The 137,641-nt window shown below is 49.4% G+C and overlaps 15 protein-coding genes, 3 long non-coding RNA genes and 1 pseudogene across 21 annotated transcripts; 10 read left to right on the forward strand and 9 right to left on the reverse strand.

The window, feature by feature from the left end:
- Positions 1–20,352: 20,352 nt before the first annotated feature.
- On the reverse strand, positions 20,353–22,690 carry LOC120676995 (putative glucan endo-1,3-beta-glucosidase GVI). The gene is made up of 2 exons (XM_039958337.1): positions 22,549–22,690; positions 20,353–21,587 (listed from the first exon to the last, which is right to left on the reverse strand). The coding sequence occupies exons 1-2, from the start codon at positions 22,604–22,606 to the stop codon at positions 20,605–20,607; spliced, it is 1,041 nt and encodes a 346-aa protein (XP_039814271.1). The 5' UTR covers positions 22,607–22,690; the 3' UTR covers positions 20,353–20,604.
- Positions 22,691–23,631: 941 nt separating this feature from the next.
- LOC120673791 (probable glycerol-3-phosphate dehydrogenase [NAD(+)] 2, cytosolic) lies at positions 23,632–26,950 on the reverse strand. Its single transcript, XM_039954795.1, has 5 exons — positions 25,883–26,950; positions 25,156–25,377; positions 24,561–24,808; positions 24,309–24,448; positions 23,632–24,028 (listed from the first exon to the last, which is right to left on the reverse strand). Exons 1-5 carry the CDS (start codon positions 26,523–26,525, stop codon positions 23,887–23,889), a joined length of 1,395 nt encoding a protein of 464 aa, XP_039810729.1. The 5' UTR covers positions 26,526–26,950; the 3' UTR covers positions 23,632–23,886.
- Positions 26,951–28,231: 1,281 nt separating this feature from the next.
- On the reverse strand, positions 28,232–30,715 carry LOC120674071 (protein GAMETE CELL DEFECTIVE 1, mitochondrial). The gene is made up of 3 exons (XM_039955164.1): positions 30,019–30,715; positions 29,029–29,218; positions 28,232–28,791 (listed from the first exon to the last, which is right to left on the reverse strand). The coding sequence occupies exons 1-3, from the start codon at positions 30,669–30,671 to the stop codon at positions 28,564–28,566; spliced, it is 1,071 nt and encodes a 356-aa protein (XP_039811098.1). The 5' UTR covers positions 30,672–30,715; the 3' UTR covers positions 28,232–28,563.
- A 2,265-nt stretch (positions 30,716–32,980) lies between these two features.
- LOC120673865 (basic leucine zipper 23-like) lies at positions 32,981–34,641 on the forward strand. Of its 2 annotated transcripts, XM_039954907.1 has the most exons (3): positions 32,991–33,290; positions 33,377–33,470; positions 33,638–34,641. In XM_039954907.1, exon 3 carries the CDS (start codon positions 33,726–33,728, stop codon positions 34,380–34,382), a length of 657 nt encoding a protein of 218 aa, XP_039810841.1. In that variant the 5' UTR covers positions 32,991–33,290; positions 33,377–33,470; positions 33,638–33,725; the 3' UTR covers positions 34,383–34,641. The 2 variants fall into 2 exon arrangements, with proteins under 2 accessions (XP_039810840.1, XP_039810841.1); XM_039954906.1 differs by having other exon boundaries at positions 32,981–33,290; positions 33,377–34,641.
- Positions 34,642–36,632: 1,991 nt separating this feature from the next.
- Positions 36,633–40,435, forward strand: LOC120673867 (probable E3 ubiquitin-protein ligase RHC1A). Of its 2 annotated transcripts, XM_039954909.1 has the most exons (3): positions 36,759–36,831; positions 37,060–37,268; positions 39,102–40,435. In XM_039954909.1, the coding sequence occupies exons 2-3, from the start codon at positions 37,132–37,134 to the stop codon at positions 40,108–40,110; spliced, it is 1,146 nt and encodes a 381-aa protein (XP_039810843.1). In that variant the 5' UTR covers positions 36,759–36,831; positions 37,060–37,131; the 3' UTR covers positions 40,111–40,435. The 2 variants fall into 2 exon arrangements, with proteins under 2 accessions (XP_039810844.1, XP_039810843.1); XM_039954910.1 differs by lacking the exon at positions 37,060–37,268 and having other exon boundaries at positions 36,633–36,831.
- Positions 40,436–40,830: 395 nt separating this feature from the next.
- Positions 40,831–46,264, forward strand: LOC120673866 (4-diphosphocytidyl-2-C-methyl-D-erythritol kinase, chloroplastic-like). The gene is made up of 11 exons (XM_039954908.1): positions 40,831–41,244; positions 42,062–42,157; positions 42,258–42,326; positions 43,400–43,504; positions 43,597–43,653; positions 43,770–43,970; positions 44,933–45,025; positions 45,096–45,195; positions 45,297–45,396; positions 45,756–45,841; positions 45,978–46,264. The coding sequence occupies exons 1-11, from the start codon at positions 41,041–41,043 to the stop codon at positions 46,079–46,081; spliced, it is 1,215 nt and encodes a 404-aa protein (XP_039810842.1). The 5' UTR covers positions 40,831–41,040; the 3' UTR covers positions 46,082–46,264.
- A 3,246-nt stretch (positions 46,265–49,510) lies between these two features.
- LOC120673868 (EID1-like F-box protein 3) lies at positions 49,511–50,994 on the forward strand. The gene has a single exon (XM_039954911.1). It carries the CDS (start codon positions 49,673–49,675, stop codon positions 50,555–50,557), a length of 885 nt encoding a protein of 294 aa, XP_039810845.1. The 5' UTR covers positions 49,511–49,672; the 3' UTR covers positions 50,558–50,994.
- Positions 50,995–52,213: 1,219 nt separating this feature from the next.
- LOC120675019 lies at positions 52,214–53,860 on the forward strand. The gene is made up of 4 exons (XM_039956108.1): positions 52,214–52,238; positions 52,548–52,776; positions 52,972–53,074; positions 53,575–53,860. Exons 1-4 carry the CDS (start codon positions 52,214–52,216, stop codon positions 53,701–53,703), a joined length of 486 nt encoding a protein of 161 aa, XP_039812042.1. The 3' UTR covers positions 53,704–53,860.
- A 9,510-nt stretch (positions 53,861–63,370) lies between these two features.
- On the reverse strand, positions 63,371–66,432 carry LOC120676727 (probable auxin efflux carrier component 9). The gene is made up of 5 exons (XM_039958054.1): positions 65,263–66,432; positions 65,076–65,161; positions 64,766–64,923; positions 63,858–63,934; positions 63,371–63,717 (listed from the first exon to the last, which is right to left on the reverse strand). The coding sequence occupies exons 1-5, from the start codon at positions 66,207–66,209 to the stop codon at positions 63,651–63,653; spliced, it is 1,335 nt and encodes a 444-aa protein (XP_039813988.1). The 5' UTR covers positions 66,210–66,432; the 3' UTR covers positions 63,371–63,650.
- A 5,461-nt stretch (positions 66,433–71,893) lies between these two features.
- On the reverse strand, positions 71,894–74,005 carry LOC120673481 (probable sugar phosphate/phosphate translocator At2g25520). Its single transcript, XM_039954327.1, has 2 exons — positions 72,657–74,005; positions 71,894–72,285 (listed from the first exon to the last, which is right to left on the reverse strand). Exon 1 carries the CDS (start codon positions 73,778–73,780, stop codon positions 72,701–72,703), a length of 1,080 nt encoding a protein of 359 aa, XP_039810261.1. The 5' UTR covers positions 73,781–74,005; the 3' UTR covers positions 71,894–72,285; positions 72,657–72,700.
- Positions 74,006–84,917: 10,912 nt separating this feature from the next.
- LOC120674209 (cystatin-1-like) lies at positions 84,918–86,800 on the forward strand. 2 transcript variants are annotated; one of them, XM_039955352.1, is made up of 3 exons: positions 84,918–85,225; positions 86,000–86,195; positions 86,563–86,800. In XM_039955352.1, the coding sequence occupies exons 1-2, from the start codon at positions 85,013–85,015 to the stop codon at positions 86,192–86,194; spliced, it is 408 nt and encodes a 135-aa protein (XP_039811286.1). In that variant the 5' UTR covers positions 84,918–85,012; the 3' UTR covers position 86,195; positions 86,563–86,800. The 2 variants fall into 2 exon arrangements, with proteins under 2 accessions (XP_039811286.1, XP_039811287.1); XM_039955353.1 differs by having other exon boundaries at positions 86,593–86,800.
- Positions 86,801–87,933: 1,133 nt separating this feature from the next.
- Positions 87,934–88,643, forward strand: LOC120676804. The gene is made up of 2 exons (XR_005675997.1): positions 87,934–88,218; positions 88,363–88,643. It is a non-coding gene; the product is annotated as an uncharacterized LOC120676804 (long non-coding RNA).
- A 791-nt stretch (positions 88,644–89,434) lies between these two features.
- Positions 89,435–90,689, reverse strand: LOC120676803. The gene is made up of 2 exons (XR_005675996.1): positions 90,155–90,689; positions 89,435–89,781 (listed from the first exon to the last, which is right to left on the reverse strand). It is a non-coding gene; the product is annotated as an uncharacterized LOC120676803 (long non-coding RNA).
- Positions 90,690–93,432: 2,743 nt separating this feature from the next.
- LOC120673263 (cytochrome P450 98A1-like) lies at positions 93,433–96,525 on the reverse strand. The gene is made up of 3 exons (XM_039954025.1): positions 95,911–96,525; positions 94,410–94,804; positions 93,433–94,316 (listed from the first exon to the last, which is right to left on the reverse strand). The coding sequence occupies exons 1-3, from the start codon at positions 96,407–96,409 to the stop codon at positions 93,669–93,671; spliced, it is 1,542 nt and encodes a 513-aa protein (XP_039809959.1). The 5' UTR covers positions 96,410–96,525; the 3' UTR covers positions 93,433–93,668.
- A 5,740-nt stretch (positions 96,526–102,265) lies between these two features.
- LOC120675020 lies at positions 102,266–103,191 on the reverse strand (annotated as a pseudogene).
- Positions 103,192–107,540: 4,349 nt separating this feature from the next.
- Positions 107,541–109,760, reverse strand: LOC120675792 (WAT1-related protein At5g07050-like). The gene is made up of 5 exons (XM_039957002.1): positions 109,455–109,760; positions 109,287–109,349; positions 108,927–109,043; positions 108,388–108,805; positions 107,541–108,285 (listed from the first exon to the last, which is right to left on the reverse strand). The coding sequence occupies exons 1-5, from the start codon at positions 109,646–109,648 to the stop codon at positions 107,881–107,883; spliced, it is 1,197 nt and encodes a 398-aa protein (XP_039812936.1). The 5' UTR covers positions 109,649–109,760; the 3' UTR covers positions 107,541–107,880.
- Positions 109,761–114,403: 4,643 nt separating this feature from the next.
- LOC120674190 lies at positions 114,404–115,538 on the forward strand. The gene is made up of 3 exons (XR_005675005.1): positions 114,404–114,515; positions 114,905–115,232; positions 115,325–115,538. It is a non-coding gene; the product is annotated as an uncharacterized LOC120674190 (long non-coding RNA).
- A 4,490-nt stretch (positions 115,539–120,028) lies between these two features.
- LOC120676737 (cytochrome P450 94B3-like) lies at positions 120,029–121,878 on the forward strand. Its single transcript, XM_039958064.1, has one exon. It carries the CDS (start codon positions 120,146–120,148, stop codon positions 121,697–121,699), a length of 1,554 nt encoding a protein of 517 aa, XP_039813998.1. The 5' UTR covers positions 120,029–120,145; the 3' UTR covers positions 121,700–121,878.
- A 7,470-nt stretch (positions 121,879–129,348) lies between these two features.
- LOC120673004 (cytochrome P450 94B1-like) lies at positions 129,349–134,022 on the forward strand. The gene has a single exon (XM_039953674.1). The coding sequence runs from the start codon at positions 132,232–132,234 to the stop codon at positions 133,879–133,881; it is 1,650 nt and encodes a 549-aa protein (XP_039809608.1). The 5' UTR covers positions 129,349–132,231; the 3' UTR covers positions 133,882–134,022.
- The last annotated feature ends 3,619 nt before the right edge of the window (positions 134,023–137,641 follow it).

The following is a 137,641-nucleotide window of genomic DNA, read 5'->3' on the forward strand; positions in this document are numbered from 1 at the left end:
GTGATCGAGCACGCCATCTGAGGATCTACCCCGATGCCAAACCGGTACGCTAGAAACCTCAGAAGCAGTCCGTGGAGTGGCAGAACTTCATCCGTGAAGAAGTCTGCAAGCTGCTACACGCCGTCTTCATCGAGGAGGTCCACTACCCCGAGTGGTTGGCCAATCCGGTCGTCGTCCCAAAGGCCAACGGTGTAAGGATCACCGGGGTGTCTGACCCTTGAGGGGAGGGGGTGAATAGGGTCGCTAATCGCTTTCTATCCTAGGGCTCAATCTATTTGCATGAGATAAACATAACACGTCCTACACATGCTAGTTATGACTAAGGTTTATCTATGCTACTCTTTACTTACCCCTAGAAGACTTACAACCTATAACCAATCCTAATCAAACTAACTAGGAAAGTAAAGATACGCAAGATAGAATAAATGCGGAAACGTAATACGATAAGTAAAGAGGTAAGGGAGAGAATATACAAACTCCCATGAAGACACCAAGACATACGATTTAACGTGGTTCGGTTAGGACATCAAGTCCCTCCCTACATCCACGGCCACTTGTCCATCAAGAACAACTGTGATGCCAAGTCTCTTCGCTTGATCACCATCTTGCGTTCGCCACCAAGGCTCCCGGCAAGCAAAGGCTAAGTGACCCCAAGTCACCAAGACATGGCCACCGCCACCGTCACCGTCTTTCTCGAAGCGTCACCAACGACGCCGTCTTCACTATTGGAGCTTCTCACAAAGAGGGGTCTCCTTCCCCGCACAAAGTGTCGTTGCCGCTCCACACCAAGTCGGAGGGTCACACGATGAGTGCACAAGATGTTTGCCGCAGCAAGACTTTCACTCAAGCTAGTTCTCTCAAGAACTAAGCCTAATCAAGCACTAAGCACTCTCACAAGTGTGCTTAAGCCTATATGATGTACAATGAAGCTCTATGGTGGTTGGAGGTGTTCTTCAAGTGTAGTCAGCTTTCAGCAACTCCAGCAACCTCAAATGGCCCGGTCTTGGGGGTATATATAGGAAGCACAAGCAAATATAGCCGTTGGAGAAAAGCTGCCAGAAAAATACTTAACGCTGGTTAATCCGACGCACCTTCAATAGCCATCGTCGGTTCAACCGGTGATACTAAACTGCACGCCTCAAAAACTAGCCGTTACGTGAACAGGCAATCAACCGATGATGCGTCGGTTTAACCGGTGAGTGTAGTTGTTCTGTGAACTCTGAAAAACAAACTCTATGGACAACTGCACCGACGTTCATCAAGACCCAATCGTCGGTTCATCCGGTATATAGACCTTGCCTCAGCTTCTGGGTCCATTGCACCGACGTTCTCAACTTTCCTGACGTCAGTTCAACCGGTGATACTAAACTTCCTGGTGTGCTCCAAGTCAATGCACCGACGTATGTGATTTTCTCAGCGTCGGTTCAACCGGTGATACTAAAGTATCTCTGTCTTGATTTCTTTGACTTGGTTTTCTTCACGGTCTCTTCAATTCACGGTCTCAGCGGAACCACCGTAGGGGCGGCCCTTCGGGCCTAGCTATGCCTATCTTCTCTTTGTCATCACTTGAACCTAAAAGCCTGAGAATGATCATCTTAATAATCATATTAGTCCCAGTGTTGTGTTGTCTATATCAATCACCAAAACATTATATTGAAATATGGCATGAGAGGCCATTTTCGCTACAAACGGGAAGCTTCGGATGTGCATAGACTACACCAGCCTCAACAAGGCATGTTCCAGAGACCCTTATCCTCTTCCATGTATCGATCAGATTGTGGACTCCTCCTCCGGGTGTGACCTTTTGTCTTTTTTAGTTGCTTACTCTGGTTTCCACCAGATACAGATGTCTAGGGAGGATAGGAAACATACTGCTTTTGTAACAGTGGATGGACTTTATTGCTATATTGTCATGTCATATGGTCTGCGGAATGCCTTACCCATGTTTGTGCGAGCTATGAACAAAACTTTCTGTAATTTAATTAGAGATATAGTTGAGGTATATGTCGATGACATCGTAGTCAAAACTAAGGTAGGGTCAACCCTAGTCGAGGACCTGTCCCTCGTCTTCGACTGACTGCGCACCACGTGCACGAAGCTGAATCCCGAGAAGTGCGTTTTCGGCGTCTCGGCAGGGAAGCTGCTGGGTTTCCTGGTCTCACATCGAGATATCAAGGCAAACCCAGCCAAGATCAAGGCGATCGAGGTCATGAGGCCTCCTAGCTGCATCAAGGATGTACAGAAGCTCACCGGGTCCTTGGCTGCTCTTATCCTCTTTATTTCAAGGCTGGCAGAGAGGGCTCTCCCCTTCTTCAAGCTGTTGAGGTCCGGTCCATTCTCTTGGATTGAAGAGGCTGAACAAGCCTTCCAGGAACTGAAGCAGCACCTCACCTCACTGCCAGTATTGGTGGCTCCAGAGCCAGGTGAGACGTTGTTTTTGTATCTTGCTGCGTCTGCAGAGGCGGTCAACATGGTGCTGGTGGCCGAGAGGACTGAGCAAGCCCGCCAGGGGGACACGGGGGTCGCCCCGACCAAGGATGATGGGCCGGACCCCGGACATGGGGGTCCATCAGCCAAACCTCTGTCTGAAGGTCCGAACCCCGGACATGGGGGTCCGGAGGAGCCTCAGCCCAGAGGGAACCCGGAATCGCTGGGGCCCAAGGACCTGGCGTGGTGGACAAGGGCGAGCCGGACCCGGTGGCCATGGTCCGGACCATCTAGAAGCCAGTCTACTATGTTAGCGAAGTCCTCCACGAGGCAAAGGCCAGATATCTTGAGACGCATAAGCTTATCTGTGCCATACTTATTGCGTCCAGGAAACTGCGCCATTATTTCCAGGCGCACAGAGTTGTCGTAGTGACCTCTTATCCACTGAGAGCGATCCTACACAACTCCAATGCCATGGGCAACATCGCCAAGTGGGCAGCAGAGTTGGCTGAGTTCCAGCTGGACTTCCAGCCCCGCCATGCAGTCAAAAGCCAAATCCTGGCTGATTTCATAGCAGAATGGACTCCTTCCCCAAGCAATTCTAGGGGTCCGGACTTTAACGCCAGACCCCCGGAGCCGGAAGTCAGGACACCAGTCTTCACCAAGCCCCACTGGACACTCTTCTTCGACGGGTCCGTCCGCAAGCAGTGGGCCGGAGCTAGTGTGGTCCTCATCGACCCAAACGGAGATCAACTAAAGTACATGGTGCACCTTGAGTTCAAGGCCACCAACAACATGGCAGAGTACGAGGCTTTGACAGAAGCCCTGTTTATGGGGGTCTGGCAGCTTCTGGTGAAGGGAGATTCTCAGCTGATCATTAAGCAGGTCCGAGGGAAGTGTAGTTGCAACAATCCCCAGCTCGCAGCATACCTCATACATGTGAGGAAGCTCGAGAAGGACTTCGACGCCTTGGAACTCCTACGTGTTCCCCGCGAATTCAACTTAGCAGCAGATGACCTCTCCACGAGAGCATCTACCTGGGCACCCGTGCCCGAGGGTGTCTTCGAAAGAAAGCTCCTGAAACTTACCACCCAGCCTGCCAAACTGGGTGAAGGGGATCGATCTAGCACCTCGAAGCTAGCGATCCCGGCGGCAATCCATCCGTGGAGCCCGCCAAGGGTCGTGTGCGCTATCGAGGATCCCGGAGACTTCATAAGGCCACCCCCAATTACTCAGGGAAGTCCCGATGTATGGATCTCCGAGATCCGGGACTACTTGAAAGACAACATCCTTCCTGAAGATGATGTAGCCGTTGAGCACATAGTACGATTGGCTAAACGCTACGCGGTGGTAGAAGTGGATCTCTACGGCCATGGCGACAATGGTATCCTCATGCGGTGCATTTCCCGGGAAGAGGGCCACGAGTTACTCGCGGAGATCCATGGAGGCAAGTGTGGAAGTCATTCCTCATCTCGCACTCTTGTTGGTAAGGCCTTTCGGCATGGGTTCTACTGGCCGACAGCACTCCAGGATGCAGCTGAGCTGGTAAGGTCTTACAAAGCATGCCAGTTCCATGCAAAGCAAATACACACACCAGCTCTGGCTCTGCAAATGATCCCGCCCTCATGGCCATTCGCCATATGGGGCGTGGATATCCTGGGGCCGTTCCCCCGGGCCGTCGGCGGGTACCGGTTCCTCTACGTCGCCATTGACAAATTCACAAAGTGGCTGGAGATTACCCCTGTGGTGAACATCACCAAAACATCAGCAGTCGCATTCCTCAAGTCCATTGTGTGCAGATTTGGTGTCTCAAACCGCATCATCACGGACAACGGGACCCAATTCAAAAGAAGACTCTTCCAAGAGTAATGCGAGGACATCGGCATCCAGCTATGCTTTGCGTCCGTAGCACATTCCCGCAGCAATGAACAGGTCGAGAGGGCAAATGCAGAGATCCTCAGGGGACTCAAGAGCCGCACCTACAACTGCTTGAAGAAGCATGGTGCAAGATGGGTTGATGAGCTTCCGTGCCTGCTGTGGGGCAACCGGATCACACCCAGCCGAGCCACCGGGGAGACACCATTCTTCCTGGTCTACGGGGCCGAAGCATGCCTTACCCCGAAAATCCACCTGGGCTCACCACGGGTCCAGGCCTTTGATGAAACCATGCAGGAACAACTGCGGCGTGACGATGTAGACTTTGTTAACGAACGAAGGTGGCGAGCAGCAATCCGAAATGCACGCTACAACCATGTGCTCAGGCGCTATTATCAACGGTTCGTGCACAGTAGGGAGCTCTGGGCTGGGGACCTCGTCCTAAGGCGAATCCTGAACCGAGTTGGGCTCCACAAACTCTCCCCCAGCTGGGAGGGTCCCTTCAAGGTGACAGAAGTATGCCGGCCCGGATGCGTCCGCCTTGCCACAGAAGGAGTGCCGCTGCCCAACCCGTGGAACATAGAGCATCTGCGTAAGTTCTGCGCTTAGACAAAGCAGGAAATGAACTTTTCCTTTGTAACAAGATAGAATCAGCGTGCGGTCCAGAGCGGTGGGGGTCAGTCCTCGTAAACCCGGCCTCTGGTGTTCATCGTACCACTGGCTAGCATTAACACGCGGTCCAGAGCGGTAGAGGTTCGCCCTCATAAACCCTGCCTTTGGCATCCATCGCACAAGCTATGTATATCAAGTTGCAAAGGAAAGATTTGCTCCCAGTCCTGTCTTTGTGTCAAATTTTATTTCGCATTTCGATTCACGAACTTTTCCCTTTCTAATCTCCGTGCGGACTTCCACCCCTGCCACTACAACCAAGATCCGAATTGAGTTGCCAGACTGCCGTACAGGTCCGGACCCCCTTTCTACAGGAAGAAGGGTCCGGACCCCTAGGGACCCACTCTGGAGAGGGGGTGCTTGTTTCCTAGGGTGGTCCGGAGTCCTGTGTAGCCGCTTAGCTTGGTTCCGTACCCTAAGCCTACACACTCCACCACCCTGTAATGAGTGCTCTAATACCCGGAGCTGGGTAATTAGGGGCCCGGACCTCGTTCTAGCTCAAGGGTTGGCTTCCTAACTTCTACACGGCAGGTCCGGTTGCATATCTCAAAGGATCGAGTATGACAGACTGACCTCCCCCATTGCTAGGAGGGGTCCGGAACGTCAGGAACCAGGTCCGGAGAAGAGGCCCATGTTTCCTGGAGTGGTCCGGAGTCCTGTGTAGCCGCTTAAGCTTGGTTCTGTACCCTAAGCCTACACACTCCACCACTCTGTAACAAGCATCCTGCTGCTTGGACCCGCGTAACCGAACGTCCAGACCTCACACAAGCTTGGGGGCTGGCTCAGGGTAGGTTCCGCGTACCCGCTACTAAGCTTTGACTTTGAGTGGTATGCAGGATGAGCCTTAACTGGTGGTAGCTAGCCTCAAACCATTGAGCCTGCCTACCAGGGGGTCCGGAGCGTCTGTTTTCGGCTCCATGTAGACCAAAGGTCCGGCTCAGATGGCAGATAGTTTCCAACAATCGAACCTATCTACCAGGGGGCCAAGGCACCGCGGTTCTGCGTACGGCAAACCAGAGCGAATGAGCAAGCAGCTAAGTTGAAAAAATTTCTACTAAACTTCAACGAATACTGTATTTTTACATACACAAAAAAAAGAGAGAAGGTTCTACTGCTACGATGGTCCAGCGGTCCCCTGTCATTTTGCAGGTACGCCGCTCAGGAATCTGCAGGCTCCCGCTTGAAATAAGAAGCAACAAAGTCGACGACCTCCTGCACACTCTAACAAGCGGAGGATTCCGTCACCGCCACTGGACCATCAACGACAGGGGCTAGTGAGATGGCAGGGTCGTGGCTCCGGAGGCAGGTCAAAATGTACTCTGCCACCATCCGGCACAGCTCACAGCCCTTGGCTTCGAGGTGGCCAGTGAGGATCTGATCCAGGCGTCGTAGTCTCTCTAAAGCCGAGTCCAGCACCGGGAGGGCATCAGCAATTGAAGCTGGCGGCTCCGCCACATGGATTGGACTCATTCCAAGTGGCACCAGAGCTGAGCTTGCTTCACCCGCCCAGTCGATGATTCGCTGGGCCCCCATGTGCTGATCCTCCTGCAGCTTCCGGACTACCTCCTGGACTGCCTCCTGCACTCGGGCATCCAGTGCCGCCTGAGCCGCCTCCAGCTGACGGGTTTTCTCCTGGAGCGAGGCCTCATTCTGCGCCACTTTCTCACAGAGGGCCTTAAGAGCCTCACCCTAGCGCTCAAGGGAGCACTCCATGCTGGTGGTGAGAGACTCCCGCCGTGCAAGGGACCTCCTCTCCTCCTCGAGGTCCATCTCGGCAATAGCCTGCTGGCTGGCGGTCTCCTGCAGCTCCAGGCGCCATCGATGCAGAGACTCGGAGAGTTCATTGAGCTCCTGCCTACGGACCCCGAGTCCCTGGCTGCGAGTCTCGAGCTCGGATCGCTGGGCCGCAAGGCTGGCCTCCTCCTTGGCAATAGCCTCCTCCCGCTACTCTAGTGCTTTCTCCCGTCCCGCCGCCGCGAGCTCCCAATCGAACACCTTCTGAAGCCCTTTTCTGTAGGCCTCAAGGTTGGGCTCAAGCTCGGACCGGGCGGCAGCAGCACGGGAGGCCTCGGCCTTCGTGCGCTCCTCCAGGCGGATGCGCCAGTCGCCGAGGCGCTGACGCTCGCTCTCTAGAGCTGTCCACTCCCGCCAAAATGCTGCCTCGGCGGTAGAAGTCACCTCTTCTATTGTCCGTCGGACCTGGACCAGCACACGGGGGAGGGGAACCGCATCCTCCTCTGGGGGACCCTACAAGAGCTGCCTACCAGAAACCACCTCCAGCTCTTCCTCTACTGCAGGTTGGGAGCTGGGGTTGGGAGCATCTGGCACAGATGCCGGGCTCTCGGGTACCGAGGCGCTCGTCGTTGCTGCGTCGCCTGCCGCTGTGTTCGCCGTCGCCAAGCCCGGTGTCGGCGCGTCTGCCACCGTAGCCGGGGCCTCGGGGGCCACCATGTCCGGCGTCACTGTGCCTAGCACTGGTGCAGCCGCCGCCGCTGTGTTAGGCGCCCTCGGGTCAGCGGAGGTCGCCGCACCCGAGGTTCCCACATCCGCCATCAATTCCGCCATTACCGCCGAGGCACCAGTCGCCTGGACCCCCGCTGGAACCCCCTCGGTGGTTTGGGGCATCGAGCTGGAGCCGGTCGGGGCGGCAAAAGAACTGCCTGGGCGAGAGGCCCTAGCAAACGAAGAGAAGAAGCTCTTTAGTAAAAAGCGAAGGACCGGGAATAAGGGGAGTGAACGGAAGAACACTTACCCTGAAGCACCGGGTTTCCAGCGTCCACGGAGGCTGGGCGACCGCTGCTGCCGTGGCGGCGGCGGTGCCGGATCCTGCTGCTGCGGTGGTGGCGGTGGCACCAGATCATCCTGCAACCGCTGCTGCTCCTGCTGCTGTGGCGCCGGAGGTGGTGGTGGCGTTGTCCGCTGCTGAGTCGAGGGTGTCATCCGATGCGGCGATCGCTCTCACTTCTCCGACGGCGGTGGCGGAGGCGCACCTCGTGGCTGCTGCTGCTGCCCTTGTGGTGGCGGTGGTGGTGGAGGTTGTAGTTGCTGCTGCTGCTACTGCCACCGGGATGAGGCATGTTCCGGCGGTGGTGGTGGCGGCGCAGCTACACCAGGGGTCCCGCGTGAGCCGGGGGCCCGGGAGCTACCCTGGCCCGCGTCCTCAGTGGCCCTCTGACGCTTTGCGGTGGGCTCCGTAACTAGGGTCCTGTCGCTACGGGGAGACCTACGCCGGTTCACCTGCACCGGCGGAGCGCCAGAGCTGTTTCGGCCTGGGCTGGGACCACTCGGGGCAGAGCTACCAGCCATGGCCTGCTTGCCCTTGGCAGAAGGGTCGGACCTCGTGGCGCCAGTCTGGGCCAGGTCCCCAGTCGCGCCGGGGATCTGGATGCCGCGGTTGGGGTCGCCTCCCGTTTGGCACGGTGCCAGACCACCATCGTCAAGGGTCGGCAGAGTGGCCAGCACCGCAGCCCTCAGGCTCGAGTCCTCGCAGAGGGGAACGAGGCCCTGAGGGAGGATCAGGTGCTCCAGGACGAAGATCTCCCCCGTCACCGCCCGCACCACAACCTCCAGGCCTTCCTGGGTCAGATCGCTGTCCTCCCCGCGGTGGGTCCTGCTGCAGTCTTGGGGCCCGATGAAGCTCTAGGCAGGACAAGGCTGCTGCTTCAGAGGTGCGATCCGGCGCTTCAGGAAGTCCCCGAGCACGTGCAGTGAGGTGAGGCCGCTCTCCACCAGCGTCCCGATCTTGCTCAGCACGGTGTCAAACGCCGGTGGCAGGGACGGCTTGGCCCTCCAGGACTAGCGGTCGGAGGCAGGCCCCTCGGTCGGCATGACGAGGCGCTTGTTGGCGTCGGTGGTGGCGATCACCCACTCCCTGCTCCAATCCACCCACTTTCCGCCAGTGAGGCCGGTGTCGGTGTCCTAACCCGGCGGTCCGAACCCAACTAGTTTTGATGCTGCGTGTTTCCTCGTCCCAAATGTCGATGCAAGAGGCAACACAATAACACACGGGTTTATCCTGGTTCCGGCCGCGCGGCCGTACGTCCAGCAAGGGGGTGTGCGAGGGCACTGTATTATCCTGCACCGGAGGTGCCTGTAGTAGGGGGTACAGGCAAGGCGAGAGAGGGAGGGAAGCTCCCAAGTCTCTGCTAGAGGAGAAGTTGATTGAGGCGAGTGCCAATATCGGGTGCTCAGTGGTGCTGAGTGCTGCGTACTATCGTATCGGTCCGACCGCGACCCCCTTAAAGGAAGTCCGCCTCCTCCTTTTATAGACACAAGGAGGGACGGTGTACATGCGTCGGGGATCGTGAAAGTCATCGTCTTTCCCCCGAATCGCGGGGGTGCAGTGGTCGAGCACTGTGGGAAGTACACTGTGGGGCGTGGCAGTCGTCCTGGGCATCGTCCTCAGTCTTGCGGAGATCGAGCCGGTGTCCTGACAGTCCCAGCAGGCGGCGTGGTCATCCCTGTAGGGTGTACCATCTTCCAGATGTGGCATGGCGGTGTTCCGTGGGCCCTGCAGGCTAGGGTCTTGCATATATATGTGCGCCAGCGGTAGTGGAGCACATGGCGGTCCCCTCCCCCCCGGGTGGTGTGCTAGTGCGTGCGCGAAAGGGGTCCGGGAGTCACGTGGAGGCCCCGGACCCCTCGAGGGGGGAGGTCCGTTCCTCCGACTGCTAATGCTGAGCATCCCTCCTTGGGGGACACGTGGCGACGCCGGACCCCTTCCTGAGCAGGGGACGGGTCCGGGGCCGTTCGTGTGGTGAGGTGGAGTCCGGACAGCAGGAGTTGGCAGAATAGTAATGAGAGCTGTGCCAAGCACGTCTCGTACCGCGTCGCCGGTTCCCACAGTGTTACCACAATGTCTGGCATGGCGGAGTAGTGACCGGAGTTGGCGGACGGGACTCCGGTCACAGCCACTTTGGGGAATGGCGGTCTGACGCCGTCTGACCTGGGCGCTGTAAAAGAGTGGTTGGCATTTAATGCCTCCGTACAACGGGCGGGTGAGGGTAGGTTTGCTACCCTCGAGCGAGGCGGAGACGATTCGCCTCCCCGAGGATAGGCTCGCTACCCTCGAGCGATGCAGAGACGCGGGGCGCGGTCGAGGGTCTCGATTGGAGCCCTCGAGCGAGACGGAGATCACCCCGCGGGTCCGTGGGGGTGCGGATGGGCCGCGTGCTGGGCTCCTTTGAGTCCTTTCCTTTCTTCCAGATTGGAAGGAGGCCGTTGGTGGTAAAAAAATCCCATTTACCCCGGCAGGAACAATGCCGAGCGTCACTCGCGTGACTAGGTGTACCACTGTGTGTGGGGGCCACGAGTCAGTGAGCCGTTGCGATGTGATGAGGCAGCGAGAAATCCGATGGATGGTCGAAGCCGGACAAGACTCCTACAACGCGCGCAGTCGAGCGCTGGAAGCAACCAAGTTGATCGAAGAAAGGTCACAGTAGTGGCCCCACCTTTGGGTTCGTAGCCTCTCCCGAGGTGGGCCTGGGGGCCACTGTCGGTACCCCGGGATCGGGGTACCCCCTCCTACTGCGTCTGGGCAAGGACTCGTGTAGTTATCCTAAACTACGCGCTGAAGAGCAGAGCAACCGGACCCCTACGGTCCGGAGTCCACTTCGCCGGGCCAGCGGCCCCGGACCTGCTCTCTGCTCGGGGGAGGGTCCGGAGCCGCCACGTGTCCGCGAGCGCCGGAAGACTCTCCCGCCCACCGCATTTAATGCGGGAGGCTGAGGCGTGCTCTGTCGCCGCAGAGCACGGGGCAGCTTTTGCCGGACTCCACTATTGGTCGCGTATTACCAAGGTGCACAGTGCAGCCGCAGGCGCCGCCCGCGTAGTGCACGTTAGTCTGCCGCATTAAATGGATTCGACGGCACGGCCCTTTCCATCATGCCGCCTACGCCGCAAGCTACGCGGCATGAGCAACATGCGTGGCGCAGCCTACCCGGCTAGCTGTAAGCGCCGCACCAACATGACAGGGCAAGACCACGCCGGTCAGAGGGTCTGCGTCGGTCAGTACATCCGTGCGGACGAGGCAGCAAAATGCCGGAATAAGATCTTCCCCAGGCGTAGCACTATAATAGCGCTAGGCGTTATGTTATTTAAATACATCCACGTTGGGCCCACCTGTCGGGGTCCCAACGGCTATGTACGTGCCTCCCTTTGACTATGAAAGAGAAGCACATGCTAGTCTCAGGACAAGGGGACTCAGACTCTCTCTCTCACACACGCTCAGCTCATCAGCTAGAACCACTCTCGAGCAATCTTTTGTGATCACAAGCAATACAACACACAGTGGATGTAGGGTATTGCGCTCCGGCGGCCCGAACCACTCTAAACCTTCTGTGTTCATCGTGTTCTTAATCTAGATCGGACTAATTCTAGCTACCCCCGAGTTCATTCACCCTCAGAGCTTAGGCGGGTGCTTTTTGCCACCCGGCTGGGTTTACCATCCGACAATCATCTTTTCTTTGACTGTGTGGTCTCTAAGCAGATTTGGCTATTAATTTCAGAATGCCTAGATATTAGTATTGGAGATAATTTTACCTCCATTGGAACTATGTGGCTGAGTAATAAACGTTTCATGGTTCATAATATTATTACTTCTGCTGCTTTGTGGGGTTTGTGGAAATTACGAAATGAACTTTGTTTTCAGAATGCTGCTTGGAGAGATATCAAAGTGATCCTCATGAGAATTGCTACCATGGCATAGAATTGGCTAATCCTGTGCCCAGAGGGAGAAAAGGACAGGATGAAACGTGTGCTCAACAATCTCAAAATGATCGCGACAAGACCTGGGAGAATAAACAAGGTATGCCCCCAGCTCTGGTGTCCTTCTGGCAACGGTCCAATTGGAGTTGGTAGGTTGCATAATCCACGGAAGAGTTGCGGAGGTGCATCGACAAAAGAGGCTTCCTCTTTGATGCTTTGACCACTGTTGGTATGAAGACCCAAGTGCTGCAACTCTGAGGAGGTGTCTTCTGATGGTCTGAAGACCCAAGTCTGAGGAGGGTGTCTTCTGGTCTCCGGCAGGGCCGGGTTTCTTTTGCTGTCTGTTTGAAGTCGCTGTTGTTTTTGTTTCCTGTTTCTGGATGCTAACGTTGAGCTGGTTGAGCTCGTCCTTGGGGTCGGTAGCCCTGAGTCATGTGCAGGCGAGGATGGTTTCCGCCTGTAGCTTTACTTCGGTGCTGTAAAACGTTTTTGTCTTCGTGCTTTACCTAAGACTGGAGCCCCTGTGGGTCTCTTAAACTCTAAAAAAAGAATAGCATTTTTTGGAATGGAGCGAGTATCATTGGTGGTCAAATGCAACTAGTTTTCTTGGGAGGTTTCAAACGCATCAGTATAACTATCAGACAATGTTCTTAATTCTGAATGTAGAAAGGAAAGGGAATAAAGTTTGCAATTTTCTCCGCTGCTCTCTCGGTGCCTTAGTCTGTTTGGAGAAATAGTGAAGAGTTATTTTAGGAGCTAAAATTTAGTCTAAAAAATAGCTCTTCAATAAAAGTATTTTTTCCAATCGTCTTGTTGTCACTTTTTTAAGAGAGAAGAGAGAGAAGAGAGAATAACTGGATCTCACCTGAAAATAGTTTCAAATAATATTTTTAGGTGGGATAGTTTTTTTGAGATGGACTATTTACGAATATCTATAAATAGCTCTCTGTTTGGTTTTTCTAAAGCTATTTAAAGGAGGACTAATAATAAATAGCCCATGAATCGCGCCAGTTCTAGTCCGCTAGTGTGTTAAGTTTCCTTTCTTCTTTTGTTCCCGGATGGCGGAAGGACCAGCCGAAGGCCGAAGCCAAGCTATAGATTGGGCATATTTCCTTCGACTCACGGCCGTATGTCAGCATGAGAAGGCACCACAAATGTACAGTAGCTATGGGTGAGCAATATGGAGTACTCCCTCCGTCGTATAATATATAACAAGGATCCTTTTGATTCAAATGCTTATCATTGCAAGAAAGGAAAAGAGAAATTAAGTAGACAAATATAACTAGAGTTAGATTGTCTCAATCTAAAGGCTTACTTATTAGAATAAATTCTGAACTCTAGAAGTGTATTATTAGAGTAAAGTTAATAATACAGCCGGCTCCTGATTATAAAGATCTTTGCAGTCTATTTCTCAGCCAACTATAGTTAGTTCTTTACCATTAATATATGATCCAATTATTTTCTTAAAAAGTTTCTTAGTTACTGTACCAGAATAGGTTGTAAGCTTACCACATGTTTTTCCTCTCTTTCGTATCTCTTCCACCTTAGTATTGAGCATGCTTACTTTCTCTTACATGACGTCAGGAGTAGCCAATAAACAATGTGGGTCCATATGTGTCATCTAGCCAAACTCTGTTCGACTGTTTGTTAGCTAACCAACTAATAATGTTTTTCTCTTACACTAAATCAGCACCACCATCAGTACTTTTCCTTCACAATAAATCAGCACCAACCATTAGTCACACCCAGCAGAACAGAGTGATATTTCTAGTGGATAACATTCTGCGTCATAGGTTGGGCCCAGCTCCACCAACGAAACTTGCGATTTTTCTTGGTTCGTATGCGTCTGCAGGATTGGAAAGAGATCTTTCTTCTTCGTCAGAAGCATCTGGAGCACAGTGTCATCAACTAGCCCCTCGAAAACAAAACGGAAAGCTTATGCAAAAGCCGCAGGGCGGGTGTTTGGATGGGGTGCAAATTAGTTAGTTATTTTAGTCACTTTTAGTCACCTATTTTCAAATAAGGGTAACTAAAAAAACTCAAAATTCTCTAGTCTATTAGTTAGGTGGGGGCAACTAAAACTAATCAAAGTTATCTCTCTTCCTTAGATCATGTGACTGGTTCTATTTCTCTTCTTTCTCTCCTCTCTTTCTTTTCTTTAGTCCTCTTCTAATCTTTCTATTCAAAAATTGGGTGACTAAAAATTACTCCAAATGGGGTGTGAGTTATCCAGACACAACTTTTACACATGCATTAGGTCTTGTTTAGATCCAAACTTCAAAATTCCAAACAAACTGCATGATGTATTAAATGTAGTAAAAAAATCGAATTACACAAATATACTATAAATCACGAGACGAATCTAATTAGGTCGTGATTAGACACTAAATTGTTATAGTAAAACTGCAGCAACATTGCTAATGATGAATTAATTAGGCTCATTAGATTCGTCTCGTAGTTTAAGACGGGTTCTGTAATTAGTTTTGTGATTAATTTATATTTAATATTTTAAATGTGAAAAAATTTCCTTTTAAAATTTCAAAACCGTGGAACTAAACACAAGAGACCTGCTCCGGCATACTACGTACACAAAATGGTGCCCGACCTGCCAAAATGGTGTTCCACGAGAGACCTGCTTAGCCATACTCCCTCTGTCCCATAATGTTAGCATTCCTAGTGTTCAAAATTTGTACCACAATATAAGCATTTCTAGACTATGTGGGTCCCACTAGCAATAATTCCCGGCCCAAAAATAATTCCCCAATCTTCACCTTCTCCTCTCTATCCTCACCAGTCCTCATCTCAGATCTAGGTCGCCGGCGGTAGGACGAGGCCCGGGGCTCGGCGACGCGCAGCGGGAGGTGCTGTAGGACGCGACAATGGTGGGGTGCGGCGGCGGGAGGTGGTGCGGAGTGCGGCGACGGCGGGTGGTGCTGCAGGACGCAGCGATGGTGGGGCTGCCGTTGCGTGCGGCGACGGCGGCGGGAGGTGCGGGTCGCTGAGCACCGGGACGTGGTCCAGGGCGCGGCGGCGGGAGGTGCTGCGGGCGGTGGCGGCGGCAGCTGGTGGTGCCAGGTGCGGCGACTGGAGGATGTGCGGGGCGGTGGCGGGAGGTGCGACGGTGGCGGGGATGAAGGTGCAGCCCGTGTAGGGCGACAGCGGTGGCGCAGCTGACATCTCAGAGTCCAGGGGCAAATGCGTATTTTTCTCTGTATATTATTTTGGGCCCTGTTTGGATGGCCATATCCAAATTTTTGGATCAAGGAATCTTGCACGCATAATATATTAAATAAAGTCTATTTGTAAAACCTTCTCACAGATGAGTGTAATTTGACGCGACGAATCTAATGAACCTAATTTAGTCATGATTTGCTACAGTAACCTTTCACTAATCGTTGATTAATATATCTTGTTAGAATCGTCTCGAAAAGTAGCCCTTTATTCCATAATTAGTTTTTTAATTAGACTTTATTTAGTACTTTTAAATGATAAGATTTCTTAATCCAAAATTTTGGATATGCCCATCCAAACAGAGTCTTGGTATTTGAATGCTAGAAATACTAACATTGTGGAACGGAGGAGTACTACATACACAAGTCTTGTTGACAATGACATGAAACTGGACGCTGTAGACCTCCAGTAGTCACCGGAAGCCCGTAATAATAGGCCTGCACTGCAGAAGCGAGACGTGACAACTGACAACGCGGGCCAGTGTCCTACGCAGTCGCATGCTCCTCCCACCCGTACGCGCGCTGTTTCCGCACGACCTCGACGGGACACGAGCTGATCCTGAGCTAGCCATCGGAGTGGCGTTTGTTTTGACGAATAAAGTGAATCTGTAGAGTACCTTAGCGTATTCATTTATATTTGGTAATTATTATTCAGGTCAGAGTTAATTAGACTCAAAAAATTCGTCTTATAAAATATAGCCAAAATATATAATTAATTATTTTATTTAGTTATATTTAATACTTTCTGCATGCATTCAATGATTCGATGTGATGTGAAATCTTGTAAAATTTTGAAGGGAATTAAACATGACCTAGATCAAGGGAGGCTGTGTGTGTTTAGTTTATCAAAAAAATTTGAATTTTGCTACCGTATCATATTTTATTATTATTTAATAATTAATATCTAAACATAGACTAATTAGATTTAAAATATTTGTCTCATATGAAATAGTTAAACTGTGTAATTGATTATTTTTCACTGCATTTAATGTTTTATATGTCTGAAGATTCGATGTGACGGGTATTGTAGGAATTTTTTTAGAAATTAAACATGATCAAAGATGGAGAGCCCTCGCCAAAGTGTTGAGACTTGATCAGTGTCCCCGTTTGGTTCCATTGCGCTACTCGTGCTAAAAAAAATACATGCATAGAGTGTTAAATGAAGTTTATTAGCAAAACTTTTTCATTGCGCGATAATGATGGTAATTAATTCATAATTAGCTATAGTAATGCTACAACAACTATCATTTAATTATACGGTTAAAAACTATATTAGATTCATCTCGCGAAGTAGCACAGAAATTGTAAAATTAGTTTTATAAACTACTTTTATTTTAGGCCATATTTAGTTTCCAAAAATTTTCCTATAGTACCCATGACATCAAATCTTAGGACTCATGCATAAATTACACAGTTCAACTGTAAATGATGAAATTGATCTTTTAAGTCTAATTAATCTATAATTAAATATTAATTACTAAATAATAACAAAAGTGTTATAGTACTAAAATCCAAAAATTTTCACCAAATAACACAGTCGTAACATCCGTAAATAACGATTAAAGTTTGCGCTACTCCTAGCGCCAAACCTGACGGCCCGACCGAACTATTGATGCTCGCTCGCGTGCGCGACCCCCGATAAAGCCGGCGCCGTTGTCGGCTGGCTGGGAGGTTTGGGTTGCTGGGATCGAGGGCGCAGCAGCCTTTGCATGCAGCGCCGGCTCACGACTCTCAGGCCCTGTTATCTTTACCTGCAAATCTCTAGTAAACGCAAAAAAATAGTCATATCAAATATTTCGACACATACCTGAAGTATTAAATGAAGTATATTTACAAAACTTTTTGCATAGATGAGCTGTAAATCGCGAGACGAATCTAATGAGCCTACTTAATTTATGATTTGCAACAACGATACTACAGTAACTATCCACTAATTATTGATTAATCATGGATTAATTAGCATCATTAGATTCGTCTCGCGATTTACAACCCATCTGTACAAAAAAATTTGTAAATAGACTTCATTTAGTACTTCAAATTAGTAAGATTCCAACACAAAAATTTTTTTGTCCTCGAACTAAACACGGCCTCGTCTGTTCGATTGATCTAATCAACAGTGCAATTTGACTTATTTTAATTTATTTTTTATATAAAAATATTCATTCTACTAACCGAGCATTATTCATTCTACTGGTTCGTCGTTCGGCTGTCCGCCGCTCATTCGCCGTCGATGCTTTTGCCCGTTTCGCCCTACTGCCCAACCAGGGTTTACCTTTTCGTTTTTTTTCCGAATCCCGCCGTTTGCCGGAAACGAAATTTCGGCCGAAATTTCGCCGAATTTCACTAATTCCGAACGGAAAGAGAATTCAAATTCAAAAAACGAAATTTCGGTGAATTCCGACCGAAATTTCGGTGATTCCGACCGAAATTTCGGTGATTTCGACCGGAAAATGATGTCCGTTGTGATTTTTGTACTGTTCCTGAGGTCAAATGAAAAACTTTTGAATACCAACTTTGTTCAGTTTTTCGAGATCTACAACTTTTGTTTCAGGAACTTTTTCATTTGAGCAATGGTTTGAAAGTTATTTAATTATTTCAAAAACTACCAATTAAAAGTCTTTCATTTCATGTGACAACTTCCATTTTCTCTCTTAGGCCTCAACTGGACTTTTATTATTCTTGTTATTGCGGATATGCCTATAAATTATTACAACATAATACATCCAAAGTATATTAGAATTATTACAATCCAAAGATACAACAGAGGCAAAGGCATAGTACATACTCAGTCCATGTAGCATATTCTCTGCATTTAAATACATCAGAGTACACCAATTGTTATATATATTCATCATCTGACAAGGAAGCTTAATTTGTGTAACAATGTTAGAAATTATTCTGTTGACTGCGCATACATTGTAAAATAAGAAAACGAATCTAGTCTGTCTCGGTAGTTTATCATCCTTGCAGAAGCGACATAATTAAAGAGTAAACGTGCGTGTGTATTGCACACCTGCCCATGTCATGTCCAAACCACAAGCAAATTCCTGACAAATAAAGAAGAAGCGTTTATGTGCGTATGAAATTGAATAGGTACCTCACCAACATCATGATAAACCAAAGTCTAGTCGAAGTCGAGGGGAGAAAACAAATTTTTGCACATGAAATGACGAGTCATTCAAATTACGGTTTCAAATGTTAATTTTAGCCTAGCAAATGATCTTAGATTTGAGTGTGTTCTAGTCCTATTTGCTTAGAAAACACCTAGTTTTTTATCATATTTTTTACATATTTTTTTACAAATTTTTTTGAATTTTTGAATTTTGAAACGAAATTTACCGAAATTTATCGAAATTCCACTTCCCGGTAACTACCGAAAACGAAAAAAATACCGAAATTTCGCCGAAATTTCACCGAAATTTTGAACCCTGTGCCCAACACGGGAAAGTGGCCTATCCGTGGCAGTGGACTGGACTCGCGGGTCACTAGTATGCATCCGATGTCAGTAGGCGGCAGCATGCAGCACAAGATGTAAACAGGGCATTTGAAGTATTAAATGAAGTTTATTTGCAAAATTTTTTGTATAAATGGGTTGTAAATCGCGAGACGAATTAATGATGTTAATTAATTCATGTTTAATTAATAATTAGCGGATGATTACTGTAGCAATACTATTGCAAATCATGGATTAAGTAGGCTCATTAGATTCGTCTCGCGATTTGCAGTCCATCCATGCAAAATTTTTTATAAATAGACTTCATTTAGTGCTTCAAATTAGCAAGATTCCGTTTCACTTTAATGTATTTACGGTTTTTTTTGTGTTTACATGTAAAGAATATGTAAAGAATAGGGCCGAAGAAGCGGTAGGCAGCCAAAAAATACTGTTCCCTCATCGGTAGCAATGCAAGGATGGCGATGCGAGCAACGCAACGATGATGGGCCTCATTGATTCCCTGCACGCAAGTTCGGCCTAGCCCGTGGGATGCAATGTTCGTACGATTGGTTGTAATCAGTCATTAGACCAGGCACGCGCGGTGCAAAATAGCTCCTCTAGGCTGTAGCCCGGCTCACCTAGACCCGCGCGGTGCCTTCTTCCTACATACTGTAAAATAAAGTGCAGAATAAAGTCTATTTATAAAATCTCTTCAAAAATAGGTATAACTTTCTGCGACGAATATAATAATAATAATTAATTGATGATAGGCTACAGTGGTCCTACAATAATCATCCTCTAATTACACGATCAAAAACCTCATTAAATTCTTCAGAGTTCATAGTGCAGGAGTTCTGAAATTGATTTTATAAACTAACTTAGTTTGACAACGTAATTTACAGTCAAAGTATTGATTTCCTAGGATTCTAGGAAACTAAACGGCCCGTAGACAAAAATAGCACTAGCTGGTGGTCGGACACAGGCTACCAAACAGAATCTTTTTAACTGGCCTTGCTGAGCACGTATGTGAACCAAAGTATTGCTGCATGTGGCAAGCCTAGCCAGTGAGAGCCTACCCGCACGATGCGAGCCATATTTGGTTGGTGCGGAAACCAATCACGCCCGAAGCTTCACGGAGGAATTCATGGATCGGCAAAGATCGGTCATGCAAAGCCAATTAAGCTGGGACGCAAAGAACTATTGAGATTCTCAGAAGTCGACTGTAGTAACCGTCTAATCGATGCGTGGTTTTAACGAGTTGACCGCAAAAGAACCGAAAATTACTCCCTCTGTCTTTCTTAAAATGTAGGGTATTCTAGAACTCAAAATTTATTCTCAAATATAAAACATTCTAGGCCGTGTTTGGTTTTTTGCGTGGAATTACTGTAGCACGCTTTGACCGTTAATTTAGAGTATCAAATGAAGTCTAATTACAAAACCACCTCCATAACCCCCCGTGTAAATCGCGAGACGAATTTAATGAGGTCTTTGACCGCGTGATTCGAGAATGGTTACTGTAGCATCACTGTAGCAAATCACCGATTAATTACCGTCATTAGATTCGTCTCGAAAAGTTACACTCATCCCTGAAAAAGTTTTACAAATAGACTTCATTTAGTACTCCATGCGGGCATTCGTCTTTTTGTGTAATTTTGATTTGACTTTAACCAAACGCGGCCCTAAGTTAAAATCTTTCTCTGTTGTAGTGACTGATGCGTGGATCTGACGAGCAACTGGACCCGCATGCAATGATAATTGACTGCAACGACCAACGCGTGGGTCTATTGGACATCCAGACGACCAGACCCGCATGCAGAGTCACCCAGCAGTGGACTGACACGCGAGAAACACGCAATGCGCCCGCGGCCTGATTTTTTTTTAAGGGTGGGCGCCCGCGGTCTGATGCTCGAACGCAGGCCGTTCCTTGATTCAGCCCATTTAATGTGAAGGCCCAGCTACACGAGCATGTGGTGTTACAAACCAATGTTTGTGCAAGCAGCAGTTTCATATCGATGGAACATGGAAAAAAGTCAAACTCTAAATCGATGGAACATGAAAAAAAGTCTAAGATATATGCCAGTGTACGACTGGTACTACTAATCATCGCCAATTATCATTCCGTGCACTATTGTCTGCTAGTGATTTTTTTGAAAGAAATTGTCTACGGGTACTACTACGACAAATTGTATCCTAATAACACGCGCAAAATACTGCAATGCCGACCTCCTTAGCCCATCCACATTGCTTCTTCGGCCGTCGCAAAGTCTACGCCGACGATCCCGCCGCCGTGAAGTCGACGTGGTACACCTCGGTCATGTCCGGTTCGAACAGCCCGAAGTGCTGCTCCACGCCCTCGGGCTTCTGGTTCTCGTTGAACATGGCGAACACGAACGCCTCCACGGCCCTCCCGGGCCGCCGCGGCGTGCCGCGCCCGCTCCCGACGTGGCGGACCACGTTGTTCACGTACGCCGCCGCGTTCTCCACGCTGGCGCCGGCGCCGCCGCCGCCCGACGGCCACCCGGTCTCCGAGACCACCACGTCCACCGCGCCGGACGCCGCCACCCTCCCCAGCGCCGCGTGCACGGCGTCCACGATGGCGTCGAACATGTTCGTGTACGCCACGCCGCCGTCCGTCACCGCCGCCGCGGAGGCCGACTGCAGCAGCGCGTAGTCGAGCGGCACTGACGCCGGGTCGGCCGCGTAGGCGAAGTAGGGGTACACGTTCACGAGCAGCGGCGTGGACCTCGACGCCAGGTACGACGCGATCGGCCCGAACCACGGCAGCGCCGCCTCCGAGAAGGCGCCCTGCGACGGCGGGTACGAGGTCCCCAGCACGGCCGTCGACACGGCCGTCGTGACGGCCACGCCGCCGAGCCCCGCGCCTTGGAGCGCCGACTCGAGGTTCCGCATCGCGGGGAGAACGAGCGCGGCGAGGTCGCCGGGGATGACCTCGTTGCCCGCGGTCACGTAGCGGAAGCGGACGGCGCCGCCGGCGGCGAAGGGCTGCACGTAGGACTGGACCCACGACGCGGCGAACGAGGCGTCGGAGGCCAGGCGGGCGAGGTCCTCGTTCAGCGTGCCGAGGACGACGCCGAGGCCCGAGCCTCGTAGCGCGGCGAGGACGGCGGTGTCCGGGTGGAAGAGGCGCACGTCCGTGATGTTCCTGGCCCTGCACAGCGCGATCACCTTGTCCGGGGACGGGAGGTTGTTGGCGATCATGCCATAGTTCACGCCGATGCCTTCAACTCCTGCAAGTAGAGACCAGCCACGTTCCAACAGTAAGCAGAGAACAGATGGTCATGCATCTTGGGTAACGCATGCAGTAATAACCAGTGTTGGATAGTTGTGATTGTGATTCTCAAAGGTCAACTAAATAAAAAAGACCCAAAAAAGCAATAGAGATTCATAGTACTCTCTGATCATGTTTTTACCTTGTTGATTGACCAGCTAATACCAACCTGACGAGAGAGATTTCTTTCAATTTGCCATTGAAAAGGGGATAAAATCCTACTTGGTGAGATTTTGGTCGCTCTTAAGTAACTATCGCCACTTAAGGCGTGCACTGTGTTATAGGAGTATAACCTAACATGGTTGCCTCTTCATGAGAGGGAGAGGGACTATACTTCGATGAAGCTTCACTATCATCACAGTTGAAACAGTACCGAACTAGCTGCAGGCTGACCAAGAAATAAACGGAGATGGCAACAAGAAACCAATCATGTCCAGCTGACATGGCCCGTGAAGACCATTGTCAAGGAGACAGCTAGCCCACCATGCATTAACTTGAAGATGAAGCAGAGAGATATGCAGAACAGAAATAGACAGGAAAATCTAACGACAGAGCCACAGCTCCCGTGAAACAAAAAGTCTAGATAAAGCAAGCAGTAATCTTCAATGCATCGGCAGAACTCCTGCTCCTTCGGTTAAAAGGGGTGCAGAAAAAAAGGAAACAATAAGAATGCCTGGCACACTCGAAATCTATCAAGTAAACTTGGAAAAGATTTAGCCTACTAAGTAACAACCATTGCCATGCTCTTAGGTTTCTCTGAAGGATTATCAGCAGACTAACGATCTCGAAAGACGCCACGCAATGCAGACAGTAGGTATAATCACACGATCATCATGGCAACAAGATAAACAGAAGATTGATAGTGTTGGAATTTCACCATTAGCTAGCAGCGATCAATCAAGAACCAAAGATCAGCTCACCTGAGGACGACGACAGGAGCAGCAAGCCGCAGGCAGCGATCCACAGAGCACTCATCATCTCGACCAGACGATTACCCTGAAGCTGGCACGAGCCTGTCTGCAAATCTCTTGGCTTCCTTCTGATGAATCCGCATGGCTTTCAATATATAGGGGGCAGGCAGGGAGGGGGGCTCTGCGGGAGGCGGCAACCACCGATCGACCACGACCCTACAGGCCCGCGCGGGTCCATGTCGCAGGGGCTCCGAACAGCACGGCCTCGACGCGTACGTGGTCACGGCCTCACGGGAGTCTCGCGCTGCGGATGATGGCCGCGATGGAAACTGCACGCCCGCCGGCGGGGAAAGTGCTCGGCGACCGCGTAGACTTTCCGTGCGTGCCCTGCCTCCACATTCAGCAGGTTCGGACGTTCGGTTGCTTGCTTGCTTCGAAGGAAAACTTGCTCCATTAAGGCCATGGGCAATGATTTGGGTTTGGGATGCGATCTGCTGAAAGGAACCTCCCAATTTAGGCTAAGTTTTCTTTCTAAAAAAAATAGGTTAAGTTTGGGAAAAAAAATACTACTACTCCTAGTACACGTACCTTAGAAAACATGCACATGACCCGGCTTAGGGAACATGCAAAGTATGAGTTTAGAAAGCACAGTGCATTATTCCGGTTATTGTATTTTTTTTTTCTCGCGACGTGTCGGAGCACGTTTTTCGTTAAGTGGCCAGTTATTGTATCTCACGATGTACGTGAAAGTATGAGTCAAAGCAGACCCCCAATTTCGCTCGCACATAAAATGGCTCATACCGTCTGGCCCAGTAAGCGCGGCCCGTCCAAGGACGAACTTCGACACGACCGCGACGACGAACTCGTCAGTTTATTACTTGAAGTGAATTTATACCCTAAAAAAAACTTGAAGTGAATTTCGGCAATGCTGAAATTAAAATGCAGCATTATAATATTTAGTTCGAGTACATACCAACCGTGTTGAAACTAAAAAGGTTGGAGCACAAATCAATGAATCATCACTCACCGACTCACAACAGCTACAACTCTGCAGTCTAGGGCAAGCATTTTAGAGACATCTTGGACCAAGCAGAAGTAAAATGCGTCTGTGTCCCCTTGTGAAACACAAATCTTATTGTCATTGAATCACGATCACCAGACATGTCATATACACGAGGGAGGCTTGGAACACATCAATCTGAGTACTTAACGAGCTCAATAAATATCCCCTCAGATTTCACTAATGTTACAACAACAGGTACAGCATGCGTAAGAGCACATAACGACATAGATATCTTAGAACATCATCTAAATTCTAACCAATAAGACAAAGTGGGGGAAATAATTCTAGGCTTTTACATCTCCTTTTGGTTGACCAAGAAGAGATGGTCGGTAAAGTGAGTGACCTTGTGCCATCTCAATTCTTTCACGTGGATCATACATTGTCTCATCTCTTATAGCCTGAAGAATCGAGTCAGCAGGACGGTCCCTGTACATATATGAACAGGTAAATTCAGTTGAATTTAGCAAAAATTTAATTCACTGAAGTATCTTCAAACTTTTAAAAAAGTAAAGTAGAATACCAGGGGCACCAACACCATTCAACACATCAAATATGTACGGGTTAGTAATACAGGTTACCAACACAGGCAATTCAGTAAAAAAAAGTAATTGGTGCAGAGCACGTGACCTCCGCCCAACAACAGTTTCACAAAATGGCTTTTGTTGAATTAGAAGAAAAAAAGAAGAAGAAGAAGAAGTGGTCTAACCTCTTGATCAAAATTCTATGCAGTGCTTTTAAAATTGGGCACATCTCAACCGGCGCAACAGATCTGTTGGCTTCTGGATGCATCACACTTAAGCTATCCTGACTAAGAAGCTCATAAAATGCATCAACTGCAGAGACACCCTGAAATGAAATGACACGAACATGACAATTCATTACATGAACCATCTAGGCGACTAGGCATATTCTTACAGTTATTGGAAGTTTAGATGGCAACTAAAATAAAAGGGCATACCTGAATGGTCCCTTTGCCTTTTATGCTGTCACCCATTTCTAATGTCAATTCCCCTTTAGCTAACTTCTGCCCATACCAGGCATTACGACCTTTCAACAATGTGACATAAGTGTCTGCTAATAACGGTCCGGCAAGTTTTTCGGGTTCTTCTTCCAGAAGGTGTGTGATGTAGATCATCTCAGATGTGCAAAGTGCAAAGTAAACAGATTTGCTCGTCGCACTCTCATTGGTTAGTGCTGCTACCATACCTGCAAGATAACGGGGAATGGTCAGAAAAGATAGCCGGACATCTTTGTATTAAAGTTCATTGAAGCATGCATTTGTCATCACATCTTGACAATTGAATCGTTCCTGTGGGTAATAAATGTAGTAAATATACTATAGCTTATTTGTTTGATTTTATTTTAAGACATCAAATTTTGTAGGAACAAGAGCATGAGAAAATGCAGGTGCTGACTATTGACAACATTAATTCATGCTGGGTGGCAGTTCTAAATTTCTGAATTTCGAATAATGGGGCATGTGAACACAAAATTGTATGCTTAAGTGGAAACAGAACATAAGAAAACCAGTGAGACAAGCAGAAAGTGATTACCAGCACCAATAGCATATACATTTTTTAAGCCTCCCATAACTTCATGAGTGATGAGGTCACTATTATCCCACACAATAAAATGAGGCTGCCTCAGGAACTTTGCAAGAGGTTTCCTCCATTTGTCAGCTCCACAAATACGCGCATTTGCATATTCTTTGTTGTAAATTTCAGAGGCAATATTTGGGCCACCAAGATATAGAATGTTCTCCAGAGGAACCCCAGCTGCATTAAACGGATATAGTCCATGAATCACAAGCACAAGTCTAAGAGACATAAACTCTGTGATGATCGAAGGATTGCTAAGAAATACTAGAAAACATGACTGATTACTTAAATAGACCTATTGAATGGTCATACGAAGTCTAGACATACAATGACTACAGCTGTCTAGATTATTCTAAGGTAATAGAGGCACACTGCAAGTTGTAGCAAAACCATATCTGAAGTTGTATTATCGGGGACTCTGATTAAAGAGGCATGACATTCATTCACATGTGAACTAAGTATCTTCTACAACAGAGCTGGACTCTTGAATTCAGGAAAAGAATTCCTAACAAAGATGGGCAATAGCAATCGCTATTTTACAGGTATCAAACCTGAAGAAGCTCGAGGCCAGAGCTCCAAGTTCGATATAACCGAGGAGAGGCAGCACTAAAAACAGAGCGCAGCTTGAATACAACAATAAAGAAATAGCACAATTGAATGGATTAAGGAAGAGGAACCTCACTTGCATTGCTAATCATCTGCGTGGGAGTTATGATCCGTGGCAGTGGATCCAGGGAGGCCTCTATCCCCTTGGCCAGCGAGATGATGATGGGGGCCGTAATCCTCTCGTTCCAGTACCTCCCAATCTCCCCGAAGACCTCCCTGGTGTCGGTGGAGGGCAGGCCGTTGACGACAATGTCGGCGTCCCAGACGGCCTCCTGCAGGTTGGTGACGACCTTGAGCGGGCAGAGCGGGGTGTCGATCATGTTGAGGCAGAAGCCGTCCCTGAGTATCTCGTCGGCGTAGAGCGTGCGGTCCCCCAGGCGCGCCTCGACGTACTTGAGGTAGGCGCAGCGGCGGATCAGGCGGCGCAGGACGTCCTCGCGCGCGTTGATGACCTCGAAGAGGTGCTCGGCGGTGGCGCGGTCGACGGCGCGGCCGGGGCGGCGCCAGATGCGGACCTGCGCCTTGTCGCGGAGGTGGCCGTACGCGTCCTGCAGCAGCGCGCAGAAGACGCTGCCCCACGCGCCCGCCCCGACGCCGACGATCCGGAGCGGGTCCCCGTCCGCCTTCCCCAGCTGCCGCCGCAGCTCGTCCAGCTTCTCCTCCACGACGGCCCCGTTCGCGTGGCCGTTCGGGTGGCCCGGCCCCTCCGCTCCCCCCATTGCCTCCTCCTCCTCCTCCTCCTCCTCCTCCTCCTCCTCTCGCGTCTCGCTGCAGGCAACAACGAGGCCAAGCGCAGGTGCGCAAGCTACATAGCCCGGCTCGACTCGTTCGGGGGGAAGAGGAGAGGAGAGGAGAGACGGGCGGGGCTGGATTTCGCGGCGCGACGCAAGCTATAACTAACCGGGAGGGAGAAGGGAACGGACGGCTTTCCTTTCGGACAACAACCTGCTCGGCGGACCGACGCGAATCCGGGTGGGTTTGGCCGCCGGATCGCGGCGAAGTGGCGGAAACAAAGCGCTGCCGGCCGGAGAGGCCGAGGCGGGGCTGGGGGCTGGCGGCCGAGTGCCGGCCCGGCCGCCTCTGAAGCTGGAGCGCGGCTGCCAGTTGCGCGGGTACACGTCGGCTCTCGCACGAGGCGGGCGGAACAGTGACCCCGGCCGGCGGGGCGACAGCGAGGCGAGGTGATGTGATGTGATTGGCGCCGGTACGGGGGCGAGGTGGCAGGTACAGTTGGTGGGCGGCCGGACGGGTGGATGCGGGTGGAGCGGACCGGCTCGAGGACGAAGACTTGGAGGGATCGATCATGGATGGTGACGGCGGCCGCTGGTGCGGTGGCGTGGCACCGGCGGCAGATCGGCGCAGTCCGAGGCGCGGCCGCGGGCACGGGCGCGCTCGGCGTGCGTGCGGGTGGGGCCAATTGGCCCTGACGTCACAACCGCACAGGAAACGGATGCTTCTGCAAGTGTTTGAGCCCATTTTTTTCTCACTTATTCACCAAAAAACATTTTCACTGCACAAAATGCATGCTTGTAATCAATGCTCCAACAAGAGAAAAGGTAAAACTTGCACGGAATCGAGCAGCCCCTTTCACGCTCAACTTTCAGCCTGGAAAGGTACCGGTACGAGTTTGGGGGCGACGATATGGTCAGGGCCCATGAACCAAAATTAAAAACGTCAGTAACCATAGATGCTTATCCACCAACCGTGCTTGACAGGACAGATTTTCTGAGAGCGACAAACTTGTCTATTCATCTATCACATTAAATCTTTTGCCTCATGGAACATTAAATATAGATAAATAAAAAAACTAATTGCATAGTTTTGATGTACACGACGAGACGAATCTTTTGAGCCTAGTTAGATCATGGTAGGACAACAATTACCACAAACAAACGAAAAATACTACAGCGTGCTACAGTGTCCGATGTAACTCTTTTTACCACTTTTTACGCCAGAGTTCCTTTTCAAAAAGGAAACAAATTTGCTGAGAGCCACACCGCCGAGTTCCATTGTTCCGAGGGTAGGTAGTCGATAGTGCAAGCCAGTACACGAGAGATGCACGGCAAATCTGCAACTGATCACTGGAGGCATTGGATCACAAAGGGTAGTCCAAAGGTTGTTAACAGTTACGCTAAATGAATCACAAAGTGAATCACAAAGTTTGTTAACAGTTATGCTATCTGAATCACAAAGCTGGTTTCCAGTTTGAGAATATGCTAACTGAATCACAATATTGAACAGTTGGGCTAACTGAATCACAAAGGTTTTTTTTTTTTTTTACACCTGAATCATAAAGTTGGTTTCCACATGAGAACGCGCTTCAGAGCCGACACAACACAGCATATCAATTTAACACGAGCTGAGTAACGAGAGCACATGAAACATGAAAAAGAATTCAAGTCTCCACGAATGACAAATGCCAAGATGTAAAAGGTAGGATAGCTATCGACTACAAAATGCATAGCCTCACAATCCAGGATCATGAACAATGTGCCTAGGAAATGGATTGCTAGGCAATTGTATGAGCAATTGAAGATGGAGGCACGCAGATGGATTGCAATATGATTATTCAGCTGCCTGGATGTGGGAAATTAATCTTCGTTACAAAAGACAAATACACCAAACCACCTACTGTGCTGCGAAAACACAGGACAGATACTGGCAGCTCCGATCTACTTCACAGTTTCTGCTTCAGCCACCCTGGAGAATGTCTACAGACAGTTGAGAAAAATTGCACTGAACAAACAGTTATCCCCATCACTTGTATGGCGCAATTATCCTCCTTCGCCGTTTTGGAGTCTCCCTCTTCACATACATCTTCTCCATATCGTTTAGTGGACGGCTAGATCCATCTGGTAAGCTGATGAACTTCCAGCCCCCTCCTGCACCACGCTTTCCCTGCAGCCCAAGCTTCTCGACCATGTAGGTCCATCCATCATCTGGTCTGCGTCTGCTGTACTTGTGGCACTTAACCTCCCCTGCCACCTGCAGTCCAGTATTTCATCGGTCTCAGTTTACCATTTAAATTTATGCAGCATATCAACCATGTAATTAACAGGAACAATGACACAGTTTCAGCTGTATTTTTTTTGTAGCCATGGCATGGACAAAAGATAGGTTTTTAAAAGTATAAAATAACACATACAAGCACTGAAGTCATCAGATTGATCAAATGGAAATGTATGGCAGGTCCAGTGGATGATAATCAATGAAAGCCCTTACCTTCTTCTTGTTGAATTCCAAGCGCTGAACAAATTCTTCATACAACATCTTATCTTCCTTCATTGAAATTTCATATAGAACCTCATCAGGATCTCTTGTTGTGCCATCCCAGCCCTCAGGCATCACTTTGAAGTCAGGTTTATATGGAAGGGACGCTACATGTAATTCCCTGTCATGGGAATTGAAGAACCTGCGATACAAAAGTGCATATCATTGATCACTGACCAAAAAAAAAAGTTATAATCAAAAGTGCATGGCACTGAAATTGCAGATGTTGCTGATTGTTTATCATTTTTTTAAAAAAAATTACAAAGAAAATGCAGGACACATCAATTGCATGCAGTTATCTTGACACATTATGAGTATTTCAAATTACTACGGGTTAAAAAGTAAAGATCTTATCTTACAGAAGGATGTATTGACCCTTTTAGCAAGAGAAATATAGAAAAAAAAATTGCAACAGAGATGTCGATGTCTATAATGTACTGGCTGAAATGAATACATCCACAAATAATTCTGCAAGACAATTAGACATGTAACATTTTAGCAGTTGAACTAATCAATAAAGATATATGGAAACATGTTCAAAAATTAGTCTGACAAGATTGAACTCATCAAGTTTTTCTGATGGCAAATCTAATCAGCACGTCCTCATATCCTGAACAAGAAATTGTCAGATCACTCCTGATATATCTAATCACAGTCAAAACATGAAATCCAAACTACACCACACCCACTTAGAAAAAGGCACAGGTTTCTGTTTCCAGAGCAAGTCATTCTAACAATTCTATCCAGGTTGAATTTGCTTGGAGAAACAACTGATGGTCTTTATTCAGATGGCATTTCTAACAAATTGATGCTATTTACTCAGCAGTCTCTGTCTGTTTCTCGCTTATTCTAGTTGTTCCTGAAGTTGAACATGCCTAAACTATGGAAACCTGATATATGCATAACAACATTAAAGAGGAGCAAACGAGCACTTCCACATACTCTGGGCAGCTGTCTAGCAGGATCTCGATGGAGTCGTCGAGTGGCTGGCCCCTCTTCCGCTCCTCCTCCTCCTCCATCTCCTTGAGCCACAGGATGGCGTGCACGCGCTGCCGCATGACGCGGAAGTCCTTGGCGAGCCGCTCCACGGTGTACGTCGCGGGATCCTCCTTGTGCAGCCGGTACATCTCCTGCTTCTCCGAGTCCTTGAGGTACGAGCCCCGGGCGCCCGGCTCCCGCACCTGCTTCAGGAGAGCGCAGGTCTCCCGCATCCGGTCGCCCCACGAATCCACGTACGCCTTCGACTCGCGGTTGTCCCGCTCCAGGTCCCGGATCATTTTGTCCTCCTCGTCCATGGCGCGGACGGCCGCCAGCTCACGGGAGACGGGGGTGGACGGGGACGGGACCGGACGGCCGACGGAGGGCGAAGACCCGTCGAAGTGGTCCTTGGTGAGGCCGGTGGACCAGGTGGAGCCCCAATCATCCCCACCCCCGCCCCCGCTGGGCAAGGAGGAGGCGCCCCATTCGTCCCCACCTCCGCTGCCCCCGGTAGAGGAGGAGGAGAGGAAGCGGAGGATGGAGGAGATCCGAGACGGGGCGGCGGCCGGCGGCGCAGGGAGGCGGCCGTGGAGGAGGGTTTTGCGAAGGGCGAGCATTTTCGGGTTTCCGCTGGTTTGAGTGGGCTGCTGCTCTTCCACGGTTTCAATGGAAGGAGAGAGAGCCAGCTGGCCGGGTAGAGAGATCGGGTAGGCCTGGGCTGAGCATGAGCCCATCTACTTTGGCCCACAGCAAATTCGTGTCACTCTTCTCTCTCATACTCACTCTATTTTTATTTGCACGTCCTATTAGATTTGTCATAAGTTATATTTTAAATTTATATAAAAATAATATTTATAATATTAAATTTATTTTATTAAATTTAGCATTGATTATCTGTAGATTAGTTAAATTAGCTAAATTTAATTTAGAATAAACTTAATACATTATGTTAATAAAAACGGAGAGAGTACATAACAAACTACTAAGAGCAAATCTCGCGAATTGCATCTCCACGTCATACAAAATTCAGATGGAAGAGCGAGAAATGGAGAGAGAGGACGGGGCGAGCTTCTCACGACTCACTTGCGTGAAGCTGCATACCCGTGGCAAGGGCACCTTTTGCAAGCTTGTGGCATATTGCTAATCAATAAAGAGAGGACCTGCTCACTCTGCTCGTCTTTCTCATCTCTGCCAAAAATTTAATGCTCCTAGCCGACTTCTCTGCCGCTCCACTATATGAAAATATATGAAAAGGCTTTTTTGAAAGTTGCAGATGACATGGCCATGACATACCGCCAGCTGCTGGCTAAACCATTAAGGGTATATTTGGCAGGGTTTCGGCTCTTTCAAAAACAGCTTCGGTTTTGATTTCACTGGTGAAGCGGCTTTTTCGGTGAAGTTGGAGCCGTTTTAGAAAATAATTGGCAAAAAAGCTCATTCTAGTTATTAATATACACAAAAAATGTAAAATGATCATACTACCCTTGTCTATCTATTTTTTTTCAATTCATCTTCTTATCCTTCCTGCCCAACAGGCCACGGCAGCTCCGCCCCCTCCTTCCGCAAGGCCACGGCACCGCCCCCCTTGTCCGGCTCGGCCACGGCGGCACCAGCAGCTCCGCCCCCCTCCTCCCATTCGGTTGCGGCGGCGCCTCCCTCCTCCGGCTCGGCAGCGGCGGCGGCGACAGCTCCGCCCCCCTCCTCCCACTCGGCCGCAGCGGCGCCGATAGCTCGGCCCCCTCCTCCCGCTCGGCCATGGCGGCGCCGGCTGCTCCGCCCTTTTCCTCTTGCTCGAGCCGCGGCGCCACCGTCCTCCGCCCCAGCCGCCGCCCGACCTCCCGCCCCGTCCTGCGCTGCCGCGCCTCAGCTGCCGCCACTGCCCAGCCTCCTGCAGTTGGCGAGGCTGGCCGAGGATCGCGCGAAGAGGTCGCGAGGAGACGCAGCGCGTGCGGGAAGGTGGAAGGGCAAAGGTGGGAGGCAAGCTGGAGGAGCCGCCGGAGCCGCTTGGAGCTACCATTTCGTGGCTCCTCGCCCTCCGTCCCGCTTCAGTCACCGGGATTCCCAGAGCTTCAGCGCCCGAGCTGGAGCCAGAGTCGGGTCTCAGCACCGTTTGGCAGGACTCCGGCTGGAGCTGGTTTTGGAGCCGGAGCCGGAGCCCTGCCAAACAAGGCCTAACTATGCTCTAACTAGTGGTAGGTGAACGTGAACCATTCTTGAAAGAGTGTACGACGCTATTGGCAGCGCCACCGAAGACACACCATGGATTTCTCTGTGTCTCCCGTTCCTATGATCCATAGCCAAAAGCCAAACTCATCCATTCAAACCGGCGGAAAAAACACTAGTCCTACTGATCACAAATTTCTCGGTTTGGTTAGCATCCTATCAAAATTGAAACTTTACAACCTTTTTTTTTTTGCAAAATATGGAAAATGTTAATGTGTAAATATGCCTTTAATGATACTTTATAATCTCATCAAACATTATATTTTAGTCTATCACCCGCAAAAAAGTAATATAATGTAAAAGAAATACTAGTATAGTTCCCACCTCAAAACATCAAAATTTACTAACAATATAAAAAATTTGAAAAGAATTAGTTATGCAGAAAAACTCTATTCTGTTCAAAGGACGAGGGGCACGAGGACTTACAATTTTTAAGCATAGCTCTCTCGGATTGATTCCCAGTCCCCCACCCTTAAAATAATATGCTTGGACGACATCCATATTACAAAGGAGAACTTATATGGATATTACAAAATTCCTGTCACACAGTGGTTAAGATTTATCGAAGATATTTAGTCAACTTGTTCGAGTTCTGGCTGAATCCCACCGGGCCAAATGTTGCAGATCGAAGTGAGCAGGAAGACAATAATGTAGGAGGGGAATCATGGCGATTGACAAAGAGAGAATAGTGTCAAGAAGCCGAAAACTAGGATTCGCTCGCTTTCTATCCTCTCCGCCGCCTCCGCTCCGATAACGTCACTCTCCTAGTCTCCACCTCTCCCCTCCCTCTCTATTTCCTGAGGGTCTCCTCCCACCGTGATTCCGGAAAGAAAAGGAGAAAGGCGAGCTAACACCAACATAAAAGATTGGTCGAGAGGAGACGGACCCAAAAGTGAAAAGGGCTAGAGGAAGCCTTCTTCTTGCAAGAAGCAACCCTGTGTTGGGAGGTCTTCCCTCAGTTCCAGACTCCTTCCACCATCAGGATAAGAATTTGATGCACTTCGTCGGTTGGGGTATGTTTTTGGCTCTCTCCACTGGTTTAATCCGCTATCAGATATTGATGTTGTTTATCTGATTTGGATGCTGATCACTTATGCAGGGGGTTCTTGCCTTGGTTGGGATATTGTGAGGTCGTGCTATTTAGCGGTGAGAGTTTTCCGTATGTTCATGCTCCTGGCCACCATGGAAATTTGGTACTTACATGATCTCTTGACTATTCAATCACAAACCAGTAATCTAGGGGTAACTTAAATATCTTCTGCTTTCGAAAAAGCACAAATTCAGATTTCTTTCGATTTTTTTTCCATCTTCAATGAGACCTGGCTAAATCAGTGAGCTTTTCTGGAACATGTTTACCCAGTTCTTGAGTTATTGAAGTGCTTTGGCACTTCTGTTCAACTTGGGCCACTTAACCGTAGGGGGAGATTTTTTCTGGCACTTCCGTTACAATGGACGATGGAGTGGACCTTCCAAGCCATCTTCTGTTCTTACACCATGAGATCTCTTGTGGATTTGACGATTTCCTGAAGAGTACAACTGCTTGTACTCATACACATACTTGTAATCCACCGGGTCCATCGGCAGCTATGCATACCCACACATGCCTCCACACGCACACGCAAGTCGTAGCCTCTGACGAAGAGCTGAGGAAGCCTCGGAAACCTTTGGGAAATAGAGAGGCTGTGCGCAAGTACCGGGAGAAGAAGAAAGCACATGCAGCCTTCTTAGAGGAGGAAGTCAAGAAGCTCCGTGCCACCAACCAGCAGCTGCTGAGGAGATTGCAGGGACATGCAGCGCTGGAGGCTGAGGTGGTCAGGTTAAGGGGCCTCTTGTTTGATGTCGGAGGCAAGATCGATGCAGAGATCGATTCTCTCCCGTTCCAAAAGCATAGCAGTGTTGATTCTGTTATTTGTACAGAGCCTCCTATCTGCATTAACACTGATGCCGAGGTAGCAGCCCGGGTGGCCAGCTCTGGTGGACCAATAACTTTGGATTTTGAGATTGATGAAAGTGGCAGTGTTTCACGAGAACTTGATATTCCTGAAGTGGTTAATTCGATCGATGCTGCTGGAAGCTTGCTGAAATCAGACTCATTAGTTGAATGACTTTGGCCAAGCTACTTTTGAGCATTTTCAGATCCATCCCAGTTTGGTTTGCTTGCTGTTGTTGGTATTAGTTGTGTTACTTGTACTCTACTTGAATAATTGGTGGCTATGGGTAGGTGTATGAATGAAGATGATATACCCTGTCAAAATGCTGCTGGTTATAGGTTCTACTTGTAACTGCTCATTGATCACTATACTTGTATGATATTAGTAGTATTGTGTGTTCTGCAGAGTTGCACTGCTAGTGCAGTATAGGCCTTTTCCTGGTGTCAGCGCTAATGCAGTTTTTTCTCTCCTTTTTTTTTTGTTGCATTCGTGAGTGCATTAAATAACTGGACCATCTCTACTTCTCTGGCAGGTCGTGATTGACGAAAATGTTAGAAAACATGCTACAAATGATTGATGACAATTCTTTAATTTCCTGATGAAACACAACGCAGACATTTGCTTAAAAAAAACACAACGCGACATTCCAAATACAAGTAGGGACGCATATTGGACGCCCAGGCCGACGCAATTTACACTGAAAGCCTGAACTTGCTGTATTTGGGCGTGCACTTCTTACCAGTCAGTAGTAATTGGATAGCTTTCTGGGAGCATCCTTCTGTATGCATGGATTCATGAAACCTTGCTTTGCTTGTTGCCGCCAATCTTCAACCTCGGGAGAGCGTATCAGTTTGTCTCTTGTACTATCGTAAGGGACTAAGGGGCCGACCAAGCAGCTGGGCAGTGGGCATATCTGAACGGATCATAAAACTTGCCGGCTTGAGACTGTACGCGTCATGGAGCAGGCACTCTGAATCCCCATCGCCGTGGTATCATTGATCGGGCCTAACTTAGACAGCTTTCCCTTTCTTTCTCTGAAAAGAAACGACATCGCGTGGATTGATTTTGTCGACCAAAACCAGACTGTAACAACAAGAACTCAAGGAGAGAGGCAGCAGCAAGAGGCTCTGTATGCTAAGCGCTTTCGTGCCACGGAGGCCCGGTCCACCCGAACCCGGCCCCAGACGCCATTTCTGGCCCAGCAAATATGCCGACGGGGCCCGCCCCCACCCCACCACACCCGAGCCCACAACGGCGCGCCTGGTAGTATATGTGAGTGGTGGCGTTTTTTTATTTTTATATTTTTTAAAATCGTTTTTTACATAAATATATTTTCGATTTCATAATTTACAAATTTATACCCCTACTGCCCGGCTGCGGGGCGGCCGGCCCCTTGCCGCCCTCCTGCCGGGCGGTAGGGACCTTAATATAAATAAAATTTATTTTTAATCGTATTTTGGCCTCTGGGGCACCCGCCGCCCGGTGGCGGGACGTTAGGCCAGGCAGCCGCCCGGCAGGGGGGCGGCAGGCCTCTCCCGCAGATTAAACCTTGACCGTCAGTGCGGCATTAGATGTGGTTTTAAATATTTGGATAGAAATAAAAATCGTTAGTAAAGTAGATGAATATGAAAAGTATAACTTAGCAATTCATACACATACGCAACTGAGAACGAAATAGGTGATGCATGAGAACGAAATAAGTATAACATGACGACATGTCTATAACAAAAATTATACAGACCACGTCCACGCACATCGTAAAAGAGGTCGACATGGCCGGGGTGGTTAGGAGGTGATTCTAGTTGTTTCTGTATTTTGTTATGGACATGTCGTCATGTTATACTTATTTCGTTCTCATGCATCACTTATTTCGTTCTCAGTTGTGTATGTGTATGAATTGCTAAGTTATACTTTTCATATTCATCTATTTTACTAACGGTTTTTATTTCTATCCAAAATATTAAAATCACATCTAATGCCGCACTGCCGGTCAAGGTTTAACCTGCGGGAGGGCCTACCGCCCCCCTGCCGGGCGGCGGGTAGGCCTACCGCCCCCTGCCGGGCGGCAGCCTCCCCCAAATGCCAAAATGTGATTAAAAATAAATTTTATTTACATTAAGGTCCCTACCGCCCGGCAAGAGGGCGGCGGGGGGCCGGCCGGCGGCCGCCCCGCAGCGGGGCGGTAGGGGTATAAATCTGTAAATTATGAAACCAAAAATATATTTCTGTAAAAAATGATTTTGAAAAATATAAAAATAAAAAAAACGCCGAGTGGTGCGGGAGGGCGCCACACCGCCTCCCGGCCTCGCACACGCCACCAGCCACAACCCAAACCGCGCGCGGGCCCGTTGCACGCACACACGCCGAGCGGCGCGCTGCCCACACCTCTTTTTTTTTTTCGCTGGCAACTACCCACTCCGCGACGCTGCGAGTGCTAGCATATGAGACTAGAGTGAGGGATCAGCGGCCGCTCTCGCTCGCACGCGCCCCCGATCAGGCGCACCGGTGGCGCCTCGCGTCACCCCCCCCCCCCCCCCCCCCCCCCCCCCCCCCCCTCATCGTCACTTTCCCATCTCTCCGCGACGCCGCACCCCCCATCGCCTCGCTCCCGGGCAGCAGCAAGGTACTCTACTCTCGCAGTCTCGCTCCCGCTCCTCCGCTATTCCCCGGTGGATTGCTGTGCGCGCCGGACCGATTGATCGCCGTCCCGTGCCCCGTGTCCGATTGCGCGCGGTTTCGTGGGTGGGATTGGTGCGGAATCGGGTTGGGAGCGGTTGGTTGCTTCGGTAGATCCATGCATGTCTGTTACAGTCTTCTGTTAGTGACAATCTTTTCCTCCACTTGTATCAAGGGAAATTGAGCGAGCGCTTCAAGGCCCGTGCGGCCATGCCTGCCACTCGCGAATTCCGACGGAGTTCTGGGGATGTTAGGTTCGCTTGCTCCCCTCTCTTTTGCGCCAGGAGGATGCGTGTTTCTGAAATTGGGCACGCCGGAAGGATGTGTTGCCCGGCCCCGGCTCCATTCGACCTTTCCCCCTGTTTTACTTTATGCAAAAACCTGGTATGACCTGCAACTTTCTGCTGCTACAAAAACCCCTTTCCACTTAGCAGCAAATAAAATTCAGTCGCTTCGCATTGGATCTGCAGTCGATTAACTGGTACATTCAACTCCTGATTTGTACCTCCGTAGGAGCCTTCGTGATGGGCACGCACTAGAATTTTTCTCAATCATGAGGCAGCTGGTCCATGAGTCAAATTTCATGTAATCAAATCTGGATCCCTTGACAATACAGTATCAGTCTGAAACTCGGAACATCATTCTTAGGTGGTTCTGTTCTGAACTGGTTACCCAATGTTACTGTTTTTTTTTAAATTTATCGAGGCCAACCCCATTTCCATTAGTTAAAATGGAAATACAGAAGTTCGAAAGAAACAGGCAGCAGAAAAAGGAGCATGTGGGGAAAGAACTAGGCGACTGAAGAACCTAGCTTGCGCAACTCTCTAACCTGATTCAAGCTACAGGGCTATGCAGGGCAAACAGTAGCGTTTAACAGCAGCGTTAAAACATGACTAGGACACAAAAATTTAACAGTCTAGCTGATAGCTCCGAACCAGCACCACCCAGCTTTTCTCGAAGCATAGATTCATCACACATCCTTGTCCTCAGGCGCTTCAGCATCACTTGGGTTCTGAAATCCTTGAGGGTGAGCGCCTTTGAGACATCAACATCTGGCACGCCAACACCAACAGCGCCGCCACACACTCTCCTTGATCTGGGACTGCAGCTCCTCCTTTGTATAACCCTGTCCAAAAGGTTAAGAGAGAGCAAGCATGGCAAAAAAAACTCAGCAGGATGTTTTATCACAATATTTTCAAAACAAGCTTTATCCCTCGCTTTCCAAGTAGCCCAAATGTTACTGCAGTTTATGACTGTCTGAAAAAAATTTAATGAGGAATTTCAAGTAGCCAATATTTTGAAAATAAGATTCGTCACGTGATTGAAATTTGGCCACAAACTGAAACCGTTTTTGTTTGGTTGTTTACAAAGGCACTATTTAGGCCGCCCCTGAGTTTTTCAATCTACTCCTATTTATTCAGATAATGCCATGCTCTAATCTGTTAAGTGACAACGATGGAAAATTCGAATCCACTGTGCATAGATGAACCATGACAAATCATAGATCCTAAAAGCGTTTTATTTGTTACCGAATCCTGGGGCCAGTTCCATCTCCTAGTGCTCACTAAATAGTAACAAGCAGTATGTTGACTCAGAAGTATGAAGTATTCTTCTCTGCTGCATCCTTTCTTATCTCTGAGAAAATGGACCTGTATAATACCCTTGAAATGTTAACCTGACCTATTAAAGGTATACAATCAAAGAGTATAGGACTATAGGCTTAGGCGTTTGAGAAGTGTACACGAAATGCAGTAGAAATTACAATTCCATTCTAATTGGAGAGCTCCACTCATTCGTAATATACTATCTTGACCAAAGAATCTCATTTCTATCTGTGACAAGTTAAAAATATGAGATGGCTATTTTAACTGCAGTTAAAACTTTAGACAGAATTCTGATGGTTCCTTTCTGACATGTACTTGTACCAAGGCTATTGCACAGTATGTATGCATGCTTCTCTAGAAAATCTAATGGGTCAGAAGTTGGTATGATATCTGCAGCAAATACATAATGTTTTCACCACATGAGATACATAATATGTATGAGTGTGCTTACGATTCTAATGGTCATGTGTGTCTGTGTGGAGTAGTAGATTAGTTGCCATGTATAGTTTGGTTATTTCTAGTCACATCTTCTGTAGTGCTTTGTTTTAATCGTTGTCCTTAGTGCTTTCATTTTGTAAACTTTGTACCATGCTAAGTGCTTAATTTGTCACAGGAACAAGATGTCAAATAGAGCCACACATTGGTGCTATGCCTGTCGGCGGCCAATTCGCCTCCACGGACATGATATCATATGCCCCAACTGCAACGATGGTTTTATCCAGGAAATCAGTGAGATGGGTGGCATGTTGAACACTTATGGACTAATTGAACCAGACTTTGAGGAGCGTCGAGCTAGAAGATTTGGGATGATGGAGGCCATGTCTTCCCTTATGCGGCAACGTATGGCAGCAATGGACAGGATGGCAGAAATGGACAGAAACAGTGTGTTTGATATCCATGGTAGACAAGGGACCAGTACTGAACATGGAAGGCGGCCAATTTCTGTTCCTACACTGATATTTGGCAGCAACCCTGCTCCTGGTCCTGGACGTGATAGTGGTAATGTTAATGTTGTATTCTCTGGAGGCCGCAGAGTTGGCATTGACCGTCCAAATTTCAGTCGTTTCCTTGTTGGTCCCAGCCTTGAAGCTCTATTTGAGCAGCTACTCCTCCAGAATAACCGTCAAGGCCCAGCTCCTGCTCCACAGTCGGCTATTGACTCCATGCCTGTGGTGAAGATAAACCGCAGGCATCTCAACGACGATCCACAGTGCCCAGTTTGCAAAGACAAGTTCGAGCTTGGAGCAGAGGCGAGGGAGATGCCATGCAAGCACTTGTACCATACCGACTGCATCATCCCCTGGCTTGTGCAGCACAATTCTTGCCCTGTATGCCGCCATCCGCTGCCATCGCAACGATCAGGCATTACCAATAGCTCCCGCGCACCTTCAGCCTACCCCAACGAAGCCGTTGGTCCTGGTGTCACCGAAGCAGATCCTGAGCCTGTGCTAGTAAACAATGATGGTGCAAGTCAGGAAACACACAGCTCCTTCTCGTCTCTCTGGCCATTTGGCCCGTCGAGTTTCCATCCCACTTCTTACCAGTATCAAGAAACTGTTGATGAGCCTGCAGCATACGATCCAAACCAGATAGGGTATTCCGAGTGGTACTATGACCACTGACTGAACCCCTGGAACCTTCAGATTTACGTGGATGTGGTGCCTGTGATGGTTGCTCTTGGGGTAAAAAGGGATGGCTCCTGCCTATAGTCTTGTGTTCAGTGTATACCTTGTTTTTCATGTGCAGTGTGGACCTGTGTAAGTCTGTATAGAGAGACTATAGACTACCGAGCGCAATGAACGCTCCTGTAATGCCCGCATATCCCTGTTTGGTGTATCAAGGGTGCTTTCTTTCTTGGACTGCGCACAACGAATTCTGCATATCCAGTCTTGTGCTATAGTACATAAGATCCCTTACTAGCAGTATCCGATGAACTGATTGCATCCAGAATACTTGTTGACCTTGATTCCATGTGTGTCTTTGTTGGCGATAATAGCATCTTGAAATGATCTTCAGTTTCCAGCTCTCCTGAAAACAGTAGGAATTCAATCGTTCTGTTCGGCTCGCTGTGGCTGGTGGTTGGTGAATATTGTTGGTGGCTGGTGTTGATTTGTTGTGAGAGAGAAGTACTGCTGGCTAGCTAATACGAACAGAGCGAATACATTTAGTGTATACTTTTGTAATTATTTTTTGGTCTGAAGTTGATCTCAGAGCTTTCTGCCAACAACTAGCTGGTTGCAAGTTGCTGTTTTATTAATATGATACCTCAGCTGATGCCTTGCCGTGAGAGTGTGTTACATGCCAATTTCCAAGATTAGAAAACGAGATTGGAGAAGGGATGGTGTGTTTTCCACGCCTTGCACCAGTCCTAACACGAGGGAGAGAAGTCGCGGCGTGGCGGCGTCGTCATCGGCGTCCAAACACATGGCGATGACCTCTTGACCGGGCCAGACGCTCAGACCGGGTCATCATATCCGACTCCCAAAGCTTGCTCCGGAATATCCAACTCCAAACCAGGCGCGCTACTCCGGGCAGCGGCAGCGGCAGCGGCCATGGCTTGCTCCGCGCACCTCCTGTCCCAGAGCCTCTACTCGTCCCACCACGCCAGCCCGGCCGCGCGCGGGAACCTCCGCTCCGGGGCGCGACCGCCGGCGCGGGCGTCCCCCGCGGCGAGGCCCGGCTCGAGCGTAAGAGGCTGCCGGGGTGTCAGCCTGAGGGTCGCCGCGTCGTTCGAGCAAGGGAGGCGGCAAGTGGAGGTACGCGCCTTGCTAACTCTCAATTGTGCGCGGGGATTGCAAGATTTGGTAAAGGTTGTTCGGATTGCGGGAGAAAATTGGGGAGAACCGTTTCGGTTCGCCGGAGTGCACGAAACGGGGAACTGGGGGAGGGTTTTCGTTTCTCCGCAGATTCTATCCATTTAGCTCACCGTAAACGACGCAGCCCTCGCCGCGGCGATGCCAGTATGCCAACGCCCGCCGTTGCCTGTTGGCTGTAGCGGAGGCGAGGGTTGAACAGTGGAGTGGATGGGAACCAGGACACATGGACGTCGAGTATGTTCGGCTGACCGCATGAATAGTGTAATAGTGTTGGGCCGGTGGAATGAACAGTATTCTATGAGAGGAAATAAGCCGAGACAAGCCAAACCTAGATAAGCCGAACAACCTCGTCTTCTGTAGTCATTTCTCTGCGGCTATGAAACTTGTTTATGCATTAAGCTGTCCCGCAATGTGCTTTTATCTTGCACTTCCTTTTTTTCGAGGCCCCACATAACTAACCTGAGATTATATGAAGATGCATTCACGAAAATTTCATTATAATGTGTAATGCAAACTTTCAGGAATAAGCTCTCATTCATATTTTATTATACTCTGCCCCTGATTTCTAAAAGGGCTTGATTCTCTATTGAATTATTTTCTGTCTTTTGTTTTTTCCCTAGTTTTTACCAGCTTGGTTCCTAAATTCTTGCATGATCTTTTTTCATAGAATTATGAAAATTTTTCTGCTGACTAGGAAAATGAAGAAAGTACGTTGCAATTTTCTTACTTCCTTGAGTTATGATGGTGTATGTTTTAGGTCTCTTATGACCCACAAGCAAAGTTTAACCAGCTAGCGGACCAAATTGACAAGGATGCAGGGATGACACGGCTCAACCTATTCTCACCTTGCAAAGTATGTCGCTATCTTGTTTCTGATGACTGATAAGTATTGGCTACGTAGGTTTCCTCTTTTGTGCTTCAGATTAAGGCTCATGCACATCTTTGCAATGCAGATTAATTTGTTCTTGAGGATAACAGGGAAGAGACCAGATGGGTTCCATGACCTGGCTTCTCTGTTTCATGTGAGCTTTTTGTGCCTCCTTTGCTTCTCCTGCATGAGTGTTATACAAACGGTGCTTTTGTACACCTATGTGTCACCGATACGTGGTATGGCGATACCGGTACGGGTACGGCAATAAGGCATCTCTCAAAAAATAAGGATACGCCGATACAGCAAATATATATATATATATATATATATATATATATATATATATATATATTTAAAAAAATATTATTTAGTATTTTTGAGAAAGATATACAAGGAACCCCAATAAAAGAAGAAATCCTATCATCATCAACATCAGCAGCTTAATTATGAAGCATTTGAAGGATGTGCTGTCATTTAGAGCAATGATACGGCAAGACTATCATCATAGTTAGCGCTGCAATTGTGATTTAGCTTTGGAACCTAGGCTGAAGGACCTTTCTGGCGGCGGTGGCACAAGCTTCGAAGTCCCTGACGGCTTGACGCAGACAAAATACAGAGGGTGTCCAACTGTCTATTGTCTACGGGGCCAGCAGCTTCATGTGCATGCAGAGGGGACTTCCTTCCAGAGGGGACTTCCTTCCAGTGGCGTATCGGCACGTATCCCCGTATCGCGCCGTATCGGATATGGGTACGGCGACCAGTTTGCCGTATCGGTGATACATAGCTGTACACTTGTGTGTTGTCCAGCCTTATTCATGACGTCCTACAAGTTTAAGAAAAAAAAACATTCTAGGGCATTGGGAAGAAAGAGTGTGTTTATTATGTTAAAAGCAGTAGAATAGATTTGTTGTGCAGGAATTTTGTATCTGCATGTGACTTAAACATCAAAAGGACAAAGGATAAAATGCACATAATACTATAGTCAACAGCAAAGTGAATACCATTGAAATGTTCAGAGGGTGTTGTTATGTTTGTGCATGTTGCAATCGCAACCCACTCAACCTCCACGAAGCTCTGATTCTTCTCTTTGCAAGACTGTCGCTCATGAAATATGTTTTGATGTTGTGGCTTAGCGTTAACTTTTAATATTTAGACATTCTAGTCTGAATGGCAATTGCAGCGAAATATCATCTGTATGCACAAGTTCTAATAATGAACTCCCAGGTCATAAGTTTGGGTGATACAGTCAAATTCTCGTTGTCACCAAGTAAGAGCAGAGATCGCCTGTCAACCAATGTTCCAGGTGTCCCAGTCGATGAAAGCAATTTGGTATGATGGCCCTATATATTTTGACATATTAGTAGTACTAACATATGCACACTTGATATTTTCAGCTTTCTTAACTTTCTTTAAACCTGCAGATCATCAAGGCACTCAACCTTTACCGACAGAAAACTGGGACTGATAACTTTTTTTGGGTACTGTCAATTGTGCAAACCTTTTTGTCTTGAGAAATTGCTCATTCTTTTGGCATTAAAAAAATTAAACTTTTAAGTTGGGTATAACGTTTAATGCCATTTACATCTGAATGTAGATACATCTTGATAAGAAGGTCCCAACTGGTGCTGGTCTCGGTGGTGGAAGCAGTAATGCTGCAACTGCACTATGGGCTGCTAACCAGTTCGCTGGCTGCATAGCTTCAGAAAAGGATCTTCAAGAGTGGTCTGGTGAGATTGGATCAGATATCCCCTTTTTCTTTTCGCGAGGAGCAGCATATTGTACTGGTAGAGGAGAGGTATGTTTCACGTGGCATCTAGTAAATTCCTAAAGATTTTCATTCTCGGTAATAAATGTAAGCTCTTCCCAGTTTAGTTCCTGACCCTGCAGCAGAACCAGGATTAGAATATGAGGGGGTGGGGGCAAATAAGCTACAAATGTCCAATTTCATTTTATGACAAGGGCCTAGCTCTAACAGAATTCTCCACTTCTTGAAAGTAGTGCAATAAAAAAAGACATGGTGCACCAACTTCTCCTGAGTTACACTGGTTAGACTGCTGAAGTCCAGGTGTCAATGAAACCTCCGTCACCAGTCCGGGTTTGAAGGCTGGTACAACCTTCTTAAGGGCAAAATCAAGGGATGTCTCTCCCTTGGCCGTCTTTTTTTTAAAAAAAAAACATGGTGCACATACATACTGTCGATGAACATTCTGGTGCAGTCCAGGCATGAATAACCTTCCTTACCCGTTGTTCTGGTTCTACTGATTGAGTGAGGCTCCCTGTGAAATTGATCTGCCCTCTCTATATCATAACTTAGCAGTACATTATGGGCCTTCCCAAACTACTGTAGTTCTAGACTTCTACTCCAGTAGTTTGCTTCGTGTTCCTATCTGTAAAATTTTTTGTTAAAGTGATAGGTGATCAGATTACGCACAAGAAATAGTTGCCCACAAAAATACTGATCTGGGAGGGATATTCTTTGAAGTTGGATACAAGTGCATCTGTATATCATACTTTACCATGGAGTGAAGTTGATTTAGCTGATCATGTTATTGGAGTTTAGATTATCCTGTGTTACTTGTTTCTTTTTTTTGACGCAAGTTGCCTTCTTTAAACTTTGACCAAGTACTCTTCTAGAAAATTTGATTAGCTACCTGTTTCAGTAATAACTACACACTAGACAGTGATATGTACATCCATGTGCTATGTTTAGCTCCGTGATGTTTTTGTCGTAATCTGTAGTTTTCAACTTAAATGTAGATTGTCGAAGATATCCCAAATCCCTTGCCGGAAAATTTACCATTGGCTCTTATAAAGCCGCCTGAAGCATGCCCAACCGCTGAAGTTTACAAGGTAATTAGTGAACACTTACTTTCTTTATTTGAAATGCATGGGTTTTGCTCCTAAGCTTCTTGTGCTGCAGAGATTCAGGTTGGAACAAGTTAGCAAAGCTGATCCTTTGACCTTGCTCAAAGAAATAACTCAAAATGGGATATCACAAGATGTCTGTGTTAATGACTTAGGTATGAATATCCCATAATAATATATTTAGTTAGAGCATCATCAATATCTTAAATGACTTAAGTTTCATCAATATCTGTGCTTCTGTTTCTTCTTTTTCCAGAGCCTCCAGCTTTTGAGGTGCTACCATCACTTAAGAGGTTGAAGAAACGAATTATTGCAGCTAGCAGGGATGATTACAATGCTGTTTTTATGTCAGGAAGGTAAGGACCACTATTTTGGTTAAGCTCTTTGAAGAATCTGTTTGTTCACATGTTTTCAAAGGTGCATTGGTGCTTATTGCCATCATTGTATGGTTTTACATGGGATGTAGTTAGCACAAAGGGCATGTTTGTAGAGCACCAGATATGGATTTAACTGTAGGATTGTCAGTGTAGGAACCGCCAGCCATCGTCTGTCAGTTAGTATGCCCTAAATGTTTTTGTGATAATGTGATGTGCATCTACCATAGCTTACCAGGCAGAACAGATCCCTCGGCAAATTATGATGTGGTGTTTCTTTCTGACTGTACATCATTGCCATTGTCTAAACTGTGACACCACACCTTTGATGTCCCTTGCAGTGGAAGCACAATTGTTGGAATTGGTTCTCCAGATCCACCTGCATTCGTATATGATGAGGAGGACTACAAGGATGTTTTCGTGTCAGGTATGCTGATCGTTCTACTCCAAATTGTTTTCATTTAGGGGCAGCCATTAAGGATTCTGTCACTTTTGTGGTAGTATTTGCATAAGTTAACACACTGGAATCATCATTTTGAAAGGGTTGGTGTGTTTTTGTGCAGAGGCTTGCTTCCTCACTCGCGATGAGAACGAATGGTACAGGGAGCCAATCTCGTCCAAAGCCGCGTTCAGCAAAGACGACTTAGCAGCCTCGGTTACTGACTGAATTCAGATTAACTCCGGTTCTGCATTTAATCTCAATTTTGTGGGTTATACAGGTGAGGGTTTATTGTGTGTTGGGAAAGAGCATTGACAAGGTCACTTTGTTCATAAGACAATCTGATCCCTCGAAATGGTTATGTCGACAGACAGTTAGTGTCCAAAGCATAGCAACCATGGTTTCCGTCAACACAGTTCGTGAATGGCCCCAGGTGAAGTTTCGCGCGGTTGCAATCAGTAGCACCAGTATCAGACAGACAAGGGATTGCATTCCTCAACTTTTAACAGCGTAAATACACGTGATAACAAAACAACAACGATCATGCATCTTATAGTAAAAAAAAGGTGATCATGTATAGAAATCTTAAATCCAGAAGTGGATTTCCCGGCCTCCGTTGCTGACTGAATGGCTGATTAAGTAATCATTGATTTGATTTAATTTCGAAACGGTGCGAATACTACTCCGTCATGCACAATGGCATCGATCGATCGACGCCAAAGTAACCAAGTGACGCCCCGACTTACCGACAGAGAAGGCGACAAGCAAATTAGGACAAGTGTGATACTATTGCTTGTAACGATCCTCTGCAAGCATGCGCTCCTAACAAACCCAGCAGCACCGATCTTTGCTTGTCAGATAAAAGTGATTCCTTCGCTCATTAAAGCCCCGCCGCAGCTACTCCCTCCATCCAATTTTGATAGATATATTTGCATATGCCACAATGACCAAGGATAACAAGTGTGCTTATCAATCTAATAAATGCAACACAGATTTTTTTGGTCATCCAATGTTTTAACTGGGAACTCCTCGTTACTAGTGCTATTTATTGCCACAACTCATGCCAATAACAAATGTAGCTATTATTTTTGGATATTTAAGTTTTTTAAAATATAACTATTAAAATTGGATGGAGGGAGTACGTACCAGGCTAGGCCTCACGCCCTCACCAAGACGTTCTAGAAAAAGAAAAAGTGAAAACTTCTCCTACCCGGGTATGTAGTCGGCTGTAGTAGTAGTAGTCCCTCCGTAAGTCGGCAGTAGTAGTACTATCACGCACATTTTCTAGTTTGCGCGACCGTCGCCTAACGTGTCCGTTTACAAGTGTGAGCTAGACATGCTAGCTAGATATCTCCCACGTCACCCTCCTTGCCCGTTCCGTCGGGTATCTAGAACCCATTCTCACGCACTCCGGCGGGCATCAACTCGAGCAAAGAGGAAAGAACGAAAGCGCATCACGACGGCGGAATTCTGAACTGAACCAATCACGCCGCCGCCGAGGGCCAAGCGTCCCCCAGTCGGGGAGGCCACGTACGTGTACGGCCGGGATGCGCCCACCAAACTCGCCGCACGGGCTCCCCCGGCGCCGACACGTGTTCCCCCATAGTGACACACACACGGTGAGATATTTTCGCGCCACGGCAGCAGGGCTTCACGTGTCGCCGTCCGCGCGCCGCACCTGACGCAGAAAAAGAGCCCGGAATCCGGCGGCCGGCACAGGCACGCAGAAAAAGGTTTGGATTTTTTTTTTTGAAGGGTGACGATAAAACCCGGCGCGGCGGCGGCAGCTGCCCGGCCCGGACCAGACGAGAGAAGGGAAGAAAAAAGGCCGGGCCTGGAGGCCCGCCACGCGTCCCGCGCGGGGGGCACGCGTCGGCCGGAGGTGCGGTCCGAGGTGCGCTCCACGGGATTCGAAGGGACACGTGTGCGCCCCCGAGCGGACTGGTCTCCCGGCACGTGTCCCCACGGCGCGCCCCATCGCGTCTCCTCTTCCCCTTGGAGCCCATCGAGGGACGGAAGGGGCGAAGGGCACGGGCATGGCTCGATTCGGAAAGGTGGCTGGATAGGACACCGTTGCTAGTACTCCTACTAAACAATGCCCTCGGGCGACATGGACGTCCTAAAAATAAGTGGGGACGCGTATAGAAATGGCAATGGCGCGCCAGATCTTCTGTCAGGTAGCTCTCGACAGTACTCGACTTCGCGGGGAGGGGGGGGGGAGTAGGTGATGACTGCGATTGAGATAATCAGAACCGTACCAACAGATCAGCTGAGATAGATCCATCCTCACGTAAATTAGCCGTACTTGTTTTTTCAGCTCCGAGCAGATATTTGGGCGATGGAGAGGGAGGGACTAGGGAGACCCTTGACGGGTTGGTTCTCGCGCTGGTCGCACCTACACTCCAGCTAAGGGCTTCTCCAGTGGCCGAACTCTGGGCCGACGTGGACCTGATGAATCGAATCATCACCGCTGGAGCATGCCGATCTTTGAAGGAGAGAGAAAGAGTCGACTTCCGAAGAGGAGTCGAATCCTACCAATTAAAAAATTGAGTGTTGAAATTCCAACCGTGCATGGAGAGAAAAGCCAAGGCTTTGAAAAATATTTTACCTTTTAACTATTCTGTTGTAGGTCAATCGAGGGATATGAAATTAATGAAGTATGTCAGATGAAAAAGCTAGGCTCATACGTGGCACGCAAGATTCGACTCTTCACGCACAGCCACTGGAGAAGCCCTAAGCCCCATAAGGGCAAGTACAACGGTATTAATTAAGCCGTCTGTATACGGTTTTTCACGATCTCCCACACAGTTTTTCGCACAGACGGCCGGTGCCGTCGTCTCGTGTGACGACGACCCGCGCTCGTGGTCCGAGACGATGGAGACGACAGGGCGCCCGTTGTAGCAACAGCATCAGCGGCTTCAAGGATTTGCTGCTCCCGGCCGTGCCACACGCAATCGCGCTCGCCTGCTGCGTCCATTCCTCCAAGGATTTGCTGCGCTCGCTGGTGACGGGCCGATGAGGCATGCGGCAGCGCGGCAGGATCGGAGCTTCACGTGCACCGCAATTGCGTGGTCTCCAATGTGCCCGTCGAGCACCTCCACGCCGTGGAGGCCTACCCTGCGCATGTCTGGAAGCTGCTGGCCGGTGGCCGCGTTCGTCTTCGGCGACCACTGAAGTACTGAACACGTGCTTGCAATGGATTGATATTGCAGTCGCTAACGCACATAGGTTTGAATTGCAGTAGAAATTGTCAACCGAGAATCTTGTATTCATATTCATCTTGTTTTTTATTGATCTCAATTGTTTCAAAGAAGTAACAAAAATACATACAAAGATCTTATTTAAACTAGATCATGAATGTATATATTCATTAAATAGTTTGTAGACAGCCAAATAGACAACCAATTGTATAAATTATCTGTTTAGCCGTCTGTGTAGGTGCTCTGGACACATATAGACGGCAGCCGTCTCCACCATTGTACAAGCCCTAACTAATTATTGGCGCTCGACGCCGGAGTGGTCCAGTTGTCAAGCGGCCGCCGGCGCCACGCGACCCCCGCGGGGCGGTCGTGCCCTGCCCCGACACCCGCGCCTTTCGGGGAGCACGACAAGGGGGCGCCGCCTCGCGTCTATATCTCCTCCGTCCCCCCTTGGCGCTGTCCCCCCGCACGCCCGCCGCCTAGCTCTCTCTCTTCTGGCGCCTCCACGACCTGGGCTGCCGATCCCGATCCCCGAGCTCGAGCTGCCAGTTACCAGTCACCACTCACCACGTTCTGCAGCCGTGCCACCAGCTCGTAGCTCCCGCGGGGTTGCCGAGCGATGAGCGACGGCGCGCGGAACACGCGCCGGTTCCTCGGCGCGTCCAGCAGCGGCGCCGGCAGCGCGAGCTACCGGGACGGCGGCGCCGGCGGCATTGCGGCGGCGCGGCGGAGCAGCGACGTCAACGCGGGGATCCTGGACGAGAATGTCCTGGCGCTCGTGTTCCGGTCGATCAACTTCGACCCCAAGGCGCTCTGCACCGTGGCCCGCGTCAGCCGCCGGCTGCGCGCCGTCGCGGAGCGCGTGCTGTGGCGGGAGCTCTGCATCTCCCGGGCGCCGCGGATGGTGGCCACGCTGACGGGGGTCGCGGTGGGCGGGGCGGCGCCCCCCGGGCGCATTGTGGGCGGGTGGCCGGCGCTGGCGAAGCTGCTCCTCTTCTGCTGCGGCGCGGCGTCGGCGGCCGTGCCGGGCCACTTCACGGGGGTGTCCCGGTTCTCCAAGACCTCCGGGCGGAGCTTCCTGTCGCGGCGGTGCCGGGGCGACCTGCTGTACGTGTCGGACCCCTGCGAGCACGCCGCGCCGGGCGCCGCCGACGACGTGGGCGCCTACCGCGGCGTGTTCCGCGGGTTCATGCGCTCCCGGACGCGGGCGTGCCTGGTGGGGCGGCGGGCCGCGCTGGAGACGCGCGTGCGCTGCCCCTACTGCGGCGCGCGCGTCTGGAGCATGGTGGCCGCCGGGCTGGTGCCCCGCAGCGCGTGGCGCCGGCTGGGCGCCTACGAGGGCCGCCTCGAGTACTACGTCTGCGTCAGCGGCCACCTCCATGGCAACTGCTGGCTCGCGCGCCTCACCTCCAGCGACGGCGACCACGACGGGGACTCGGAGGACGACGACGACGACGACGCGTCCACGGAAGGCCACAGCGACGACGGCCATGCCGCGTCCTAGCTGCCGGCATTCCAGGTCCACCACCACGTGTTCGACTGATCGGTTGCAGCAGAGGCTATTCGGTAGCAGGGAGTGTGGAGCACAGATACTGTAGCAGAGGTCGGTGTCTAGCAGAGGTCGGTGTTGATCCCGATCCCAGGCTTGTGCCGGTGTGCGTGCGTCTTTGCGTTGGGGTTGCCAGCAACAGCCGGATGCGTGCTCTGCTTTGTCTGGCGGCGGCTGGAAATGGCACGATGTCTACTGTTCCGGCGAGCAGTGCGCGCAGCTGGATGGAGCCTTTTTTCGATGTGATGTGCATCATGTGCTGACCTCTGCTTTACTCGGTTGCTGGCCCCTGTTCTACCCTGCTCTGTTTTTCGCTTTCAAGCTGTCGTCGAGTGCTGACTCAAACGGGCGCTCGGGTCTCGTGGCCCTGGGCCCCGGCTGGCGAGGCAACATCTGGCATTCCGTCCCAAAAATGTTACGGCAGCTGTCTAAATTTTAGGGCGTAAAGTACTGAAGTTTGTATTTGATAATTATTATTCGATCATGAGTTAATTAGGTTTAAAGATTCGTCTCGTAAATTACAGACAAACTATGTAATTAGTTATTTTGTTTAGCTACATTTAATACTCCATGCATACGTTCAAAAATTCGATGTGATAGAGAATCTTATAAAGTTTTAGAATTTTGAAAGCAACTAAACAAGGGCGTAGTAGTAGTCCCAAAGTAATAGAATTGACATGGATGTTACTATGAAGAAAACTACAGTACGTTCCAAACAAAATGTTTAGTTATTATTAATCGAAATGCAACGCTCTGGTTAGTCATGTTTAGTTGTTTATTTATAGTTCATTTTCAAGTTCCTAGATTCGAAACAGCTCTTAAAATTTCCTATATATTTTTTCCAAATCCTTTATATTACTACTTTCTTCACATTCAAGAGAATTCCTTTGTTTCTTACCATGCCTCTATGTTCGGATTCTTAGCATGCCTAATTATTACCACAGTTATAAGACATACTACTAGCAGAAATTGGTACTCTGATGCTAAATTTTGGAACCTCCAAGTTATAATAAGGTCTGTCATCTGGGACTTAAGCGGCAGGTGACGTGTTTTAGACAACAATATCTTTCTTCTTAAGAAAAATTGGGCGTCATCAGATAGCCCGGCTCGATCGACTTGCGTGGGCCATAAATTCAGCCCGTACGTATAGGACCGGGATTCATCTCAGCCCATCCAAACATGGTTATGCAAATTTTTCATGCCCAGTGTTTCCGATTTTTAAGTTATTGACAGAGGAGAACTGGAATTGAGGAAGAACAGTAAGAATATGGGCAGAATCAGATGGATTCAGAGGGCAGTATTGGAGTTGGATGGTTAAGTTTATACAATTTTCATCTCTTAATAAAACACGTGCTCAAGCACGTTTTGTGCTAAAAAAGGAAAAATCCTGCCTATCCAGAACACCAGAACGAATGAACGATCTTAAGAAGCTGCGGGTCTGGGAATGAATCTCTTGCTGGGCTAATCAATGCACGTTTGTGAGTAATCATACAATGCACGTTTGTGGCTAATCACGCACAGTCGCACACCACCCACATTGGGCCGGTATGGGATTGAATCTCTTCGTTGGGCCTTCGACCTTGTGTAGCTGCCTCGCAGGCGCATAAGGGCATGTACAATAGTGTAGACGGCTACTGTCTGTAATTGTCTAGAACACCGCACACAGACAACGAAATAGACAACTTATACAATAGGGTGTATATTAATGTGTCTTTAAGCTATTTAATTCATACATGGGCACATAAAACACGATGATCAATTGTACAATTGATCTTTGTGTACTGTTATGGTACATGTATGAAAGAATCCTTTGTGCACCTAATTGTGAATTCAGTCTAATTATCTAATGTTTATTTTCATCTGTAACCTTCTTATCTTATCTTGTATATATCTAAAGGACTTCTCTAATATTATTTTCTTTGACAATGGTTGTATCATAAAATAGTCAGGGGTTATATTGTAAAATGGAAAATTTCTCTGATCTCTGATCTCTCGATTCCTCTCGGCCTCTCATCTCTCCAGCTTGCGTTGACCTTGCAGCTTGCTCCGCCCACGACGGCGGTCCGAGTCGCCGGCGACCAAAAGCTCCACGGCCACCTCCAGTGCGCCAAAGAGCATGATTGCGACGAGCACCCCGTAGTAGGGGCAGAGCAGCGCCCTGCTGCTGAGGAACATGGCGCCGGGCAGGGGCGGAGCTACGTGGTGGCGTAGGGGTCGGCCGACCCCGACGATTTCCACAGATTTTTTATACCCAATTGATTTTCACCGTGTTAGACTTTATACCCAACTGATTTTCACCGTATTAGACCCCGGTTAAACTTCAACGAGAAGCTTGCTGACCCAGTGGCATTTTGTTCTGGCTTCGCCCCTGGCGCCGGGCACCCTGCAAAGTGCGAGCAGCAGCGCCGCGACGGCCTTGGTGGCCTGTTTGATGGACGGCGGACCGACGAGCTGCCGGAGAGTGGAGGAAAGGTACGTATCCTTTCTTGCCGCGGCGCTCTTCCCGCCAACGATGGAATCGCGCGCCAAATCGAAGGAGTCCACACCGGATCGAACGCCACCGTCGCCGAGTCGCAGCATGCTGTACAACGGGCGACGAGCTGTCTGTATATATTGGGAGCACGAGCCGGTGCCGTCCTCTCGTGAGACGACGGCACCACCCGGTTCAACATTTAATTAGCTTTGCTAATCGGAATAAACCATATATAGACGGCATATTAATGGCCGCTGTACATGCCCTAAGGTTGCAGACGATCTTCAGTAGCAGCGGCAATCGATCTTTAATTCCCCGGTCTATGAAGGATCTTTTGGAAGAATGTATTCCCCTTGGGTGTAGGAACTATGGGTTAAAATGTTTTGTCATAGCGGGGGTGTTTTGAGTTCTCTGGAATACTCGCAACAAGATGGCTATTGAGGGGGTTTTCATTAAACTACCGACTGACTTACTCTTTAAACTTGGTACTATCTTACAGCGATGGGGAGTGCTGCTCCGAGAGGCTGACAGAGTGATCTTAGATGGATGGAGATCCCAGATGAAAGGATGGTGCGAGGGATTCTTGGAGAAAGTCTGTGATCGCCCACCGGCGCAAGATCTTTTGTAGTCGTTTTTGCCTTCTCTTTTAGATCGCCTGTAGGATGCTAGTTTGCATCTTTTGTTCTGAGACCTTTCCTGTAAGTCGGTAATCCCGACCCCGGATGTTTGTACCAAACCTATATGCTTTCCATAAAAGTACTCCCTCTGTTCCTTATTATTTATCATTTTGGGTGTATGTTCTACAAGTTTGACTCGTTTTATAAAAAATACATGTAATATTTATATCTCCAAATAAATTTATTAAAAAACTAGATTAAGAGATCTATCTAATGATATTAATTATGTATCATAAATGTTAATAATTTTTATACAAAATTAATTAAAGTTATTTCTCGGGAAGCGAGAACGATAGTTATTTAGGGACAGAGAGAATAGGGAGTAATCTTTCTCGAAAAAAAATCGAGCTTTAATTTTGCAAACATGTTCGTACATGCTCGCTCCATGGAAGTGTAACAGTAATTTTGCAAACATGTTCGTACATGCTCGCTCCAAGAACTGGGAGAAGAAGGGGGCGCTTCGATCCGCGATGCCGGCGGCTGTGCTGGGATGGCCGCGGCGACAGTCGAGTTTGTCCAACCAGGCCATCTCCTTGAAGTCCCGTGTCCGCAGATAGTAGGCGTAGGCAGTCCATCCATCGGCGTGCAGCACGATCCGGTGGTCGAGCAAGGCCACCGGGCGAGGCTGGCCTGGCCGCGCGGGGTCGACGATGCTGATGGCGTAGCGCTGCTCCCAGTCTCCCACCGTGGACGCACGGCGTCCTCGCTCATCCACAGCTCCAGGGACCAGGACGCGCTCCACCATGCGGGCCACGCATAATTGGCCGGCCCACGCAGCTCGGCAAGGCTGGACCTAGCGTAATCGAGCCTCGGCCGGCACGGAGGCGGCGAGGTCACGCCCAGCGTCTCGTCTTCTAGCGACAAGCGGAGGAAGCCCGGCGCCGCGACGCCGCCGGCACGCTCCTCGTCGGCGGTCCAGTCCCCTTCACGAAGGTGGCCGTGCGCTCCGGTATGACAGGGAATGGAGGCTGCGCCGCGATCTCCCGCCAGTGCCGGTCGGCCCCGATGGTGAACACCTCCACCCCAGTCACGAGGCCGCAGCCGCCGCGGGTGCCGTGCGCGTGCGCGTACGCTGAGGAGGGCGGCACGTACACCTGCCTGTAGAAGAAGCGGGCGACCTTGTAGGTACCGGTGCCGGAGCCTGGGTCGCGCCCGACACCAAACGCCTGGTGGCGAGGGAAGAGAGGTGGCACATCGCTTCCGGGGCTCCAAAGCAGGGTGACGACCTGCATCGCGGCCGGATTGAGCAGGTGCACCTTGTTCCGGGTGGGCCAGGCCGTCGTAGTGGGCCAAGGTGTGGTGCGGCTCGCAGCAGTGCTATGGCCTATGGGGGCGTGTCCACGGCGTGCCCGAGGCTGGCGGCGGTGCCCTGATCGCCGTCCCCTCCCGCGCGCGGCGCCCACAGAGCGATATTGGAGGATGAAGGGAAGGATTCGGAGCATATGACTGTATCGACATTTAGTTGGGAGTCTTATCTATCTTACTTTGCCTCGGTCAGATATTTGCTATACAGTTGGAGTGGTCAGTCGATACATGAGTGATCCAAAGAAATCTCACATTGATGCAGTGGTGAGTCGATACATGAGCGATCCAAAGAAATCTCACCTTGATGCAGTCAAGCGCATCCTCAGATACGTTAAAGGCATCATCAATTTTGGTATTCTATACAAAGAAACAAAGGATTGCCAGGTGATGGAATATTGCGATGCCGATTACACTGGAGATTGTGGCACACGACAATCAACCACATGATACATCTTCAGTCTTGGGCCAGGACTCATATCATGATGCAGCAAAAGACAACCCAATATAGTATTATCAAGTACTGAAGCTGAGTATCGATCAGCAGCAATGGCAGCTGGTTTAAGCAATTGATGGAGGATCTTCATTAGCCGACGGATTATCAAATAAAGATTTTCTGTGACAACTTATCCTCTATACGTCTAGCAGAAAATCTAGTTTTTCATGCAAGGACCAAATACATAGAAGTCCACTACCACTACATAAGGGAGAATGTCATTCAAGGTGAGATCGAGATGGTGCCTACAAAGACAGATGAGCAATTTGTTGACATCTTCACAAAAGGTCTAAACAAGGTAAAATTTGAGAAGTTTTGAGAAGCACTAGGCATGGTATGCAAAACAAGTCTGGATAGAATTTTGCCTTGAGAGGGAGTGTTGGAAGAATACAAGGCAACTTTCTAGAGTATTCTCCACAAAACAATAAGAAGATATTTTCATAGAATACTCTAGAATTAGTTATAAATAAATTAGAAAACCTTGTAATATTTAGGAATTCTCTAGAAGGGGGGACACATGTCACGACCTTATGATCCGTCCGCCTTGACCTATAAATAGATGCCCCCCTCCTTGTCAGGGCAGCTCCATTGTATGTTTTTCGGTGGTGCCAAGATGAGAGAGAGTGTTTTGAGGAGGGTGAGATACGTTGGAGGAAAACATCTAGCCGGTGCTACTCTGGCACCCAGAGCTTAGTTGAGCACCGTGGCTAAGAAATAAAAAATTTTGTGGGTCAGAACTGCATTGCCGCACGACTGGGAGGAGATGCTCGCGAGGAGAGAGCTAAGGTATACTTTAAATAAGCTATGGGACCTACCTTAGTCTAAAGCAAGATGCTACACGTTGGAGAGGAGTTTAGAATTTAGCATCTTCCACACGTGTCAGATTGTAGCACCCTTCAAAAACTTATACACTGGAGGTGCTCTCATGCCATCTATCCAAGAGTATGGCAGTTGAGAAAGGTGAGTGCTAGAATAGCCACAAAGAGAGAGTGTGTTGTGTACTCTTATGTAATACTATTGTTGTGTTGTAATAAAGCAAATATTTTATAAATGTTAATCTATAGTTTCTAAATAATTAGTGTATAAGTTGTGATCTATCGTAGGTTTGCTCTGCCACTCGGGATCACAAAGGGTCTTGGCTTTGCATCCCGGAAGTCAACTTCATCTGTTGGTAGGCTCTGCCACCCGAAAGCGAGAAAGCAACTCTGTCGTTCAAAGAATCTTATACAATAAATAGCTAGAAAACTAACCGACTCTAGAGTGAGTTGTTGTGTCTTAGGTGTAGGTCCTCAACTTAGTGGTTATTAGGGCACCTCGGTTCCCAATAGTGGATGATGTACAAGTATCTACACGAAGGACTCGCTAATGTAGGATATGCATGGAAAAGGAACAAACCGTATAGCAGCTCGGACACGGTCCCGCACATCCTTGTGCGAACTCGGCATACCAACAAGGCGGACAACATTGCACTTGCTCCCATCATCATCAGTGTAGCTAGAGATAATGAGAAAATTTGGGCACTAAAGGTCTTGACGCAGCGGCAGAAGAACTTGAGGAGGAGCGCCGCGAAACCATCAGCAGAGCTCTTTCTCCATCATATCGACTGACCAGCAACCGTCCATGTATTAGCCCCGGTGGACACTGGAACACATGATACTGTGCTCACGCGGCATCTGGACCTCCTCCCCGGACGAGGCTAAATGCTCGAAATATGCAGATGAAGTTAGACACCGGGGCCTTGAGCACAGCTGCATTCTGGGAGAGGTTCCTGTGGACCAATGGCTGGGTCAACGAGTGAGAAACCGAGACACGACACTAGCCAGTCTTGTAGGAAAGAAGCTACTTGATCTGAAGCTCTTCGAAGTAGAAGTCGTTGATCCACAACTTCAGTTTCAAGACGGTCCGGCTGCCATGAGGTTGTGCTAAGACCAACACATCTTATAGATCAATGTGCCACAACTGCACTTGCCAGCCCCTGAGATTGATCAAGCCGCAGACATGAGGATAATGTCCTGCAAATTAGTAACAGGATTACATTAGGTAAGCATTAGTTATCAGCAAGGTCGTTGTATAGTTGAATTATTGTTCGATCCACACGAAGCATGCATGAGCGTTATGATTCATATGGATATACCAGTATCGATCGAATCAAATCTTTCCTGTAGCCAAGAAAGAAGGCAGCAACCAGGGGATCAACCCAAGAAACAGCGAAGCGCCGCGGCACGCCGCCTGCTACAGGTGCACGAAAGTGCTGGTGCACAAGTTCAGCTCGACGATGTGGCCGCTGGCGTAGCGGTCGTACACACTGTCACGGACAAGCGGGTGCACTAAGATGATCTCATCCGGCACTCAAGCGGGGAGGCCGGTCCTCTTGTACCCTTCCTTGGCGAAGATTTGGGCCGCATTGGCGCATACCTCTACCTTCCACAAATCCAGACCATCACGCCCGCTACTCCTACTCCAAACAAGTATGGACACTGGTCCCCTGACACCGTCATCGCCTCGAACCTCCGAGTACGCGATGCGGCCATCGCTGGCATTGATGCACCGAGTGGCGCGAATGGCATCTGCACCGGCGACATCCTCCGAGACTGCCGCACGGAAGCTCCTCGAATACATCGTGTGACAGCACACCGTTGCCGCTCGCGGCCGGCCGGTGAGCTCGACGGAAAAGTCAACCTCCTTGTGGACCCAAACACGGTTGTCGGAGCAGAAGGTGATCACCCCGCTCGATCGGTGTTGGCGATGTTAGTTAAATAAATCCTTGTACTCGGTTAGTTTGTTATCATGTCAGTTTGATTCCTCCTGTTTTAAGACATGCACGAGCCCACGGCTTGTGTGGAGGCCGCGCGTGCAGTCAGAGGGCATGGCGAGAATAGATCGCGGCACGCGGCGTCCGTGTTGAGGATGCTCTCGCGCACTGGCGGACCTAGCGCCAGTGGCGGGGCGGGGGAGGGGGGTGGCAGGGGCCATGCCCCTCTAACAAAGTAATTTTTGCTAAATACTCTCTAATCTTATCTTAAATCTGGTTAAGTTCTTAGTATTCTTTAATCTTTGTTAATTTTAGCTCAAGTTTCCAAGAACTTTTTAATCCTAGTTTAATCTTATCTCAAGTTTTTAAGTACGTCATAGTCTTAACCCACTTCAGTTCACAACAAAAACCCACAATATTATTCGGTTTCTTGAAAGTTCACACAATCCATCCTGGTCTCTAGCTTCGGAAGTTCTTTATGTTCTTTGTGTGTGGTTGCTCGCTAGTCGCAGCTCATCAGTGTCTCAGTGGAGAGTGCCGGTAGACTCACGTCTCACGATTGGCATCGCGCGAATGCACGCTAAGACGCCAATGGCAAGTAGGCAGACAACCACAGTCGAGATGGACGGCAACAACAAACCCACATGCCCCGCTAATGCGATCGCATTAGCATCGAATCCATAGTTTCTGTTTATACTTCTTCAATTTAAACTAATATAAATTTATTATTATTGATACGGTATGCTATGTAAGCATTGTTGATTTGGTATTGCATAATAGAATAATTTTTTTAAATTAAGCCTAATCATTGTAGGAAACCAAGGCAAAACTAAAGTGAACAAGATATATTGACTCATGTTCCTATTTTGCTTGGTGAATTGTCATTGCACGACTAAATATATACACCCTAACTAACTAGCGTATATTAGCACAGTTAATAAAAAGTTAATGCAAATTGCTAAATTGTACCTACAAATATTATTAAAATTTGTTCGGCCTCAACCCCCTTAAAATTTCTTTCCAGTTCCGCCACTGCCAAGCGCCCGGCCACCCGGCGGCACTGGCGCGGGCTCGCCTAGAAGCGAAACGTGCACACAAGCTCTGTGCAAACAAATACTATGGACACTAAGCTTAGGATAAATAGTTGGCTATGCACACAGTAATCATAAATTAATTTAGGTATAGACGGACACAATTATTATGGCCCGGGCTCCAAAAATTTTCTGGGCCCGTCACTGCTCTCGCGTCGACGCGTCGTGCGGGAAAAAATTGGGTGAGGACCCGGCGACCCGCCCCTGATGAATGCCGCGTGGGCGTCCCAGCGATCCGAGGGCACATGGCACCTCAGCTCCAATTTGTGAGAATAGACGCGGCTCGCTCGGCTCGGCTTCAGGCAAAGCGAAGATTCTCAGTGATTCGGCTCCCAACGTCTGAACTCCTAGCTTTCCTAGATGTGGATTTCATTCTTTTTTATTTGATGATGAAAATCGGGCAGCGCTGCTCCTGCTCTGCCTCCACAGCTTCATTTAGTACTAGTCCCAGATTCATGCGGAACCAACACCTTCCACCTTGATTCAAGAAGTGAACATGATACATCCGATTGATTGCAAGGGGAGCAAGCAAGAAATGGATTGATGTGAGACCTGAACCAAAGAATCGAACTGATGTTTCATCAAAAAACAAATCGAACTGATCCAGGCCGTTGCAAACAAGATTGGAAGCGATTTGGTCAACGCAGGCAAGATGATTCAGCATACATGTTGTTCTTATGGCGGATGGCAGCCGACGAGGGAGGCACCGTGAAATGCCCTGTAGTCTGCCGGAGCCGAGCGCCAGCCTAGCGATGCGAGAGATGCCGATGGGCGATGGCTGCAAGCCTTGCCTACACAGCAGCTGAGCGAGGAGGGCAGAAGACGTCGTCCGATCGCTGAGATGCCCACGCGGCATTCATCGGGTACGGGTCCTCACGGACAACGATATGGGGACCGTCCCCATCCAATTTTTTTCCGTCGTGCGTCGTGGGTCGTGCGTCGTGGGGATGGACGCGACAATGTCACGGTGAGAGAAGCGCTCAAGTGTTCGTTTCCTTTTCAGTTGTAAGCACAGAATAAAAGGAGAAACAGATGTTCAGAAAAGCTCCGCTTTCTGGCAACACCAAATCCAAGAGTTCCAAGTGTTCGCATGTGTTTGTGCTGTGTTCCTCTATGTGATCATGAACGCGAGCTTGCCGGCCGCCGAGAACGCCGGGAGATCGCTGAAAGGCGATGCGTTCGAGGTTGACGACCTTGTAGCCTTCGCGGCTGGGGAGGGATAAGAGGCCGACGTTCCCGAACCCGAAGGCGGAGAGGGTGTGAACGACGGGGATCTCCTTCACGCTTGCGGTGGGCGCACCGTGCTCCCCATGCAGCACGTACAACTTCACGTCGGCCCTGGCGATGTTGTGCGCCAGGTCGTGGGGTGGGACGTTGCCCGCGAACGCCAGGAGGAGGCCCGCATACCGGTCTGCGGCGAGCCGGAGACCACCACCAAGTTTCCTGGAGGGAAGTCGGCGAGGTGAAGGTTGCTCGATGTAAAGTCGTCGACGGCGAGGCTGGTGTCGCCATGCACGGGGTCGGTGCCGCCTCTGCGATCCTGATGAGCGGCGATCACCACCGAGTTTCCATGCGGGAGGTCGGCGAGGCGGAGGTTGCTTGGTGTGAAGTCGTCGACGGCGAGGCAGGTGTCGTCGTGCGCGGGGTCGGTGCTGCGGTGGGCGACGACGCTGTGATACCTGTGAACGGCGATCACCGTCGAGTTTCCATGTGAGAAGTCGGCGAGGCAGAGGTTGCTTGGTGTGAAGTCGTCGACGGCGAGGTGGGTACCACCGTGTGCGGGGTTGGTGTTGCGGTCGGCGACGCCACTGCGATCCCCTTGCGTGGGATTGGTGCTGGTGAACTCCTCACAATCCTGGGGGTCGAGGCGAGGCACTGGTAGTGCAATGAAGCTAACGCTGGGCGGCTGGGCGAGTTGCACGCCCATGTAGCCCGGGAGGACGACGTCCTCGTCGTCGATCCGGCGGGGGATGCTGTCTAGGACCACCCAGTGAAGCGGCGACGCCATTGGAGTCCCGCTGCGTGGGGAGGAGAGGGGTAGAGGAGGCGAGATTGCTGCGGCGGGTGGTCGGTGGCAAGGCGTGGGAGGGAGGGAGCAAGGAATTGGGCGTGGGGGTGGGATGGAGAGGAGGCGTGGGGCCCGTTCTGTTGAGGCTTGTGTCTTGTGGAGAGTGGTGGTATTAAGGAGTTGCTAATTCAGCCGGAGAGCGAGGCGTATCAGAGTATCTGACAGTGATTTTGTTGTTCTTCTTCGGTAGGTGCGAATTTCGTGAGCAATTATCTTTGTTCTCAAGATGATGCAAAATGATGAAGATGTGAGTGGTGATATGGGGGCAGGGAGGAGTAGCTGCTGATCAGGGACTATACAATTTCAGCCTCCAGTTGCATCGATGTGCAGTCTGCAATTTCAAGGATAAGTTCAGTCTGTAGATCTGTAATTTCAGCATTCATCTTTTTTTGTCGTCTTTGAGCCGCGGTGAAGTGTGCTTGGATACAGGTATTCACGGGAGCTAGACCGACCGAACAGTTTGCACAGCTTGCAACGTTAAAAAAAATACTCACAAATGCATTTGCATCCAAATAGTTATACAAAATATCAAAGGCACAATGGATTCATACTAAAACTTTCTATTCCTGGAGCTAGAGCCAATCTCTATTCCGTGGCATGGTAGAATTCAGGGTTCCAAAATTTTTTTGCTTAATATGTGTGGAGCCAGAGATGAAGTTCTCAAATTATTAGAAGCTTGCCAAATTATTAACTGAAACATTACTTGCACTTCGGAAATTATACATATTTTCATGGTTATTTGTTTTTTAATTTTACCTAGAGTTCCTTGAATGGAGTTCGTATTTGAAATTTTGAATCCATAATGCAAATACGAACTATTTTACAAATTCAACCTGGAATGACCGAACGAGCCCACCTAGAGCCGGCCTGCTAGCAAGGGGGCGTCTATTTATCGCTTTCTGCGATTGGAACTCGTCCAATCGCAGAAGCAAGCCGCGCCCCCGCCCCCGCCGCCGCCCCCGGCTCCGGCGGCCTCCACCGCCTCCGCCGCCGCCCTCCATCGCCGCCATGCTAACCGAGCCCGCCGCCGCGCCGTCTAGCCACCGCCGCGTCATCTTCTCTTCACCCCCGCCGCCGGCACCGCCCACCGGAGGTCCGGCCCCGCCCGGCCGGCGGCGCTCCCGCGCCACCGCGCCCTCCGCCGGCCGAACCACCTCCGCCGCCGGGCCGCCGCCACCCCCGGCCCCCTCCTCTAGGTCCGGTGATCACGGAGCTCCCCCGGACCCCGGCAACCCCGAACCCTAAAGATCCGCCGCCTCCACCGCCACCCCGGCCGGCGGCGACCTCGCCGCCGGCCGCTCCGCCCACCCACCACCCCTCCCGGCCACCCCTCTCCCTCCCCTAGCTCGCCGCCGCTGCTCTGCCTCCCCCTTTCGCCCCGTGTCGGGAGGTTGAAGATGAAGGCCGCCTCTGCGACGCGTCGCCTCCCAGCCGCTCGCGCGACAAATAGATTCCCCGTGCTAGCAACCACCCCGCCGCGCCGCCGCCCACCCAGCCTTCCAGTTATACAGAGCTGGCTAACTATGGCCCAACACCCACCCGTCCAGTCCCAGCAACAACCAGTGCCAGCCTCGCGGAACGCGCGGCCACGGGGAGGACCCCGCGCGGCGGGCTCGGCAAGACCGCAAGACGGACGCGGGACGCCCCGCGCGCTCGCCGCCGTTCACCCGAGGTCCTGATACGCACGCCTGGAACCTGATGGTGAATCGAGAGCGCGGGGATGATCCGTTGGTTTTGCAGACACCGGTTAACCGACTCGTTACTTGTCCATTCAGACAGAGCGAGCTGGACTGGATTCGTTCTTCCTGTTTCCGTTCCGGTACGAAGCGCAGCCGTTGGACTGCCGCCTGCTGGCGAGCGGCCCTGATGCAGGCAACTGATGCAGCTGAATAGTGGCTCCTCCGCCTTCTTTTTTTTTTAAAAAAATGACATAAGCTAGTTTTCGGTTTCTCACTGTACATTGAAATGTTTCAACACATAAACTACCATCTACTGCTACTCAAAATGCTTGTTCACCTCTCTTATTTTTTGACAGCATCAGTAATTGTAATTTCCTTGGCGTCGTCGCGCCTAAATCTTCTCAGCTGTCTGTCCAGCCAGTGATCGTCGGTTGACCTATTCAATCTCCGGGTGCGCGCTGCCTCAATCTGTACCTATTTCCCCACATGCAACTCAACCATTCTCCTTGATCACAGCCCCAACAGTATGTAGTACACAATCGTGACAGGCAGCGAGATGAATATCCCCAGAATAACCCTGAAAAAGACAGAAACGAACCGGATCCTTTTTTTCATTCAGAGTTGGATTTCAGGAAAATAAGTGAAATTATTATAAGCTTCACGTGTTAAATTAGCCTACAAAGTTGACAGCGGTAAGTGGTAACAAGAGGCACGAACCCAGTGCTCATGATGTCGGCGTGGACCTTGTACTCCTCCGCGTACACGAACGAGGTCACGGCCAGGGGGAGCGCCGCCTGCAGCAGTAGCACAAAATTGTGAGCTCCGGTAATTAAACCATTCGTGTTTTCTTTTCCATGTACAGTTGCTATATTGGTCTTGTTTTGCTCTCCGTTTTCTTGTTTTTATTTATTATATTAACTTACTAGCACAAATAATTAGTACACAAATTTGATGGCAACCAGCTAGCCATCTTCTTCCGTCCCAAAATAGACTATACACGTCAAATCGTTCAGAAAATGGGGTTCAGGTCAACTGTGCACGCCTGTAATCAAATGAGGACACGACGCTACTTGGAGCTAACTTTGCCTGTGTGCCGCCCGATCAGCGTTACGTGCCAACACCTGATCGACTTAGAAGCGTGTGCCGCTCAGCGTCCTGTTCATTATGAACAGTGGCGGAGCCAGGGGTGCTGGGGTGCTCCAGCCCCCCTACTCCCATGGAACCCATAGAGCATGGGAATCCATAGAGCCCCCGCAAAAGCCCTCCCCCAACATTTGTCAAGCATGAGTGAAGAAGAGGAAGAAAAAAGGAGGAGGAAGAAAAAAAAAGGAAGGAGGCAGGAAGAAGAAAGGAAAATGAGTCCCCCTCAATTTGAATCCCAGCTCCGCCACTGATTATGAACAAACGCCTTTTCTGTTATGCCACAACTGAAAGTTGCGGGGCTAGGCAAACGCCACCGTCTTACGTACTGTGAGGATGCGCGTTTCAAAGATTTGTCTTAGTCCGGAGATGGCGTCGAATTTGCTTTCGTCCTTCTTTTTAATAAGTTTTAAGTTCGTGTAAAACAAATACTCTCATCAGTAAAGAAATTAATAAAGGGAGGGCCGTTCAAGTGCTAGCCTTACCTGTACAACAGCAATGTGCAGAAGGGTGCCGTGCATCCCGATGGCGAGCGAGACGAGCAGCATGATCACCGGGCCGATCAGGAACTTGAGGACCATGGACAACGACGCGATGGTGTACCCGCACGGTACGAACCGTGACTGCCGCGCAATGAACGTACCTGGAAATGATTCGTACGTACATGTTTGCATCATTATCAGAAGAAATCAACAAGTGTAAGTTTAGCAAAGCGTTCTAAAAAAATGGTTTGATTATTAGCAAGTCCAAAATAAAGCATTCTCGCAAATGCATTCAGGGTCGTCAGACTAAGACCTGAAGCGAACATGCTCAACCCAACGGCGGTTGTGTAGATGACGAACAGAGAGTCGTCAACAATTTTCGGCATCGAGAATCCAATCCTGCAGAGGAAACGAATTATTAGGGCAATCATTTTAGGAAACAAAAATTAACAAGGGCCAGCAAGTTGCTAATTAAAAAAAATGAAAGAAAAGGGACGCACTTGAATGCCATGAGAGACCAGATGAGGCCAAGGAAGCTCGCGTAGGTGTTGGGAATCTGGAGAAGCTTCTTCACCGCCATCCATACGACGTGCATAACCGGCGGCACCTGCTGGGCCGGCGCTGGCGGCGGGACAGCCGGCACCTCCTCGGCGGCCTTAGCATTATTAGCATCTGCATCCGCGGTCAGCTCCTTCGCGACCGCCGCCGCCGCCGCCGTCTCTTCGGCCGCGCGGCTGTCTGGTGCCGCGGGCGACGCAGCCGCCGCCGCCGCCGCCGCCGCCGCCTCGGTGATCTCAATGTTGACGACCACCTGGTGCCGACTACCCTCGGCATGAATGCTTCCGCCGTTCTCGCCGATGCGGTCGCGGTTCCCGGCCGCCGCCGCCGCCGCCACTGACACGGGGCTGATCTTGGCGCTGCTGTCCCGCGCCGCCATGAACTCGTAGAGGAAGATGACGACGTTGTACCAGATGCAGAACTGCATGACGACGATCTGCTTCATGAGGCCCCCGGACACGGACCCGTACATGCCGTCGAGCAGCGGCACGCCCATGATGATAGTGTTGGGCAGCGACGCGACGGAGAAGTTGGTGACCACCCACTTGATCGGCGACAGCGGCGCCGCCCCGTCGTCCTTGGCGCCGCCGCGGCGGCGGCCGCGGTAGTGGGACCAGAAGGCCCAGGCCGTGAGGGCGAGCAGCATGATGGCCTTCTGCAGCGTGTCGGCGGCGATGAGGCGCTCGTTCATGTGGTAGGGGTCGTTGGTGGAGACCATGTGGAAGATGAGGACCGGCACAGCGTAGAGCGCGACGAAGTGGTTGATCCCCGCGCACTGCTCGTCGGAGAAGGCCTTGAGCCACCGTACGGACGCGTAGCCCAGCACCGCCGCCGTGTACAGCGGCGCCATCGCCTCCACGACGTGGTACACGGCCGACCCCGGGATCATGGCGCCGGCGGGCCTTGGTAGACCACCACCTGTAAACGATCTGACGACAGGCTGTGTACGTAGCTAGCTAGACGACAACGCTCGATCGTCGATCTAGAATCTAGATCTCGATCAGCAATCTGCAGGTGCCTAGCTAGTAGCTAAAAATAAAGATGGAGGCAGTTCGTGCTTTGCGCTTGCTCTCTCGATTGTCGATCCTGGGTGCGAGATCGATGGAATGCAAGCCGCGAAGTGTTGCAGTGTGGGAGCTTAGGTATTTTGGTTGGACGTGTATTTATAGTGTCAGATTGGGGGGGGGGGGGGGGGGGGGTGGCTCGTCGCCAGTTGACGCGGAATTTACATGGTGGTGTCAGGTTTCGTAGGTTCCGTGCGCTGATGGTTTTGGATCGCGGAAAAGGACGGCAGGAAACCGGGAACAGCTAGCATGTACGCAGCCACTGCAGGCGCACTGCTGGGACTAGTTAATGGAAATTAGAAAGCTGGGTGCTGGCGCCACTAACACCTCAACAAAACTGACAACCGGGAAATAAAAGACATGGGAATATGCAAGTGCTATCTGCATGCAGAGCTTCTCGTACAATTGAGGATCTCACATTCATGTCATATATATAACATAACGTGTGACTGAAATTTGGCAACATTTCAAGCCATGCAATGCATGCAACCTTCGCCGGAGCCGAGGACACTCTCACACCGTGGAAGAGGCAGGATTGAGTCCAGGAGGGGCTCTCCTTCTCCTCTTCTTCCTCAAACATCTCCTTCCCTCATTTTTCTTCCTCAAATTTGTAGGAGGGGCTTAGGGGAGGCTTCATGGGATTTCCAGCGGTAGGAGGGGCTCGAGCCCCTCTAAACCCACCGCTGGATCCGCCCCTGCTCTCACAGCCACTCTGCTTAGTCCCCTGTTAACGTTAACAATTTCAGGACAGCTCATCGCCCCGTCCGACATGCATCCGACAGGCTCTACCACCTAATTCCAAAATGTCCTTTCTAAACCTGAAATCTGGACGGAGGTTCGTTGTAAAAAAAAATCTCTAACCCTAACCCGTCCTCTAACATGTCCATCATCGTCCGTGCTCAATTTGACGTCTCCTCCTGAGAGCTTACCAAATTTCAAGCTCATGTAACCAAGGGCACAGGGTACAATTAACCAGGTGATTGCAAATGGTCTCTAGCTTAATGCTTAGAGCAGTATCCAACGGGCCCAGGTTCAATATTCGTGGGAGCGAATTAAAAAGGGACTGAATTAAATAAAAAACCTATATAAAAAAATAGGTAGGAACCTCCCTGCTGACTCAGGTAAAAAGATTTAACAAGGTGATAAAAAATTACCATGATATATTTGGACTTGAACCGAGGTAAATAAATAAGTACCTTTTATTAGAGCAATAATGAGGAGTCGTAGGTTATAAAAGAATGAGAAGTCGTTGGGTACTATGTACTTTGATCTCGACATCGATTAAATTCTCGGGTCTGACCAATAAATAATCCGGTCGTGCATATGCCAATGCAGTGTTAAACCACATGTCACTACTACAAAAAGATGCATTCGTCCACCTCCGTTTAGTACCGGTTGATTTAAACCCGATAATAATACCAATTTAGTACCGGTTATGTAGTACAGTGCCCCCTTCTCCAGACCATTTAGTACCGGTTTTTAATACCACCCGGTACTAAATGCCATCATTTAGTACCGGTTGGTGTTATGACCCTGTACTAAATAACTCCCCACCCCCCACCCCCCCCAAACCATTTAGTACCGGGTCATAACACCACCCGGTACTAAATCATGGCATTTAGTACCGGGTGGTGTTATGGCCCGGTACTAAATGGTTAGTCCTGATTACTTCAAAAGGATAGTAACTTCAATACACTCACATGTGTTGTGTGGGTGGGATGGTAGAGGTGATTACACGCGAGGCCACAGGTCACGAGTTCGAACACACGTGCATTTATTCAGATATATTTTTAATTCCTCATGAGAGTGAATTAAAAACGGGACTAAATTAAATAAAAACTTTGATAAAAATAGGTAGGAACCTCGTTTGCTGATTCAAGTAACAAAATTAACAAGATGATTTAAAAAGTTATACAGACTTATTTACCTCGGTCTTACTCTACACCAACTCCAAACACATCTACTTTAGATGACAATAACCAGTTCTATTTCAAAAAAAAGAGAGATGACAATAATCAGTGCATTCTTTTAATTTTCAAAGACTTGTCAGTGCATTTTATTTTTATTTGGCGCAACTATATGCGCCACAAAAAGTCATAGAGCGATGAGAAGTCATAGGGTATGTACTTGGATCTCTAGATCGATTTGATTCTCGGTTCTGACCAATAATCCGGCCATGCACATGTTGAACCACATGCATGCATGAGAACGGGAATCGCGAAACAGGCGAAGCCTATTAACGGTTTCAAATAGTTTCCATCCCTCTGTAGCCGGCAGGTGCGCGATTACTTGCTGTCTCTCGGGACAATCAGAAATTAGGTGCCAACAGCTGCTGCCCGCCGGTCAAGTTTGCATCACGGCACGCCGTGCGTGTGGTTGCACTGCATCTACACTGGTCGGAATACGATGCCCGTGGAGTCCCCGAGTCAAGTTCGCATCACGGCACCAACGCAAGCTGGTGCCCGGCCGGTCAGGTTTGCATCACGGCACCAAGCCCTGGGGAATTGACTTGACCCGGGGCCAAACGTTGCCGTGGAAATTGGTATGCTACCATTGCTAGGCCACGATTGTTGCATTTTGTTCGGACCCTTAATTCCCCAGCTGCGGGGCCGGTAGTACGCGCTGCCAAATTTGTGCTCCCCAACTTTTTTTTTTACGAATATACATTTGCTTCGTTCTACTCGTGTCCCGGTCACCGAAGATGAGATGACCAACGGCTCACGGGGGGCATGCATGATGCGTCCCCGTCGTTTCCAAAAGCAAATGGCGACCGGCCACTGGAACGTACTTCGCTTTTTTCTACACCAGATTGTAAATTCTTGACCGGACATGGAAAAATCGGATTTTTCAGTCTAGCTTCACTAATTCACCATGATGATCCGCTGCCCAATAATGCTTACAGAAAGGCCCTTTGATTGTGCACATTAGTTCCGGCCACCATTGGACCCGGGACCAATGAAGGCTTTAGTCCCGGATCCAACGGCTAGGGGGCGGTAGTCCCAGTTGGAGCCACCAACCGGGATTAAAAGTCACCCATTAATTTCGGTTGGTGGTTCCAACCCGAACTAAAAGGGTCTTTAGTCCTGGTTAGTGACTCCAACCGGAATTAAAGGGTACTTTATGGGTTAGTTTAAAAGTAAGACATCTCATTCAAAGTCACATGCGTTGTGTAAGTAGAGTGGTAAGAAAGCTACGCGCGAGGTGAGATATATCTCGGATTCGAGTCCTGGGTCAAAATGAATAATTTTTGCCTTGCACATACCCTTTAGTCCTAGTTATTGGACCCGTCTTTACTTTTTAGTCTCGGACTCCCAATCCCGGTTCGAAAACTAGGGCAAAAGAGAGTTGAGAACCTGGACAAAAGGTCTGTTCTCCACTAGTGCTCGAGCCTGCTTGTCTCTTTTAAATTTGTAACTACGAATATAATTGAAGCTCCTCCGTTTTATATTTATGCCATCATTAGCACGGTACTAAATCGATCACCACTCCAATGTACCTCGTCGATCGACCAACCGTTGCAGCTGATAGTGAACATGCTACTAGTAGTAGCCCTTTTAAGTACCGAGCTGCAGGTAAAGTGAGAATCGCATCGTGCATGAAATGCAGGTGCTAGCCGACGTGTTCTTCAACCCCAAATTAAAGTGACTGCAGGCCTGGCCTTTTTCGTCTTCGCGACGCGAGAGCTGTTTCACGGCCCGCGCCGCCGTTTTCGCCCCCGTGGCGGCCGGAAAGAAGGAAGAAGGAGGTCAGCCGGCGGCCACTTGGGCACTACGGCCGGCTCGGACGACGCTGGGTGCGGACGGACGGGTCCAGTCTGCCGTCGCGAACCAGCCGGCTGGCAGATGCCGAGAAGTGACCTAAAACGTGCCGCGCCTTTTACGGTCTGCCACTGCCGTGACCCCCTCCTGCTTTGAGTTCAACAATCGGGATGACCCAAGAAAGATCGTCCGGTTCACACCATGCATGTACCTTTTTTTTCCCTTGCTAATGGAGCACGTAATTCTGGTCCCAAACGGCGAACTATGGCAACGATTTTTTTTTTCCTTATTTGCTTCTGTTTGCTGGTTGCTGAAGGGTGCAAAATTGCAGACTAAATATCCAGCCACCAGGGCAGTGAGCAGTCTGTGCTTACGCAGCCAGCAGTGAATTCGCATGTAGTATTTCCTCGAGTGTATGGGATACTAGAAACAACTTTACAGGTGTACTGCTCGTGGTCGCGAAAGAGGACGCTTTGACTTTGTGACAAAAAAAAAAGTGAAATCACAAAAGCGAACCATGGCATGCAGATGCAGAGCCCTCCGCCCTGAGAGAGAGAGAAAGAGCCGGCGACCTTACCGATCCTGGATTTGGAACCGAGTTGACGGTGGGTTTGGAACGTGCAATCGCGCTGACGGGCTGCGTTGTGTTACAGTCCAACTTGGATTACACAACTGGATTGGGGCGTGATAGAGGCCCGCGGTATCCTTTTGGGCTCAGTGGTTGGAAGGCCCAGGGCGCTCCTCCAACTCCAGGCCTGACGCGCTTTATTAGGAGGCAGAGAAAACGGCGACGCCTTCCCGAAATGACACGCAAAGATCTCGCACTCGCATGACACCCGTCCCGTCAAGATCTCGCCTAACAGCCAGAGGCCCCCAGAGCTGTTGATACGGCACTCGGTACAACCGCCGGGGGAGCTGGCAGCGGCGGCGTTCGTTTATTGCGGCCCGAACGCAACGGGGGGTGGTACAACGCGGATCACGTGAGCCGCGGGTCCGCGCAACAACTTCCGCAGGCGAATTGGCAATCCGAGGCGCTACGCGGCTGGTACAAGTAGAAATCCTGCTGATCCTGTGTTGCCGCAGGAATTGAAAGGCCAAGACCCTCAATTGAACGCCCTGTTTCGTGGTTCCTGATGAAGTTGAGATGATCAGAACTAATCTAGTGCGCTCCATGCAGGGGATCTCCATGACCCACCCCAGTGCCAAGGTTTAACGAATGAACCGTATCTCGCCGGTTACTGTAGACAGAAGGCATGCTTGCTGGAGCAGACCAGTCTTTGTTAAACTTTATTCTTCTGTTGGGACCTTGGAGGGCGAGGTTGCTACCAACCACCAACCAGCAAGTGGTGATGTCTGCAGGGAGAAGGCAAAGCAACCGAAACTTTGCAGCCGGGCAATGTACACGCACCGGAGGTGAGCTACTGTCGTCCGTTGGTAATGGCACATTCCTGTTATGCTGTTATGCTCTAGCACCAGGCAACAATATTTTCTTCTCACACCACTCCAGCAGCAGCCTCCAACCACCAGTATTTTTCTCTCACACCACTCTAACAGCAGTCTCCAGCACCAGCACAGCGAACAGGCTCTACTGGTAAAATGTGAGTTATGTGCCGTAGCGGCCACACAAGTCATATGTCATATCCAGAACCTGCGACAAAACTACAGTTGTAGTGGTTAGCTCGGCTGGTTCAGGAAGCATCACACCACCACATGACGAGGCAAACGAACAGAACAGACTGACTCAGACCGAGTAACTGACTGACTGAGTTGCAATTCTCAGTAAGATCAATACGTATATATAGAATTTGCTATTAGCATTTGCACTATTGAAGAGTTTCACTTTCACTACACTATCTCGGGCATCAAGGGATGGAATGGGAAAAAAAAACAATAGGACCAAAACAATAGTATCCGCGTAAGATGAAAGTTTGTCCTAGTCCTGCTCCTGCAGGTAGGTTTAAGGTGCTGATGCTCCCCAGCAACCAATTCTTCAGACTCCTGAACCACCATTGAATATTTGGATTCAACCAATTGGACAAAGCGTGAAAATGAACCAAAAGCGGGTCCAGCTCCCCGGAGAGCAACCACACACCAAGCTAACAATTCACTCGTGGATCCAGTCTTTGCAATGGCACCAGGTCTCCTGTCCAATATCCCAACATAGTTAGAACCATAAGTATCGATGAGAAGATTACCAGTTCAATATCAAATTAACAACTCTAGAAACTGATCACGATTTGCATTCGTTTTGCGAGACAAAACCGATCATCCATGTAGCAATATAGATAATGCAAATAATTTCGCGTACTGTCCGAGTAGTAAGAACTACGGCTGGTCAAAAAGACAAGAATTGCTCATATATTTTCACATGTTCGACACAAAGCTTGCATCTTTCCCGTGCTTATTTGCCTTGCTACCACCAGACCAAGACAAGAAATGAACAAATTTTGCATCAAACTTGTAAGATCGGATCATACAGTACACTAGAGGGGGGGGACTGGATTCAGAACCGACCGAATCGGGCGAGAACGGTTGGATCATCAGATCCGTCACACTCGCTACGCCTGGTTGTCAGTCTTGCGGTCGGCGTGCGAGTCGCGCTCCTGCAGCAGCGACCCGGCCTCCTCGTCGGCCTGCGCCGCCTTCTTCTGCGCCTCCTTGGCCTTGAGCGCCTGCAGCTTGACGTGGTTGTAGTAACCCACGCCGAGGAAGGCAATCCCGTAGCCGAAGAGGTTGATGGGGGTGACGGTGTCGCGGATGACGGACCAGGAGAATGCGATGAGCAGCCAGTCCTTGACGACGCCGGCGACGTTCATGGTGAGCGCGGACGTCTTGCCGACGAGCAGGAAGACGGCGAGGTTGAGCGCGAAGGCGCAGAGCGAGTTGGTGCCGAAGACGAAGAGGTCCGGCTGGAAGGTGCCGACGGCGCGCAGCCTGGGCAGCTCGACGAAGACCCAGGGCACGACGAGGAAGGCGAGGCAGCAGGGGGCGACGTAGTAGAGCGAGGTGATGGGGTTGAGCGAGATGCCCTTGGAGGTGAGGAGGATCTGGATTAGGACGAGGCGCGTGGCCTCGAACGCGACGGCGGCGAGCTGCAGCGCGACGCCGCGGACGTCGAAGCGCGCCTCGCCGTAGGCGGCGATGGCGACGCCGAAGGAGATGGAGAGCATGTTGAGCATGGAGGAGGACTTGAAGGTCTCCTTCTTGAAGAGCACCCCGATGGAGTAGACGGCGACGGGCATGAGCGCCTTGAGCATCTGGATGAAGGAGACGGATAGGTAGATGTAGGCCGAGTTTGAGAACCAGAGCGAGAGCGAGTAGAGCGCGCCGATGGGGAGCACGGAGGCGACGTAGAGCTGCGGCGTCATGGCGGGCGAGGAGGGCAGGTCGACGACGCGGAGGACGCGGACGAGCGCGACGGCGAGGGAGGAGCAGAAGGCCATGTGCACCATGGTGAGCGAGATGGGGAAGGGCCAGTTGTACATCTTGGGGTCGAGGATGTACTTGTTGTAGACGATGACGGCGAAGGAGAGGAAGATCCACACCGCCACGTACATGTACGAGACGAGCACCTTGCGGATCACCGACTCCGACATGCCGGAGTCGCCGCCGCCGCTGCCGGCGCCCTCCTTCCCCATGGCTGGCTTCTGCCCGGCCACCGCTGCCCCCGGTTCGCACCGGCTCCTCCGGCGAGGGGGCGCGGGCGGAGGCGGTGGATCTCGCGCGGGAGCGGGGGCGAGATCTGAGGAGGGAGGAGGAGGAGTCGGATCTGGGAGGCGGGGGCGGAGGTAGGTGGTGGGGGGATTTGGAGCGGGGTGGGCAGGGGGTTCTTGCAGGCTTGGGAGGAGGGGGCTGATGGCCACGTGGACACTTGGGTTGCTGCTTTGGGGGACGTTTTATAGGGGCTTTCTGTTTAGCGGAGGGTGCTTTGACTTGTTTTAATGTGGGCCCTAGGGGTCGCGGCTCGGGCTCGGAGCTTCCGTTCCGCCGTGCCGTGTCGACCCGGTCCGTCACAACGGCAAGAGCCGTGAGGAACGGAACGGGAGGAGTTCTTGTGTACCGCATGCCGAGCTACGGTGCACTATGGTCTATGGGTGCTTTGAGATTAGTACGAAGCTCATGATATCAGTCCTCGGTGTAGCATCGTACGCACGAAACGAAATTGGCCATTTAAATGACAGTCATACAGTAGGTGTGCACGAACTCGGCAGGTTCTAATTACAAATAGTATGATTGTGTCTAAACAAAAAAAAAAGATATGTATCATGAAACAGAAAATGTTTCGTCCCCTTTAAAAAACATTTGTTAAGTTCGGAAGTAACTGCATTACACTGTTACCATCTTTCCCAAAATGAAATATGCAGCCTTGATAGATCGTTGGGCCGTTTGCTGATCCGCATTTTTATTTTGGAGGTTTGATGCGGCTGCCAGCCACTGAAAAGAAAGTCCAAGCAGCATACTCCTATGGCACGACTACAGGCTAAACAAACGACAGGATGTCGGTCGATTTTCTTCTGTTTTGTTTTTCCTCATATTAGTCAAAGCAGTGCAGAGCAGTGGGCTGATCACTTGATCAGTGCTGCTACTGTGCTGAGATAGCAGCTGCTGAGGAGAGGGTGATGCTTTATTTTGTTAAGAAAGCAAATCACATGGCCAAATCCTATCATGGCCGCGTACAGCTAGCAGCTGTCCGTTAGATCCCACTCTGGACTTTACTGTGACCTGATGGTGGCACCGACGGCATGCACTGTTAGCTTATTCCAGTCTGACGAAAGGAAGGGAAGTTAGTCCCTAAAGAAATCTTTCAAAGGTTTCGGTCGTCGGTGGCACGAACATGCTAGGAGACCCACACGGTCTGCCTGTTTACAGTTGCAGTGTTCATCTATCGACGGCGCTTGCCACTGCCCAAAGCCATGTTCTTCCCCCTGGCGTTGCCACCGGTCCGGACTCGACTCAAGATGCCCGCCATCGAAACCGGACTGCATCACGCGTGTGTGCTCTGCCTCGCCCCCTCTTGTGGTCTCTTGGGAAGGTCCATCTCCACCGCCCAAGAACAGATTCCCCCAAAACCATGACCCGTCGGTCAGACTTTTCTGACGCCATGAACGTAATCTAATGTGATCGGAACCAGCGTCCAGACATCTTTGGTTGGCGATGTCTGACTCTTGACGCCGAGATGGGATCGATGAACTTGAGCGAGGAGAGGTAGGGAGCAGAGGGGTGATACCGATACGCACAGCCGCAACTGCTGGCCGTGCCGTGTGCGCCCCTGCAGCCACTCTCGTGTCGTGTGACTGAGCATTCCGGCCTTCGGGGATCTAAGAATGCGCCGCTCACCGAACTCAGACAGTAACCCTTGTTCCGTCCGGTGCTCGGGCCACAGGCCACAGCCCCCTCACCAGATCGAACCGAGGATGTGTTTAGTTCGCAAAAAAATTTTAGTTTGGGTACTGTAGTATTTTTGTTGTTATTTAACAATTAATATTTAATTATAGATTAATTAGACTTAAAAAATTCGTCTCGTCATTTACAGTTGAACTATATAATTAGCTATTTTTTCAACTATATTTAATACTCCATATATGTGTTTGAAGATTTGACATGACAGGTAGAAAAATTTTTTGGGAACTAAACGGCCGAGCCGAACGCCCTCCGTGTTCCTGAACCCACCGTGCCGAACCCACGGAAAAGCGAGGGGACCATCCAGCGGTGGAGGAGCGAATACTGGCCTGGAGCGACGCTGACACGCGGTGGTCACACCACACCGGAGGAAAAAATACCGATCAGTTTGGCGCGGTTCGGCGAGGTGGGGCTGGCGAGGAGGCCCCGGCGACGAGCCGACGACGGCGGAGCGTTCTGGCCGAGGTCCGAAGCAGAGAGCGACGGGATCGAATGGGGCACGAGCGGGAGGTTGATCGGTGATCACCGCCGGCGAGACGGGTTGGTGAACTCGTTCGGCGAGCGTGGCGTACATGTGGCGGACCGGGCCGGACGGCGAGATGAATGAGATCTGGTTCGGGGAATTTCTCCTCTCTTTCCAGCGCTTGCGCTTGTGCTTGTGCCCCGGCATATTCCCACGTGAACCGCGCGCACCGGGCTCGCAGGCAGGTCGCGACTCGCGAGTGCCTGCGCGTTGGGTCACAATTGGTTAAGGCTTCTGCGGGTCCGCCATGAATGCCGAATGCCCTCGATCTGGGCTGGCCTTGCGACCGGTCACTTGAGATTGAGAGTTGAGAACCCCCCTTGGAAAGACGGCGGCAGCCCGCAGCTTTTGGCGTCCCGTTCGTCAGAAGAAGCGCCAGATATGCAGCGAGCAGAAAGCTCTTTGCTTCATCTTCATGGACAGATTGACAGGCGATCCGAGGTGATGTGCGCGATCGAGCAACGGCAACACTTCAACAGCATGGCAGATAGGGTGCCTGCGGTTAAGCAAGCCTTGTATTTGGCAAGAGAGAGATGTAACGTACGCGGGCGGCAAAAACCAAACGGAAGCCTATTACCAAGATGGGCAGATGGTGCTCTTTGTTATGGACGTTAAGCTTCCGATTGACCTCAAACTTTACCACGTCATTCCCAACATATTTTCGGTCGTACCATTAGAAAACTGCATATATTTGGTCCAGTTGTGCTTATTTAAAATTTACCAAATTTTTTCTATAGCTCTTAGGAAATAAAATAATGTTACTGTAAAAATTATGGCTCCTAAAACTCAGTATAGCAGTATGGATAAATAACTCATTTAAACTAGATATATTGCAAGATCTAATTTAAAAACTTATGCTAGAAGTGTTTTTTGGGCCTACCAATTTTACACAAGCCTATACTCACCACATGCAACACTCTGGCCAAAGATGACATGCATCCAAAGGATGGATCTTGAGATTTAAATAAAAGTGTATTAAACTGGTATTTAAAATAGAGCAAGATACATTGATCAAATGAAAACATTATGTAACAAAAGTTGTAGATCTTATTTCATAGAATCCAGAACAGTTGAGTTTGTATTTTTCCGATTTTTCTACGATTTGATATCGATTTTACAAATTCACTGTTTAATGCGCCCTAGACGCTAGGACCTAAATGTAAATTTTTTTTATATTTAGGTCCTGTCGCCAACTGGATGGGCGACAACCCTCTGTCGCCCACACCCATTTTTAAAATTTCCCTATTCGACATATATTTTTGAATTTTTGTTTTTTTAAATATAAAAATGAAAAAAAAGGCCCCAAGCGCGGCAGCGTCAGGCCCATCACCACTTCCACAAATGCCGAAAAACACGTCGGTTGCTTTTGGGCCGGAGGGGATGGGTACGCGGGCCTTTGCTGTTGGGCCGTCGTCGCGATCTACTCTCTCCAGAGCTCGCGTTTTTTTCTTTTTTATATTTTTAAAAAATAAAAATTTCAAAAATATATGTCCGTTTTGAAATATTTCAAAAATACCCCCGGTCGCCCCCCATAGGGCGACAGGCCCTAAGTGTAATTTTTTTCTTCAAATTTACAACGAGGTCCCTGAAAAAAAGGAGGCTGGTCGCCCCCTTCTCGGGCGACCAGTGGGCCTAGCCCACGGGCGCGGCAGGGGGGGCCTGTCGCCCCCCCTGCGGGCGACAGGGAGGGGGTGGCCTCTGGCCATTCTTGTTCAAATCCGGGAGAAGACACAAAATGAAATCCAACATTGTGCAGATCAAGGAACTCCGAGTATTGGAAGAGAGACCAGTTATGTTGAGCAAGATGAGTCAGAAGAGACAGAAAACCAAAACATGAGACCACAGGGCTTTGCTGATGAGGGAGAGAGAGGATACATAGCATTGTGGACGAGATGGAGGCAGAAGACCAAACCGCAATAGAGATGGACGAATATGAGGGCTCATCTGATGACGAGCAGTACTCATTGCCAAAAGAGTGGAAGGAGCATGGTTTTGGCAGTCATGTCGCAGAAGATGTACGAAATCAGGAGTGAGAGTACAGAGGAAATGAGGTAGTGCAAGGTACAACATATCCAAACATTCAAGCCGTAAAAGATGCTGTGAGACTATGGGCAATATCATTGAAACGAGAATTCAGAGTCGTAAAGTCTGGCAGTAAAGAATATGAGGTGAAGTGTGTGAATGATGGATGTCCATGGCAAGTACATGCATTCAAGGGAAAATAGAAGTACAACTGGAAATGTTCCATTGTGACAGAGTACACTTGTTTACTGTCAGAAGTTCTTCCCTCGCATCGCAATATATCATGCGACTTTGTTGCAAAGCAAATGTATGGGTTTATTATGGACAACCTTAATTATGAGCCAAAAATGATTGTTCGACACATTGAGCAGACTTACCAGTACACCATCGGTTATTTGAAGGCATGGCGGGCTAAACAAAGGGTGTTCGAGATGCGGTTCGGCACATACGAGGCATCATATGATAACCTACCTCGTATGTTATCCCAGGTTGCTGCTAGAAATCCTGGAAGCTTTTATGACCCATATCTCATACCAGCCGTGACTAGGGGATAAATAATTATGCAACGAGCCTTCTTTTGCATATGTGCTTGTGTTAGAGCATTTCAGTTTTGTCTTCTGGTGATCTGCATTGATGGCACATTTTTGACTGGAAGGTATAAAGTTCAGATACTCACTGCAATCGGTGTAGATTGCAACAACCAAATAGTTCCGCTTGCATTTGCATTTGTTGAGAATGAGAACATAGACAGTTGGTATTGGTTTCTTGAACGAGTGAAGATTCATGTTGTTGCTGCACGCCCAGATGTGTGCCTTATTAGTGATAGGCATGCAGGTCTGCTGCAATCAATACTGAAATTGCAACGTGAAACTGCGACAACGCCTCCATTGTGGCCCGATGTCCAAAACAGGTGATGCATTAGGCATATGGGTGCAAACATCTATGACCACTTCAAGAACAAAGATATTAAGAACCTGTTTAAGAGGTTGTGCACCCAAAATCAACAGAGAAAATTCAATGCATTATGGCAGATGCTTGATCAGTTGACTGCAGAGCTAGTGAAGGTAGGGTGGTACAGGAGAGTTTGATTACAGTAGATGGCAAAGCCTTCTGCTCCTGCATGAAGCCTAAGTTATTGCATTTGCCATGCTCCCATCTCATTGCGGCATGTGCAGAGTCTGCGTTGCAGCCAGGAGTATTTGTTTCACCTTACTTCAGCAAGAAAGCAGCTGGATCCACCTGGGGACATGAGGTATAAGGGATTGGAATTGTGGGGCCTTTCACTCAGGATAATGAGAATAAGATGTTTATTCCTGATCCAGCCACTAAGAAAGGCAAATGCCGCCGTCAGACACGTCGTATTCGTAATGGTATGGACGAGTCGGAAGCAAGCAAGGCACAAAAGTGTTGCAGCCAATATGGAGTATTGGGTCACATCTACAAGAAGTGTCCTCAGAATGAACTTCACGATGCTGCTGACGTCGGTCCTTCCGGAAATCCCAGAGATGGAGCACCTCCTACGTTCAGACGAGTATCGGCGAGAATTGCTCGTGGAAGGCATTCGGTGTCATGATCCACAGTTGTATTTCATTATTTGTAATATGTAGTAATAAAATATTGCACGTATGTAATGAAGTATTATGTACCTATGCGTTCAGTTTGTATGAAATATATATTTATCTATGTGTTCTCATATATTTTTGAATGCAGGTATGGAGATGGACTCCTTGCTAGACCCAGTGATCGACTCGAGCCACAGGTCTTACTTTGCAGCTGTTGAGCACCGAGCCCTAGAGGTGCTACGTCCTTGTCCACCCGGGGAGGCGATCTCTATACACCACGATTGGTGTGACCGGTATGTAATGAAATATTATTGTTTATCACTTATGTATTTGTCGGTATTCCTTTGTTTCGACAATTTTGTTTTTTTTGCAGGTTACGTGAGGCCGGTCTACTGACTCTGAGTCGTTTTGTCGAGGTTGGGCCTATTCAGCTCGACTGATCCCTCCTGACGGTGCTCGTTGACAGATGGAGGCCGGAGACACACACGTTCCACCTCCCGTGTGGGGAGATGACTCCTACGCTGCAGGACGTGGCCTACCTCCTCGGCCTCCCTATCGTCGGGGAGGCTGTAGGTCCGCGTGTGGTGGCGGCCTCGTGGAAGGATGAGCTGGAGGCCCGTTTTGCCCTGGTTGACCGCGTGGAAGAAGCAGGTCCGATCAACCCGCACCTGCGAGCAGCAGGTCCTTCGAAGACCTGGTTCCTACAGTTTACAGTACGTATTCATTACATATATAAATTTAATTGTTACAATTCACATGTTCCATTGACAGTTGAAACCATTAATCTTAATTGTTTATGCAGCCTGCCCTGTTGGCTGCGGATGCCGACGAGTACAGTGTGACCAGATCGCTGGAGGCTACCTACTTTGGTTGTTTGGTTACATCATGTTCAACAACACTCATGGCAACTCGGTCGATAGGATTCGCTTTCCGTATGCACGGGAGATTGCGAATAGGGACGAGGACGTACCGCCCTACAGCTGGGGTGAGGCGGTACTTGCAGCCACTTACCGTGGACTCTGCGACGGCTGCATGAAGACACATGGGAACGCTATCCTGGCAGGGTGCCCACTACTGCCACAGCACAAGAGTGAATTTACCAATGAAACTCCTCTTCGACAATACGATAACCGCAGAGAACCGTGGCCAAAATGCAGACATGGTGAGGACTGCTTAGTGCAGATGTGCACCGACGGGATGGATGGCGGTCGGTGTTTCTTTAAATGTCCACACGCATGGGTAATACTCGGTTCTTTCATTTCTTTATCTTCAATGAGACACCTTACATGAAATTTATTTTGTAGTCTTCCGATGCTCCAGAAAACTGTGGTTTTACTAGGTGGGTCGATCCTGCACCAATTGATTCTGTTCAGGAGTTCATCGAGTACCTCCAGATAAAGATCTTTGATCTGGAATGCAAGGAGAACCATTATGAGGAAGTGAGCGAGGGTAACAAAGACGACGAAGTTGATGATACCAGCAATGCTGCCGGTTCACAGGATGAACCATGCACTATTTCTTACTGCAACTGCCTTTGTCACAAGAAGAAGGACCCTGCTCCTCCGGCACCACCGCCTGCACCACCTGCAATGGGTGGATACTGCGGAGAAGGCTCAACACAGTTTGCTACGTGGGGGTACGGCTACTAGGACTAACCTAGTGGTAATGACATGCTGCATCGTTGTGTTTGTTCTGTTTTTTTAAAATTTACCTAAGGCATGTTAGGTTAGTCTGGAATCTGTTTACCGTAGTTTGCAACGGGTTCTTCCAAGCCACTGCATGTGTGATGTGTGTTTCATTATCGTTGTATTATAATGTAAAATTTGATAGTTCACATTATGTAATGCATTTCTTATTTCTTATTTTTTATCGTTATATTAATTAAATATGTGCTTTTTAGTATTCTAGTGACATGTTTATACTTCGATGCTCCATTACGACTAAGTATGATTCAAACTCGACATTATGTACATGTCCAGTGAATGCAAGTTAGGTACGAGACATACATACAAGCATAATACAACATTAACAATACTAAATGCGAATACATCTTAAATCGATGAACATCATATGTTATAGATCATGACATGAAATCATCTAGGTCGTCATCCCAGTTGACAGATGGTGGTGCTGCAGATGGTGTAGTATGGCTCGACGAACCTCTTGGCTTTCCCTTTCTCTCTTTTCTGGATCTATGTTCATGTACAGGGGGAGGAACATCATGTGTTGGAGGCCATGGTTTGGGGGGCATGAAGTCATCCATGTCGTCATCCCAGTTAACACAAGTTTGTGCTGCAGGTGGTGCAACATGACTTGACAAACCTCTTGCCTTTTCCTTTGTCTCCTTTCTGATTCTAGGTTCATGTACATGGGGAGGAACATCATGTGTTGGAGGCCATAATTTGGGGGGCATGAAGTCATCCATATCGTCATCCCAGTTAACACAAGTTTGTGCTGCAGGTAGTGCAACATGACTTTACGAACCTCCGGGCATCTGTTCTTGCGCAGGCCAAGTACTATCACCCGAAGATCTTATCCGCCTCCTTCGTCTAATTTGCGGCATATGTCCACCACCGAAGATACATGCCAATTTACGGAAATTTGGTATCGTTTTGTTAATCAACTCCGTGTCTTCGGGGTAATCCTTGCATATAATTAAAAAACAATGTTACTGTTTCATAAATATGGATTCGAAATGACGGACGGGATTACAACTGAATGAGAGTTACCTTGATGTGCATCTCATACACCTCTTGCCGCATCCATATCTTACAAGAACTTTGTAAGAATCCAATGATATTAGGATGATTCACTAGTTCACATACTCTCATGTATATCTTCCGACGTTCTAGCAGGTGTCCCTTTACATCTTGCGTCGTAATACCTCGAAATAATGTGAAATCTTTAAACTCTACTATTTTGGATAACACCATCTCTATCGTACCATCCGCTAACGGATCCAACTTCTTATTGATAACAAGATGGGTCATGATATCAAGTATTATAATAGATTTTTCTTCGGTCCATAAAATTCCTCCACAATTGGAGGCAGTCATTGTCTTATGCTGCAATATCAATAAGATACTTTCATAATTCTATTCTAATTCATAATTAATTTAAAAATAAATCTGTAATAGTACTGAAATTGTAATACTAAATGAGTGTTCTAAAGCACCAAATCTAATTCAGCTAATCCGCTAATTAAATTAAATTTTTATACAATATCAATGGATTCATACGGAAGTTACCGGTAGATCACAAGTACGCAATTCGGCAAAGCTTCGCCGCTTTTCTTCTCCTCACCCCTCTTTTTTTCCTGAATTTTTAGGCTCAAATGACAAAGGGGATGGCGGCATATGGCGGCCAGGGCTTATATAGGGGGAGGGGACCCTGTCGCCCCCCCAACGGGCGACAGGGGCCTATCGCCCGTTGGGTGGGCGACATGCCCTTTTTTTTGTCAGGGACCTCGTTGCGAATTTGAAGAAAAAAAATTACACTTAGGGCATGTCGCCCTATGGGGGGCGACCGGGGGATATTTTTGAAATATTTCAAAACGAACATATATTTTTGAAATTTTTATTTTTAAAAAATATAAAAAAGAAAAAACCGCCCAGAGCTCGATGCCCTCAAGCCGCCGTCGAGAATCGAGATACTTTTGTCTTCGCTTCATCCATCCTGCAGGGACCAAGCACGACCCCTCTCTCTCGAGTCAGCGCAAGATCTTTTCTTGCTCCGACGAGCCTTCACGACGAAGAACTCAACCGTGTGTTTGGTTACGAGATCAGTGGGTTGGGTTGGCTCCAACCCTCATTTTGAGAATGGAGCCAACCCATCCATTGTTTGGTTGTAGATCTGATTTTGAGGATGGAGTCAACACATCACATGTTTGGTTGAGGGAATTGGAATACGGGTTGGATGGCAACACTAACGGACGTTAGTGGGCTTTAGTGGGCCCCACATGTCAGTCTCCTCTCTCTCCACGCGCGTGAGCTGCTGGCTGCGCAAGCGCCTGCCGCAGGCGCCGCCTCGCACTGCAGGCCGCCGCCGGCAGCTGTGCCAGCCGCCGCCGGCTGCCCTGCCCCTGTGCCTCGCACCGTGGGCACAAGCACAGCACACCGCGCGCCGCCGAGAGAGCTGCTGCGCGCTGGGCAAGGCCGCGTGAGGCTCCTCGCGCTCCTCCGCTGGATGCACGAACAGAGAAGAACATGAGCGGAAGAAACGAGGAGGCCAGGCTTCAAACGCAAATTAAAATCGCAATACTCAACGAATCCAAACTGAATTTCGTCCATAGATGCACAACCAAAAGAACTTGTAGATCCAAGAAAAAGGTTGCAAAAGGATTGAGTATTCGCTGCGAATCTAGAGAAAAAACCGAACGCCCCTTTCAAGAACACGATTTGGAGAAAACTTCGAATTCGGGGCAAATCCATGAGGGATTTGATAGGGGATCACACCAAGGATGTTCATGAGGATACTAGCAACAAATCCTTTGGGTTTTGTTTTTGCAGGGGGCAGGGTGTTTGGCTTGGCGGCGTGCTGCACTTGGAGCGCTCAGGCCTGCCACGCCGGCGATGCTTGGCCCCTGCTCAGGCTACGCAGCCTCAGGAGGCATGGGCTCCTGGTGTGCTAGCGGGCCCTGCAGCGGCGCCTGCCCAGGGCGGGCAGCACTGTTCGGAGGCGAGTCGGCGGGCGACGAGGACGAGGACGAGGACGGGCGGGTCGGAGGCGAGTCGGCGGCGGGTGCTGATGGAGCAAACGGAAGAGGCAGGGACGGAAGTGGGTTCGCTCCGTCCGTCGTTTTCTGAGGGACGGGCTGAACCCGCATCTACCGAGAATATTCTTCTCTGGAGCCAACCCAACCCTCTGCTCTTCCGTCCAAACAACCACGGGGACGGGTCCGCTCCGACCTGGCTCGTCCCGCTCCTCAACCAAACAGACGGCAAGAGTTCGCGGTGAATCCACGAGTACCCTGTCCCTGTACCCGGATGCGTCCGTTTGCCCGCTGTAAAAATTTTCATAAAAACTTTTCGACCATTTAACCACTAATTAGGAGTATTAAATAAAATCTAATTATAAAATTAACTCCACAACTATAGTACTATAGTAGTTATTGTAACTAATGAGATACCTCTATGATTAGAAGATGATTAGACATAATTATTATAGCATCACTATAGTCAATTATGATGAAATTGGAGACGTGTCGCTGGGCTTCAGCAGAGAAGGGTAAAGGCGTCAGGATCAAACCGTCCCCTACCCCTTCCCATCCATCCCCCCTCCCCCCACGATCACAACAAACACCGTGTTGTCGCATCCTCCTCCCAGGGCTATAAATCCCGACGGCCCCAGTCCGCCCGATCCAGATGCGCAAACACCGGATCGCCGGACTCGTGGCTGCCCTGCTCGCCCTCGCCCTCTCCCTCTCCCTCTCGTCCCTCCGCACCGCGCAAGAGGAGCCGCCCATGGCGGACAGCGGGCCTCTGGCGGGCGGCGTCACGGACGTGCCGCAGAACGAAAACGACATCCACCTACAGGAGCTCGCCCGCTTCGCCGTCGACGAGCACAACAAGAAGGCCGTAAGCACCTCCCCCCCCCCCCCCCCCACACCCCCCCCCCTCTTGCGCCGTGCCCCCTTCTTCTCCACGACGCGTAAAGGTCCGCCGCCCAGCTGAATCCGTGTTCCGCTGCCTGATTTGCGCGGTGCTCGCGAATTCGTTGGGTCGCAGCTTGCTCGTGTCGGTGTAACTCTCTGTTAGCTACTTGGTGTTCGGAATTCTGTAAATCGGAACAACTTTACCGATGCTATGAGGCCGAGCAATTGCCATCCGTACAGATCCAAACAGAGCTTTCCTCCTGGACGGGATAGATTGGGGTTTTTTGTGCTTTCCCGGAGGTTCAGTAGATAATCATTGACTTCGTGAAGAATTCTGCGGCCCATTGAACTTGATTTGGTTGCTTGAATTTATGAGTGGTTACCAACCACCACCCAAGAGGTCACCTGTACTATTGAACCGGCATTACTGCCTTTCGACTGTGTAACTTAACCTGTTTAAATCAAATACTGAATCTGTGAGGTCTCAATGTTTTACGTTAAGGTAAGAAGATGAACAATATTCACATGTTACCATTATCAGTGTGCAATCTCAAAACAAACGGTACTAATTCACTGTTTTACACGGTGACCTCTAACAGGATAGTCTGATAGGTGTGTTACTCAGTATTCAGTAATTGCTTTTCTTCATTCAGTACTAGAGTAGCAGTCACGTTAACCCTTACAAGGATATGCTAAGTTTCGGTCCGCGACAAATGAAATCTCAGGTTGCAACTAACCTCTGCGTTGCCCTGTGCAGAATGCTCTCCTGGGGTTCGAGAAGCTTGTGAAGGCGAAGACGCAAGTGGTTGCTGGAACCATGTACTATCTCACTGTTGAGGTGAAGGATGGGGAAGCCAAGAAGCTCTATGAAGCTAAGGTCTGGGAGAAGCCATGGGAGAACTTCAAGGAGCTGCAGGAATTCAAGCCTGTTGAAGAGAGTGCTAGCGCTTAAGGTAGAGTTTTGCATGCTTTACATGGGTTTCAACCAAAGAAATTTCGTTTACTTCATGCAGCAAAGTATTATCTTTCTCTTTGGTCAAAGTAGAACATGCTGTAGATAACTATGCTTATTTTTCATCCTGAATTATAACACGATGAATGGTTATTGCCGTCCTGGTCAAGTTCGCTATATACACATGGAATCTGAATAGTTGCCATAGAAGTATAGAACCCGTTTTTTGCTTAGTTCGTTATACTTCTCTACGGATCGTCGGTACTGTTCAGTGTTCATTGCTGAATAATGTCTGTTAGACTGTTACATTCATTCCCAGAGTTTAGCTTTTATGACATAATTCTTCGATCAATACCTATCAATTGCAGGATATCTCGTCTTCCACGTGCAATTGCTACCTGAAGCACTAAACAGACTTGCAGAATAAGGAGCTGGTTCGGATGTATAATAGATGTGCTGTTGCGAGCTCCGTTGTGTAGTATCATAAGATCACCTTGCCCTTTGTGTAATATCATGAATAACGGTGTCCTTTGTGTAAAATCATGAATTCAGTGCCCTTTATGTGTAACATTATAAATAAATAACAGGGCTGAGTATTCATCAGTACGACTCGTGACGGAATTCTCATATCACAGCGCGTTGATTGTTTAAGTCTTCTGTTAGCTTGTTGGAATTTTGCATGCAGAATTTTCTACTGGCATGACAATCCCATCCCATCCAGATTATACCTTGAAAACGAAGCAAGCGCCTAGAATGCAATTGTCAGTTTGACCTGTGATAACCTAAGAGAATATGCTTGTGATCACTTGGGAGCTGACGACTTCTGATGTGCCCCAGACCTCAAGAAGTCAAGATAGTCAAAGGTTTTGCCGTCCGAATCCATCCTCCTCCGTTTGGTCCCTGGCCGGTGTTCTGATTTTTCTTCTTCTATTGCTTGACTTATGTAGTTATTATGTTATCCTCTTTGGACTGTTGGTGAAAAATAAATGCGGACGTCTATCGCCAGAAAAGAGTTAACTGACACGCAAATTTGGCACGACACCAGGCCGTTCAAATCTCAGGCGGCAACAACCTTGTATGGTCCAACGCTCCTCCTTGGCGGCGTTGTTTGTTTTCTTCCGTTCTATTCTACATTATACAGAAGAATCTCACATGCATGGTGTAATAAATGAAGTCTATTTACAAAATCTTTTCAGAGATGGATGTAACTTTTCGCGACGAATCTAATGACGGTAATTAATCGATGATTTGCTATAGTGATACTATAGTAGAAGAGATGAAGGCGGCGGCCTTGGCGCTGGCGGAGGAGAGCGACGGCCAGCGGGGTGGAGGCGCCCGCGATGCGCCCGGGTGTAAGAACCATGTGTCCAGGGGTGGTAAACAATCTTAATTTTTAGTTTAGACTAGATAAAAGCCCGTGTGATGCTACGGGCAATTATCATTGTCAACCTTTCAAAAGCAGTTGATCATGATGCAATTATCGTATGAGATAGGTAAAGGCCCGTGCCATACTACGGACAGATAAGTTTTGAATAAAATAAAATAATTTTTATAAAACACAGTTAGAAGACAATAGACACATTGTCCAACCTATAAGTTTTAGTAGCAGAATATATATTGTCAGGAGCATATATTTTCGCTGTGCACCAAACTGAACCACCGAGCGCACCAAATTTGCATGGATCCCGGCTCCAGCGATCTTCCCACAAGTCCAAAACCATTTTGGCCCAACACAGTAGCAACACATAGCAGCTAAAGGCCCAAAGCTCCCATAACTCGCTCAGTCAAGAGCTCAAGACTCCCGCACACTCCAAAGGTCAAACCTAACCCTAGCACTCGGCGCGGTGGCGGCGGCGGCGTTTGGCGAGCGTGGCGGAGGTCGCGGAGCTGCGGGTTGTGGCATAGCGTCCCAGCATTTGGAGACACAAGCGCAGCGCCGGCGAGCAAAGCGAGATGCATTCGTGGCTTCGCGCGGTGTCTGCGAGCGGGGGTGTGGGTGCGCACGTGCGGAAGATCAACGAGCGGTTAGATAGATAGTTTAATTGATTTGATTTCTCGCACAAATCCTGTTGGCTTGTTGCCAGTGCTCTTTGCTGTCCAATCTTGTCGTGATTTGAACTGTATTAGCACGGGTGATTGATAATTTCTCTTCTACTGGAGGTTCGTAGAGGAGCTGCTGCTCGTGGGGGAGAAGATGGTGACGATCTCTGGCAGTGGTGGAAGTGGAACGATTGTGGGATGGCAAGAGCGGAGCATGTGGCATGGGAGTGGGCTGCGGCGCGTGCACCAGTGCGGAGCCGAACCGTGGAGGAAAAGAGGGAGGGAGTGGGACCCACTTGTCGGCACGCGTGGGGATGGTTCTAATCCTATACAATTTTGATGTAAAAATATTAAGTACCAAGTAGGATTGTGAAAAGACCATTAGATCCATGACCCATTACCACTCCTAGATGCTATCGACCTCGCCCGCTACAAAAATGCCGTAACCACCCTTGCCCCTGTCCTCCTCTCTGTAACTTGCATTGTCTCTATTCCTGCAGCTTGGTTGTGAAATGCATGGTCTCAGCCTGGGACTCTATTCCTAGCATAGCCTGGGACTCTATTCCTACCATATATCCAATAGCAGGCCGGGCGTCTAGGCGTTCCTCCCCCTCGCTAGGCTCCGACGCCTCCACCACTCTCCACTGCCGCTAATCACCTCTTACCCCAAGCTTCCCTGCCCGGTCCCTGACCCTCCTGATGTCAAGCCGCCACCCCCAGTGGGCGAGTCCATCCACAACCCGTCACCGCCGCTTGTCTTCCCTTCCACCCGTCCCCCCTCGTCTAAGGCCGCCGGTGACCACCGGGTCCCGGCAACCCCACTCCCCTAACCCGGCTCGCTGGAAAAGAAGAACAGTAGAACTCTGCAATGTCGCGAGCTCTTCTCGCATTTGCGATGACTAGATTTTCCCCTCAGCTTTGGGCAAAATATTGGTAGTAGACTAGCATGCCCTTCAGTAGAATTTCACTGACATGGCAAAATGTAGATCTAGGAAAGATAATTTTTTTTATGTGTATTTAGGATCAATACTTGGGTTTAGAATTTTAATTATTCACAACGGCTCAGACCTCTTTCATCTTTGGCAAACTGAAATTAGAGAAATATTCACTTCTATCCTGTGGGTTTTGGTTTTCTGGTTTTGTGTTATTTAATGATACATAACAGATAAAACTCTAGGCGTTGTTAAAAAAAAGAAGAGCTTAGAGAAATATTTGTTAAGATTATAAAGTTGGCAAATGGAGTAGGATGAACAACAATTGTAAGAGCAACTCCAACAACATAAATAAATTTATTTAGCTGGGTAAATTTGAATAAAGGGCCATAAAAACACCATCCAACGGTCTCTCCATCTTACTCCCCGTGCTATAGCTCAGCATCTATTCCCCTCCGCTAGCCTCTTTTGCCGAGCGGGACCCCTCACCATCTTCCTCCTCCTACGCGTGCCTATTCCCGCGCGTCAAAATCTGGTCCAACGCGCCTTGGCACTCTCGTGTCCCGCCCTCGCGCTGGCGCCGCCACTCTGCCGTGTCGATCCTGTCAGCAAAGTCTTACAACCTTTATATGTTAGCTCTTTTATTTTTCTCGCACAACGATGAAGAGATTGACCCATGCATATGCTGTACACGAATACACGATTGAAGTTGCGTTTGCCAATGGTAAGCCAATGTTCCTTCCCAAGATATATGCTACAAGGAAGAGTGCGAGGGCAAGGTACTGAGGTGACGCTGACGCTGAATCTACATCCGGCAGTGAAGCCCCTCAATCAAGATTGATGCGAGGCTGTCACTGCAGGAGGATAAAGGGGAGAGGGGAGGAGAAGTACACGGCCGTCCAAGGTTGCACATGGAGGATCAGGAACGGAGCCAACGAAGAGGCACAGGCTTGCATCCAACTATCCGAGCAAGGGAGTCTAACCATACCTGCGTGCGCTGATAGAGCCCCTTGCAGATTCGGTCTCCACCCACCTCCCCCGCGGCCACGAAATCAAGCCTTCTTCACGGCCAACGGCGGAGGAGGGCTGCGGGATTGAGTCGAAGGGCCGGCGATGGCGCTGCAACTGCGAGACGGAGGAGGCGAACGACCGTGAGGCGAGGCGTGATGAATCAGGCAAAGATGATTTGGTCCGCGGGCAAGGACGACGCGCAGGTCTCCCATGTGAGCCTCTCTTTTGGTGCGCGTTGCGGTGTCGTTCCCCGCCAGTGACAAATCCATCGCTGCGGCGACGCCATGGAGCCTTCTTCACGGCCAACGGGGGGAGGAGGGCTAAGGGATTGAGTTGAAGGGCCGGCTCGAGGAGATCGATGATGGCGCTGTGACTGGGAGGCGGAGAAGGGCCGACTTTGAGGAGATCGGCGATGGCGCTGCGACGGGGAGGCGGAGGAGGCGAAGGAATGCGAGGTGAGGGGCGACGAATCTGGTGCGGACGATTTGGTCCACACACAAGGACAACACGCTGGTCTCCCACGTGGGCCTCCCTCCTGCCGCGTGTAATGGCGTAGGATGGACGTGAGCGACCGGAGGCTGCTGTGTGGTGACTCTCCATGCGGTAACTTTTTTTTTGCACGACGCGCGGCACGACGTGATTGGCAAGAAGCAGAGAGGCTCTCGCAGCGTTCCTTTTGGTTGAGCGATATAGATTTACATATATATGCCAATTTGATGGGCGTCTGCATACAAGGTAAACCAATGTTCCCACCGGATGTGCAGAGGTGTTTATCCCTCGTTTGTGGTGATAGTGACAATTTGATGGGCGTTTATTTTCTGAGCATCTCCAACAATAGCCTCAACTTCAGCCCCCTACTTTGTAGGGGCTAGCCCCAACTTTCTAAGAGTCTAATTTTGTGTTCAACTCCAACAATAACCTCTACTTGCAGCCCCTACTTTCATTGTGACAGGTGGGACCCACACGTCAGTGTCTACTTTTATTTTCTTAGTTGACAGGTAGGGCCTCCCCCTTTCTTCCTCCTCTCCTCCCATCACAGCCCCCAGCAGTGCTCAAGATCAGGGCTGAGACGGTGGAGCCCCGGGCCGTGGCGGCGGACCTTCGGCAGAGGGGACGAGGCCCGAGCCAAGGCGGCGGACCTCCCGCGAAGGAGCTCCGGGCGAAGGGATCTACGCCCCTGTCCTCCTCCCCCGCGTGTGGGCGGCGGCGCGGCGAGCTCGCGTGGTGGCGAGGCGAGCTCGGGCGAAGGGCGTGGGTGGTGGCACGGCGAGCTTGTGCGGCACGGCGAGCTTGGGCGGAGGGCGTGGGCGGCGGCGCGGCGAGCTCACGCGGCGGCGAGGCGAGCTCGGGCGAACGGCGTGGGCGGCGGCACGGCGAGCTTTTGCAGCACGGTGAGCATGTACGGCGGCGGGGCGAGCTTGGGTGGAGAGCATGGGCGGCGGCGCTGCGAGCTCGCGTGATGGCGAGGCAAGCTCGAGCGGAGGGCGTGGGCGGCGGCCCGACGAGCTTGCGCGGCGGCCCGACGAGCTTGCGCGGCGGCAGGGCGAGCGTGGGCAGCGGCGCGGCTAGCTCGCACGGCGGGGAGGCGAGCTCGGGCGGAGGGCGTGGGCGGCGGCGCGGCTAGCTCGCGCGGCGGCGGGGCGACCTTGGGCGGAGGGAGTGGGCAGCGGCGCGGAGAGCTCGTGCGGCGACGCGGCGGGCTCGCGAGGCTCTGCTCCGGCGCGGAGAGCTTGTGCGGCGCCGAGTGGGAGGATGCACCGTCGCGCGGAGGTCAAAGGCTTGCGCGGCGCCAGCGGACAGAGGAGTCGCTGGGAGAAGGAGGAGCGTAGTATGCGCCTGGAGGGAGACAGAAGAAGTTGTGCGTAGGACCCACGGATGGAGGGCTCCCTAGAGACCCCCAGGTCTAGGGGGTGGAGGGGGAGATTTGGATGCCTCCACATTTTAGGGGCTCAAGTAGAGGGTCTGCTGGAGTTAATTTTTTGTATTCACCCTCTAAATTTGGGGTAGGGGGCTTAATAGAGGGTCTGCTGGAGTTACTCTGAGTACAAGAGTTTGCAACCCTATGGACGGCCAATGCAGTGTAGCTGCAATATGAAAATCTGTAGACATCTACATGAGGTTCATCTGTGTTTTGGCTAGGAAAATTCTCCGAAGAGCATGCGCGGAGCCCTGGATCTGGCCTACGGGGAGCCAGCGGCGGGGACAAGGAAGGGCAGGAGCGGCGGAGCTCCGGCGGAGCGGCGGGAAATAAGGTAGCGTATCACGTATCCTATATGTATCGGATACGCCTTAGATACGTAACCTCAAAGTATCTGAATTTTTATTATTTTTGTGAATATTGGATACGCGAGCTGATACGTATCTGTCTTGTGGATCTGGCCCTGCTCGCCGGCCGCGCGCGCTGTGGTGTGGAGGTCAAGATCGTCGCCGTGTAGAACTGGAGGCCGCCATGCGCCCGTTGCCCTCGTGTGCCGCCGGCCGCCGCGCCCGCCATCGCCCTTGCGCGCCGCAAGCCCAAGCTGTCGTCCTCGCGAGCCACCGCCCGCCGTAGATCTCGCGAGAAGCCACCCGCCGTTGCCCTAGCGCGCCGGCGGCTCTCCCTCTTCGCCCGCCTCCTGGATCTGGCCAATGGGGAGGCAGGGAGCTGGCGGTGGCGGAGGCGCGGAGCCCTGGATCTGGCCTACGAGGAGCCGGCGGCGGGGATGAGGAAGAGCAAGAGCGTCGGAGCTCCGGTGGAGAGGCGGAGAGGGAGAGCAGACATCAGAGCATGTGCGGCGGCGGCCATGCGTCATGCGTGGGGTGCGGGAGGGGGGTAGTGAGTATGTGCGGCGGTGAACGGGGATGAGATGGATTTGGCTGTTTAGGGTTTATTTCATGGGCTGGGCTGAATGTACTATTGGGCCCAATTAATAAATTCGGGTTTTTATTTTAAAAATAGTAAAATGTATCCACGTATCGGTTTTTGTAGAAAATCGCCGTATCCGCATATCTGTATCCCGCCGATATCAATACGCGTATCCGTATCCGTGCTGCATAGATCAGAAATGTTTTGCTCTGTTCTTGAATGGTAGCAGAAAATATTAATTGTGGTATATTCGCTCTTCATGTCAGATGTCCAATTGCCCAAAAGAAGAATGTGCTGTTGTTTTGTTCCATTACAGATGAGGTTTTGGAACTGGTTAGTGGTTGTAGTGCTGCCTTTCGAAGAAAGGTCAGCTGAAGTTTGAGATTCTTGCAAACCCTTGTACACAAATGTAAGCGGATTTCTTGGTGCCCAAATTATAAATTACTGCCTGCCTGACAAACAGATAATTAGTATCGGCGTGCAAGATCTGAAGAAGTACACAAATAATGCTCGTTCATATAACAAGAAGAATGCCAGAAAAGAGATAATAAGTAAACGGGTCGCACAAATTTGCCACGGCATCGGCTTCCGCTCGATCCCGTCCAGACAAGTACCGGGAAAATGCAGACGCCAGCAGGCGCTCAGATCACATCTCGGACGGCACACGCCTGTACAGCTCCTCCTTGTCGAGGCGCGGCGTGGCGACGGCCTTGAGCGGCGTGGCCATGAAGGTGACGAGCCCTGGGGTCTCCATCATCTCCACGTCCTCGGGCCGGGTCCCCTCCGGCAGCGACCAGCTGAAGTGGTGCAGCATGTGCCCGAGCATGGTCGTCACGAGGTTGATCCCGAGCTGCGCGCCGGGGCACACCCGCCGGCCGGCGCCGAACGGGAGCACGCGGAAGTCGGCGCCCTTGATGTCGATGTTCTCCTGGAGGAAGCGCTCCGGCCGGAACTCGAGCGGGTCGTCCCAGACCTCGGGGTCGCGCGCCACCGCCCACACGTTGACGATGACGGTGGCGCCCTTGGGGATGTCGTACCCGGCGATCTTGACGCTGGCGCTGGCCTTGTGCGGGAGCATCAGCGGCGTCGGCGGGTGCAGCCGGAGCGACTCCTTGACGAGGGCCTGCAGGTAGGGCAGGTTCGGGAAGTCCGTCTCCAGCAACACCCGGTCGCGGCCGACGACGCGGTCCAGCTCCTCCTGCGCCTTCTCCTGCACCCTGGGGTTCCGCACCAGCTCCGCCATCGCCCACTCCACCGAGATCACCGTCGTGTCCGTGCCAGCGGTGATCATGTCCTGCAGCACATCCATCCCATGTCCGTCCACGGCCGGTCGTCAGTGATCGAATCGATCAAGAATCACCTTTCACTTTCGGCAGCAAGCGCGTACCCAGAGGAGGCCGATGACGGTGTCGTCGCTGAGGTCGTACTGTTCCCTGAGGGTGAAGAGCGCGTCGACGAAGTGCTGCTGGGCGCCGCGCTGCTTGCGGGCCTTGGCGTGCTCCTCCATGATCTTCACGGTGAGGCGATCGCGCCGGTCGCCGTGGGCTTTGAAGACCTCGTTGTCGGCCGGGGTCAGCCACTTCAGCCACGGGATGTACCGCGCGATGGAGAGGGACGCGCCGATCTTGATCCCGTCGGTGACGATCCCCTTGAACTCGCGCCCTTGCTCGTCCAGCTCGCCGGCCGCGTTCACGAACCGCTTCCCGAAGGCCAGCCGCGTGATGTTGTTGAAGGCCACCATCGAGAGGTGGTTCTTCACCACCAAGGGCTTACCTTCATTGCCTGCGTGTAGTGGGTGGAAAAAATAAGCACAGTTTTATAGTGCAATAATTTCTCAGATTGTACATACTACTTTGATTAGTCATTACTGCGTGTAGTGGGCTAAGATTTTAATAATTGACTATGTTCGGCTAGCTGTTGGACGGCATCAAGGTGGTGCTGGCGTGCGCCCACAAGGTACTCGCTCAGCAAGCCGGTGCTGCGGACGCCAGGATGCTCCTGCCTCCAGCCGAAGATCAGCCTGAGGAGGAAGAGTGATGAAGATGACGATTCTGAAGCGGCACCTGATGTTCCTGGAGGCTTCCTTGCAGTTGTTGGTGCTTCGCAGACTTGATGTTTCTTGGCTTCGCTCGGGCCCCTTACTCTGTCTTTAATTTGCTTTTCGCCTGTATTGGCTACCCCTCACCTGGGAATCCTGGGTGTGGTAACTTCGTAACTTCACTGATCTATCTAGTTTGAAATTCAGGTTAGATAGTTTGGGCTCCCCCCTCACCCCCCTTCCTCGCTGTCCCCCCCCCCCCCTCCCATCTGCTTGCTCTTTTGCCTAAACTCTGAAATACCTATGAGTGTAATTCCGTTTGGTTTGAATGGAATTGGGGATGAGCCTCGTGTCAAAAAAAAATGTTCGGCTAGCTGTGGCCGATGGCTGGTATTGATTTGATGTGAGAGAAAACCACTGCTAACTGATTGGCTGGCAAGCCAGCCAAACAAAATCAATCAGTTTCGACAAATCAGGTAATCAGTAATCACAATCCATGGCAAAAGCCAAGTATTCATCAGTCATTAAGCAGCTTGTTGCCTTCAATTCTGCTAAAAAACACTCACACCTGGTCCACACTATACAGTGCCGATTCAGTGACTAGCCACCAACCAGCCACGGACCACACTCCAGAAACCCTTCATGTCGTTGTCGATCTATTTTTGTAGCACATCATTAGTAAGAATCTTGTTCAATGGGCAGCGCTACGTGTAGTTCTAGCAATCATCTCATCAGGAATAACGAAAGCGAGGACTAGTTTTGTTTTCAAGAGCAATCAGAAATTCAGAATCAAAGCAGCTAGCTTAATTAAGTCGCAGCAAGCAGTGGATGAGCAGGGTAGTGTGTGTACCAGGCGCGGTGACGGCCCTGTGCACGGACTCGACCATGGCGGTGACCTCGTCCTCGCGGATGGGCCTGAGCGCCTCGAGGCGCCGCGGCGTGAAGAGCTCGAGGTTGCAGAGCTTGCGCACCTTGATGTAGTGCGCGCCGTAGTCGGCCCAGATGAGGTCCTTGCCGCCGCGGCTGAAGCGCTCCGAGGAGCGGTCGCGGACGCGGTCGGCGAGGCTCTGGTCGTGGGTCTTGAGCACCTCCCTGGCGAGCTCCGCCGTGGACACCACCACCGTCGGCTGCGAGCCGAGCCACACCGTCATGATGGGCCCGTACCGGCGCGCCCACTCCTGGTAGCAGCGGCACCGCACCGGCTGCACGTGGAAGAGGTTGCCCACCACGGGGCGGGGGCGCGGCCCCGGCGGCAGCTTGCCGTAGAGGAGCCGGTTCAGGAGCAGCAGCGAGACGGGGACGAGGGCCGCCAGGGCCAGCGCCACGGCGAGGAAGGAGGCCGCGTCCATGGCTGTCTGGCTGCCCTTGGCTGACGCTGCCGGCCGGCCGCGCGCTTTATGGACCGAGCTGGCCGCCCGCGGTGGTAGTTGGCTAGTGGCTGCGCCGCGCCCGTGGTGGTAGTTGGCTTGTGGCAGCGCCGCACAGCAGATGGCCCGGGTTCGTCAAGGCTGCCCAGCTTGAGGACACGGCACGTTCCAGTGGACAGTGATGCTTGCACGACGCCGCAGTAGGATGTAGATGTCCTGGAACGCTGGTCGATGGGGCCAGGAGTAGGACCGGACAGCCGTGCCGACGAGTACGTCCGTTTTTTCTCTCCTTTTTCTTCGTAAATGAAAAAGAAAGAAGGCGTCTAATTGTTCATTAGAGACTACTAGAGAGGCAGTGCCGGTACCCACAATTCCTACTCGAGTGTGCTCATCATACGCTAATATGTAAATATTGCTGCTCCACGTACCGTATCAGCGAGGCAGGTGTTTTAATTCATTATCCTACTCCGCTACTCGACACATTTGCAGTTTGATTGTAATATTAATCTTTTCCCTATAACAAGGTAAAGGAAGGAGATATCTCGGAATAACTATTATCTGACACAGCTGTTTTTTTTTTCGTGTCGGGCCTAATGTTGCCCATCAGACCCAGCTCATTTGACCATCTATAAGACTGTAACCCCAAGCAACCACCACCACAAGAGCATCTCCAGATCAGTGCTGTAATTCCAAAACAGACAAAGTTAGACACGGGCACACCGCACACGGCATCTCCCCCGCAGACGGCAGACCCCAGCGCCGTGCACGCCTGTGCAAAGAGGAACTGCCAGCACGATATAGCTAGCTACGTGTGGTGCATCTGTCAGTGACGCCTGAACCAAACGAGAGACTTGGCTTTACCAACGCGTGCTGCACGACTTGTCTTGGGAATTTCTTGCCCGCCGTCGTCCTCTCCCCGTCTTTCTCCTCCAGTGAGCTGCTGGCTGCCGTTGGCTTCTCTTCTCCGCGATGTTGGCATGGGTGGATCAGGGGATGCCACGAGAGCAGCAGGTTAGGCAACTGACAGCCGATCGATGTGGCCAAGTCTACGGATGACGCAAGCATGCAAGTTGTTCTTCATCAACCTGTATATACACCGGCTTTTCCATGGAACGTACAGTTTCCCAAGATTTCGTACGTTGCTCGTATGGACACGACATCAAATTAACCTAGGCCATCGTCTTTTCTAAAAAAGAAAAAGAAAAAAAAACTAGGCCATCATCTAATTATATTGCTGCTCTCGAGTCTCGACTTTAGCAGCTCGTTCGTACAGCATCTGATGTCTCATGTCTGCGTGTAACACCAACTCGAGCGTCCTTTTCTCTCCCCCCTTGAGTCAGCACGCCATTTTTTTTTTGTGGACAGCACGCCATTTTCAAAGTAATGTACATCATCTCCTTTGCTTACATTTTGCTGATGTCAGGATCATTGTGGTTCCTCTAACGCCACCTGTTGATCGTTGTCTTTATAAGACAAGACATGTTAATTTCTTAAACACGAATAAACTACGTGACCAGAAAAAACTAAAGGAGGCAACTAGGCGGAGGGTCTCCGGATTAGGATTCCGCTAGAGCCCTCCCCGACCATACCTTCTACCTTCCTCCCTTCCGCCTCCTCATCTTCCCCCTCCACTCCACCTCCCTCCGGTCTGCCATCCTGCCGTCTGATCGCCCCCTCGTCGGCATCGGTGCGTCAAGGACCGCCCTGATCCAACCCCCAACCCTCGGACCTCCGTCAGTCCGCCTCCACCTCCGCCACCGACCCCCTCCCCGCAGGCGTTCCTCCCCCTCCCCTCTCCCACCCTATCTACCTCCACCGCCTGCCCCTGCCGCCGACCCCGGCCACTGGGGGTCCTCCACCACCCGGCCAGCGGCCTCGCCGGCCGCCCACACCTCACCTCCTCCGTCGGACCAGTCGCTGCCCACAGCCATCCCTCTACGGCTGCCGACCATGGAAACTCTGCAACCCTGAACCCCCCAAACCCTAACTCGAACACTAAGGCCACCGACCTCCACCACCGCCGCGCCAGAGGCGTCCCGCCGTCGGCTGCTCCCACGATCCTTCGGCAATGGAGTACTCGTTAGAGATGATTTTATTATTTTCTTATTTTGTTCAGTCCGTGTAGCATTTAGACTGTTTAGTTCACGAAAAAGTTTAGATTTCGGTATTATAACATGTTTTGTTGTTATTTGATATTGACTAATTAGGCTTAAAAGATTCATCTCGTATGAAACAGTTAAACTGTGTAATTAGTTATTTTTTCTGAATACATTTAATGCCCCATGCATGTATTCGAAAATTTGATGTGATGGATACTGTAAGAATTTTTTTGAAAGTAAACATGACTTTAGAAAAATGAAAAACCTCATCGAGATGCAAGAAGAATCTTCTGCAAGTGCCCTTGTCCCTCCCTCTTGCAACCTGGGCCAGTGGGCCCCCAGCTCCAATCCTGTTGCGGCCTCTGCCCACCAAAATTTGCGTAGGGCGGCCGCACCGTCCACGTACGCGGTCTCTGGCGCTCGTGCGATCGGGTCCGCGTCGGGCAGAGCGTCTTTTTTATTTTTATATTTTTTAAAATTATTTTTTATAGAAATATATTTTCGGTTTCATAATTTACAGTTTTGTACTCTTACCGCCCGGCTGCGGGGCGGCAGGGTACCTGCCGCCAACTGGCGGGGCGGTAGGGACCTGAATGTAAATAAAATTTATTTTTAATCATATTTTGGCCCTTGGGAGAGCCTGCCGCCCCCTGCCGGGCGGTAGTGTACCTGCCGCCAACTGGCGGGGCGGTAGGCCAGGCAAATTTATTTTAGTTTCTAGAACAATGAACTTCTAAATTCAATTAAAAATTATAGAAAAATCAAAAAAATATAAACTAAATTTTGTTAGGTTTATTAAATCAAGATCTACTGAGAAAAAAATAATCATGCATGTGAAATGTCAATTTTGCCCCTGCTAAAATTTTAGGTTGTGTTTAATCTAGTTTATTTTGTATCTGTTGTTCTGTTTGTCTAAAAATCCTGAAAATTTTGTGATAGCCTACTCTTTTCATGTGTATTCCACTGGAAAATTTTCAGGTGCATATCCTAAGTTCATATTTGTGGATCTATTATTGTTGGATTTCCATCATTTAGCAGTAGAATAATAGATCCACAAACATGCACCTAGGCTATGCACCTGAAAATTTTCCAATGAAATACACATGCAAAAATTAGGCTACCACAAAATTTTCAAGATTTTTAGACAAACAGAACAACAGATACAAAATAAACTAGATTAAACACAACCTAAAATTTTAGAGGGGTAAAATTGACATTTCACATACGTGAGAATTTTTTCTCTGTAGATCTTGATTTAAGAAACCTATTAAAATTTAGTTTGCATTTTTGTGATTTTTCTATAATTTTTAATTAAATTTAGAACTTCACTGTTTTGGAAACTAAAAAAATGAATTTTTGCCTAGCCTACCGCCCCGCCAGTTGGCGGCAGGTACCCTGCCGCCCGGCAGGGGGGCGGCAGGCTCCCCCAATGGCCGAAATGCAATTAAAAATAAATTTTATTTACATTCAGGTTTCTACCGCCCCGCCAGTTGGCGGCAGGTATCCTGCCGCCCCGCAGCCGGGCGGTAGGGGTACGAAACTGTAAATTATGAAACCGAAAATATATTTCTATAAAAAATAATTTTAAAAAATATAAAAATAAAAAAGACGCTCGGGCAGAGCCGCACGCCGACGTGCGTGGCCCGGGAAATGCGTGTAGCGTGTTGACGTGAATCAGGCACATCTCCGGTATGCTAGTGGACTGTGGTAGGTGCAGGCTGCTGTGCGTGGTTGTAGGCCTGTTGGGCTCAGCCGCTCAGCTGGGAGATATGCTACGGGACGGGAAGGCCTTCGTTTTGCGTCCACATGAAGCCCACAAGACTACGTGTATAATGGAGGCCCATCATTGAACAAGAAAACAGCCCGCGTATGGCATGAGGAAAGGCCGCTTACTCTCATAATAAGCGGGCTCAAACAGTATGCGGTGCTTCAGACCTTTAGGTTGGAGTTGGACTGACTAGTAGTAGGGTACGGGCCGGACGTCCTCACAAGTTTGGCCCAAGTTTCGAACAGTCCCTTACGAATTTAAACTAGAGAGAAGGAACATCCTAGAAACTAGAACAAGTAATAACACCATTCAGATTCGTCTAGTTTCCTACCCCCTCCGTCCAAAAAAAAATGCAATTCTCATTTTTTGAGGAGTCAAATAGTTCAAATTTTGATTAAATTTATAGAAAAAAATAATAACATTCATAATACAAAATAAGTAACATTAGATTAGTTATAGATTACATTTTCATAGTAAATTTATTTGAAAATATAAGTATTAATATTATTTAATATAAATTTGGTCAAATTTGAACTAATTTGACCGACACGAATCTCATAATTGCATTTTTTTAGACGGAGGAAATAGTATAGTAGTTCGGAGCGATTTGAATGCCGCTTGCTATGTCCAAACGACGACTCGCGGCCTTTGACCTTGATTCTCGGACGCAGCCAAGCTTACATGTTAATATGCGTGAACTGTTCCAGCTGCCTTCCAGGGTCGGTCACACGGAGCCAAAGCTTAATAGCAACATGTAGGTCGCCACACCTCTAAGTGCACGCATGTGGATCGGGATCGGATCGGAACACTGTAACGACCCGGCTTAGGATAACGGCTAAGATCTACTCTATACGTTGAGTAGACCACACCTGCTAAATAACTCTCTTATGTTTTCGTCCTCGTTTCGCGCAAATGGTTCGAACCGGAGTTATTAGATTCCCAGAGACCGGCTATTTAAGTCAGTCCAACTCCCTTTCCGTTTCCAGTCTGGGACTAAAGGAATACTGTGCCGCGTGCTACAGTAGCCGTGTGCTACAGTAACCGCGCGGCCCAGCCGGCCCGTGGGGGCCGTGACAATCTCCCCCGTTAGGGTTCGACGTCCTCGTCGAACCAACTTACCCATACAGGACAAGGGAGCAGGATCCCCTCTCTTGGGCCACGTCCCATACGTCTAGTGCTACGATCCCATGTGCCACGCCCGTAGGTTCACTGCCAGCAGCCCATGTGTGTCCGTCCACATGCTGTTGGCATATGTGTTTCCACGCGCCGACGTGCTCATGTACGCGCACTTCTGCCCGTACGTGGCGTGAACCGCGAGAGTATGGCTCTGATACCCCTGTAACGACCCGGCCCAGGATAACGGCTAAGATCTACTATACACGTTGAGTAGACCACACCTGCTACATAACTCTCTTGCGCTTTCGTCCTCGCTTCGCGCAAAAGGTTCGAACCGGAGTTATTAGCTTCCCAGGGACCGGCTATTTAAGTCAGTCCAACTCCCTTTCCGTTTCTAGTCTGGGACTAAAGGAATACTGTGCCGCGTGTTACAGTAGCCGTGCACTACAGTAACCGCGCGGCCCAGCCGGCCCGTGGGCCGTGACAAACACGCTGCTGTGTTGCCTCCCACCAGTGTTCAGGGACTAGGCCAGCTAGTGGGGCGGGGTCAGATGGAGATTTTGGGGCGGGTTTTCGAATGGGGATCTGTTTGTGTAGGTAGTAACAGGTTTAGAGGCCAACGGTTGGGGCGGGGTGGGCTGCATTCGCGGGTTGGGGCGGGGAGGGGATAGAAACAGATCGCCTGCTCCGCAAGAAGCCAAGAAGGCGACACCACCGCTTCCTCCGCTGGCCCGCCGCCGCCGCCGCCGGCGGCTTCAAGGCCCGTTTCCAGGCCGACTCGGGGATCCCCGGCGTCATCGGCGCCATCTACACCACACACATCCCCATCATCGCGCCCAAGGTCTCGGTCGCCACCTACCTCAGCCCGCCGCCGTCGCCCTCGAGCGCGTGGCAGGTGTTGACGACCATGCCGGCGCCGGGGGCGCGCCTGCGCTCTTGCCCCATCCGCTTGGCGAGAGCCACGAACTCCTTGGTCACGCAGGCGTCAGGCGGGTGGAAGACGAGGCCGTGGTCCCGCAGAAGGGCGTGCCCGGGGTCCGCCCACCCGACGTTGTACGAGGCGGCGAGGCAGTGCATCAGGAGCACCACGTCGTTGGGCAGCCGTGCGGCCTCCCCCACCGCGAATGCCGCCATGCTGTCGTGGAGGACTACGACGCGGCGCTGGGTCGCAGAGAGCTCCTCCAGGAGCGCGCCGAGCGGGGCCCGCACGGCAGCGCAGAGGGCCTCGAAGAGGGGCAGCATGTGCGCCGGGAACGGGGACGCGGGGTCGGGGGCAGGGGACTCGTGCGCGGGGACCTCGAGCGCGCGGAAGCAGACCATGGAGAGGAGGAGGGAGTCGGCGGCGCCGCTGCCCCAGCCGGGGAGGCGCGCGGGCCTCCCGGAGGTGCGGCTCCGGCACTGCGAAGTGGACGGGGAGCCCCCGAGACGCGAGCAGCAGGGAGAGGTGCAGGAGCTGGTTCAGGTGGCCCTGCGCCGGGAACGGCACCGTCACATGGCCACGTCGGAGTCGGATTCCATCACCGTGGTGCGGTTTCGCTTGGGGATCAGAGAGGACAGTGGCATATGTGGTTACATCGATCAGTTTGGTGAGGAAATTGCATAACCCACCATTGGTGGGGCGGATTGGAGTAGATTGATTAGTTAAATATATGGGTTGGGGCAGGTTGGCAAAAATTAATTGTACTGCTGCGGGTAGGGGCGGGGAAGTGGCGGGTATGTCCCCGTTAGCAGGCCTATCAGGGACCGTGCTGCTGCTGCTTCACTGCATACGCGCGGCCCATCTCCAGCAGCACCGGCTGCCCCAGCGGGAGCCGGCAGCGCCTCCCAAGTCCCAATAATTCCCCGGCGCAGCCATTCAGGGCAAGCTGACGTCGCCGCACTACTCGGGCTCGGGCGCCGGCATACCGGCCGTTCCAGTCCAGCAGGCGCCCGGCTGGTCACTGGTGCGCTCGGCGGAAAGCACGAGTACAGCCGCGCGCGGGGGCCGGCAGGGGCGACCCCGCGTCTGCGCACGCCGGGGGTGCGAGCCCGGCCGGCGGGGCGCCGCGCCGTCGCGTCGGGCGCCCCGGCCGGTTCCCCACGCCGCCCTTGCCCTGCGGGTGCGAGGCAAATTTGGACAGGGTTTCGAAAGGGCGTTTGAGAAAGACGTGGGGTTTGGGTCTGCCGGCCGCTTTCGCCCCGCGTTCGCCGGGCTCCCCGCCGCGCCCTTGGTGGGTGTGCACGACGACGACGTGATCGGACTGTGCGGCGTCGCGTCGCAGCTCGTCGAGGCTAGCTATACAGCCTGCTTTGCGCAACGTATTTTTTCCATCTGGTATAGTGGGCGCACGATGGCTCTTGGAGCTTCGTTCATCAGTTCACGAGGATTAATCTGATAGCTACTGTATTAGCTAGGCTATTATTATGGGCAGCCGTACGTAGTACTATGCTGTGTCCGCCGCTTGGACCAAGCGATCTGATCCCACATCATCATGGTAAAGCATGCTCTCTGAAGGCCGACCCAATGGTTGGATCACTGGTGGTAATAAACGGCCGGCTCAAACCTTCTCCGTGTCATGTGCACAGTTTCACAATCTTCATGTTCCAAATCAGGAGTGAACTCTGATCCTGCCGACTTAGCCAACCCGAGACAATTATATCTATCTATTAACACTTGCAAGCTCTCTCCACCAAAAGAAAAAGGCCGCAGACCCAACAATGCAACACAAAGTAAAACGAATCTGCCATTGCTTAGCCTGATCTCCAGATCTTTCCTTGTTGCATTCGCAACTCGTTCCCTCTGACGTGCGCCAGATTATTCTACGCATCAAAGGGGGGACTAGACCAAAAAAGGCGCCCTTCTGATTTGTAGTTGCGGCTTGCGGCCTCATTTGATTCAGTGCTATCTGAGTAGGGAAACCTCAGGCAAACCACTAGCTAGCCATCGTGGCTCGGATGTGGAGGGGGCTCGGGCCGCAACAGCAACTGCCGCCCTCCTCCTCCTCCTCGCGAAAGCGCGCCCTGCCCCCCTGCTTTTCTGACGACTCGCCCCGGCAAGGAGCAAGCAATGCGGCCTCCATGATTTCCCTCCAGGCCTCCACCGAGAGCGACGCCTCCGCCCGCCTGCCTGCTCGGCTCCTTGTAGGTATCGACTAGCCGCCTCGTCTCGGTCTCGCCGTGGATTGGCCGTCAGGCCCGGCGCAAAGGCGTGCCGAAGCATCGCAATGCGGAGGAGTTCCGGGTTTGGTGAAAAGAAGGAGCTCCGTTCCTGAACACGGGTCTGCCTGCCTGCCTGCCTGCTTTGTCCTCTGCGCAACGAGCAGGGGGTTATGTGGAGAAACGTTGGCGCACGGCGCCGCACTCAGCTAGGCCGGGTGGACGCATCTACGGCTACCAGGGCTCTGCTGCAAGGTGCCGTGCAGGTAATAACTCCGGTAAAGATACATCCACTCGGGGGCATTAAAGTTGTGCTAATCGGGCGGATTAGTGCTCTGCTTATAAAGGTAAAGCTGATATGAGGATTTGGCATTAAGAAATGCGAGCGCACAGCCAAATCTTTGTTCGATTTGGGTTTCCTTGTGATGCTGGGCTGAAAATTCAGTCTAGCCTATCGCTTCGGGATGAACCTGATAGCAGCAAAACGACAGGTCAATTGCCACTCTCAGGATTCAGCCGCACCGTGCGATGCGTATGAAAGCACAAGGAGACAAGTGGCACGATACTTATTAATAGTATATGAGCAAGCAGAAGTTATCTACACGATACTTATTAATAGTATATGAGCAAGCAGAAGTTATCTACTTCAATTTTCATTATTACTACTATTTCTAGAACTGGGGCCTAAGATAAGGAAGCAAACGGTTACCTGCTAGGAGTAGGAGACACGGGAAAAAAGATCAACTAATATTTTAAACCTACTTTGGATGAATTTTTGGGATGAAATTTTGGCTATAGATGACAATAAGAAAAAAAAAGATTAACACAAACACAAAATGAAAAGGAAAAGGAAGACCTCTAGCCTTAGCGACAAGTATCCAAACAAATGTTCATGGATCCATACCATCAATCATCCATCATTCGCTGAGTGATCAGACGACGTTACGCGCATCATGTCATGTCAGTTCATGCTCCTGCAACGAATCGCAAAGTTATGGTTCAGTTTTCACGCAATAAGGTGCTCTATTAGTGGAGTCTGAATGCAAGTCCATAAGCCCCCCACTGATTCTGGTGACGAGTACATGCCTTTGCACAATGCATTTCATACATGCAGGTGCTCAGTGATGCATGCATGCTGAATGGGACACACTCGTCGGATCAATGGAATACTACTGTGCGCTTATATAAGCACCCTGCCTTGCACATTGACAAATAAAAACAAATGAGGTGTTTGATGAAAACATAGAACAGTTCCACTACTTTAGCAATAAAATAGGGAAAAGTCTGTTTTTCAACCTTAAACTATCATGATAGTCCGATTTTAGCCCTTGAACTACGAAACCGGACATCCTACACCTCCAACTAACGAAACCGTTTGAAAAACAACCTTGGTTCAGCCAAAGGCGGTTTTGCTACAGTAAAATTTCCGAATTTCTGGAATTTCACACCTCTCTCAATTAAATAATAAAGAAATCATAGTTAATATTGTCTAAAAATCATGATATTTTTTTGAGAGGTAGATCAAAAGACAAGGAATCTATTTTGGATAGATGTGCTACAATAGACATAAAGGAATTTGAATTATAAAATTTTAAAAATAGGTAGAATTCAAAATTCCTTGATTTTTTAGGTCAGCTAAACCTATGATAAAAATGCATTAAAAATATGATAATTCAAAATTTTTTATTTAGTTTAGTTAGGTACTTTTTATTGGCCCAAGTTCTATAGAAAATTCATAAATTAAAATTTGAGGAATCAAATTTGATTCAAATTTGAGCATTGCGAAGGAATTCAAAAACTTTCATAAAAACTTGGGCCAATAAAAAATACCTTATTAAACTAAATAAAAAATTATGAATTATCATATTTTTATTTTATTTTTATCAAAGGTTTAGCTAACCCAAAAATTCAAGAAATTTCGAATTCTACCCATTTTTAAAATTTTATAATTCAAATTTCATTATGTTTAATGTATCACATCTAGCCAAAATAAATTCCTTATCTTTTTATCTACCTCCCAAAAAATATCATGATTTTTAGACAATATTAACTATGCTATCTTTCTTATTTAATTGAGAGAGGTGTGAAATTCCAGAAATTCGAAATGTTACTGTAGCAAACCGCCCTCAAAACAGCTTGCTACAGTGCTCGAGGGGGTGATTCGGACGGTTTTGCCAGTTTTAGGGCCTAGGTTACCCGGTTTCGTAGTAGGAGGTTGAAAAACGGACTTCTTGACTAGTTCGAGGTTGTAAAATAGACTTATCCCAATAAAATATAGTAATATTTGGAAATTACTACTACAGAAGAATCTAGTAAAAGCCATTTTCAAAAAATAATTTAAAATAATTAAATTGTAGATATATTTGTGTTCAAAACTAAACTGTGTTACCTACCTGCATCATAAAACGACAAATATTTTGATACTGGTAGAGTATTTGATCGGCCAATCCTGTCCTTTCTTGTTCAGTAGATGAGAATCCCATAGTGGATGATCTTCCAAATTGTATGATGAACTTGTTTGCCGAAGATATCTCGGTTCGTAGTTAATGGAAATTTTGCTTCTGCCAAAAAATATCAGTTAGGAGACAATAACTGTGCAAATATAAACAACAGTTTGGGATTAATCACAAATGCCTTATTTGGGTAGACCCGGATCTCGGTCCACCCAAACAGGCCAACAAAGTGCTAAAGTTTGTCTTATTACTCGTCGGAGTATCTAACTACATCTAGAGGAGGGCAAGAATGAAGTTGCCATGAATTATCATATCACACTTGACAAGGGAAGAAAGGAAGAAACTACACCGTTTATTTTAATTTTCTCGCTTGTAGATCCCGTTGTGAATGTGAGAATGGCGCAATAATTTTACCGTACCCCTGTTTCAGAATTCCCGGATGCAAATAAATCCTTGATCTTTCAAAGACAAAGTTCAGGTTGGATCTGAGCATACTGAAACAAACACTTGATTTCCTATAGTAAACTACGATGACACAAGTCTCAGAACATAACGCTCTTTTTTCCACAGGAAAGCATATTAGAATACAATTTAAATATACTAGTAGGTCCATCATATTACAAAAAGGATAGCAAAAAAAAAGGAAAAAGGGTCACAGAACAAAATTATTCCAGTCCTTCCACTCTGCAGTGCAGGTGCAGCCTCTCTCAATCATCCGACCCTAATGCATGCAGCGTCAGTATACACATCATTTCAGGGGACACACGCATAGGCACATGACAAGACAGTTAGCACTTGGGAGTCTTGGACAAGGCCTCTTCCATCCAGCTGCTAGCCGCGTGCGCTCAGCTAATTGCTAGTACCTTGGAATCGCAGGTCGCATCAAACTGCACCAGCTCCGTGTCCGTCGGAGGATGACTTCACCCCATTCGCCTTCTTGCACTCCGAGTCATCCCCAACAGCGGCGGCGGCGGCGATCTCCTTGATGAACGTGGCATCGTCGTAGATTCCGATCGTCTTGGATGACGCCACGGGAAGCTCCATGGACTCTTGTTCTTCCTTCTCCTGGGTCTCCTTGTGCTTGCCCCAGAGCACCGAGTAGAGCCCCATCACGATCAGGACGGCGCCGAGGACGCCGCCGAGGAATATCTTCTCGGAGAGGATGAAGGAGCCCGTGACCGCCACGATGATCATCATCAGGGGGCTGAACGCCGACGCGAACACCGGCCCGGTCTTCTGGATCACCAGGCCTTGCACGTAGTACGCTATGCTCGACGTCACAATGCCCTGAAACATCATGTGGATGCGAATGCGATCGACATTATTAGCACAGCAATTATTGTATACTCTACAGCGGCGATGGAAATCGACGGGAGGGATCAGACTTACGGCGTATGCGGCGGCGAGGAGGTTCATGTCGAAGCCGATGGTCCAGACGGAGGGGCGGTGCTCCATGGCGAAGGTGACGACGATGGCCTGGAGGGTGCCGACGAAGCAGATGAGGGTGGTGAGGGAGAGCGGCGCCGCGTACTGCTTCAGGGTGTGCGCCTGCAGGATGAAGAGCGAGGCCCAGGCGAGGGTGGCGATGATGACGAAGAGCGAGCCCAGGAACCACTCCCTGCCGCTGGGGTCGATGGCGGCGACGGGCGCCTCCGCGCCGTGCCCGTGCGCCTGCACGTGGCTGCTCCACGCCATCTTCATCAGCGGGCCCTTGTACAGCGTCATCATCATCGCGCCGGCCACCGTCACCAGCGTCCCGGCCACCTTCGCCTGGCACCTCACCTTCTTCAGGTCCACCTTCTCCATCCTTCATGCACACGGGCCAATGGGGAACGACAATGTTAGACGCGTGGTCTTCGATCAATTAAGCAGCTATTTTTCTCTTGCTTTCGTTCGTCACGTTCTTCAGTCACACATGAGATGTATACCTGAAAATCACGGCCATCACGAAGGTCATGGCCGGAAGGATGTTGCTCATGGCGCACGCGAAGGTCGGGCCGGTGAACTTCAGGCCGGCGTAGTAGAAGTTCTGGTCGATCACAGGCCTGCAGTTACCAACAAACACGTACGCACGAGGTTAATGGCATGTTATTAGACTTCAGAAAAGCCGACAATTATTTCGTGATGCACTACTACTAGACAGTACGGTACTAAACGCCTTTTATGAGGCAGCAAAAGAATAGAATCTTCGAATTGGAGTGTCCACTTATCCATGTCTTTTCCTTAAAGATGTCAAGTTTGGTACACAAAATGACACGAAACACAGAAATTTATTTGCGTGAACTAACCCGAGCAGTGCCAGTACGAAGATCTGGAGGAAGACTGGCCACGTCATCTTGGGCCTCACCTTCCTGCCATTTCCAATCAGATGGTGATACGATCAGTTTCAGAGGATGAGAACAAGAGAATTTCATTTTGTGTGGTGATTGATCAGATCCAGATAGCTAGCTAGCTACCTCTCGAGGAGGAGAGCAAATGGAGCAATGGAGACGGTGGCGAAGGCGTGGCGGTAGACGACGAGCACGTAGTGGCTCATGCCATGGTTGAGGGAGACCTTGGTGATGACGTTCATGCCGGCGTAGCCGAACTGCAGGGAGATCATGGCGATGTAAGGCTTGGCCTTCTCGAAGAAGTCACCGTAGCAGCCCATGGCGACGCAGCCTCTAGGGTAACAGCAAGCTGCGAGCTTGGAGATCAGCAGGGTGGCTACTGGCTAGCAGGCGAACTCAAGGAGCAAGACAAGGCCTTGAGCTGAAGGAGATGTGCCGGGTGCGCTGCTCTATTTATATGCTCGCGGCAGGGGCATTTCCGTCAGCGCGCTGGAGCTGAATTTCCGAGTAAGGCTCGCTCCTCAAAGGCTGGTTGGTTGCATTGGCCCCTTCCACGCTGGAAACCGTTTGTGCGCAGACGTCGGCTTTTCTCCGCGAGTGGCATCGTGGGTGGCTGGGCCAGGACGGGCCCACACGTCAGTTGCAGAAGGCCTGCTGTGGTGGAGGCAAAGTGAAGATCACACCTGGAGAAACAAGGAGATCTCCACGGTTCCCTACTACTGTTTGTGGTTGGGGATAGTGCTGTAGCATCAGTCCTGATTACATTAGCAAGGGAATTTAAGTGGCAAACCAACAAGAGCATCAGTCCAGATCAGATGCTTGCGCATATTGGAAGACAGAGGAATCATCAGAGGTCGTCTCCGATGTCACAGATCACAGTACTGAATCCAGCCAGAGGCAGGCAGCATCCATGATCAGGATATGCAGTTGCAAACTTGTAGCCGACGACATGCGTGATGCGTCTTTGCCCGGTTGCTGTTCCGATTGTGGTTGCCAAATTCAACATCACTGGTCGGCGAGGAGCTCTAGCTCCATGCCAGGATGTGCCGACACCACCTCATGCTATTTTCAGAATTGTTTTGTTCTTTCCTCCCTGAAACTCCAATGGCTATTGCTTTGCTCCTCTGATTGCAAATAATATCGCTAAGCCGGACAGATATAGAATCACTACTGAATAAATACGTTTTTTTTTGTTTTGCAAAAGTGCTCTGAGGTCTGAGCCGAGCTGAGTGCCGCCGTATTTCCATGGAGATGTCGCCGTCGAGCTTCTAAAGGAGAGAGCATTACAATATTCCAAGGACTAGCTCTTATATGCTGAACAATATAGACGTGGAGTTCACTGGTGTCGAGCACTACAACTAATAAAAATGCTAGCTTTTGTTTTCTGGGCGACGCAACCGTCACCACAAGAAGGACGAAATGATCAAATGATGCAGTGCACGGCGGACGCAATGCGACGCGAGCGCGGCTGCGGAAAGCTACATCCCCCGGCCGTTCTGCGAGCAGGAGAAACGACCCAGAAGGCAGACCTGGTCTTAGTGCGATCTATGATGGACCATTTTTTAGTACCGGATTTGATGGATGCCTGTGTACCGGTCGCCTAGGGAGTTTCACTTAATTTGAAGACAATTTTGCAGAGTTATATTTTTAGTTCATGGGTTTGTTGATGGAAGGAAAAATAAAGCACTTCTATCACAAATATGTATTCCTTCTTCTGTCTAAAAAGAATGTAAGTATCACTTCCAAAAAAAATAGTAGGTCTATTGGGTACCCTGAGTATAGAATAAGGTACTGCATACCCGAGCCAACCTGTCGGACCCGACCGGACTCGACTTGCGTCTGTTTTTCTTTTCATTCGGTTTTTTTACTGCCCGCCGGTTTTTCCCCACCTCCCTGTCCCCCAGCTCGCAAGTCGCAAATAGATCGTGCCCCACCCACGATCCTCCGTACCGTTCCTCCCGCCGGCGAAACAGATCCTCGCTCCATCCGTCCTCCCGCCGGCGATCCTCCGGTGATGCGCCGGGCGCCGCCCTCCCCCGTGCCTTCCATCCTCGCCGGCTCTCATCCCGCCCCGGCAACACCCTGCGCCGCCCTCTGCCGCCGGCTGCCATCGGCGGGCTTCCCGTCGGTGACCCTCGGGCTACCCCCGCGAAGGGCTGCGCAGCCGGCCCCCCTCCCGACCCGGCGAGGCACCCTCGCCTGTCCCCAATCTCGCGATTCGGGCCATCCCCGGCGACCCTCTGGTGAGGCGCGGTCCTGTCCCCCCCCTCGCCGTCCGGCGAGGTCCTACTCCGCCGGCTACCTGCAGCCTCTGGACGTCAGCGCGTCGCCCTCCCCGACGCGCTCCTCCTCGTGCTTGCCCGCCTCGGATCCACGGCCAAGGCTGCGCGCACAAGCAGTGTCGCTCGGCGGTGGCGCCCGCTCTGGACCGAGCTCGACGTGCTGGTGTTCCGCCGCGTCGACCCCGACACGCTCGCCGGCCTGCTCGCCAGGGCCAGGCACCCCATCCTCCGCCGCCTCGAGATCTAGATCTCCATGCCGGATCGGGCGCTCCTGGGCTGGAAGATGTCCTCGCAACTCCGCGCCGCCGAGGAGCACAACCCGGAGGAGCACATCTTCAACGTGGCCAGCCGGGACTACCTCGGCGTCCCGGCGCTCCCTCCTCCCTACGCCGCCCCCTCCCGATGGCTCTCCCCTCCTCCTGGGCCGATGGCGCTGCCTCCGCCTGACGCCGTCCCTCCTCCTGATGGCGCTCCCTCCTCCCAGCTCGTGGTCCGTTCCGGACGCCGTTCCTCCCGTTGCTGATCCGGGTACTGGTGCCGCCCACCTCCCGCTGCTGGCCAGCCCCTGCGTGTTCCCGCATTCATGGAGACGATTTCCCGTTCCTAATGCCGCTCAATCCTCCCATCGCCGTTCCGCGAGTCCGATCTGCCCTCCCGTCTCCGGCGATCCTCCTCCGGCCTGCCTTCTATCAGGTGATTCCCCCACCGGCTCAAGGTCCCCTTCAATTTCCTCATGTTTTGTTGTTCCTACGATTAATTTTGTGCTGCCCATTGAACACCATGGTTGCCGCTGCGGAGGTCTTGTAGTTGGACAGGAACGCCTTTTAGAATTTTCTCATGTTAGTTTAGTGTTATGTCAGTCTCGGTTTCGTGAGATTGTAGAGAAGATTTAGCTCAACACAATATTTAAGTTATAAAATTAGATTTGTACCATTAAAAGATCCAAAAGTTAGATATATACCATTGGACCCACATGTCATTGACTCATGTGAACCCCACCTGTCAGTGAGATAATGATGGTATATATCTAACGTTGTGATCTTTTAATGGTACAGATCCAAATTTCCCTTAACCATTTGAACTTGTGCTAAACATGGGAAATGGATCTACTTGCTTTTTTTTCAAGAAATGTGTAAATTTACATGGAAATACAGGATGAAAAATTCTCCTCTGCTTTATTCTTCATTTAGGCCCTGAGTCCTGACCATGTAACCCTACAGAGGTTTCGTGTTGGTTGTGTTCATGAAACAGGGACTAATAATAATAAATGTAAAAGCAAAATATAGATGGAGAAACTTCGATTCCAGTCAGATATTCTTGACTATTAATCTGCAAGCATGTGCTGATACTTGAGCCTGGGAAAGGTTCAATTGATGGTTATTTGTGTTATCTTAAAGAGCTTGTAGAATGCCAAATTATAGGCTATATGTTTTCAACTTGTATGTGCATAGTTCTGAATTAGAAGTGCTAATTAGAATAATACGCTGACAGAGGCTGACACCAGCCTGATTTTGATGTGCATTCGTATGTCTAACACACTTTTTTTCATTCCAGTAGTCATTATATGCATTTCAGATTTATGTAATGAATCCAACTCAACATTTCATTCCTTCAAGCGATAAGTTACTCTTAAGAATTTAGGTGACTGCTTAGGCGTTCACTCACTACCGTATTACCCCTCCATGATCATTAAAGCCATGGTTACGCATTGAAATGTGCTCATGGTTTAATATTTTTTTTGAAAATACGGCAGGAGCACTGCTCATTCATATAAGGAGAGGAAGCAAGTGAGTTGTTACAGATGTAATATTACATAAATTGAACAAATCTCTCTCACACAAGAATGTGCTCATGGTTTATGCTGTCAGTCTTTGAATGCAACAAAAATGCTATTTACTGACTCTCACAAAAATCAACGTATGCAAATTGCAAAGTACCCATTTTTTATTACCACAACTAAGATGAATTGGCTCTTGCAAAATCATTGTATTCACTTTTGTTACTACAATGTCGGTGGACCAGTTTTTACAAAATAGTTGGGTTTTCTGTTCACAAACATAAGTTTTCTGCCCACATCTTTTTTTATTCACAGACTACCATTGTTGGCCGTGGGTACCACCATTGCATAATGTATCATGTGAATTTTTTGGTGTTTATGATTGGGTCGAGTATTATTTACCACATGAATTAAATAATGCTTTTTAGTAGTTGCAACTTCACCATTAATACTCTTAAAGTAATTCTGGTCGAAGTAACTATCTTTGTATTTTCAGTCTTAGCATCATTGAACTCTATTGAACCGGCATGCGGCTGCGGGGAATTAGGCAACGGTGACGGCATGGAGCTGGCAGTTGTGGGGGGTCCAACGGCGACGGCATCGAGCAAGCTGCTACGAGGTTTCTGGAGGTGGACAATGAGTTTCACATCACTGGATCGGCTAGTGCAGCTGCGTACAGTGGTGGAATTACAGGTATAATACAGACAAATCCCATCCAGTTGTAGATCTTAGTCGATCTGATTGAGCCTAATGACTTCATGTGTACATCCAAAATTTGTAGAGACTGGACTAGCCAACCAAATATTTGGTACTAGGCCAAATCCTGGATTGTTTAATTGCCTAATGCCTTATATATGAGATCATATGTTCGGATCAATATACTTTGCTAATCTAACTCAAGAGAGGAAATAATGGTTCATTGTACTATATTTTGTCTGATAAATATGTCTTGTTCCATCTATATGCTTGTGATACATGCCCTATGCCTTTGATTGATTTCTGTGTAAACAATGATCTTTGGTGTTCAATGTTCTGCCAGGTGACGAAAAGAATAATAATTAAAATCTGGGCACACACAGTTTGCACTATCAAACTCTGCAGCTAATGGAGGCATTACCAATTCATCAGGTCAAGGGAGATAACTGTTATTGTATTTGGGCATTAGTGGATTAACCAGTATCTCATTCCCATCTTTCTCATGAAACAATTGCTAGTTCCTGTAACCGTGCAGTCTCACACTCAGTATTTTGAGGTACGATGCATCTCAGTCAGTTTAGCAATATGAGCCATGTTTGGTCCACCAGTGTGTGGTAGTCCAGAGATGCAATGCGCACACATTTAGTTCTAGAAAATTCAACATTGCTTGGATTTGTTTGCTTTCAAAGGTTGCAAGTTGCAACATAATAAATGGAGAATCTTCATCCAAGTCAAACTTGAATTGCTCTTTGTAAGTTGTAAATTCTTCAAGAAATACTTATATATTTTACTTGTTAATATTACTACGTGTGATGCTGCAGATACCAGAGGGAGGAGGTGAAGATACAGGAGTGGGTGAGTTGCCAGAAATCTAAATGACTAAGTTTGAAGCTGGCTGCGCAGTGCAGTGTGATTGTTGATGAGTTTATTGGTGCATGGAGATCATCTGATACAATCATCATAGGTGAGGCATCGAGCAGGTGCAATGGAGCAAATTAGGATGATTGATATGATTCTCAACATGTCAGTGCATTCGGATGTGCGGATAATGTATCCAGAAGTCTCTTAATGACTGCCTTCTTTGCAATGAAAATTCTGGAATACTGTGATGGTGAAGGCCATGGCTGCCTAAAGACTAATATAAATCTGGTAAGCACAGTATACTATTTTCTTAAACTACATCCCATTTCTGCAATACCCCAATTTTCTTGTTAAAATATTATAGTTATGCTTTCTTGCAGGCACGATCAGCTGGGATGAGGGATGAGATGCTGCAGTACCGACGAGCTTCTCTAGTTTAGTATTGAAGGGTTCCCCTTCCATTTAAATATTTATCTGAATTATAGTGTGTGCTAGCTAGATCAGTGTCCCAGTGCCTCCTTTCATTGTCCATATATAAATGTTACCCTGTTACACAAATTAACTTGGTGAACAAATATGCTGCTAGTAAAGTCAGTCTATTGTATTTGATGGTGTTCTTCTGCCTATCCGTGACACATTCTCTCACAAATTCTTTTGCCAATGCATTTTTCGAATACAATGTTCGGAGATGGAGACAGACAGAGATAGCGTTTCCAAAATTTAGCGATCATTTTCCTCCAGCGATTAGGATTTATTTAGGAAGGATGCTTGGCGGAGATAGGAACGATGCTTGCCGGAGACGTGCGTGCGTGCGACTGACTACTGAGAGAAAAAAACAAGCACTGCCTGCTCGGTCCACGTACACGTCGGTCAAGAAACAAAAAAAACCAGACGCGCTCGCTTCTGTGCGTGCGGGTGAGCCGCGTCGGAACGTCTCGCGCTCGAAGAAAAACCGCTAGCGGGCTGCGCCAGGGGGGCACTCGAGTGCGCGCCGCCGGTTGGCTCGGGTATGGAATATTATTCCCTACCCAGGGTAGGGATTAGCCCTGTCCCCAAAAAAGAATGTATATATAATTTTATCCTAACTCAAACAGTTCTAATTTGACAAAATTTATACAAAAAATTAGCAATGATCATAATTCAAATAGATATAATTATTAGATTAACAATTAAATATATTTTCATATTATACCTATGTAGTCTTGTAGATGCTCATACTTTTCTCTATACATTTAGTAGAACTTAAGATATTTTATTTTTAAACAAAATTACAATGATATTTTTCTTTGGAACGGGGGGCGTATGGCATATATAGAATGACAGGTGGCTTGTCTCCAAACTCTAAATTTTAGCTTATATAAGTTGATTTTTCTATTTCTAGAAAAAACTTTGACGCCCTCTTACTATAATTTTGCTGTCATGGGCTGCTGTACCTGACCTTACATCGATTGAAGAGTCCATGTCTCACCGGTTCGACCTAAGTCACATACATGGCTTAGCTATTTCGCCTGTCCTTTTTGGGCTTTTGCTCTTCCTAAAGATGTGAACAGCAACCCGAGAAAGGAGGAGAGGACAGAGGAACGTGAGAAATCAAGCATGTATGAAGGCCAAGAAGAGAGGCGCATGCATGCATGCATGCTCGGATCAGATTCATTACTGCACAGTTACGTCAAGCGCTTCTCTTTCCCCTTTTCGCTGCATGCCCGTGCCCTCTCTTGCACTTTTGATTTCTTTGGAGACTTGGGGAGGCACACGATGAGAAGCTGGATTTGACTTGAGATCTGTGTGTATACCACTGAATTCTACCGCACTAAATTTCCCCCTCCTGATCGAAGGTATCAGATCGATCAGATACCATACTAGGTAGTTCTAGTGTGCGTTACGATCTAAGTCTCTAATTGTTTCAGTTTTACATCGTCAAGAGCTAGGTTGGGATGTATATACGCGTTACTCTAATTAGCTATACTAGCCTATCAATCCGTGCTCCCGCACGAGCTAATTAGAGCTATTTTAAAAATAAATCATACAATTAATAACTATAATTACCTATCTCACCCACTCCCATCTATTGAATATTCCAACACATACTATAAAATATATATTTATCATAATATAGTTGCAATAGATTTTATTTTGCACCACACCTCCATATGTGTTTGATATATATATATATAAACTATTTATTTATAAATTAGTGTTCTTATCTCTTTCGTCGTATGCGAATACACAGTGACACTTAATTTTTATATACATGATAATATAATAATGATAGAAATAGTAATTTAGAATTTTATATTAATATACTTTAATATTTTATTATAATTATATAATTTAGATTCAAATTTAGGGGTTACTTTAACTTTTAATAATGACATAATTGGATAATTTATATACAAATTTAGGGGTTGTTTTGCATTATTGTTTAATAGCATAGGTGGGTAATTTATACAAAGATTAGGGGTTACTTTGAGTTTTTTAGGTAAGTTACGGGTTACTTTAGTCTATTTTTATAATGGTAGATGTGGGTAATTTATTAGAAAAATAACAGATCCAATGATTATTATGATTAGAGTAGTCAGATGGATGGACATATGTTTCTATTTTTTGTGAGAATTTTTAGGACTTCTCTATTTTTTTAGAGTGTCCACCTAGAATCTTAGGTGGCTTCACGTGGAGGCTTCAAATGAGCCTCCAATTAGTAATAGTAAGATAATATGTACCCTAATTCTTTTAATAAAAATTCTAATTAATAATGCTCACATCTCTAAAAAAAATTCTAGCCCTTGCTAGAGGAAGCCGCATCTGATGCTTGCGTCACGAATGGAAGCCGATCCCAGCAAACCCACATGGAGGCCCCAGCCCCTTACTAGCGTAAGTGGCTTATAATCGAGTGTGGATACTGGATAGGAACGCACAAGGCAAGTGGGGAGTGACGCCTTGGTTTCAGATTTTAATCAGACGCGAGGACAATGATCGGTCGAATGGCAACTCACCAAAGCCCTGCTGCGTAACGCGTCACTGGATTCTTACCGGCCGGGATCGACCTGATGCTTCGATGCTTAATTAGTTGAATTTTTAAAGCAGGTTGTAGGCTTGTAGCTAGAGAGAGAACAAGGAGGATAAGAGCATGGCTAGTAATTCAGCCGACCGGCCGGCTGGATGCCCAGGAATGCGCCTGCCCCGCTGCCGGCTGCAAGTTGGCTTGTGCAGCATGCAGACCCACCTGCAGAGGTGCGTACGGCGGCTTGAGCGGGACGTCCACTTTCTTCTTTCTCCTCAATCTCCTCTACGTAAAATTTAGGCTTATCCGACCCGTAAACTCCGTAAACATAAAAAAAATTATATCGAATATTTCGACATATACATGGAGTACTAAATGAAGTCTATTTACAAAACTTTTTTGCATAGATGGACTGTAAATCGCGAGACGAATCTAATGAACCTACTTAATCCATGATTTGCAACAGTGATGATACAATAACTATCCGCTAATTATTAATTAATCATAAATTAATTAGTATCATTAGATTCGTCTCGCGATTTACAACCCATTGCAAAAAGTTTTGTAAATAGACTTCATTTAATACTTCAAATTAGTAAAATTTTTTTGAAAAAAATTTAGCAACGGAACTAAACACGGCCTTAGCCAGTTTCCAGCCTATCATAATACTTGCGTGGATAACGCTGCCGTGACCGTGATGCGTGCAGCGCGGCAGTTTTTGTTTGATCGGTGCTGAAATCTGCGTGCTTGATTACGTCATTTTCTTCTGCATGGCGGATTTTGGGATTTGGGACCGGCCTTGCTGGTTCGAAATCGAACTTTCTGCTGCCCATTCTGTCTCCCAGAAAAACACCGGGCCTCAGCCCATCGGCCTAGAATGACATATGGGCCTTAGATTTCGATGCTTGACAATAGTTCTGTAAGCTAAATTTGGGCCGATGACAAGATATGCTTTTATTTGTACCCCCTCCATTCCTCCTCCCTTGAGTTTTTAAGCCGTACTCTCATTTCGGTAGTAGGACAAACCTCTTTGACCAACAACATATTCCATTGATATGATATTTATTTAACGTAAAATTATATCCACAAAAGTATTTGTGAACACAAATCTAATATAGAATCATTTTATGTAAAAAAATCTATGTATGAATAGAGTTGCTATTGATCCTGGTCCTAGCGAAACAAAAAACAAGCTTTGTAAGTTCAGTAGGAGTACTTTAATTTTCACGCGGTTGACTTGATGTCTTGATCCGCAAGCCAATATTATGATAGAAACAAAGCATGTAAAAATATTTGGCATTGCACTGCCCTCTTGCCACCAATCATTCATGTATTAAATCCCTCCGGACCGGATCGGGCAACAACTTTCACTAAATTAAACGCTACGGAAACTTTCTAGCAGTTCTGACCAAAGAGGGTGTGTGTGACTTTCACTCCGTTCCCTTGGCTTGTCAGCCGATCAGCTAGCAGTGTTTTTCTTTCACATCAAATCAGCACCAGCCACTAGCCATCAGCCAGTCAGCAATAATTTTCTCTCATAACAAATCAGCACCAGCTACCAGCCACAACCACAGTAATTAGTCTCTGGGCTCACATCGACTTCAACCTTTGTGCGTACTGATTTGGCATCTCAAAAATTACATAATGGTTGAGTTTTTTTATTAGAGTATGCTTCTCGCTTTTTTCCCGATTTTTATGCATAATCTACCATGTGCAACAAGGTCCAAGGAAGCAATTACCCTAATAAATGCTATCTGAAATGACAATTATACATATTAAATATATAAATGAGAACTTTCATAAAATTAATTAGAAGTAAATAACTATAGTCTTGATTTTTTTATAAAAAATGAAATGTATTCTTGTGACTGTGTGAAAATAGAAAATAATAATAATGCTAGTAGCAACAAAACTATATCACTTTAAAATATTTTTGTTTAGATGAGTGCCATTATTTTATCACAAAATTAACATTATAGGGTACGAGGCCAATCAGTTATTAAATTTTGAATCATGCATTCGTGCATTGTTACAAAAGAAACGCACGGACGGAGCCTACCAAGATATTTGTACGAGTAGCGCACAATGAACATGACGCGAGGTGAGCTAATCGAGCTCACGGGCCGGTAACATAAAACGAGCGATCCTTGGCCGCGAATCACCGGCACCACTCGCAAGTCGAAGCCAAATCCAAATCGGCATGGAACTTTCCCTGACACCACCCCTTGCTCTCCAGCTCCTGCTCCTGCTCCTCCTACCCCTCCTCCCTCTGTTCAGTTTTCTCCTGCGCCGGGACCCCAAAAAGCAGCCTCGTGCTCATGGCCTCAAGGCCTACCCGCTCCTCGGCACACTCCCGCACTTCGTCAAGAACCAGGACCGCTTCCTCGAATGGTGCACCGACGTCATCAAGCGCGACCCCACGCACACCATGTCCTTCAAGGCGCTCGGCTTCACCGGCGGCGCCATCACCGCCAACCCGGCCAACGTCGAGCACATCCTCAAGACCAACTTCGCCAACTACCCCAAGGGCGAGGCCACGGTGTCCATGATCGAGGACTTCCTCGGGCGTGGCATCTTCAACTCCGACGGGGAACAGTGGCTGTGGCAGCGCAAGGCCGCCAGCTACGAGTTCAGCAAGCGCTCGCTGAGGAGCTTCGTCGTCGACGCCGTCCGCTTCGAGGTCGTCGAGCGGCTGCTGCCCCTGCTCGACCGGGCGCGCCAGGACGGGCGCACGCTGGACGTGCAGGACGTGCTGGAGCGCTTCGCGTTCGATAACATCTGCCGCGTGGCGTTCGGCGAGGACCCGGCGTGCCTCGCCGAGGAGAGCATGGCGGCGCCCCAGAGCGCCCAGTTCATGCGCGCCTTCAACGACGCGCAGAGCGCCATCACGGCCCGGTTCCTGTCGCCGTTCAGGTCGCTGTGGCGCCTCAAGAGGCTTCTCAACATGGAGCCCGAGAGGCGGGTGAGCGAGGCGCTCCGCACCATCCACGGCTACGCCGACCGGATCGTCCGGGAGCGCCGGGAGAGAGGCGACGCCGGGCTGGCGGCCAGGGACGACTTCCTGTCGCGCTTCGCCGCGAGCGGCGAGCACAGCGACGAGAGCCTCCGGGCCGTGGTCACCAACTTCCTCCTCGCGGGGCGCGACACGACGTCGTCGGCGCTGTCCTGGTTCTTCTGGCTGGTGTCCACCCGGCCCGACGTGGAGGGCAGGATCGTGCGCGAGATCGCCGCGGTGCGGGCGTCCGGACCGGGGAGCACGCGCGCCGGCGCGGCGACGTTCAGCTTCGACGAGCTGCGCGACATGCACTACCTCCACGCCGCCATCTCCGAGTCCATGCGGCTGTACCCGCCGGTGGCCATGGACTCGCACAGCTGCAAGGAGGACGACCTGCTGCCGGACGGCACGTTCGTCGGGAGAGGGTGGCTGGCGACCTACTCCGCGTACGCGATGGCGCGGGTGGAGGACGTGTGGGGCAAGGACTGCGAGGAGTTCAGGCCGGAGCGGTGGCTCGGCGAGGACGGCGCGTTCCGGCCGGAGAGCCCGTTCAAGTACCCGGTCTTCCACGCCGGGCCGCGGATGTGCCTCGGCAAGGAGATGGCGTACATCCAGATGAAATCCATCGTGGCGTGCGTGTTCGAGAGGTTCGGCCTCCAGTTTGTCGGCGGCGAGGAGCCGCCGGGGCTCGTGCTCTCCTTCACGCTGCGGATGGAAGGCGGCTTGCCGATGAAAGTGATCGAGAGGTCGGTAATCTAGGCTGGACTTGTCCACTTCGTCGCTAGCCGTTGTTCCCACTTGGAGTTTTTTTAGATAAGGGAATATTAATATTCCCACTTGGAGTTGGTCCGGCAAATAATAAGTGATGTGGGGCTTTCATTCTTGGAACATAGTTTCATTTTATTTAAAAAACATAGTTTCATAGAAATTGCATTGGAGAATAGGTTGTGGCATAGTGGGCCATGGCGGGTGGTCGGGGCGGTTTCTTAAGCCTATCACAACAGGCAGGAAACAAAACTCCCATTAGGATTTGCCTTAGGATTCAGAAGCATAGAGCGGTCAGATTAATAAAAAACTATACCTTCCTCTACGTGATGGAGAGAGCCCGGCATTTGCAGAAGAATGAGTAATATGGTCGGTTCCTATACTTGTTTGGGGGCGCAACTAAAATATTTGAAATGTGAAATCTCATAATGCAGTTGAAGCACTTTAATTTCATTAGCTATTCACCTAGGGCCCACATCTCCCAAGTGACACTTATGTCTGGCCAAAGCCTGACATTGCATTTCAGGATTGCCGGACCTATGTGACAATCAAGACAAGTACAAGAAGTTGAGTGTCAATCAAGACAAGTACAAGAAGTTGAGATATGTTAGGAGCCGTTTGGATCCTCTCATTGAAATTTACTTAATAAACTAGGTTATTTTCCTTACAATTTGACATCCCATCATTTTCCAACCACTTTTCAAAGTTTAAAGTTTAGATATAAGCCTATCCTAAATTCATATAGTGGAAGATGAAAATTGATTCTACACCACCAAGTTATGTTTCTATTCCGTAATTTATAGCTTACTCATCTATAGTAGAAATATAGCCATAAGTATCTCACTCATATGGCCAACAATAGTATTCTCTATATAATCATTGTTGGGGATCACCACCACGCAAACCGAAGGTTGCCCTAGACTGCAGGATGGAAGCCGAAGGTACCGAAGGTCACTATAGCCCGGAGGTCACCCTTCCGGCCGAAGGTCCTCGGATGAAACCGAAGATTCTCGAAGCCCGAAGGTCACTCCGAAGACCCGAAGCCTCAGAGACTCTTCAAAGAATCAAGAAGGCTCCCGAAGGTCCGGCATTAATCCGAATGTTGCAGAGGACCTTCGGGATAGCGTCCCGAGCACGAATCAGATAGAGTAGACAATTTGTGCATTCCAACCTATAAAATGACCTACGGCCCGAAATATTCGTAGAATATTCGGGGCAGGTAGGGGCATTGAGGTCATTATGTAATAAAGGTTGGGGGTATAAATACCCCCTAACCAATCTGTACTCAACACGTGCATATATGAGGGTGAAACTCTGCCGCTTTGCCTAGTACCACCTTCGTGTATGCCTTTTGCTTGGGTTACAAAGAAGCCAAGAACCCAACAAGGGCACCCACCGTATTCCCAGCTCGTAAACCAACCCTCGATGGCACAAACAAAGAGAAAACCTACCGAACCCCCCGTGGATGACACCCAAAATGGTTCCCGAACCTCCGAAGAAGACCTTTCCACACAACCTCCAGCAAATGACAACCAGCCACCCAACGAAATTGCCGAAGGCACAGATCCTTCGGGGTCCAACCAAGACGAGTTCACCGCCCTGAGTCTCCAGCTCCAAGCCTTGGAAAAGCAGAAAGAGATCCTTGCCAAACAGCTGTCCGTTCAGTAGAACACGCTAAACCGAGCAAATCAACTGGTCGAGGCCAAACACAAAGTAGAAGCTATGCAAGCAGAGATTGACAGAATGGAGAAAGAATGCGCGAGACTCAGATCAATCATGAGCAGCAACCTCCGCTGGGAGCCACTCATCAAAATGAGATACACAACATCCAAACCAACTATACCCTCCAAGGCCACTACGTCCCACCTTCGGCTGGCACATATGACCCCAACTCACCACTCTCTGCAGCCTTGCAGCACACACCATGGCCATTGGGCTACAAGCCAACGCAGCTTCCCAGGTACAACGGATCAGAAGACCCAACTCAATTCATCATGGCCTACGAAGCTACCATAGCTTCGGCTGGCGGTGATGGCCCTATCATGGCAAAATCTTTTATCATGGTCTGCGAAGGTCTAGTAGCCAACTGGTACTCCCACCAACTATCGGGCTCCATCACAAGCTGGCCTCAGCTAAAGGCGAGGCTCAGGCAAAACTTCCAAGGTTTCGGACGACTCGACCCGAACACCATAGAAAATTTCCAGTGCCTCCAAGGAGACAAAGAACCCCTCTATGACTACTTCCGGAGGTTCGTACACAAGAAAGCACTGATCCCGAATTTCCCCGAAAAAGACACAATTGCCAAGTGCATCGCTGGCTTACTACCCGGACAGCTAGCTTCGCATCTATCCAGGGAGCCACCCAGAACACTCAGCGATTTGTACGCTGAAGCAGAAAAATATGCCAGGTCAGACGCAGACCACAGACGGAGGGTCGAGCAGCGAAGGATAATGAGGCAGGCCGAGAAAAACAACTGGAACTACCAGAACAAAAACCCACAGTTTGTGTTTCCTGTGGAACCTTCGCAAGAAACTAGCCTTGATCAAGAACAGGACCCATTCATGACTCCCCCAAACAAGTCCCCCGAAGGTCAGCATAACAACTAGGGTCGTAACCATTCAGGGCATAAGGGCCGAGGCCGCGGTCGTGGTCGCGGAAAAGGCCGTGGACCTTCGAATGGACCAAAAAAGTCTTCTGCCACTTCCACGGCAGCGATTCGGACCATACAACCAATTTTTGCCCAGAGAAAAAGAGAACACTCGAACGGATGGAAGAGGAGAAAAAAAGCCAAACTAGTCAGCCACACTGCGTGGTCAGGACCTTCGGCACCATTGTTCCCACCAACACCCACACTGTACAATTCAACCTTCCAACCCATGCCAGCCTTCACCTACAACCCATACCCAAACAACTGGCCGCCTAAGCCACCAGCTTATCCCAAACCACTATCCCTACCCCCACCTCCGAGCCAGCAGCAGGCTCAGGAAGAACTATCTCCGCCTCCTCCAGGCCCACCCCCAAAGCAAGGGCCACAAAGCTCCCAAGCTTCGCAGACACGCGCTACCATCCTTCGGCATGATTATGCCCATATCCGGAGGCTCCACCTTAGAGTTCCAAAACAAAAAGCAGCGCAGAGACTACTTCAGACAAGTCAATAGCATCCTGGTCGACGGACCGGCAAAGAAAACACCCTGGTCTCACATGCCGATAACCTTCTCCGTGGAGGACTTGAGCCTCAACAGCTACCCGCACACTGATGCAATGGTCATCGAGGCCAACATTCAGGGTTGGACCATCGGAAAAATACTAGTCGACACTGGCAGCTCCGCAGACATCATCTTCTCAAGCACCTTCGATAGAATGAATATAGATAGAAACCTCCTCCAGCCAGCCGAATTACCGCTAATTGGATTCGGAGGGAAAAGGGTCGAGGCCCTCAGAAAAATTTCACTCCCTGTATCCTTCGGTGACATCACCAACCCAAGAACAGAACACATCACCTTCGAGGCCCTCAGAAAAATTTCACTCCCTGTATCCTTCGGTGACATCACCAACCCAAGAACAGAACACATCACCTTCGATGTTGTCGAGATGAAATACCCCTACCTTGCCATCTTCTACCGGGGACTCATAAACAAATTCGAAGCACTCGTGCACCAACTGTATCTATGCATGAAAATGCCAGCATCAAGAGGCATCATCACTGTGCGTGGCAACCAGCAGCTCACCAGAGACATAGAGCGTGGAGTGGCTCCGGGGCAGAGAAATGTCCACGTCCTCAAAGCCGAAAAGAACTCAGTAACTCAGAAGCTCAATAAAGAGAAAGTAACCTTCGACGAAGGGTGTGAAGTCAAAAGAGTACCCCTTGACAAGCACCTCCCGGATAAAGTTGTGACGATAAGTGCAACACTATCCTTCTGAACAAGAACAAGGACGTGTTTGCATGGTCGGCTAGTGACCTTCGGAGAGTCAGCAGGGACATAGTGGAGCATAGCCTTGACATCAAACCCGGTGTTAAGCCAAAAAAGCAAAAGCCCTGAAAGATGTCTAACGAAAAAGTTGCCGCTGTCAAGGCGGAGGTGCAGAGCTTGTTGGATGCGAAGGTCATCCGCGAAGTCAAGTACCCAACTTGGCTCGCAAATACAGTGCCCGTCAAGAAAAAGAATGGCAAATGGAGAATGTGCATAGATTTCTCCGACATAAACAAAGCCTGCCCGAAAGATGATTTCCCTCTCCCACGAATAGACAAAATCGTTGATTATGCTGCAAACAGTCAGCTGATGTCACTCTTGGACTGCTTCTCTGGGTATCACCAGATTTGGATGAGACCGGAAGATGAAGAGAAAACAAGCTTTATAACCCCCTTCGGCACTTACTGCTTCATAAGAATGCCCGAAGGTCTAAAAAATGCTGGACAGTCTTTTTCACGAATGACCTCCAAAGTTTTGGAATCACTGTTGAAAAGAAACATCCTAGCCTATGTCGATGACATCGTCATCATCAGCGTAGCACGACAAGATCACATATTGGATCTGGCAGAAACCTTCGCGAACCTTCGGGAAGCAAACCTGAGCCTCAACCCCGAAAAATGTGTGTTTGGGGTCCATAAGGGGAAGGTCCTAGGATGCCTGGTCTCAACCAAAGGCATCGAAACCAACCCAGACAAAATCGCAGCCCTCTGCAACATGGAAGAGCCACAGTCAATAAGGGATGTGCAAAAACTCACGGGTAGAATCGCCGCCCTGAACAGATTCATCCCACGCTCGGCAGACCGAAGCTTGCCACTCTTCAAAGTCCTCCGATGCTCCTAGAAATTCGAATGGGGCGAGCAACAAAGAGAAGCTTTTAGCTCCCTCAAGCAATACCTTTAGAACATGACCAAACTAATCTCTCCGGACCCAAAGGAAATACTCTTGCTTTACACTTTGGCCTCTCAGAAAGCTGTTAGTGCCGCATTAGTGGTCGAAAGAGAGACAGATGGCGCTCGCAAACAGTACCCAGTGTACTTTGCATCTGAAGCTCTGGCCGGCTCCAAGTTACACTACTCAGAGCTCGAAAAGACAGCCTACGCGGTTATCATGGCCTCTCGCAAGCTTTGCCACTACTTCGAGGCTCACAGAATCATAGCCATCTCAGATCAACCCCTGCACGACCTGCTACACAATAGAGAAGCTTCGCCAAGAATAGCAAAATGGGCCTCGGAACTATTAGAACTGGTAGTTGACTTTGAAAAGAGAACAACAATAAAATCCCAGGTCCTGGCCGACTTCATAGTAGACTGGACATTGCCCGAAGCTCAAGAAGAAGCACCCGCAGAAACTTGGACAATCCATTGTGACGGAGCTTGGCAGAACGAAGGTGTCGGGATCGCTGCAATACTCGAGTCATCTTCGGGAGAGAAAATAAGATATGCGGCCCACCTCAACTTTGATTAGTTGGCACCTTCGACAAACAATACAACCAAGTATGAAGCTCTTCTGCTCGGACTTCGCAAAATGAAAGCACTCGGTCACCAGAACTGTGTCATCAAGATAGACTCGAAGGTCATTACAGACCACATAAAAAAAGAGTCCGAAGCCAGGAAACCCGAGCTCATCCAGTATTTGGAGACCGTCAGGGCAATGGAAAAACATTTCAGGGGCTTCACAATCATTCACATCCCTCGCGCCCAAAATGACGAAGCCGACAGGCTCGCAAAGGCAGTAGCCATAAAGCAGCATCTTCCACCAGATGTTTTCTTCGAAGAAATCTCTACACCTTCGACCAGGCCAAAGAAGGAAAGCAGAATCAACACAATCTTCAGCGAAGATTGGAGGGCGCCAATAATGGCGTACCTTCGGGGACACTACGAGCCCACTGATGAAGCAGAAGAAAAAAGACTCTCTCAAAGAGCAAGAGGCTACGTTATTTCACAGGCGAACTATACAAGTCATGGGTAGTAACCCCTTGGCTAAAATGCATCCCAGTCAATCAAGGCATCGAACTCCTGAAAGAGATCCACGCTGGAATCTGCGGATCCCACATAGGCATCAGACCTCTCGCAGCCAAGGCATTCAGGCAGGGTTTCTTCTGGCCATCTGCGCTGAAAGACGCATAGAAAGTGGTAAAAACCTACGAAGCTTGCCAAAAGCTGAGCCCAAAATCAAACAAACCTTCGGAACCCCTACAACTGATAGCCCCCGCTTGGCCCCTCCATCGGTTTGGAATGAACCTCGTAGGCCCTCTACCCACAACACAAGGAAATTACAAATACGCAGTGGTGGCCGTTGAATACTTCACCAAATGGGTCGAAGCTAAGCCCCTGATAAACATTACCTCTGGAGCAGTTCGAAAATTTTTCTGGCAAAACATCATATGCAGGTTCGGAGTTCCAAAGGAACTCACGGTAGACAACGGCAAACGGGCCGTACTCTTTTCCTCACAAAGGGGGACTCCGTTCAGGAGGTGAGGTTTTTAACGAGGTGGACCCTTTGTAAATTTTATCACTATGAATGAAAATGTTTTCCCCTATCTCCGAAGCTCTCAACAGTCGAAGCAACATTAAAGTCGCAAACTTCGACCGTCAGTCGATATAAATTGCAAAATTAAGTCAGCTAGGCTCGCTTCCCTCTCGAGCCCAGCATACTTATCTAAAAGCGGATTAAACCTTCGTTCAAGACAAGGGGCTGTCGACCTAGCATTGAAGCCAAAACACCTTCACCCTAAACTTAAGTGCAACAAGCACCAAAAGGCAAGGGGATGTCGACCTAGTATCAAAGCCAAAACACCTTCGCCCTAAATTTAAGTGCAACAAGCACCAAAAGACAAGGGGCTGTCGACCTAGCATCGAAGGCAAAACACCTTCGCCCAAAACTTAAGTGCAACAAGCACCAGAAGGCAAGGGGCTGTCGACCTAGCATTGAAGTCAAAACACCTTCGCCCTAAATTTAAGTGCAACAAGCATCAAAAGGCAAGGGGCTGTCGACCTAGCATCGAAGCCAAAACACCTTCACCCTAAACTCAAGTGCAACAAGCACCAGAAGGCAAAGGGCTGTCGACCTAGCATCAAACCTAGCATCAAAGCCACAACAACTCCGCCCTAAAAACTAAAGCTTGCGGTCAATCGTTCAAACCCAAAACCCCAAAAACCTTCGCGCAGCTTCAACCAGCATGTTCAGGGTGGGGGGAGATATTTTTCTCAAAGCAAAAATATGCCCATGCCACTTAAAGCATGCGGTCAATCGTTCAAACCCAAAAACCCCAAGAACCTTCGCGCAGCTTCAACTAGAATGTGCAGGGTGGGGGGAGACGTTTTTCTCAAAGCAAAAATATGCCCATGCCACTTAAAGCATGCGGTCAATCGTTCAAACCCAAAACCCCAAGAACCTTCGCGCAGCTTCAACCAGCATGTGCAAGGTGGGGGAGACGTTTTTCCTCAGAAATAATTTGCCTATGCTGACTAAAGCATGTGGTTACGAAGCCCACACGACCCTTTCTCATCCTTAGCCACCACGAGCCTTCGGGGGAGACATTTTTCCAAAGACCAGTAGCCCGGCAGCCGAAGCTCAAAAACATTCGCCACGCACAAAACAAGTGCAAAAAACCGCAAAAACGAAAGACAGCAGTAAAAACATGGCAACCATATACATCAACCACAAGGTCAATAGTATTCTTCACCAACAAGGATATTGTTCATCTCAGATCAGATGCTCCTAGCACCGCTAGCGTTCAAAAACTCGGCGACACTTGCACTCAGATGGGCGAAGCTGAAGTGCTCCCAATCTGTCCAGAGCATGGCAACACCATCACGCCCGACTCGAAGCGGCGCCACAGAAATTGTTCGACCAGCCGGCACAACCGCCTAGCCAGGGCGGGAATATTTACATCAGTTCACTTCACAAAAAGTCAAGTTCATTTCTTAAAAACTGCAGTCCTAGACCTTCGGATTGTTCTCATCCTCATCATCTCCAGCTTGACCTGATGTCCCGGTGAGTTCTCCAGGCTCCACACCTTCGTTGACAATCCCCTTCGCAGCTTCACGAGCTAGCTTGGACTACAAAACAAGCAGTTAGAAGATGATCATCAAACAAAGAAAGCAAAACCGAAGGGTAATACCCTAACCTCTTCGAGGCGCTGGCGAGCTGTGTCCCGCAAAACCTGGCGCCCAGCAGACAGCCAGAACTTTCGCAAAAAAGCTTTTTTCACAGCCTGAATACGGCCAGTACAAGCTTCCAGCTTCAAAGGTTCCAGGAACTGATACCCAGCATCAGTAATCTTGACCATGTTCTGGCAACCTTCGTGCTCGAGTAACGCAAAAGCGTCCTCGCACGAGACAACAACAGAGTTATCAGAAATATTTGTCAGGATGTTTCCAAGTACAGCAAACTCTTGAAGTATCCAATCTAGCAAACCAGAAACTCCCAGACCTTTGGACCTCGCCAAAGGCTCAAGCTCAGATCCGAAGGTCGCAAGAGCGTCCCTCTATGTTTTTAAAGCGGTAAGGCGAGGCGAGGCGATCCACCACCGCCTTATCGCCTAGGTGACGCCTAGGCGGGCTAAGGCGGGCTAAGGCGGGACCTTAAACAAGGCGAGCCGCCACCGCCTTGTCGCCTAGGCGACGCCTTGAAAACAGAGGCGTCCCTGTAAGCCTTGTAGATGGCATCACTCTTCTCGTTAATTTCATCAATCGCATCAGTTAGCAACTGCATATTCTCTTGGGCTTCCTCTTGTAGCTTCTCAATTAACCTATCCTTTTCTGAACAATCGGACAAAAGTTTAACGGCAAGGCTTTCAGCCTTCTTCACACTATCAACCCCCTTCACAATCTCTTGCCGCAAACCTTCGATGGTCTCCTCCCGCGAGTCCAACTCTTTCTGTGCCTCAGCGATAGCAATATCCTGACGTCTAACCTTCTCCTCAAGCTCCTCGTTATGTTTCTTACGAAAGTCCTCAAGATTATGAAGCGTGGCAATCTCCTTCAATTGCTCATTTTTCCATCACCAGCTTCATTCTCTCAGCAGAACCTTCGAGCATTTTGTCGGACTCAGCTTTCGCCCTCCGAAGCAAAACCCTTCCAGCTCAAGAGCCTTTGCGTTCATCGCCGCAACCACTCGGCCAAGATCACCAGTACCATAACCTTCGAGTTTCTTCTGAAAACCTGCAAAAAACACGACCGTCACACAACCTACCACAAACATTTCACCAAAACAAACAAGTTTTCACAGCACTCCATGTGGCAAGCTCAAAAAACTGGTAGAGCTTCGCTACGATCAGAAGGCGTGAAAGCGACGCCTCACCCCCTACCTTATATAGGGGGTGAAAGTGAACAGTAACATCAACGGTAAAATCGAGAAAGATACCAAATGTCACCCAACGAAAAGTAGACACGTATGCAAAATTACCTTTGGCTCGTCCCAACCTCTGACGGAGGGAGACGTTTTTTGGTTGTAGGTGATAGAGGCTTCGAGGGTTCGGCCCGTCGGAGTCGGCCCTCGCCCGCGAGGGGCTACTGTTGGGGATCACCACCACGCAAACCGGAGGTTGCCCTAGACTGCAGGACGGAAGCCGAAGGTACCGAAGGTCGCTAGAGCCCGGAGGTCACCCTTCCGGCCAAAGGTCAAGGGATGCGGCCTAAGGTCCTCGGATGAAACCGAAGATTCTCGAAGCCCGAAGGTCACTCCGAAGACCCGAAGCCTCAGAGACTCTCCAAAGAATCAAGAAGGCTCCCGAAGGTCCGGCATTAATCCGAAGATTGCAGAGGACCTTCGGGATAGCGTCCCGAGCACGAATCGGATAGAGTAGATAATTTGTGCATTCCAACCTATAAAATGACCTACGGCCTGGAATATTCGTAGAATATTCTGAGTAGGTAGGTGCATTGAGGTCATTATGTAATAAAGGTTGGGGATATAAATACCCTCTAACCAACCTGTACTCGACACATGCATATATGAGGGTGAAACTCTGCCGCTTTGCTTAGTACCACCTTCGTGTATGCATTTTGCTTGTGTTACAAAGAAGCCAAGAACCCAACAATCATGGTAGCTTAATAGATTTGTGTATAAATTATGATTATCATAATGGAATTCAATTCCAAGGTTCCGAACGGGTCTTAGTGTATTTTACTCTTCTGCAAAACATATGGCCCTTTCTGGACTTGAGTAAATCTCTACTATTTTTTAAAGCAAGTAATAATTTCTCGATCTATCAATCGGAATCATAATCGGAACCCAAACAAATCAATTAGAATTCTAATTGGAATCCAAACAAATCAATCCAAATTCCAGTAGAAATCCTGACAATCATACCTCGTATAGTTACGGCACGACTTGTACACAAAGTGACAAAACATGAAATTGGTGGTAAAACCCGTAGCAACGGGCACTTTGCTAGTCTTAAACAATGTGAACACCTCGTGGAATATGTCATGTTGCCGTGGATCATTTGGTATATATTATATCCCTCCTGAACAGAGCAACCATCAACTTCCATTATTTTAGACAAGCCTCACACTAGCAAACTTCTTAGTTGGGCGCACATGACAGCAGATGATGGTGCCAAGTGAGGTGTGCACGCAAGAGGACGAAGCATCAAAGTATGGGAGCCGCGTGACTCCATCTCGTCCGGTACCACTTGAACCAAAGCCAATCGCCATGGAACTGCCCTTGACCTCGTCTCCTCTCCTCGTCCTGCTCCTCGCTCTCCTCCCTGTCCTCTACGGCCTGCTCCGCCTGCGCCGGGACCCCAAGAAGCAGCCCCGCGCTGACGGCCTCAAGCCCTACCCCCTCGTCGGCACGTTCCCGCACCTTGTCAAGAACCAGCACCGCTTCCTCGAGTGGACGACCGAAGTCGTCAAGAGATGCCCCACGCACACCATGTCCTTCAAGGTCCCCGGCCTCGCCGGCGTCGCCATCACTGCCAACCCCGCCAACTTCGAGCACATAGCCAAGACCAACTTCGCCAACTACCCCAAGGGCGAGGTCACGGTGTCCACGATCGAGGATTTCCTCGGCCACGGCATCTTCAACTCCGATGGGGAACAGTGGCTGTGGCAGCGCAAGGCCGCCAGCTACGAGTTCACCAAGCGCTCGCTCAGGAACTTCGTCGTCGACACGGTCCGGTTCGAGATCGTCCAGCGGCTGCTGCCGCTGCTCGAGCGCGCGGCGCGCGACGGCCGGACGCTGGACGTGCAGGACGTGCTGGAGCGCTTCGCGTTCGACAACATCTGCCGCGTCGCGTTCGGCGAGGACCCGGCGTGCCTCGCCGAGGACGAGGACGAGGAGGGCACGGCCGCGCGCCGGGGCGCCGAGTTCATGCGCGCTTTCAACGACGTGCAGGACGGCATCATCGCCCGGTTCATGACGCCATTCAAGTCGCTCTGGCGCGTCCAGAGGCTGCTCAACCTGGGGCCTGAGCGGCGGCTGCTTGAGGCGCTCGACACGGTCCACGGCTACGCCGACCGGATCGTCCGCGAGCGCAGAGAGAGAGCGGAGGCCGGGCTGGCGGGCAGGGACGACTTCCTCTCGCGCTTCGCCGCGAGCGGCGAGCACAGCGACAAGTCTCTCCGGGACGTGGTCACCAACTTCCTCCTCGCCGGGCGCGACACGACGTCGTCGGCGTTGACCTGGTTCTTCTGGTTGGTCTCCGGCCGGCCCGACGTGGAGGACAAGGTCTTGCGCGAGATCCGAGCGATGCGCGCATCCACTCCGGCGGACGCGGGCGCGGCGTTCAGCTTCGACGAGCTTCGTGAAATGCACTACCTCCACGCCGCCGTCACCGAGTCCATGCGGCTGTACCCGCCGGTGGCCATGGACGCGCACAGCTGCAAGCACGACGACTTCCTGCCGGACGGAACGTTCGTCGGGAAAGGGTGGCAGGTGACCAGCTCCGCATACGCCATGGCGCGGGTGGAGGACATATGGGGGAAGGACTGCGAGGAGTTCAAGCCGGAGCGCTGGCTCAGCGAGGACGGCGCGTTCCAGCCGGAGAGCACGTTCAGGTACCCGGTCTTCCACGCCGGCCCGAGGATGTGCCTCGGCAAGGAAATGGCCTACATCCAGATGAAATCCATCGTCGCATGCGTGTTCGAGAGGTTCAGCTTCCGGTTCGTTGGCGGCGAGGAGCGGCCGGGCCTTGTGCTCTCCTTCACGCTGCGGATGAAAGGCGGCTTGGCGATGCAAGTGAACAGGAGGAGCTAGGCAATCCAGGATATTAAAATGTTACCTGATGTATTGTTTCGTAGTGTTTGTTCTCGTTTCTTTTGGTTTGAGTCGTATGACTGCGATCGATTAACCACTGCTGAATAGATTCCTATCTTGAGGTGATTCAAATGTATATTAAGTTAACTAGTCTATCAACCCGTGCTTCCGCACGGGCTAATTAAAATTAATATAAAAATAAGATCAATAATTTTAATTATCTATCTCACGTCCTTTTTTATCTATTAAATATCTAAAATATATATTTGTCATTATCTAGTTACAATAGATTTCATTTTGCATAACTGAATTGATATTCTTATCTCTTCCATCATACATGAATATACAGTGACATATATCGTAGGTAGTAATATAAATAATATATTAATAATGATAGAAATAATAATTTAAAATTTTATATTGGTGCACCTTAATACTTTATTATAATTATATAATTTAAATTCAGATTTAAGAGTAATTTAACTTGTAACAATAATAACATAATTGGGCAATTTATATACAAATTTAGGGTGTATTTGTATTATTTTATAATGGTATAGGTGAGTAATTTACACAAAGATTAGGGGTTACTTTAGATTTTTTTAATGGCAGAGGTGGGTATTTTAGATACATATTTAGGGGGTTACTTTAGTCTATTTTCATAATGGTAGAGGTGGATAATTTATTAGAAAAGATAACAGATCCGATGGTTATTATAATTAGAGTTGTTGGATTGATGGCCGGATATTTCTGATTTTTGTAAGAATTTATAGGGTTTCTTTATTTTTTTAGAGTGTCCATTTAGAATCCTAGGTGGCTTCATGTGGTGGCTCCAAAGGAGCCTCTAATTAGTAATAGTAAGATAACCAAAAGATATAAATAAATAATGACTCAGAAGAGTGGGAGTTTGCAGTGGGTTGAAGAACAAAGGAGAAAGTTATGTACGCAAATATGGGCTCTTTAATTTGATGAACACAACGATTAGAAAAACAAGTGATTTGGGAGATTAAAATCATCGCATGATGAAGGGACTGGGCCATATTTACTTAAGAAACCATCTCTGGTGTCCTTTGAATTCTGAAGATGTAAAATACCATAATTTTACTGAGCACAAGTTCAGAGTCTTCAAGCAATGGCAATATTCAGAATGCAGAGATCAAAGAAATTAGGTTCGCACACCAAACAAACAATAGCAAAAAGGATGATATGTTCTCATATCTCTAGTGCTCATTGAACTCTGAAGATGTAAATAAATACTGTAATTTTACTACGCACAGGTTCAGGAACTTCAGGCAAAGGCATTCAGGACACAGTAATAAAAAAGAATATCATTCGCACACCGATTAAAACCATAGCAAAATCAATAATATGTTCTCAGATATTATAAAAAAGAGATTTAGTAAAGACAACAACACGCAAAAATGGTAAATTGAAGGTTTTGATTCAGATACATTCTCGAAAACAAAAGAACTAGTAAGATGAAAACACGATAATTCATCATGGAACAACCAACGAGGAACATAACTAACAAATAATAAGACAACAACATGATAATTCATCAAGGAACTACCTAAGAGAGTAACACGACAATTAATCAAACGATAACCTAGCTTAGTAAGATGACTGCTTCACCCTATTCCAGCAACTTTCTAGTTGCTACTAACCACAGCTACTACCAGAAATCAAGGTTACGAACCGCAACCAGCTTGATCGATTGATATCTCCCTTTCCAATAAATCGAACCCCATGTTAGTGTTACGCTGGGCATATATGCCTAGAACTGTGGTATTGCTGGGAATAAACCCCAGGCAAATCCATTCCGAATTGTTGTATTCAAAGAAAAGCGAGTCGCCGAACAGCTCCATCTCTGCTCCTCCGACGAATCCCAGTGTCACAGACACTTCCTCAACATCCTTCATAGTCCCTCTGTAGCAATAGGCGTTAGGACTTTCAGGGAAGAACACCCTGATCCGAGAAATATCAGTGTCGATTTTCTTCTTGTTGGTGATATGCCCAAGAGCCCATCATCACAATACGGTTTAAAGGCCCAAGTGGATATTGATCCAAGAGGGATTAGGGTTACTAATGGGCCTATGAGATAGAAGCCCATTAGTACGCCCTATATATATGAGGGAGGGGCTAGGGGGGCGATGACCTGTGCCGCGCCACCTCCCTAGCCGCCGCCCCTCCCTCTCTCTCGGCCGCCGCCTTTGCCGTGCGTGCGGTGCTAGCACACCGACGCCCGGCGTTTCATCCCCGTACGTGTGGGCTCCGTGGAGGCGCTGCTGCGACTGCTGCGCTGATCGGCTGCTGGGATTAAGTACGATGAGCTCGGTTCGTGGGACGTGATCGACTACTTACTCTACATCGACGCGCGACTTCTTCCGCTGCGCTGCGCGTCTAGTGGTAACGATCTATGATCTTCTACTCGCAAGTATCTTGAGTTTATGCGGTAGTGATGCTAGCGTAGCCTACCCGCTTCCCTACAGTGGTACCAGAGCCATCTTGCGTAGTTTTTGGTCTGGATCTTTTGCATATAGGCGATATGTTGTTGTAGTAGATTGGATCTATTACTTTTGCACGGTTTGATTAGATCAATTGGTCATAAGGGGTTAAAACTGGAGCGAGTTGATTGCGCGGCATATGACAAAAGATTAGTTTGTGTTCTTTCTCTGTTATGCATACGACATGTCCCAACCGGCTGGAATCACCATCGGGACTAACTGTGTGCATAGTCAGCAGATTGAACCAACATATCAAGGTCATGTGTAGATGCAGTCTTCTCAAGTGCAAAGTTTGCACGGTCAAGGTGATTGACCTAGTGAAAATTGAGGCATTATGAATGGCTCGGATTTGAGGTGATGCGATCACTCTGATGAGATTTTCATAGGGATTCCATATATGCGATCTGTGTAATTCCGTGAGGTTTTCAGGGCGCTGCCCTGAGACCCGCCGTTGCTTTCTCGCTGTAGCGGCTTCCCAAGCGCTACTTTGGTAGAACACGTCGTACGCCTAACTTGTTTTTACAGGGTGTGATGTGAATGGTATGGCCTCAATGTCATGTGATGATTTGTGCGGCCTGCGTGTCGCAAGTTAACACAACCGGATTGAGGTTGCACCATTATTGTATAACGACCTGCGTGTCGACTTGTGATGTTTGAATCCTCATGTAATTATTTCATTAGCTATTAGATGTAGTAGCTTAGTATCTTTTCATGGAGGTTTCAATCATGATGGCGATGATGATCACCACAAGACAGGACGGATGGCAATGGAGGTCACCTTGGAGCCATGGCGATGGAGCCTATTGTGATGCAAGAGGCCATACTATTCACAATATAATATGATTATATGCCTGTGATATTTATTTTCCTGTCATACTATTCTTTCATGCTTTTACATATGGTGGATGCTTTAATCATGATAGAATAGCTTCCCTCAGAAAAGTTTGAGTTTTTGATGCCTTTTACCAATAGCTGCACCTATAAATTTTGATCGTTGTGTGGTAGGTTTACCAAAGTAGAGTACCCTCAGCTATCACTTTTGTATAGGGTGGATGTCGGACAATCACAAGCATAGTATTGGTTTACTCAGCAAAGCTATCAAAATAGTTTTGGGCTTTAAGGCATAGGGTTGGGGCCGGGGCATTGGATGCCACCCAACAAACAAGAGTCGCATAGAGATGTGATTAGTAATTTGTTACTTACCTGTATCACTACTTTTCTAGCCGTGATGCTAAAGCTCACTAGAATTTTAGTGA

Source organism: Panicum virgatum, chromosome 5N, assembly GCF_016808335.1.
Source record: "Panicum virgatum strain AP13 chromosome 5N, P.virgatum_v5, whole genome shotgun sequence".
NCBI classification, from domain to species: Eukaryota; Viridiplantae; Streptophyta; class Magnoliopsida; order Poales; family Poaceae; genus Panicum; species Panicum virgatum.

Excerpts from the sequence above, each read along its gene's own strand:
- LOC120674071 (XM_039955164.1), bottom strand. The coding sequence starts at position 30,671 with ATGCTCGCCCTTCGCAAAACCCTCCTCCACGGCCGCCTCCCTGCGCCG. Across the intron at positions 29,219-30,018 it reads CTGCTAGACAGCTGCCCAGA|GTTCTTCAATTCCCATGACA; the intron begins GTATGTGGAAGT and ends TTTGTATCGCAG. Across the intron at positions 28,792-29,028 it reads TGGAATTCAACAAGAAGAAG|GTGGCAGGGGAGGTTAAGTG; the intron begins GTAAGGGCTTTC and ends ACTGGACTGCAG.
- LOC120676737 (XM_039958064.1), top strand. The coding sequence starts at position 120,146 with ATGGAACTTTCCCTGACACCACCCCTTGCTCTCCAGCTCCTGCTCCTG.
- LOC120673865 (XM_039954906.1), top strand. The coding sequence starts at position 33,726 with ATGGACGATGGAGTGGACCTTCCAAGCCATCTTCTGTTCTTACACCAT.
- LOC120675019 (XM_039956108.1), top strand. The coding sequence starts at position 52,214 with ATGTACAATAGTGTAGACGGCTACT. Across the intron at positions 52,239-52,547 it reads CAATAGTGTAGACGGCTACT|TCAGGGGTTATATTGTAAAA; the intron begins GTCTGTAATTGT and ends ATCATAAAATAG. Across the intron at positions 52,777-52,971 it reads CGCCCTGCTGCTGAGGAACA|TGGCGCCGGGCACCCTGCAA; the intron begins TGGCGCCGGGCA and ends TGGCTTCGCCCC.
- LOC120676727 (XM_039958054.1), bottom strand. The coding sequence starts at position 66,209 with ATGATCCCGGGGTCGGCCGTGTACCACGTCGTGGAGGCGATGGCGCCG. Across the intron at positions 63,935-64,765 it reads TGCACATTGCTGTTGTACAG|GCGGCGCTCCCCCTGGCCGT; the intron begins GTAAGGCTAGCA and ends CTACTGCTGCAG. Across the intron at positions 63,718-63,857 it reads GCCGACATCATGAGCACTGG|GGTTATTCTGGGGATATTCA; the intron begins GTTCGTGCCTCT and ends TGTCTTTTTCAG.
- LOC120673791 (XM_039954795.1), bottom strand. The coding sequence starts at position 26,525 with ATGGGGGGAGCGGAGGGGCCGGGCCACCCGAACGGCCACGCGAACGGG. Across the intron at positions 24,809-25,155 it reads TGTATATGCTATTGGTGCTG|GTATGGTAGCAGCACTAACC; the intron begins GTAATCACTTTC and ends GTTATCTTGCAG. Across the intron at positions 24,449-24,560 it reads AAGGCAAAGGGACCATTCAG|GGTGTCTCTGCAGTTGATGC; the intron begins GTATGCCCTTTT and ends ATTTCATTTCAG.
- LOC120676995 (XM_039958337.1), bottom strand. The coding sequence starts at position 22,606 with ATGATGAGTGCTCTGTGGATCGCTGCCTGCGGCTTGCTGCTCCTGTCG. Across the intron at positions 21,588-22,548 it reads GCTCCTGTCGTCGTCCTCAG|GAGTTGAAGGCATCGGCGTG; the intron begins GTGAGCTGATCT and ends CTCTACTTGCAG.
- LOC120673263 (XM_039954025.1), bottom strand. The coding sequence starts at position 96,409 with ATGGACGCGGCCTCCTTCCTCGCCGTGGCGCTGGCCCTGGCGGCCCTC. Across the intron at positions 94,805-95,910 it reads CAGGGCCGTCACCGCGCCTG|GCAATGAAGGTAAGCCCTTG; the intron begins GTACACACACTA and ends CACTACACGCAG. Across the intron at positions 94,317-94,409 it reads CCGTCATCGGCCTCCTCTGG|GACATGATCACCGCTGGCAC; the intron begins GTACGCGCTTGC and ends GATGTGCTGCAG.
- LOC120675792 (XM_039957002.1), bottom strand. The coding sequence starts at position 109,648 with ATGGGCTGCTACGGTGACTTCTTCGAGAAGGCCAAGCCTTACATCGCC. Across the intron at positions 109,350-109,454 it reads TTTGCTCTCCTCCTCGAGAG|GAAGGTGAGGCCCAAGATGA; the intron begins GTAGCTAGCTAG and ends TGGAAATGGCAG. Across the intron at positions 108,286-108,387 it reads TCCTCGCCGCCGCATACGCC|GGCATTGTGACGTCGAGCAT; the intron begins GTAAGTCTGATC and ends ATGATGTTTCAG.
- LOC120673868 (XM_039954911.1), top strand. The coding sequence starts at position 49,673 with ATGAGCGACGGCGCGCGGAACACGCGCCGGTTCCTCGGCGCGTCCAGC.
- LOC120673481 (XM_039954327.1), bottom strand. The coding sequence starts at position 73,780 with ATGGGGAAGGAGGGCGCCGGCAGCGGCGGCGGCGACTCCGGCATGTCG.
- LOC120673004 (XM_039953674.1), top strand. The coding sequence starts at position 132,232 with ATGATGGTGCCAAGTGAGGTGTGCACGCAAGAGGACGAAGCATCAAAG.
- LOC120674209 (XM_039955352.1), top strand. The coding sequence starts at position 85,013 with ATGCGCAAACACCGGATCGCCGGACTCGTGGCTGCCCTGCTCGCCCTC. Across the intron at positions 85,226-85,999 it reads ACGAGCACAACAAGAAGGCC|AATGCTCTCCTGGGGTTCGA; the intron begins GTAAGCACCTCC and ends TGCCCTGTGCAG.
- LOC120673866 (XM_039954908.1), top strand. The coding sequence starts at position 41,041 with ATGGCTTGCTCCGCGCACCTCCTGTCCCAGAGCCTCTACTCGTCCCAC. Across the intron at positions 41,245-42,061 it reads AAGGGAGGCGGCAAGTGGAG|GTCTCTTATGACCCACAAGC; the intron begins GTACGCGCCTTG and ends TGTATGTTTTAG. Across the intron at positions 45,397-45,755 it reads GCTGTTTTTATGTCAGGAAG|TGGAAGCACAATTGTTGGAA; the intron begins GTAAGGACCACT and ends TGTCCCTTGCAG.
- LOC120673867 (XM_039954909.1), top strand. The coding sequence starts at position 37,132 with ATGTTAGGTTCGCTTGCTCCCCTCTCTTTTGCGCCAGGAGGATGCGTG. Across the intron at positions 37,269-39,101 it reads TTACTTTATGCAAAAACCTG|GAACAAGATGTCAAATAGAG; the intron begins GTATGACCTGCA and ends AATTTGTCACAG.